This window comes from Chenopodium album, chromosome 7 (assembly GCF_948465745.1).
Source record: "Chenopodium album chromosome 7, dcCheAlbu1.1, whole genome shotgun sequence".
Lineage (NCBI taxonomy): Eukaryota > Viridiplantae > Streptophyta > Magnoliopsida > Caryophyllales > Amaranthaceae > Chenopodium > Chenopodium album.
This window is the reverse complement of record NC_137840.1, coordinates 72,812,738-72,948,822: the sequence shown is the minus strand read 5'-3', so window position 1 is coordinate 72,948,822 and position 136,085 is coordinate 72,812,738. Positions and strand designations below refer to the sequence as shown.

Sequence of the window (136,085 nt, the reverse complement as noted above, 5' to 3'; positions counted from 1 at the left end):
TCTATAGAAAGAAGCTAAACCGTGAAAAGAACGTACCTCTGAAGCATTCTTAGGAACCGACCATAATTTAATTGCTTCTACCTTAGATGGATCAACATAAACACCATCTTTTGATACTATGTGCCCTAGAACTAATTGCCTGAACACGTTCACATAAATGACAATCTTTATTGAACTTTTGCAATAGGAGTAAGAATTTTTTGGTCTCTACTATGGGCTAGACCCCTAATAGCCCCCATAGATGGTCCGCAATTGCTTTTACAAATATTTTCCAACAATGATGCAAATAAGGATGATTAATTAACTATTTGAACTAATTATCAATTATGTAATAAACATAAATATAAATGTATATAATTGCAAATCACAAGGTCTAATTACAAAAGAATAGAGAGATTAGAGGTTAGAATAGTTGGCTAATTCTTTGACTTCCAAACCTGAAACTAAGGGTCAAATCTTGGCAAACACATTTCAAATGAGGTTTGTACTACCTCCGTTTCATATTATTTGTAACGATTAGACATTTTTCCACTCCACTTTATATCAAATCGTTGCAATTAAATGAAACGGAAGTAGTATATAAAATCACAAAATTTACTCCCTCCGTTTTTAAATACTTGCTCCACTTTCCATTTGCGGCTGTTTTTAAATACTTGCTCCATTTCCTTATTGGGAAAGCTTTTACAATATTTAATTAATTTTTCTCACCTAGTGGACCCAATATATATTCTCTCCCCTACTTTTTTTTTTATTTTTTATTCTTTCACCAATCCCACTACATCCATATTTTATTACTTTTTCTAATTTCTTCTAAAACTCTGCACATGAAGAAATGGAGCAAGTATTTAAAAACAGAGGGAGTAATTGACGCCATAGATATTAATGAGATGTTTGGAAACCATCTTTTTAGCTGGCTTTTGGCTTCTTCAAGTTGATCAAACAACCAACAAACATGTTTGGTTATTGGCTTTTTTAACTAGCTGAAAAGCTGGTTTTAAGCCAAAAGCAAAAAGCTAGTTGGAGCAGCTTTTGGCTTGTTGACATAATTAACTTTTGATTAATAATAATCAGTCCCAATAAAAGATAATTAGTAATTAAATTTTAATAATTAATTATTAATAATTAATTAATTAATTAATAATTGATAACTAATAATTAATAATTAGTAATTAATAATTAATAATTAATAACTAATAATCAATAATCAATAATTAATAATTAAATATTTGATAATTAAATATTTGATAATTAATAATTTCTTTGAAACATAAATTATTAGTGTTTAATAATTAGTATTTAAAGTATTAGTAATTTATACTCCGTAGTACATTATTATTGATAATTATAAATTTATAACTAATACAATTATTATTAATTAATAACCAATAATTAATTAATTTAAATTATAATTAGTTATAAAAAATTATTATCTATAATCAATAATTTAGTTAGTGTAGTTTAACAACAGCTAGCACCCAATAAGCCAATTTACCAAACCCTACAACTTTAGTCAAACAGTCAATTCAAAGCCAATCTAAACAGCCAGTTAAATTAGCCAACTAAAACAGCCGACAATCAACAACCAATGACCAACAGTCAATTGCCAAACAACGCCTAAATACATGAACAAGTTTAAAAAGTTAGACATGCCAAAATAAGTACTTGTAGTTGTAAAACTTGTAATCCGTGCCATAAACCAAAGAAATGAATGAATTACGAGTAGTTAAATAAATTAATTAAATAAACAAAATAAAACAACGCTCCATACATTTCGGCGATCAAAAACAACAGTCTTCTCCTTTCTCTCTCCTCCTACCTGTGTTAGCTGGTGTTACAGTTCAATGGAGATATCACACAATCAACGCTCATCTCCGCCGTCTAAACCACCCGCATCAATGGATTCCAAGCAAATCATCGACATCTTACCTTCTTACATCTCTCTCTACAAAAACCCGACCCTAAACCCAAACCCGAACCCAGATAAATCCGCCATTTTGAAATGGTTTTCTTCTCTCTCTCCTCCCCAAAGACTGGCCCACCTCACCATTGTCGACCCCACTTTCACTCAGCTTCTCCTTCGCATGCGTTCCCACCTCTTTCTCTCTTCTCACGTCACCTTCTTCCTCCTCCCTGACCTTCCTTCAGAGGATTCTCTACCCACCATTTGTACTCGCCGATCTCGTGGGTTACTCGCTCGAGTTGCTGATTCCAATGAGTCGAGTCGTTTGCTTCGATCGTCGATTCTTCTCTTTTCCTCTTCTGAGTGTTCTGGGGTTTCTTCGGGTGCTCAAACCCTTGATACGGTGACGTTTCGTGAGGGGTTTCTTGAGGATTTTGATCAGTTTGTTCGGGTTATGGACCGGGTTTCGGACTCGGGTTTTTTAAATGGGTCGAATTCGGACTGGGTTGAGTTGGGGAATGAGTGGCCTGAGTTGGGGTGGTTGAAGGGTAAAGGCTATTATAGTCTGGAGGCGTTTGTGGCGAATCGGGTTGAGGTGGCGTTGAGGTTGGCGTGGGTGAATGGTAATGGTGGGAAGAAGAGAGGGGTGAAGTTGAAAGAGAAGGCTAACAGTGCTGTTGGATTGGGGGTAAATGCGTATTGGAGGAAGAAAGGGTGTATTGATTGGTGGGAGAAGTTGGATGATGGGATGAAAAGGAAGGTGTTTCGGATGGTTTTGGGGAAGACCGCGAAATCTATGGTATGTCCTCCAATTTATAAGTTTTTTGATACAGTCATTTAACTTAATTTACTCCCTTTGATTCAAATTATAAGAATTGGTTTGAATATGTTTGAATTGCATTGGTTTGTGGAGTGGCATTCTATGTTAGTATTTGAATTGTGGAATGACCTATATTGTTATTTCAATTTGTTACTGTATTATAAGAAAAACAATAATGTTGCATTGATATGGTTGAATGACTTGTATGAAGGGATCTAAATCAATTGGCTAAAAACACTTGCATTTTGGATTTGAGGAAGCAAGGTTAATATTCATGGTATTTGTTGGAAAGAGTCGAGTGCATTGTAGTGTTAAACGAAGTACTAGATGGAAATGATTTGAAACTATGTTGGAATCAAGTAGCTTTAGGTTGTATGACTGTAGATGTTTGGAGAGTCAAGAAACCCAAATGCTGAATGCTGGGGAACTCTTCTTTTCTTGCATAGCTCAAAAAAGAGTATGTTTGCCCTTCTTTTACAAGCGTATGAAAATATGAAATAGGTCAACCATTGTCCATTCCTTCATTCTAAAGTATTCAACATATTCAGCCAAATTAAATATTAGGGTCCAAAACCCCAATGTTAACCTACATGTTTTGTGTTTTGGTAATGTATTTGTGACTCTCTTTGTCACTCAGAGAAGATTTTTGTTAGGATAAGTGAGAACTGAGAAGTATGCCCCCTTTTTTTATTTTTTTATATTTATTTATTAACTTTGACTTGCTTTATAGACATTTCACGATTAATTTTTCTAAAGGATTTGAAAGATGCTGTTGTTAGAAGGATATAGTGCTCTCTTGAAGAAACAATCTAATTTTTCTCAGAAGAGTTAGTTTATCTTCTTTTTCATTCTCCCGGTCCTAGTTTTTTTTCTCCTTTTTAGACGCAGATGACGCAGCTGATGCAATGTTACAAATCTATATGTGGGTTGCAAGGTATGACTGACTAATTGAGGCTATCTGGAGAATGCTTACCTCCTGGAGCATGGAGGTGGTTTTTAGAACATAGGCATTGACAATGGAAGTCTATGCAAACTCACTTATTTGTAAAACTACTTGCCTGGTTCTCTAATTTTTATGTTACAAATACCTTGATGGTCCAATATTAAAGAAAGAAGCTTCTATCCCAATTTCCAAGATACCATAGCCATGCTTTACTAAAAAAAGCTTGGCAAGTCTGGAGGTTAAGTGACGATGACTTTTTCTGCTATACGGCTTTCTTTTGAGCTTATGGTTGGGAAGGACTCAAGCTTTTCTTGTAAAGTATATAGGTACTTGGTATAGGGGATTTTTTGTATGAAAAATATGAAGTTGCTGCCTTGGACTTTGGCCATTGCTGAACTATAGTCTGACTTCTGACTACTCTAAGTTTTCAGACGGGTGAAATCTTAAAAGGCGCTGATGGGAGCATGGAGGACGAATTGTGGAATTTCGGTTTAGCGGAGGAGCAATCTGTGAGATACAGAGATCAGAATGCACCCACTACAGAGCATTTACAAAGACGAGCAGAATTAGGCTTGACATCTGATCTAGTTTCACCTTCTTCCAGGCCACCTACCACATTAAGGCATGTCGTGAATCGGTTGTTTGTGCTTCAGGTTATAATTGAAATGGCACTAACTTGCCCTCATGATAACTTTAATAAGGAGAAGATCTTTTTCAGCTCTTTGGATTCTGTAAATATGATTGCAGATGGTATATTGAGGAAATTGAGAGGATTACTTATGGCTGTTTCACTTGATTACATTAAATTTGAACTAATGGATGAGGAGAACCATAATATAGTGGCAAATAAATCAAAGGAGAAGCAGGGTGGAACTCAACGTAAGAAGAAGGGAAAGAATCGTAATTCCAAAAAGATAAATCCAGCTATAAGGAATTGCAATAATGACTTTGTACTTGACAAGACTCTTGAGGTATTTCTCTCTCCTTCTTTTGCTTTTGTTGCGGATCAGTTTTATAATAGAGAAAAAATGATTTTGTTACTTATGAATTCAGATATTTCTAGGCAATGAATCTAGTTTTGGGCATGCTTGCATCAACCTGTTGAGCAACGTGGGGGGTGGGGAATCTTAAGGGAGTTAGTGGATGTATAATGCCCTCTCTTTGGGGAAAAAAATAATGTTAGGTTGCACAGTGTAGTATTTGTTTTGGTCGACTGCCTTCTTGAAAATTGAATTCTTTTTTTTTTTAATTAATCTTTTTAGACTACTGAAACACTGACATAAACAGGTAAAGGACCAGACGTCGGCTCCTGAGAGGTCACAAACTTCTTCTGCAAAGAAGGGAAAACAAAATAAAAAGAAGTTGCGTGGGAAGCCGGATTCTGCAAGTAAAGTCCACAACACTTCAGCTGAAACACAGACTGCTTTCTCTTCCTGTACCACCACACAATGTGAGAAAGAACATATCTCTATGGATCACGCTGCTGGTGTGAAAAAGTTGTCAAATGAAGCTTCTATTAGTTGTCTGAATGGTCAGCAGAATTTAGCTCCTTGCTACGGTAAGGCTGGATGTACTGAGGTCAATCTGTGTAGCTCTGAACGAGGTGATATAACATCTTCTGTGGAAGACCAACATCGTCCCAGGATTAACTGTCATTTGCTTTCGAATAAGCTGAAGAATGCTGTAGTTCCCAACATGGAAACTGATAATCATTTAGCGGAATCTGATGTGAGTCCTGTTGAACTGACGACAGAATTTAAAAGTGTTTATGAAGCTAATTCTGACGGAGACCCTGTTATAGTGGCTGCAACAGTGTATGAGAATAGTCAAATTGCTCAAAAAGATGACGATGGTCATGAGGATCATGCTTTCTGCCGCACAAATGCCACGTCATCGTGTGGAAAAATCGTAGATGATAAAAGTAAAACAAACCTGATCTGTGAACAAGATAACCAGAGTTGGTATAATGGTGAAGCTGTAATTCCTGCATATTATCCCTCATATGAATGGCCTACTGTGGCCCCTAATCGTTTGGCTGGCTTCAATTCACAGCATCTTCCACCTGCTACAGACCGATTGCATTTGGAAGTTGGTCACAACTGGCAAAATCATTTTCAACATTCTTTCATACAACAGATGCATCAAACAAGTTCTAATATTGGAGGACAGATGGGTAGGATTATGCCACAACCATTACCAGCTAGTTTGGATTGGTCCCCTGTTGTACAGACTTGTAATTATGATTCTCCATTTATTTCAAGGCGCCAAGCTGGAAAACAACAAAGCTTTGCTGCCCAAAGTCCTTATAAAGGCGCTTTAAGTAGTGAAGAAGAAAGAAAATACTTTGCAGACTACTTTGACTTCTCTGAACCACCAAGCGCACAAGAGTTAGCTGATGAATATGATAGCCATTGGGTATCAGAAGAAGAATATGAAGTCCATGCTGTCTCTGGCAAGGACTACAATCAATTCTTTGGTGGCGGCGTCATGTATTGGAATCCTTCTGATTATCGGGGAGCTAGTTTCTCTCGCCCTCCTTCTCTTAGTTCTGATGACAGTTCATGGGCTTGGCGCGAAGCTGACATGAATAGGACTGTTGATGACATGGTTGCATTTTCATCATCTTATAGTACAAATGGACTAAATTCCCCATCTGCTGCTCCTTTTTGTTCTCCTTTCGAGTCTTTGCCTCCAGGGCATCAACCAATTGGTTATGTTAGGTCCGGGAATGAAGGAAAAATGGTTCATAGCTCCTCAACAATGACAGACTTGGAGTTGGAAGATAAACTTCCAGGATCTTTGGCCAGTATATCCGGTGATTGTGATGCCAAATCTGGAGATTCGCTTCCTTACCCAATACTCCGGCCTATTATAATTCCAAGTATATCAAGGGAAAGATCAAGATCCGAGTTCAAGTGTAATCGTGAATTAAGAAGTCCTCGCGTTCCTCCAAACAGGTGTGAACATCCTAGAATTAAACGCCCACCTTCACCTGTAGTGCTTTGTGTTCCACGTGCTCCCCGTCCTCCTCCACCTTCTCCTGTAGGAGACTCCAGAAAACATAGAGGCTTTCCAATTGTTAGGTCTGGTAGCTCCAGCCCAAGACACCTGGGTGTAAGAGGATGGTTTCATGATGGGACTAATGTTGAAGAAGCTTGTTTACGTGTTGATGGTGCGGAAGTAATGTGGCCATCTTGGAAAAATAAGAACTTTGCTGCTCGGAAAATGGTTCAGCCTTTGCCTGGAGCAATACTGCAAGATCGCTTAATTGCAATCTCCCAGTTAACTCATGATCAGGAACATGTATGTGAGTCCTCTTTGTTGTTTCTTTTACTTTATTGCTCACAATAAATCTGAGCTTGTCACCTTACTTAACTGCAGCCAGATGTTGCTCTTCCTCTGCAACCACCTGAGTTGGTAAATTGCTCAAAACGGAAGGCATCTCTCCCGTTAATGCACAATCTTCTTCATGAAGAAATTGACTACTTTTGTAAGCAGGTAGTTGCTTGAAATCTTGTTATTTTTTTTAGTTTGGATGCAGCTTGTGTGCGTTTCTTTGAACATTGTAGTGCTTCCCAAGTCTACATTCTCTTCCCTACAGCAATGCTGCATATAAATGTTTTCCCCCCCTATTGTAATGATCAAGGTTGCTGCCGGGAATTTAATTAGGAGACCTTATGTTAATTGGGCGGTGAAGCGGGTGACACGTTCGCTCCAAGTTCTCTGGCCTCGTTCCAGGACCAATATATTTGGTTCCAATGCCACCGGCTTGTCCCTTCCGACAAGTGATGTGGATCTTGTGGTTTGTCTTCCTCCAGTGAGAAACTTGGTGAGTATTCTTTGTTCTTTTTTAATTTGTACTTTCTTGTTTGAAGTTTGTGCTCTTTTCTGTGTTTTGGCATAACATGTACATTGATGCATTTCCAGGAGCCTATTAAGGAAGCTGGAATCTTAGAAGGTCGTAATAGCATAAAGGAAACATGTCTACAAGTAAGTTTAAGATAGAGTTGTTAATTAGGTGTTACTGCCATTGATGTTATGACTCTGTTCTTCTTTTGCTACACTGGTCATTGCTCAAAGTTTTGGTGTACTTGGGTTCGTGGTAGAGATGTAATGAGCAAGCAGCACTAAGTCCTTGATTGATTATTTTTCTAAACCATATGTCTGTCCACTGCAGTGTCTGATCTTCTTGCTTTTTCCAAGTGTTTTGTTATATCTTGCTCCATATTGCTTGCAGATGAAAAAAATTGAGAATAATTGCTTCACCAAATTTATTTAATTTTAAACTACTCATTTAGCTTACTTCACCAAAAGATTTCCCTATTACAATCGGATTGCATCAAGGGTCTGCATTAAGCCCTTTTCTTTTTGCAACGGTTCTAGACGAATTAACTAGACCAATTCAAGATGAGGTTCCATGGTGTATGCTGTTCGCAGATGATATCGTTTTGGTGGATGAGACTAAGGATGGGGTTAATGTCAAGTTGGAGCAATGGAGGCAAAGGTTGGAATCTAGAGGGTTTAAGCTAAGTCGGAGTAAGACTGAATATTTGGTATGTCGTTTTGGCACTCAGAGGGGGACAAGCAATGAAGTGGTGAGTTTGGATGGAAAGGATTTGACCATGAGTGAATGTTTTAAGTACCTAGGGTCGATCATCCAGAAGAATGGTGACATTGATCAAGACGTGACCCACAGGATTAAGTCAGGGTGGCTTAAATGGAGAGCGGCCACGGGAGTGCTATGCGACCGCAGCATTCCCTTAAAGTTGAAGGGAAAATTCTACAGGACTGCCATAAGACCAGTGTTGCTCTATGGTACAGAATGTTGGGCTTCTAAGAAAGAGCATATTAAAAAGATGGAGGTTACGGAAATGCGCATGTTAAGGTGGATGTGTGGAAACACTTTAAGAGATAGAATCAGAAATGAGGTTATTCGCAAGAAAGTAGGTGTGGCGGGCATTGTAGATAAATTAAGGGAAAATCGTCTGCGTTGGTTTGGACATGTAAGACGGAGACCCGAGGGTGCACCGGTGCGAAGAGTGGAAGAGTGGGACCATGGAGGGATTAAACGAGGAAGAGGGAGACCAAAGATGACTTGGTTGGAAGGAGTGAGGAAGGATATGAAGTGCATGGATTTACGTGAGGATGAAGTTTTGGATCGTAAGGGATGGAGGAGAAAGATATATGTTGATGACTACACGGAATAATCAAATTTGGTTCATGTTAGCCGACCCCACTTTTGGGATTAAGGCTTTGATTGATTGATTGATTGATTTAGCTTACTTCTGTAAGTTGGTACCTCCTTTCATTACTCTATGCTGCTTGTTGCTCCAGTATTGTAGTTAAATAGTTGATTCTTACTTCCTGGACATCATTTATTGGATGCGTATGCCAAAATTTATGTTTATGTTAAGTTTAATGTAGTGGGCATTGAGTTAATTGATAGATGAAATACTTTGCTGCTGCTGTTGGCTTCCATAGAGTATTTTTCACTTTTTAGATAAGTGGCATTTTACCTTCAAATGAGATTCATCTATGAGTTAAGCTGCTCTCAAAGTCTAGTTATGCTCATTGATTTTCATCTGCCTGATTTTCTTCTTGATTCTTGACTTTTGTCTACCTATCATTACTCTTTTGTCTGCTTAATTTTCAAGTGGTTGATTAATTGTGGACCTTTTAGAAAGCTATTTTTAATTTGACATGATGAATCTTCCAGCATGCTGCTCGATACCTGGGAAATCAGGAATGGGTAAAAGCTGATTCTTTGAAGACTGTGGAGAATACAGCGGTAACAACTCTTTTTTTTATTATATCTCTACCAAATGAGGTTGCTCTTTCGGATTTTGATGATCAATCTTTTCCCTTTGTTGTAGATCCCCATTATCATGCTAGTAGTGGATGTTCCACATGATTTTGTGACTACAACTGCTGCGCCTACTGTGCACATTTCTTTAAGGGGACAAAATAAGCTGAATGATGGACGATCTGTTGGTAAAATTGATACTATTGGTTCAGACAGTGCTCTTCAATCGACTCACTCAAAAGTTATCAACTGTGACAAAGATTGTATATCAGTTCGTCTAGACATTAGTTTTAAGTCACCCTCACATACAGGACTGCAAACAACTGAATTGGTATGCATTCTACTTCGGTTTTCAGTTGTTTCTTATTATATCATCATTTTAAACCTATTGGTTCCCAGTTAAAATCTTGCAAACTGTAAGTGTATTGTTAAAATAGTTAGGTTGTGTTTGTAGTCATTTATTTGGCCATAATGATGCTAAATTCAGGACAATAATTGCTAATTCTCTGCTGGACATATATAATGGTTAATCTGGTGCTGAAAGTAATTGCTTCAACTATTTACTTATTTGTTACTGCTAATTTCTTATAATCTTATGTTGGAAAACTAATGAAAATCCTGATAAAATATAAACCAATCTTGGGACATCAGTTTAAGCTTTTGGTTAGTTGGTCCCTTGACAAATCCCTTTTGTTTAGTTTGTGATGAAGCTATTAATGGGTTCCTGTATGAGTATTGTTTTCATTCCAAGATGTGCTATGCAGGTTAAACAGCTTACCGACCAGTTTCCTGCTGCCATTCCCCTAGCTTTGGTACTGAAGCAATTTTTAGCAGACCGTAGCCTTGATCAATCGTACTCGGGAGGCTTGAGTTCATACTGTTTGGTAAATATTTTACCTGATTTTCTATTATGCTACATTGTTACTTGTACATAATTGCTTGCCAAGTTTTGTTGTTCTTAGTTTTGTTACCCTCTTCCTTGTGCGTTTCCTGATTTCAATCATAATTGAAATATGGTGATTTGTTTTGGTTTATTTTTCTACCAAATTCCTGTAGCACTTACATTTGTTGGTAAGTGTTTTGTAATTATGTGCAGTGCTTAGCTTAGCTATTTTGCAATCTTTTGCAGGTTTTGCTGATAACACGTTTTCTTCAGCATGAGCATCATCATGGGCGGCCTATTAACCAAGTATGAATCTTAGTGAAATTACTGGTTGTCGATAAAGTTTGGAGACTTTATTTTTCCCTGATTAGATTTGCTTTACGATTTATAATATATTTAATTAAAATGATAGACTTTGAGGGAGATTTTTTCTATTTGATAATAAAAGCAGGCAGGTGCTGCATTTTGTGTTAAAGGAGCATCTGTTAGATATGCATAGCCATCTATCACTTGCCTGGCATGTTAGATCTTTCATGCTATCTGTGTGAATGGGCCATATTGATATTATAATTGTTGGAATCAATTAATATATCCTCAATTGTCTGCAAAATTTTTGCTCACAAGTATAAAAAAATCTCCTAAAATAAACTTTGCTTACGAAGCATGACAATAAATGATTTATGTTGGTCAATGTTAGAGGGCTTGGTTGTCCAGGTTAAATATCTAAGCTTAAATTGGTTGCTGTAGTAAGATATTACTTTGGTAGAAGGAAAAAAAATAAAGTTATCATGTATATTTACACTCTTTAATTCCATGTTTGTTGAAATAGTCAAGGGAAATTAGTATCTTTGACTAGTTGACTGAGATCAGTTCTAGCGGTAGGGATGGCTATAACCAAGTTATATTCCTCAGTGCTAAACTGAAGTATAATTTGGTAAAATCATCCTAAAAAAAAGGGCTAACAGGGAGAAAAAAGAGAGGGTAATTTTAGATGGGTTTTTGGATTTATGACATTTGCATGTGACCGAATAACTTATTCAGTTTTCTTTGGGTGCATCTTTTGTGAGTAATATAGGCTGTCAAATAATTATCACAAAACCTGGTATTTGGAATATGTTGTGTTCCCAAATATTTGTTGAACTTGGGTTATATCTTTGATTTATTAACAATAGAGTAAAATATTTTGCAGAACCTTGGGAGTCTTTTCATGGATTTTCTTTACTTCTTTGGGTGAGTTGAAGGATGATTAGTCATATTATGTGTAAATCTTTGTTTCTGCTGAATTCAATGACTAAACATTAAATCTTGATGGTATCTAGGATTGTTCATTCTAACTCCTTGACTGGATGCAGGAATGTGTTTGATCCTCGACAAATGCGTGTCTCAATACAAGGGAGTGGGTTATATATAAACAGAGAAAGAGGATGCAGGTAACTGAGTGACTATTGTGGCATCAGCATACATTCTTGTTTGATTTGCTATCTTGATTTTATGATTGCATGATTGCTGTCTAATCTTGATATATATTGCCTGCATGCTACCGTAGCATTGATCCAATCTACATCGATGATCCTTTGTTTCCAACAAATAATGTGGGGAAAAATTGCTTCCGGATTCATCAGTGTATCAAGGTTTGTTTGACATAGATTTATTTATACATACTTGCATCTATTTGTTGGTCCATTTATATATTTTTAAATTATTTTTTTCCTTTCTGAAATGTGACTTGCTGAGCTGCATACCGTAACTTTGTGGCTGGCTTTATTTTGAATATATTGATCTGACCAAATCTTCAATTTAATATATACAATTATCATGATCAAGCTTCAATTTATATAAGGGCTGAAGCCAGGTGATTAATAAAAGGTTAAAACTATCATCAAGCTCTATAATGCGACGTTCTAAATGATGATGACATTTAGAATTTGTGTTTCAGCAGAGAACTATTAGTATCTTTTTTACAATAAGTAGTTTTTTAACATTAACTATTGCCATTTTGGTTTCAGACAAAATGTTTGCTTTTTTTTTTTGTTAACCTGGACTTTTGTCAACTGGATTTAGTGGCACATATCTCTGAATAGAAATCTATATGCAATCTGTCTTGACAATTTTGGTATTGCTCAGGCATTTGCAGATGCTTACGCTACTTTGGAAAATGAGCTAACCTGCCGTTTAGCTGAGGGTGATGCAAACACAACACAGCAGTACCGATTGCTTCCAAAGGTCATCCCAAGTATAGGTCTTCCATAAGGGTCCATCTCATGAGTTGTGATGGGCTGATGACTCTGGTAAGTTCTTTTTAGAATTATTCTTATTTCATGATATTTTTTTCCTTAATTTTTTTTCATGAATAAAAGAGTGACAAACTGACAATCCCTACTTCTCCACCAGGCACACACTTCTACTTCAATTCTTGTTTTCCTCCAGTGCCTGGTTGAGGTGTTTTGCTTTGATAACTGGAAAGACTGATTATTGGAGTTGGCTGAACCAGTGACCCAAGATGTCTCATGGCAAGGTAAGCTCACTCTCAACCAAATCAATATTGACCAAAACAAACAAGAGTAGCAAAACTAATTAGACTATATTGGCAGCTCGTTGACGCTGAAGCCAATATGACCTGAACTGGTTAATTAAATTGCCCGAACCAAACTAGAACATGCTAATCCAAATGCCTGTGGGTTTATTCTATGCTTTTAGTCTCAAATATGGTTTTATACTTGATGGACACATTTAAGTGCTTGTAGATGCTTGGTCATTCATTACACTTGAATGGTACTGCAAAACATGGACACATCGTCTTTTATATCTGCCTCTGGTATGGGCCCAAATAACTCGCTTGTAAAAGTTGAATGGTTGTTGATGACTATTTTTTTACGTATTTGGTAGATTTCAATGGTTTGAGGCATGTTCCTTATTAAAGTTGGAGCTTGTCAAGTATCTGCGATGTTGAAGGTGAAGATGCTTGTAGAGTTATATGGGTATGAGTAAAACATCAAAAACTATCTATAAGTTCTGGTGACTGCTTCGGATAATTTGTGTCATTCTTCTGGATATATATAGAATGTATGCTTGTTGAGTGGCTCTTGATTCGAGCCTTGGCAATCTGCATATTCAACCCTAATTATCGTTTATCTTTTGCCAGCAAGTCATCTGTTTTTTTTTTTTTTTTATAATAATTTTTTTATAATTTTTTTTTTCCAGTCGGATTCTTTGTAAAACTTGACAATTTCTGTTCTAGGATTACTGACTGGTGTTTCATTGTGCGAAATTACAGGTGAATATGCTGTAAGCTGATGGATGCTTCACCTGCTTGGATACATCCTTTGACCTTGTATTGTGCATGCTCCTCCTTTTGTCGTCGAGCTTGCAGAGCTCACCTCTGAATACAGAAAACTTAAGTTGACGAAAAGAGGTAAATCCTTTAGAAATAAGAATATATTTTTTCTTGCTGGGAACTTTTTATTAATTGCATTGATGGCTTTTAATTATTTTACTGGTGCACATATTTCAGACTGCTTTACTGTAACCGCTTCGATCTGGTCGAAGTTAACTTGAGATAGATATCTGATGACTTTATCTGAGAGGCGGGATACTTTCTTGGCTATTTAAAAATAGATTTGGGTAAGTGATCAAGATCTATTGATCAAATTTCCGAACTACCTGGCTTCATTCTTCACCAAATATTGTCATTTCCATAAAAAAAAGAGGCCATTGAGCCTGTCAAACTGATTTTTTAACCTAGAGGTGGCAATATGTTTGGGAGACCCCTCATTATAGATTGCAATGAGTGGTTTTTGGAAGAGAATTGGATATACTTAAACCAATCAGAGAGTGAAGTCATGAGTTATGCTGATGAGAAACTACATCGATTTCATGGTGGGCATCCATGTGAAAAAGTTTGGTACTTATGTAACCCTTGCGGATAATGATTCGGCCCCTCGGTTAGGCGCTGGTCATCAAGTGTTTGGTATGTTTTGGATCAGCCTATGTAACCCTTGTTTGTAATGATTCGGCCCTTCGATTTATGTAACCCTTGTGGGTAATGATCTACCGATGAAGCTACTTCCAATGTCATCTTTTCACTAGTGGCTATCTTGACAGGAATGCTGCTAAGTTCTGCTTTCTTATCAAAGGATACAATTTCAAGTTCTGATCTCTTCTTTCATTTGATAAAAGTTCTCTTTGAGAACTGTTCTGTTCTTGAAATATGTGGTCATATTAAGTGAAGAAGACAGTGCAGTGTCCTCATAAAGGCGTCTAAGTCATAATTTTTTTAGTCATATTGATTAATTAATGAAGCCATTATTGTAAACCTTATTACTGCTCTTTTGTGTATTTTTACAGTTTTCGTACTGAAACTCAATAACATATATTATCAACAAGAGGCAGGTAATATAAAATATAAAAGTGACAGAAAAATATTTGGTGAAGAATGAAGCCAGGTAGTTCATGGCTATAAAATATAAAAGTGACAGAAAAATAACAAATTCAGCATGAACTCTATTTTGAATAATTCACATGTATAATTCTAAAAACATATATTAAATTAAAGGGACAGAAAAATAACAACAAAACCCTTGTTTAAAATCTCAACTAAAATTATGAAAAATACATGATTAAAGAAAATTAATATTGTGTAATCGTTTCATTGACACAAGAAAACCCTTGTTCATTGACTGTATTCTATTATTGTTGCAATTCCAATTGGTTTGCCCATACCGCTAGATTATTATCTCCTTGACAATACTTAGCTAATTCCGCTTCAATATCAAAATCTGAACCAAGCAAGTCTTGCATTGATATCATGTCATCACCAGAACCTGATTCGTCGTCTACGTGACCTTGAAGCATTTGATCACCCACGCATACAACTTCATTATCATCTTCTTCAACAAACTTAGCCAACTCCGCATCAAGATCAAAATCTGAACCAACCAACTCTTGTAATTCTTGATTTACGACGTGACCTTGTAGCATATGATCACCCACGCATACAACTTCATTATCATATTCTTCAGCAAACTTAGCCAACTCCGCTTCAAGATCAAAATCTGAACCAACCAACTCTTGCAATTCTTGATTATTATGTCCCTCACTGGACCACTCCGGTGCAAGATCAAAGTCTGAACCACCCGAATAATCTTGTATTGATGACATGTCATCACCACAACCTAATTGCTCATGATTTTCTTGTACATGATTTTGTTGTTGATGATGTTGTCCTAACACCACATTATTATTATCAACGGGAACCCCGACTTGTTGGTTAAAGATTCCGTCATAAGAAACTCCTTGTTCTTTCATCACAGCCGGTACCAAGCTTATGTGTTGCCTTTTGTTTTCTTGAACATCAACATTATTATCATTGTTAGTAGTAGTATTAGCAACACTAACACTATGTAGTCTTTTTTGTCTAATTGTGGAGGGTTTCTTGGTGATCCTACAAAGAACAAAGTTGTTGACATTATTAATCTTCTCCTCCAACAATTTACTGGTAAACTCATGCATACTCCATTCAACTCCGTTGCTCGTCGACTCCATGAACTTCAACAGCTTTCGAAACCCAATGACTTCCTCTTGGCCAGTACTAGTATTCTTGACAACAACAGGATCACTTCTTTGGAGTTTCCAAGTACCATGTTTACCAGCTGTTCGAATTCTATTCTTGACACAACTGTAATCTTTGTCACTAGACACGTTCTTGGGAATTGTAAACAAGTACCGAACTGTATCCTCTTCTTCACGGTCAGATTGTCCGAAAGAGTCGAAGACAGTAGACGGATGATCAGCATTTTCGCCGAAGATATTATCAACAAGAGGCATCCTCGGACAAGATGAAGAAACACCATATAATGCTCTTCTCCAAATATAATGGTTAATCAGCTCATCGTCCTTAGGGTTGAAACGATAACCGGGTGGTAGTTTAGACATGATTCACTAATCAATTTGAGAAGATGTAAAACAAACAGAAACAATAGGGATTGTAATAATTGCTATTATGAGTTTATGATGAGTTTATATAAATAGAGAGAGGAGGAGGTTATCTACGTGATCACTTGATCAATATTTGTAAGAAAAATTTCTAACAAAAAAATAAAAAATACCCAGTATGAGTTTAACTTATTTTTTTTTTTAATATGAGAAAATTGAATTATAATTTTATAATCATAAAACTTATCACTGTAATTCATATATATATATATATATATATATATATATATATATATATATATATATATATATATAAAAGTATTTGATATTTTTATATATATAAATTTATAATATTGTTGGGGTTTTGGGCATACTTTTGGGATATGATATTATATTTCATATATTTTATTACATACTGTACTGTGTAGATATATTTTAAGATAAACTTATTTTACTACTTCATATTTTATTTTAGGAAGTTAGTTAATATTTTGTTATTGCATTGTTATTGTTATTGCAACATTATCTAACACATATATAATTTTTCTATTCTAACAAAATAAAAAAATAAAAAAAAAATATCGAGTATGAGTTTAACTGTTGTTATCCCTAAAAAAAAAAAAAAAAAAAAATAAAAAAATAAAAAATAAAAAAAAAAAGTTTAACTGTTGTTTGCCAAAAACGTCCGAAGTATGATAATTTTTAAATTTTTATATATAAATTTGTTATATTATTGGAATTTTGGCATATTATATTATTTTCCATATATTTTATTACATATTGTGTGGATATAGTTTCGGGGAATTGGATATATTTAGCTTTGCTTGCACAATATAAGTTCCATTGTACCCTCATTTGATTAACCTAGCTATAATGTAAGTACCCCTTTAGTCTATGCAACTTTTTTTTTTTTTGTTTTTTTCCGAGTATCCTGGAAGAACTGCCACAAGCTATTTTAGATTGCAACTTTTATTTCTTAAGAGGTCCGAATAAAAGTTGACAATCATGCTATAGTTGACAATTATGGTAATTTATAGCTATAACTTAGTGTATATTGTGGCCGAAACCTCCAAAATTTCTAAAAAAACGTGGATATTAGCCTTTAATTTTGGATTTTTCTGACTTTTTTCCACCCGAAAATAAAAATTGCCGAAATGTTTACCATGGTCCTTAATATCCTTCGGGAGTCCAATCGGCTGAGAGGAACCATCAAATTTGCCTTTAAACGACCAATTTACCAGTTTACAACTTGCACCGATTTCATGAACTCAAGCCAACCACGAACATTTATGACCACATATAATGATCATATATGGTTCCAAACGGCATTATATGACCCCAAGATGTATCCCCGAAAAACTCAATCCTTTTCGACACCGTGCCCTGAAACCTCCAAAATTTCTCAAAAAGCGTGGATATAAGCCTTCAATTTTGGAATTTTTTTACTTTTTTTCGTCCGGAAAAAAAAATTGTCGAAATGTTTATCATGGTCCCTTGATAGGCGTGTCGCGTACCTAACAAAAATAAACCTAACTAGACCACTACTATGTAGACGGGCAAGCAAGGGTCGGATCCCAAGAGACTATGGTTCAACTAATTAAATAGACTCAAGTAAATACTAAGCAAGTAACCAAATCAAATAGTTGAGAATTAATAACTAAATATCAAGAGCGACGATTAAACTAAAGAAAATGATAATCAAATACTAAAAACATCCAAGATCAAGCATTACCACGAATACAATTAATGCAATAATATCGAGTATGAGTTTAACTGTTGTTTTCCCTAAAAAAAAAAAAGTTTAAATGTTGTTTGCCAAAAACGTTTGAAGTGTTATGAAATATTTGTGGATATCCATTATCCTCCTTTATATCATTCCGAAACAACCTAGATCTAGGGTTTATATTCTTATCCATTCAAACCCTAATATATTGTATTTATATATACCCCATTATATGGAATAGAAATACACTGATATATTCTCTATCAATCTCTCTTATATTTCTCTCTATTTTATAACACGTTATCAGCACCATACCTCTGATTTAAGCGAGTTTGAATAAACCTAGCCACAAAGGTACGCATATACTATTTTGAATCAATAATGTATAAACCTGTTTTATCAATTTGATTTAATATCATATTCATAGGGCAATAGATTTAACCATTCTTTATTTTAAGATTAATTTGATATCGGTTTCATTAATATGATGGTTTTATTACTCTCTTATTTTGATACTGTAATTCATCATTTAAATTTTTACATCATATAATTAAGTTGTAAGGGTGCCGGAATATGCAAACCTTTTGTTTGTTCTATTTAGTTCTATTACTTTGAGTTGTTTTACGTAAAATTAATCTTTGGTTTGTTTGAATTCACATTTATCTTAGAATTACAGGATACTTTAATTTAATATAATGGGTTTTATGGTAAATTATTATTGTGTTGCTTAAATTGTATTATTTGGTATGCATTTGCTTCTCGACGTCAATTCACATATATATGAAGTTTGTATTTGATTAACATGTTTAATTATTTAATCAACTCTAAAGATACGAAAAGATAGGCAGTAGAAGTTTTTTTTTTTTATTTTTTTATTATTATTTAATGTGCATAGCAATATTTATACAAGCTAACAGCAAAACAAGATCCCTAACCCTACGGCAAGTAGGATAGGAAATATGCCTATCTTAATATAGATATCATATATATCATAAAATCAAATATATACTCCCATAATTTATCCTAATATCAACTGTTTATTAGATATGAGGATGAGCATATACAAGGATTCTAGTAGGCGTAGCCGCGTAGCTATTGTGTTGTGTGACTTGTAGATTGTTGTAATTATCAATTGGTAATGAGTAGCTTGGAATTTTATAATAAAATAATATTGTCATTAGACATATGAATAATAATCCATGATTGGTTGTTTCAACAATTTATCTCTACTGTACTCTTAATAGCAATTACTTTATAATTGCATTACTCTTTGTGAACAAGGAATTGAGGTAATATATATTCGGTTACCTTATTATTGATTTTTTTTTTTTTATCACCGTTAGGCTTATACTTCGTATATATTAGATTATAAGCTATCAAGCCCCTTGATCTATTTTAGTGTTGAACATACATTAGTAGTACGTGACCTATGTGTTTAGCTTCTATATTATTTGGTTGATCGGAAAATTGATTCTGGCTATATTGGTTATTATTTTTCCTAATGTTTTGTGGCTGATTAAATGTAATTCGAGTGCAATGTTACATATTAAAGTTTATATCTGTATGATTGTTTTATAATATATAAATATATGGGGAAGTCGGATATTTATTGATGATTTCTATGGTATGTTTTACTGATTTAAATTTATAATATCACACATATTTTAGCTACATTATTTTGAGGAGTGTAGACATTAATTAATTATATCAAGTTATTATATCATATTAATCTTTTTGGTAGTATATACTAAAGAAATAAAAGGTATTATCAAATTATATCTTTATAAGAGTCATAATTACATATGACTTACACATATGGAGCTGTTTTTGAAGTGATCAATTTGCAAATTATATCTTCTGCACTAGTAAAGGTATGTCCAATATAATTACGGATTCAATAGTAATGCCAAATAATTATTTCCTATAATTTATAATAAATTTGAGTTTGATAAATGATAACATATATTGCTTTAAAGTGCTAAATGGTACGACTCTCAATTTATTGTACCTTATTGTATTAATGCATTATTTGTATTGTGTATGGTATGCATACATACATTTTTTTTTATTGTGTCAAATCTCGATTAACTTGACATTGAAAGCGAATTTAGAATTATGAATCAATGTTAATTTTGTTTACTTATGTTTCCAAAGATTAGTGTTAATTTGGCTAGTATAGTTGAGCTCGAACTGATTATATCATGTCTTATTTTTACCTTCTCTTTCTGAAAAATGTAGATGGGTTGGTATATATTCTCGTACATATGGACTTGAAGTTCCTTAATTAATTAAATATATAGCAAAAAGTGTATTATGAGTTCAAGTAATTAAACATGACATTGTGATTATGCCCATAAATATAAGAGGTTTTGTTTTTTTTTTAAGATGAATGTAATTGGGCATGAGGAACATGATAAGTGTTCTATAAGTATAATTTTATATAAGCATGTTTTTGCTAAAAGGAACATGTTACTTGATACATGACATTGCCAAAAGAATTTATGGCTTAAAAGTTGCAAGGATTTTAAAGGTTGTTGGATTGATTCATTCCATACCCCCCATATGCAAGGATTAGGGGGAGATTGTATGTAACCCTTGCATATAAATAATAAAATATATTGATGGTCAGTTTGATACATACAATAACTTAAATATCAATGATTTATTTAATAAAAGTGACCACATGTTCATTAAATATTTTGAAATGATACTATCCTGAAGATGGATATAAACAAATGACATTTATAATATACTAGTTGTAAATGCTCTAATTTAAAATTGATGTCCTAAGAGTACAACATCAACGTGATAAATCAATAGGTTCTAAAGATAATTAAGTATCTTTGAAAAGGAAAGGAGTCACTATTGATAATGGCAAATTTGAGGAAGTGGTAAATATCATTACATTTCTAGAAGAAATCACTTTTAGTAAAGTTCATATGTTTCTTTCTAGAAGAAATCACTTTTAGTAAAGTTCATATGTTTCATGATTATATAAAAGACTCCACAAGAGTATGAAATATCTAACAAGATTAACATGTATCAAGTTTATAGTTTAAACTCCAGTAGAGTATGAGTAATTATTGGATAAAATATTAATTGATTGTCTTGCCAATTGTATAAAGAAACACATGTTTGTGTTCTAAAATCACATCACATTCATGACCATGCATATAGTAAGTTTAATAAAGTGATCACTAGTGTTGAAAACTGACTAGAGTTCAAATTTAGAGAAGTGATTGGATGTGATAATTAAATTAGGCCATCCGAGTTTAATAATAATTACCCGTAATGGAAACCTGAAGTTTCATTTGATAATGTGCTGACGCTTTCTCAATGTTAAATATATAAAATGAATTGAATGGCAAGACGTAATATTTAGATTGAGTTATATTTGGATTGTAAGTTATAATAATTTGTATTGATGAAAATTTCAAGATTTAATATGTTTTGACTTTTTTTTATATATAAAGGAGTAATGGCTGATAAAGGAGTAATGGCTGACCAGAAGTTCACCAAAATAACTTATATATTATTGTCAACTATCAAGTGATCAGAAGCTCACCAAATACACTATTTAAGTCTTTAACGATCCAGAAGATCATCACCTACTAGAATTACGAGCAAGTGATTTATGCTTGTATAACAATTCTTTTGATAGGGGCTATTATATGTCAGCACATATTAAATTGGAGAAGAAAGAAAAACGTACAACTGCACAACATATGTCTCCCCATTAACATTGATCTCCAGAAGAGAAAATATTATTGAAAATTTAATAATAAATACACATGAAATATAAAGTTAATGAATAAATGATTCTTCATCGAAATTATTCTCCAGAAGAGATAAATTTTGATTGTGATCCTCCCAATGAAATGAATTTTAATGCAAATTTATATACTAAGTTGGTATAAAATTAGACGCCCCTATAAAAGAGATATATTATCAACTTAGGGGGAGAAGAAATAGCAAACGTTGGGAAAATCAAAATAAAATAAAATAAATAAATAAATAAATAAATAAAGAATATATATGATCCCTATAATGGTAGTTTGAAAAGTTATATATATGCCAACTTTTGTATATATATTATCAAGATATGTTGCACATTTATGATTTGATTTGTACTCAGTTATGACTCATGTTGCATAGCGTTGAAGATACATTTTTGTCATATTAATTATGTGTATACATTGAGATAAAATCTTGCCAATTGTACTTGAATCACTACACCTGAAGTGTATGTTGTATATGATCGGTTCCAAAATAAAGATATGTTTAATAGATATGATATTTGGCAAGATAGTGAAGTTGACACTAATAGTGTAATAGTATATAAATACCATAGTGTATGAAATACCCTAAAAGTGGTATAGATATCTGAATTATTATAATAGATGGCCTATGATGTAAGAAAAATTATGATGGTACCAATGAGAAATGTATTCAGATATCATAGTAAAATAGCATGCGGAATGTAAGTTAAAGGAATTTTATGATACCGGTACATAATGGAACCGATGAATAATATGCATATGCATAATGGAATGGACTAATAAGTAAGGGATCTGAAATATATGTACATTTTGATGTCGACATAATGATAATGATCATAAGTTTATCATGGACCCAATGTCCAATGAAATATGGATTTTTAAATCCACACTGTACAGTGTCTTGCATCATTTTGAGTCTTATATTCATGTGCATGTGAGTCATAGGTTAATTGTTTATTGCATATGTAGGAAGTTAGATGCATTACTCATTGTATAATTTGTTTAATATGTTATCATGTTTTATATATCTCATATTGCATGGATTAATTTCTTACAATGGTTGTGGTGTATGTGAATGTTCATTCAAAGTATAGTAAGACATATTTACAAATTTGATGAAAAATTAGAAAGAGATATTTATATTCCAATGAGCTTATAATGGTAATGAAATTATTGATGACACTTATTTAATAACATGTTATGAATCATGTAAAAGGAGTTCCTGAAGAACTTATATACGACGTATTAAATGCCCAACCTTACAATTTTTATGTCTTGAATATTGCAATTGTTATTAAACTCTTGAAAAGTCTATGTGATTACATTATTGACATCTCAACCTGAAGTTTGAGCATATAAGAGTTAGTAAGATTTACTATTTGTATTTACAAGAGAGCTATCATGTCAATCATGAAACATCTAAATAATATCAATGGAATACTTATGCGCCAGAATATTTCTCATGGTCCAGAAGAATCATGATTAGCGTACATAATTACATATGTTATATTATAATTCATATGAGATTGAAGAATGACATTTATAATATCAAGTTTTGTCATCAAATTATTATTAATGAATGTTAAATCAAATAATGATCACCAATATTTATTATTAACGACTTCCAGAAGAAGTCATAACCGCATGAGTTTAATCTTTTTAATCAACTATTAAATAGAGATTTGGAATGGTGATATTAGAGATAAACACATATATGGTGAAATGAAGACACTTCACATGTTCACGTGAAGACTTGAAGAATTGAAGATGCAACTTCAGCTTAGGAGAGTCGAAGATCAACAAGTGATATTTTACCAACTTATTAGAAGATATCCAACATATTGGATTCATTGTTGCGACACTAGAAGATCTCAAGTTATGTATTCATCAGGGGGAGAAAATACGCGCTGCACTCTTTTTCCCTTGACCATGGTTTTGTCCCAAATTGGGTTTTCCTGGTAAGGTTTTTAATGAGGCAGCATCTCGAGCGTATTACGAAGAATGATGTACTCTTTTTCCTTCACTATGTTTTTATCCCACAGGGTTTTTCGTAGTAAGGTTTTAATGAGGCACAATCTTCGATAATGGACATCCAAGGGGGAGTGTTATGAAATATTTGTGGATATCCATTATCCTCCTTTATATCATTCCGAAACAACCTAGATCTAGGGTTTATATTCTTATCCATTCAAACCCTAATATATTGTATTTATATATACCCCATTATATGGAATAGAAATACACTGATATATTCTCTATCAATCTCTCTTATATTTCTCTCTATTTTATAACATGAAGTATGATATTTTAAATTTGGGAAATTCTACATGGTGGCCTCAAGGATTTAGTTTTTCTACGTGGAAGACGAAGTTTTTTCCAATTCTCTTAAGTGGCCCCAAGGTTTTGAAGAATTATGAATAGTGTCCAATTTTTAATATTTTGGCTAACTTTTTAAATTTTTGGTTAACCATACTAATTAAAAAAAAAATTTAAAAATTATTTAAAAAAAAAAAAAGAAACACCAGCCAGCAGCCACCCACGGCAGTAGGCACCTGCCGAACCCACCACCCCGTCTGTCACGGGAAAATTTGGAGACTAGTTTTTTTTTCTAAGTTAGGGACCGAGGAGGTTCCCGTGATGGCGTCTAGACCGAATCTAGACTAGCCTACAACACTTAAGCACTTTAAAATAAGAACACACAAGACAAGAACGACTTAACACTTTATCGATTTTCGTGGCTTACAAACTATAGGAGTTTCTCTCTCTAGAATCTCTCTCTAGAACTCCAAAATCTGATGCCCAGCAAATGAATGCCTTGGCCTATTTATAGGCACTGACTACAGCCCAGTCAGATAGGATAACTGCCCACTATGCCCACTACACCCATGATTTTTTAACTACCCACTACTTGGATGCACACTTGGATGAATCTGGACCTGTCCACGTAGTCAGGGAAGTTATCCACGTTCTGCATGCCCTTGTAACCGTCTGGTAACCGTCACCTGCCACTATGCCATGCTCCTATATTTTAGGAGGCATGCATCAGTGTGCCTACGTGGCACTTCAACCGCCTGGCCATTGTAACTGCATGCTCAGCATAACCGCCCACTCCCTTAGTGCTCCTATTTTCTAGGGCCACTAAGTGAGTGGGGGTAACTTCCACATGACGTGGCATTATCCCTTTGGAATAACTACCCACGTCCAAATGGTTACCACCCACCACCCTTGGATGCTCCTATTTTATAGGAACCGTCCTCTGGTGTGGCTTAACCGCGTTCCCGATTGACCACGTCAAGGATCATGGTCAAGATAACCGTTAGCCAACCCACTAACGATATGGTCCTATATTTTAGGAACCATCTTTAGCCCTTCTTGCCACCTCAGCATAACCGTCCCTATAATTTAGGGAGAGTGGTGCAATGTGGGTGGTTACCTTGCATAACCGTCCACCATCCACCACTACTTAGCCAGTCCCTATATTTAAGGCAACCGCATACCATAATGGTGACTAGGCATAACCGTCAAGGAGTCCCTACAAAGTAATCCACTAAGGAGAGTTTTGGTTAGACCATCTACAAGCCAAGGTCATTCCTTAGCATCGAGCATGTGGCCACGTAAGTCCATGGTTTGGTCGAAGGCACCAAAGACATCGTTGACCCGGGCCGCACTCGTTCCTCCATGCCGGGGTCCCTATGGTTACCACCATAAAGACACCCTAACATGATCCCAAGAGCATCCCCTAGTCAAACCACGCACCACTAGCAAGCATGTAACACCCCAATAATTCTCCCTTTTAAAACCACTTACTTTAAATAAAAATAGAGGAGAACCATTGGCATGTTACCGCCACGTGTTAAAACGTTAAGGCTTTATCAAAGTATTGCAGCGGAAATCCAACTTAAATCTTAAAATAATATAATTTAGAAAACCAATAAGTCAAAGCTTACAAATTGGAACCATAAAGACCCTTATTTAAAAACCAATAATCAAAATCCCAAAACATAATTAGAATAGTAAAACATAAATAAGTTTAACACAAAGAACGAATACTCTCAATCACACCAATCCCTTGACAATGCGTATGTCAAATCCCCGAACTTCACATCATCAAGCTAACCTGTGCAATAATGCTCCCCAATAATACAAGTGTAATAATTGGATCATCACAGGGTCATTGAAAGGCGAAGGCCATGACTAAAAGAAACACACAAAAGCACGCAATCAGCAAAGCTGAGTACATACAAGCTACAACGTACCAAACCTAGCATGCTCAACTTATTAAAGTAAATAAACATACAACACGAATTCATTAATCAAGACTCCACACTTAAATAATTCAATCGACTCAACATACTTGCTAATCAATTCCAAACACTTGACTCTTTATATTGAATTTAATTAATTTAATTTGGAGTAAGCAATAGACGAGATTGTCCAATCCACCAAATCATTTTGGTCCCAAATGACCATTTAAAATAAAAGTTTAGCGCGATGCAAGAATGGGCGCGACTCCATTCTCACAAAGTTAGTCTAGGATCCCATCTAACTTTCATTATAAAATAAAAATGTAAATACCAAAAGAGAAGAGGACATGTTGATCAAACAAGCCTCGGAAAGCCACGGGCTACCACCGTGTACCCCAACCCATAATTGTCAATACTCTAGAAGTGCACGCTTTCCAGAGTTTTATTGCTCATCCATGTTTCACTTTACGTGATTACAATTTTAATTAATAGCCGACTCAATCAAGAAGACCATACATAACAATCATACATCAATTCACTTTTAATCTTATTTAGGACAATGGTGATCACATCACAAGTTGACCTTTAATTCCATTAAACTTCCAAATTATTCAAAATTGTTGAACATAGTCAACCCACCTAGCCATTTCGGCTTAATCCACCTTTACTCAACATACTAACAAGTCATGATTGAGTAATAAATAAATAAATAATAACCTTGTGGAATAATTAATAAATTCATTCCACTTAAACCATTCAATTCCAATCCTTTAATAATCCAAATGTGGTTAACAAACCAATCCAATAAAATATGTTTGTATCAACATTCCATACAAACAATTAATCCAATATAACTCAACATGTTTGCATCCATAATTCCATACAAACATAATCAATTCACCAAAACATATCTCATAAACATAAGCACATGAATTAAATTAATGTGTAACCAAACAATTTCCATCAAAGTGTTCCCTAATCATGAAACTAAGTTCTTTCCTTTTGGTACCTAAACATGATACTACTTATAACGAAGTAGACATGTACGTACCTCGTGTAAACAATTCGGTTGGCCACTTAAAAACTAGAAATCACCTTCAATAAACTCCTCTCCTAAACCAAACAATAACATCTCAATCAATACCCAATCAATCAAATTTACAACAACACTAACTTACTTTAAAACCTTCAAAATCCAAATCAAACAACACTTTAAAACCCTCCCTTTAGTTAAAATTAAAGGCTTATATATAGTTCTTTAAATTTTCTTCATAAAAACCTTAAAATACACTCTTATAAATGAAATTACAACAAGTTTAAAGTTTAATAAAAATCTTAAAATTATTTAAAACCTCTAATAATCTCCCTATTTAATGGGTGATTAAACCCTCTTTATAAAACATCAAAAGTAGTACTTAGGAACTATTTCCAGCACTTAAAACTTCAATAAAAAAATATATATTTATGCTTAATTAAATTTAAACATAATTAATTTTATTAATCAAAATCAAGGATAATATTTTAAGTATAAAAAAACTTCGTCAAAATAAAAAACTGCCCGAAAATCATATTTAGAGGCTGAATTTGGCCACGAGAGGGTGGTGCTTTCCACCAAAGGTGATGAGTCTTTCTTAAAGGATTGTTTACACATGGAAAACACTACTTTTTTTGTCAAAATCGGATGAGTTCAGAACCTGATCAGGATTAAAACGGGATTAATATTAATGAACGGAAATCTTAAAATAAAAACACGAATTTAAGTGTTCAAAACAATCTGGAATTAAGTTAAACTAATTATTATTTATAATCACCAAAATTTCAAAACATCATTACTATAAAAGCCCTAAATCAATTGTTCATAAAAACCCTAAAATCATGATTTTCAATAATTAAAAACCCTAGGTTATAAAATTTACAAAATCTGAAAATTATGACACTTATAAAATCTGAAATTATAAAGTTTAATCATCAAAATACAATTTGATACTAATTAAATTAATTTCAAACAATAAAATCAAAACCCATAAATCAATAATTATAATTACACAAATTAATAAAACTAAGGAGAAAGAAAATAAGACTAACCTTTTTTGTGTGGGAAATTTTTTGGGGATTCATGGGGTATTTATAGGAGAGAATTGTAGGGTAAATAAGAAGATTGGGCCTCATAAACATAATGGGTCGATTACAAATGTGTTAGGCTTGTGTGATTGGACATAAATTGTAGAATAAAGGTGCATAAAATAATTTGTTCAAATAAATTTCGACCTAGATTAATAATTTGAAACTTTTGAAATTAAATTATGAAAAATAACAAATAAATATTATAAATAAAATAAATTTTCATTTATAAAATATTTAAAAAATTATGGGGGATTACAAAGCATGCACCGTACTAAGCCCTCAGCCCTCGTTAGTCAGCCCGCAATTCTCCTAGCCGGGACCACCGAGTCGGTTTGTCCTATTGGGTGTCCACCCTAGCCATCTAAGTGTGCTATGGTCTCCATAGGCCATCCTATGTCCAAGACCATGCCTAAGGTCCATAGCCTTAAGGCCACCCTTGAGTCAGCCCCTGACCCTTGAGTGAGCACTCGCCCCCTAAAGAGCTTTATTTAGCACCAGCCTTAGAATACTAGTGAACACCCAACTGACAATAACACAATAATGGACTCTCAAGTCCGATCCTTGAACCCAACCTTGGCCCTTAGGCCATGTATGATCTATTAGGGTCCTAATAAGTCCCCTCAATAAGTATCAAAGGTTGTTATGGAGTTTTGCCCGACCAAACACTCCGAGGATCTTTTAGCGCGCTCGCGCGCACACTGGCCATAGGCCCAAGGCCTAGCTGACCCGTGCTTCTCTAGCACCACGGTCTAAGCACCCGGAGGTCATCCCTGATAACCTCACATGCCTTAGACATGGTAGTGAGCTACTCTAGCCTCACTTGGCTCGTTCTTCCCGAACCGAGCGTATACTTGCTCGTATAGGCAAGTGGGATTTCGAAGGCCTTGCGCGCCTTTGCGGGGTGGTCGACGGCCTTGCCTAGGTCGACCCGTAAGTGACTGTGACACCGTCCATAACCCCTCCCCCAGTGTCGGCAACCCTTGCCGATGACCTTACCCCCTCATTTCCCTAGCAGCCCGACACCCCCACACTCATTTTTCCCCCACCACCACCACGACCCTATCTCCTTTCCTTCACTTTCTTCTTCTCTCTCCTTCGCCCTACGCCTCCCTCGTTCTACCCCTTCATCGTCGTCGGCTATCAATTTGGGCTAGGGTTAGGGTTTCAAGGGTGGTGGTTGGGTTTCAAAAGGTTAATCTGGGTTTTCGAGTGGTTGGGTTTCAGAAGGTGGCTAAGTTTTGGGTGGTGGGTATTTTACAGGTGGCTAGGGTGTCGGTGTTGGCTGGCAGGGAGGAGGGGGTACTGGTTGGCGTTAGGGTTTCGAGTGTTTGGGGAGGGGCTGAACGCTACGGTGGTTTGAGAAGGGGAAGTGCGGGAGTTCGGGGTGGCGTCGACACTTAGGAGGGGTTTTGGCCGCGCCGACACCGGGGGAGGGAGTCTGGGCGCGCCGGCGACAGGGGAAGCGGGTCCGGCAAGTGTTGGCTAGTGGCTACCATGGTGAGCGGTGGCTGCTGGCTGGTAGTTATTTATTTATTATTTTTTTTAATTACATGTGGTTAACCAAAAATTAAAAAAGTTAGCCAAAAAATAAAAAATTGGGCACTATGCATAATTCTTCAAAACCTTGGGGCCACTTAAGAGAGTTGGAAAAAACTTCGTCTCCCACGTAGAAAAACTGAATCCTTGAGGCCACCATGTAGAATTTCCCTTTAAATTTTTATATATAAATTTGTAATATTATTGGGATTTTGGGATATTATATTATTTTCCATATATTTTATTACATATTGTGTGGATATAGTTTCGGGAAATTGGATATATTTAGCTTTGCTTTCACAATAAGTTCCATTGTATCCTCATTTCATTAACCTAGCTATAATGTAAGTACCCTTTAGGCCCTGTTTGATTCACCTTAATTTTGCTGAACTGAAATTATTTTTACTGAACTGAACTTATTTTTACTGAACTGAACTTAATTTTACTGAACTGAAATTATTTTTACTGAACTTAAATTATTTTTACTGATTTTCTATTATAATTCTTCTTTAAGAAAACTGAATTTTACTGAACTGAACTTATTTTTACTGAACTGAAATTATTTTTACTGAACTGAAATTAATTTTACTGAACTGAAATTATTTTTACTTAATATTATTTTTTTTAAGGTGAAGAGAACAGGGGCTTAGTCTATGCAACTTTTTTTTTTTTTGTTTTTTTTTTCGAGTATCCTGGAAGAACTGCCACAAGCTATTTTAGATTGCGACTTTTATTTCTTAAGAGGTCCGAAACTCCGAATAAAAGTTGACAATTATGGTATTTTGTAGCATTAACTTAGTGTATGTTGTCTAGAGCTGTCAAAAGTTGACCCGACCCGATCCGAAATACTGACTCTAATCCGATTATTAACCGAACAATCTGAACCCAAAAAAATGGTGACCCAAACCCGACCTGAAACCAACCCTAGACGACCCGAGTTGACCCGAGTATGTGAGACCTAAACCCGAACATCAACTGACTTGGAGATGACCCGACCCGAATGTAACCCGTAAATTATTGACTTGAACCCAACCCGACTTGAACCGAGATTGACCCAAACCCGTTTTAACCCGTCAAAACCCGAATTTAAACCGACTTGAATTGTTACTAACCTGACAAAAATTCAACCCAACCCGTTCCAAACCCGACCCGAATTAAACCCAACCTGTTACGTACAAACCCGACCTGATATCAACCCGACTTGTTATTAACCTGACCCAAATTCAACCCGACTTGTTATTGACCCGACCCAAATTTTACCAGAACTATTACTAAATCGACCAAAAAATTCGACCCGATCCGTTACTAACCCGACTTGAAATCAACACGACTTGTTATTGACCCGACCTAAATTCAACCAAAATTGTTCCTCACCTGATTTCAAATCACCTAAAACGCAATTTAGACCACCTTATTATTGTTAATCAAAGCATTTTGTCTAGGGAAACCAAGTCGGTCTAGGTCAGCAAAAGAAAGGAGCATCATCATCAAATTTAAGAGTTAAATATAGTATATATTTGTTGTATGGTCAAAGGAGATAATTTTCTTCCTAAATTATAGACTATAGTTCCCTAGTATATTGCCATATATATTATATCCAAAGGAAATAATTATCTTGATAAAAATGATAATTATCTATTTATAGTTAGTTGAACCCGAAAATGACCTGACTTGGAAATGACCCGATCTGATTGTAACCTGCAAATTATTGACTTGAACTTAACCCGACTTGAATCCGAGAATGACCCGACTTGGAAATGACCCAACCTGATTATAACCCACAAATTATTAACTAGAACTGAACCCGACTTGAACCGGAGAATAACCCGACTTAAAAATGACCCGAACTGATTATAATCCGCAAATTATTAACTTGAACCGAACCCGACTCAAACCCGAGAATGACCCGACCTGATTCTAACCGCAAAATATTGACTTGGTTCCTAATAAAAATTGCCGAAATATTTACCATGGTCCCTAATACCCTCCGGGAGTCCAATTGGGTAAGTGGAACCATCCAATTTGCCTTTAAACGACCAATTTACCGATTTACAACTCTCACTGATTTCATTAACTCAAGCCTACCACAAACATTTATGACAACATATAATGATCGTATATGGTTTCAAACGGAATTATATGACCTCGAGATGTATTCCCTAAAATCTGAAAGCTTTTCGACACCATGCCCCGAAACCTCCAAAATTTCTCAAAAAGCGTGGATATAAGCCTTTAATTTTGGAATTTTTTCAATTTTTTTCGCCTGGAAATAAAAATTGCCGAAATGTTTACCATGGACCCTAATACCCTCCGGGAGTCCATTTGGGTTGGTTGAACCATCCAATTCGTCTATAAAAGACAATTTACAGGTTTACAACTTGCACCAATTTCATTAAATCAAGCCTACCACGAACATTTATGACAACATATAATGATCATATATGGTTCCAAACGGCATTATATGACCCCAAGATGTATCCCCTAAAATTTCAAGACTTTTCGACACATACAGGGCCTTGAAACGTCCAAATTTTCTCAAAAAGCGAAGATCTTAGCCTTTAATTTTGGATTTTTTTTGACTTTTTATCACCCGAAAATAAAAAATAACCGAAATTTTTACTATGGTCCCTAATACCCTATGGGAGACCAATTGGGTAGGTCGAGCCATCCAATTTTCCTTTAAACGGCCAATTTACCGATTTACAACTCTCACCAATTTCATTAATTCAAGCCTACCACGAACATTTATGACAACATATATTGGTCATATATGGTTTCAAACGAATTTATATGACCCCGAGATGTATTCCCTAAAATCTAAAGGCTTTTCGACACTGTGTCCCGAAACCTCCAAAATTTCTCAAAAAAGCATGGATATAAGCCTTTAATTTTGAATTTTTTTACCTTTTTTCGCCCGGAAATAAAAATTACCAAAATTTTTACCATGGTCCCTAATACCCTCCGGGAATCCAATTGGTTTGGTGGAACCATCCAATTAGTCTTTAAACAGCCAATTTACCGGTTTACAACTTGCATCGATTTTATTAAATCAAGCCTACCACGAAAATTTATGACAGTACATAATGATCATAAATGATTCCAAACGGCATTATATGACCCCGAGATGTATCCCCTAAAATTTCAAGCCTTTTCGACACCGGGCCCCGAAACCTCAAAAATTTCTCAAAAAACGTGGATATAAGCCTTCAATTTTGGATTTTTTTTTACTTTTTATCGCCCGAAAATAACAATTACGAAATGTTTACCATGGTCCCTAATACCCTCTGGGAGTCCAATTTGGTAGGTGGAACCATCTAATTTGCCTTTAAACGGCCAATTTACCGATTTGTAACTTTCACCGATTTCATTAACTCAAGCCTACCACGAAAATTTATGACAACATATATTGATCATATATGGTTTCAAACGGCATTATATCACCTCGAGATATATTCCCTAAAATCTAAAGGCTTTTCGACACCGTGTCCCGAAACCTCCAAAATTTCTCAAAAAAGCGTGGATATAAGCCTTTAATTTTGGAATTTTTTGACCTTGTTTCGCCCGAAAATAAAAATTGTCGAAATTTTTACCATGTTCCCTAATACCCTCCGGGAGTCCAATAGGGTTGGTGGAACCATCCAATTCGTCTTTAAACAGCCATTTACCGGTTTACAACTTGCACTGATTTCATTAAATCAAGCCTACCACGAACATTTATGACAATATATAATGATCATAAATGGTTCCAAACGGCATTATATGACCCTGAAATGTATCTCCTAAAATTTAAAGGCTTTTCGACACTGGGCCCTGAAACCTCTATAATTTCTCAAAAAGTGTGGATTTCTCAAAAAATGTATCTCCGAAATGTTTACCATGGTCCCAAATACCATCCGGGAGTCCAATTGGGAAGGTGTAACCATCCAATTTGCCTTTAAACGACCAATTTACCGACTTACAACTCCCACCGATTTCATTAACTCTAGCCTACCACGAACATTTATGACAACATATAATGATCACTTATGATTTCAAACGGTATTATATGACCCCGAGATGTATTCCCTAAAATCGGAAGGCTTTTTAATACCGTGCCTCGAAACTCCAAAATTTCTTAAAAAGTGTGCATATAAGCCTTCAATTTTGGGATTTTTGACTTTTTTTCGCCCGAAAATAAAAATTGCTGAAATGTTTACCATGGTCCCTAATATCCTCCGGAAGTCCATTTGGGTAAGTGGAACCATCCAATTTTCCTTTAAACGGCCAATTTACTCATTTACAACTTTCACCGATTTCATTAACTCAAGTCTACCACGAACATTTAAGACAACATATAATGTTCATATATGGTTTCAAATGTCATTATATGACCCGAGATGTATTCTCTAAAATCTGAGGGCTTTTCGACATTGGGTCCTGAAACGTCCAAAATTTCTCAAAAAACGTGAATATAAACTTTAAATTTTGGGATTTTTAGATTTTTTTTTTTTTTGCCCGGAAATAAAAATTGCCGAAATGTTTACCATGGTCCCTAATATCCTCCGGGAGTCCAATTGGGTAGGTAAACCATCCAATTTGCCTTTAACCGGCCAAATTACCGATTTACAACTCTCACCGATTTCATTAATTCAAGCCTACCACGAACATTTATGACAACATATAATGATCATATATGGTTTCAAACGGTATAATATGACCCCGAGATGTATTACCTAAAATTTGAAGGCTTTTCGACACCGGGCCTTGAAACCTCCAAAATTTCTCTAAAAGCGTGGATATAAGCCTTCAATATTGGGATTTTTTGACTTTTTTTCGTCCTGAAATAAAAATTGCCGAAATGTTTAGCATGGTCCCTAATACCCTCCGAGAGTCCAATTAGGTAGGTGGAACCATCCAATTTGCCTTTAAACGACCAATTTACAAATTTACAACTCTAACCGATTTCATTAACTCAAGTCTACCACGAACATTTATAACAAAATATAATGATCATATATTGTTTCAAACGGTTTTATATGACCCCGAGATGTATTCCCTAAAATCTAAGGGCTTTTCGACACCATGTCCCGAAACCTCCAAAATTTCTCAAAAGAGCGTGGATATAAGCCTTTAATTTTGGGATTTTTTGACTTTTTTTGCCCGTAAATAAATATTGCCGAAATGTTTACCATGATCCCTAATACCCTCCCAGAGTCCAATTGGGTAGGTAGAACCATTAAATATTCCTTTAAACGACCAATTTACCGATTTACAACTCTCACCGATTTCATTAACTCAAGCCTACCACTAACATTTGTGACAACATAGAATGATCATATATGGTTTCAAACAGCATTGTATGACCCCGAGATGTATTCCCTAAAATAAGAGCCCCGAAACGTCCAAATTTTCTCAAAAGCGAGGATCTTAGCCTTTATATTTGATTTTTTTTTGACTTTTTGTCGCCTCAAAAAAAAAAAAAAATTACCGAAATGTTTACCATGGTCCCTAATACCCTCTGGGTGTCCAATTGGGTAGATGCAACCTTCCAATTTGCCTTTAAACGGCTAATTTACCGATTTACAACTCTCACCAATTTCATTAACTCTAACCACAAACATTTATGACAACATATATTGATCATATATGGTTTCAAACGGCTTTATATGACCCCGAGATGTATTTCCTAAAATCTAAAGGCTTTTCGACACTGTGTCCCGAAACCTCCAAAATTTCTCAAAAAAGCGTGGAGATAAGCCTCTAATTTTGAATTTTTTGACCTTTTTACGTCCAAAAATAAAATTACTGAAATTTTTACCATGGTCCCTAATACCCTCCGGGAGTCGAATTGGGTTGGTGGAACCATCCAATTCGTCTTTAAACAGCCAATTTACCGGTTTACAACGTGCACCGATTTCATTAAATCAAGATATAACATTTGACAATACAGTCAATATTAGCGCCCCCTCTCTCTCTCTCCCAAACCCAATCGCCTTCCCATAACTGCTCCGGCCATGAGGCTCGCCGGCCGGCGTGCGGCTCACCGCCCATGGCTAAGCGTCGGCGAGCCTCCGATCTACTCCTTTAGGTTGTTTTTTTCCTTTCTCGTTTGCGTTTTCGTTTTCGTTTTAGTTTTTTGTATTTCCGGCCTTGCATCGTGCACCGCTTCCCCTTTTCGGCCGCTTCAGTTTCTCACCGGCCTTGCTGCCGGCTTGCCGCCGGTTTTCGTTTCCGCTTCCCCGCCGTGTATATGCCCCTCCGTTTTGTCCGTCGGTGCGTCGTTGTTTTCGAGAACGGGGAGGGAGATCCCTCTGAGTCCCTCGCGTAGGGCCGTTCTTAGTCCCTCGCGTAGGGCCGTCGCTGCCGCGGTTCAGGGGTGTGGGGGGTTTGGGCTTCTCGGGCGGGCCCTGGCGGCTCGGGTTTTATTGTCAGGCGGTTTGTGGGTTGGGTTGTTGAACCTCGGAGCTTTGGTGGTTGTGCTCGGAGTGGCGGCAGGGTGGGTTGTTAGGGTTCCGTTCGTAGTTCTTGTTTTTAAGTTTTTTCCTGTTTTTTCTATTAGTGGTGTGTGTAGTGTTTGGGTTTCCTGTTTCCGTCTTTGTGTTTTATTTGGGTTTGTTATTTTTTCCTTTTGTGTGGTGTGTTGGTGTACTATGGGGTGTGCAGATCGGTGTACCGATCTTCTGGTGCAGGATTTGAGCCGGGTTTTTTGGCTATGGGGCTTTGGTTTGATCTTCTGTTGGTTTGGGCTAAAGGGTTATGCTTCCATGTCGATATCCGTGTTTAAATCGGAGATTGTCTTATCAATGGTGAAGTGTACGACACCAATTTTGATTTCAGGTCGAGGAGTACAGGATTCTGAGCCAATGATGGTTCACGTCAGAAACCACAACATATTGCCAGACCCCCTTGCAAGAGGCTGCATAGGACAGCGTTATATGAGCCAAGAGTATTTTAGAATGTCTTTTTGCGCTTGCAATTGTAGTTTCCTTTATTTCAAACTTGTAATTGGTTCTTTTGTCTTTGTATTGTTCGATTACGATTTCTTATGTAAGTGTCGTATGGCTTATTATTAATGTCCTTCAAAAAAAAAAAAGACTACCAAGAACATTTATGACAATATATAATGATTATAAATGGTTCCAAATGGCATTATATGACCCGAGATGTATCCCCTAAAATTTCAAGCCTTTTCGACACCGGGCCCCGAAACCTCTAAAATTTCTCAAAGAGCGTGGATATAAGCCTTCAATTTTGGATTTTTTTTTTGACATTTTATCGCCCGAAAATAAAAATTGCCGAAGTGTTTACCATGGTCCCTAATACCCTCTGAGAGTCCAATTGGGTAGGTGGAACCATCCAATTTGCCTTTGAACGGCCAATTTACTGATTTTCAACTCTCACCGATTTCATTAACTCAAGCCTACCACGAAGATTTATGACAACATATATGGTTTCAAACGGTATTATATGACCCCGAGATGTATTCCCTAAAATTCAAAGACTTTTCGACACCGTGCCCCGAAACTTCCAAAATTTCTCAAAAAAGCGTGGACATAAGCCTTTAATTTCGGAATTTTTTGACCTTGTTTCGCCCGGAAATAAAAATTGCCGAAATTTTTACCATGTTTCCTAATACCCTCCAGGAGTCCAATAGGGTTGGTGGAACCATCCAATTCGTGTTTAAACAGCCATTTACCGGTTTACAACTTGCACCGATTTTATTAAATCAAGCTTACCACGAACATTTATGACAACAAATAATGATCATAAGTGGTTCCAAACGGCATTATATGGACCCGAGATGTATCCCCTAAAATTTCAAGGCTTTTTGACACCGGATCCCGAAAAGTCTAAAATTTCTCTAAAAGCTTGGATATAAGACTTCAATTTTGGGATTTTTTGACTTTTTTCGCCTGATAATAAAATTGCCGAAATTTTTACCGTGGTCCCTAATACTCTCCGGGAGTCCAATTGGGTAGGTGGAACCATCTAATTTGCCTTTAAACGGCCAATTTACCGATTTACAACTCTCATCGATTTCATTAACTCAATCCTACCACAAACATTTATGATAACATATAATGATCATATATGGTTTCAAACGGCATAATATGTCTTCGAGATGTATTCCCTAAAATTTGAAGGCTTTTCGTCACTGGGACCGGAACCTCAAAAAACGTAGATATAAGCCTTCAATATTGGGATTTTTTTACTTTTTTTCGCCCAGAAATAAAAATTGCCGAAATATTTAGCATGGTCCCTAATACCCTCTGGGATTCCAATTGGGTAGGTGGAACCATCCAATTTTCCTTTAAACGACCAATTTACCGATTTACAACTCTCACCGATTTCATTTACTCAAGCCTAACACGAACATTTAAGACAACATATATTGATCATATATGGTTCAAACGGCATTATATGACCCCGAGATGTATTCCGTAAAATCTAAAGGCTTTTCGACACCGTGTCCCGAAACCTCCAAAATTTCTCAAAAAAACGTGGATATAAGCCTTTAATTTTGGGATTTTTTTTACTTTTTTTTCGTCCGAAAATAAAAATTGCTAAAATGTTTACCATGATCCTTAATACCCTCCTAGAGTCCAATTGGGTAGGTAGAACCATCCATTATTCCTTTAAACAACAAATTTACCGATTTACAACTCTCAACGATTTCATTAACTCAAGCCTACCACTAACATTTATGACAACATAGAATGATCATATATGGTTTCAAATGGCATTATATGACCCCGAGATGTATTCCCTAAATCTGAAGTCTTTTTGACACCGTGCCCCGAAACCTCCAAAATTTCTCAGAAAGCGTGGATATATGTCTTCAATTTTGAAATTTTTTAACTTTTATTCGCCCGGAAATAAAAATTTCCGAATTGTTTACCATGGTCCCTAATAACCTCCGGAAGTCCAATTGGGTTGGTGGAACCATTTAATTCGTCTTTAAACGGACAATTTACCTGTTTACAACTTGCACCAATTTCATTAAATCAAGCCTACCACGAACATTTATGACAACATATATTAATCATATATGGTTTCAAACGACATTATTTGACCCCGAAATGTATTCCCTAAAATCTGAAGGCTTTTAAACACCGTGCCCCGAAACTCCAAAATTTTTTAAAAAGTGTGCATATAAGCCTTCAATTTTGGAATTTTTTGACTTTTTTTTTGCCCGGAGATAACAATTTTCGAAATGTTTACCATGGTTCCTAATACCCTCTATGAGTCGAATTGGGTAGGTGGAATAGACCAATTTGCCTTTGAACGACCAATTTACCGGTTTACAACTTCTACCGATTTCATTAATTGAAGCCTACCGCGAACATCTATGACAACATATAATGATCATATATGGTTTCAAAAGGCATTATATGACCTCGAGATGTATTCCTTAAAACCTGAAGGCTTTTCGACACCGTGTCTCGAAACCCCCAAAATTTCTCAAAAAGCGTGGATATAAGCCTTTAATTTTGGAATTTTTTGACCTTTTTTCGCCCAAAAATAAAAATTGCCGAAATTTTTACCGTGATCCCTAATACCCTCCGGGAGTCTAATTGGGTTGGTGGAACCATCCAATTCGTCTTTAAACAGCTAATTTACCAGTTTACAACTTGCACCGATTTCATTAAATCAAGCCTACCACGAACATTTTTGACAATATATAATGATCATAAATGGTTCCAAACGGCATTATATGACCCCGAGATGTATCCCCTAAAATTTCAAGGCTTTTCGACACCGGGCCCGAAACCTTTAAAATTTCTCAAAATGCGTGGATATAAGCCTTTAATTTTGGAATTTTTTCACTTTTTTCGTCCGGAAATAAAAATTGCCAAAATGCTTACCATGGACCCCAATACCCTCCGGGAGTCCATTTGGGTTGGTGGAATAATCCAATTCGTCTTTAAAAGACAATTTACCGGTTTACAACTTGCACCAATTTCATTAAATCAAGCCTACAACTAACATTTATGAAAACATATAATGATCATATATGCTTCCAAATGGAATTATATGGCCCCGAGATGTATCCCCTAAAATTTCAATGTTTTTCGACACAGGGCCTCGAAACGTCCAAATTTTCTCAAAAAGCGAGGATCTTAGCCTTTATATTTGATTTTTTTTTACTTTTTGTCGCCCCAAAATAAAAAAATTACCGAAATGTTTACCATGGTCCCTAATACCCTTTGGGAGTCCAATTGGGTAGGTGGAACCATCAAATTTGTCTTTAAACGACCAATTTACCGATTTACAACTCTCACCAATTTCATTAACTCAAGCCTACCACGAACATTTATGACAACATATATTGATCATATATTGTTTCAAACGGCTTTATATGACCCCGAGATTTATTCTCAAAATCTAAAGGCTTTTGGACACTGTGTCCCCAAACCACCAAAATTTCTCAAAAAAGAGTGTGTATAAGCCTTTAATTTTGAATTTTTTGACCTTTTTTCGCCTTGAAATAAAAATTACCGAAATTTTTACCATGGTTTCTAATACCTTCCAGGAGTCCAATTGGGTTGGTGGAACCATCCAATTCGTCTTTCACTACGTGAAAAAAGGAATTTGGCACCGGTTCAAACCCGGCCTAAGGCACCGGTTTGAACCGGTGCCTATGTGGGGGGTGCCAAAAAGGGTTATTAAAAAGCACCGGTTCGAACCGGTGCCAAAACTCGTAATTGGCACCGGTTAACCGGTGCCAAAACTCGTAATTGGCACCGGTTAACCGGTGCCAAAAATGGCCAAAAAAAATAATTTTGTTGTTTTTTAACCGGTGCCAAAAGTGCCAAAATATATATATATATATATATATATATATATATATATATATATATATATATATATATTTTTTTTTTTTGTTTTTTCCACTTAAAAATTAATTAGTCTAAAATACATAACAACATCAAAACGTAATATAAATCGATTAAAACATCATCAATATCTTCGAAAATTGCAACATCAATATCATCGAAAATTTGCAAATTTGCAATACATAATAAAAAAAAAATTACAACATATAAATACAAAAAAAAATTACAACATATAAATACAAAAAAAAAATTACGATATAAATTTTAAAAAAAAATTACAATATTGTTAATCAAAAAAAAAAAAAAAAAACAAAAACACCAATATATTGCTTCTTCGATTTCATATATGAATCTGCACCAATTATTAAAAAAAAAAAAAAAAACATTAATACAATTAAGCTTCGAAAAAAAACCCAGAATTTAATCCCAAAAATTGAAAAAAAAATTCAAATCCAATCTGAAAAACCAAAACCCAGAAACCCAATTTGAAAAACCAAAACGCAAAAACAAAAACCCAGAAACGCGAAAACCCAGAAACGCAAAAACAAAAACCCAGAAACCCAATCTGATTTTAATCGAACAAAACCCAGAAAACAAAAAAAATTGAAAGAGAAGTGAAACAAAAACCCAGAAACGCAAAAAAATTGAAACAAAAAACCCGTTGAAACCCAGAAACGCAAAAAAATTGATACAAAAAACCCTTAATGTTGTTGTTGTTACGGTGGTGAAACCCTTGTTGTTGCGGTGTTGTTGTTGTTGTTGTTGCGGTGGTGGTGTTGTTCTTGTTGCGGTGGTGTTGTTGCGGTGGTGGTGTTGTTCTTGTTGCAGTGGTGGTGTTGTTCTTGTTGCAGTGGTGTTGTTGCGGTGGTGGTGTTGTTCTTGTTGCAGTGGTGTTGTTGTTGTAGAGAAAGAGAAGTGAATGGGATGGAGAGATCGAGGAGAGAGAAGGGAGAGGAGAGGAGAGGAGAGAGAATGGAGAGGAGAGAGTGAAAGAATCGGATTGAGAGGAGAGAGAGGAGCAAGGTGCGCTTTAGGATTTTAAGGAGAGATAAGGCCGGTTTTTTTTTTTTAAATAATTAAAAGGTTCGGTTCACAAAGGCACCGATTCAAACCGGTGGCCTTTATGTTTTAGGCACCGGTTTGAAGTGAACCGGTGCCTTTTACCTTCCCACCAATTTTGTAGCCTATTTTTGGCACCGGTTTGGACTGAACCGGTGCCAATTAGGGGGTGCCTTTTTGATATTTTCTACTAGTGTTTAAACAGCCATTTACCGATTTACAACTTGCACCGATTTCATTAAATCAAGACTACCACGAACATTCATGACAATATATAATGATCATAAATGGTTCCAAACGGCATTATATGACCACGAGATATATACCGTAAAATTTTAAGGCTTTTTGACACCGGGTCCTGAAACCTCTAAAATTTCTCAAAAAGCATGGATATAAGTGAAATTTGCATTATACACCCGGGTGTACCATGCTCATGGTACACCCACTTAGAATACAAGAGTTATACAAACACCAAAAGAACAGCGTGTGTAAATACAAAGCACACGAGTGAAAAAAAAACCTCTCCTTAATATATTTGATTTGTTATTTATATTCCTTGATTTATAAAATTGATTTATTATTTACATTTTATATTACTTTTGGTATATAGAATTTCATTTTTTTGTTAAGAGGGAGAAATGAAGTTTTTATAGAGAGAGAAGCCACGATAAATTTTGGATTTCGAAGTGATTTAATGTTATTACGGAGTTGATTTTATTATGCCCATGAATCTTTTAATTGAAAGGTGTAATTGACAAATTCGTTGTTGAATAGAAGTATTTTTCTTTTCATCCATTTTTCAGTTTTGGTAATATTTTCAAAGGTTGAAGATGATGATCTTCATATTCTGATCAATGATCATATTTTAAAATGAAATCAAATATGTTTTGGAGTCTAATGAATATGTTTTTTGAGTCCTAACTATACGTTCTTTATATTACAAACAATGTTCTTCAAGGTATATAAATTATGTTCTTTATACTTGAATAATAAGTACTTAAATTTTGAATTTTTGAAATTTAAAAATGAAATTTTGAATTATATTTGGGTGAATATAATTTTGGATAGAGAAATTCTTAATTTCTAAATATTTTGAAATGATTTGACGTTAAATTTTTGGTAAAACTCAATTAGCTTAGTCATTACTCTATCTTTTACCACGAACATTTATGACAATGTATAATGATCATAAATGGTTCCAAATAGCATTATATGACCCCGAGATGTATACTCTAAAATTTCAAGCCTTTTCGACACCGGGCCCCAAAACCTCTAAAATTTCTCAAAAAGCGTGGAACCCATCCAATTTTCTTTTAAACGACCAATTTACCGATTTAAACTCTCACCAATTTCATTAACTCAAGCCTACCACGAACATTTACGACAACATATATTGATCATATATGGTTTCAAACGACATTATTTGATCCCGAAATGTATTCCCTAAAATCGGAAAGCTTTTCGACACAGTGCCCCAAAACTTTAAAAAATTTCTTAAAAAGTGTGTATATATAAGCCTTCAATTTTGGAATTTTTTGACTTTTTCGCCCGGAAATAAAAATTTTCGAAATGTTTACCATGGTCCCTAATACCCTCTGTGAGTCAAATTGGGTAGGTGGAACAGATCAATTTGCCTTTAAACGACCAATCTACCGTTTTACAACTTCCACCGATTTCATTAATTGAAGCCTACCACGAAAATCTTCGACAACATATAATGATTATATATGGTTTCAAACAGAATTATATGACCCCGGGATGTATTCCTTAAAACCTGAAGGCTTTTCGACACCGTGTCTCGAATTCTCCAAAATTTCTCAAAAAAGCGTGGATATAAGCCTTTAATTTTGGAATTTTTTAACCTTTTTTCGCCCGAAAATAAAAATTGTCGAAATTTTAACCATGGTCCCTAATACTCTCCGAGAGTCCAATTGAGTTGGTGGAACCATCCAATTCGTCTTTGAACATCCAATTTACCAATTTACAACTTGCACCGATTTTATTAAATCAAGCCTACCACGAACATTTTTGACAATATATAATGATCATAAATGGTCGAAACGATATTATATGACCCCGAGATGTATCCCCTAAAATTTCAAGGCTTTTCGACACCGGGCCCCTGACCTCTAAATTTTTTCAAAAAGCGTGGATATAAACCTTTAATTTTGGAATTTTTTCACTTTTTTTCGCCTGGAAATAAAAATTGCCGAAATTTTTATCATGGACCCTAATATCCTCCGGGAGTCCATTTGGGTTGGTGGAACCATCCAATTCGTTTTTAAAAGACAATTTACTGGTTTAAAACTTCACCGATTTCATTAAATCAAGCCTACCACGAACATTTATGACAACATATAATGATCATATATGGTTCCAAACGGCATTATATGACCCCGAGATGTATCCCCTAAAATTTCAATGTTTTTAGACACAGGGCCTCGAAACGTCCAAATTTTTTCAAAAAGCGAGGATCTTAGCCATTATATTTGAATTTTTTTTGACTTTTTGTCGCCCTAAAATAAAAAATTACCGAAATGTTTACCATGGTCCCTAATACCCTCTTGGAGTCCAATTGGGTAGGTGGAACCATCCAATTTGTCTTTAAACGACCAATTTACCGATTTACAACTCTTACCAATTTCATTAACTCAAGCCTACCACGAACATTTATGACAACATATATTGATCATATATGGTTTCAAATGGCTTTATATGACCGCGATATTTATTCCCTAAAATCTAATGGCTTTTCGACACTGTGTCCCGAAACCTCCAAAATTACTAAAAAAAGCGTGGATATAAGCCATTAATTTTGAATATTTTGACCTTTTTCGCCTTGGAATAAAAATTACAGAAATTTTTACCATGGTCCCTAATATCCTCTGGGAGTCCAATTGGGTTGGTGGAACCATCCAATTCGTCTTTAATTAGCCAATTACCGATTTACAACTTGCACCGATTTCATTAAATCAAGCCTATCACGAACATTTATGACAACATATAATGATCATAAATGGTTCCAAACGGCATTATATGACCACGAGATATATACCGTAAAATTTTAAGGCTTTTTGACAGGGCCCTGAAACCTCTAAAATTTCTCAAAAAGCGTGGATATAAGTGAAATTTTCATCATACACCCGGGTGTACCATGCTCATGGTACACCCACTTAGAATACAAAGAGTTATATAAACACCAAAAGAACATCGTGTGCAAAGACAAAGCACATGAGTGAAAAAAAAATTCTCTCCTTAGTTTACATTTTATATTACTTTTGGTATATAGAATTTCATTTTTTTGTTAAGAGGGAGAAATGAAGTTTTTATAGAGAGAGAAGCCACGGTAAATTTTGGATTTCGAAGTGATTTAATGTTATTACGGAGTTGATTTTACATGCCCATGAATCTTTTGATTGAAAGGTGTAATTGACAAATTCATTGTTGAAAAGAAGTATTTTTCAATTTTTTTAATATTTTTTTTATCCATTTTTCTGTTTTGGTAATATTTTCAAAAGTTGAAGATGATGATCTTCATATTCAGATGAATGATCATATTTTAAAATGAAATCAAATATGTTTTGGAGTCTAATCAATATGCTTTTTGAGTCCTAACTATATGTTCTTTATATTACAAATAATGTTCTTCAAAATATATAAATTATGTTCTTTATACTTGAATAATAAGTTCTTAAATTTTGAATTTTGAATTTTTGAAATTTAAAAATGAAATTTTGAATTATATTTGGGTTAAAATAATTTTGGATAGAGAAATTCTTGATATCTAAATATTTTAAAATGATTTGACATTAAATTTTTGGTAAAACTCAATTACTAATTACGCTATCTTTTACCACGAACATTTATGACAATATATAATGATCATAAATGGTTCCAAACGGTATTATATGACCGTGAGATGTATCCCCTAAAATTTCAAGGCTTTTCGACACCGGGCCCCGAAACCTCTAAAATTTCTCAAAATGCGTGGATATAAGCCTTTTATTTTGAATTTTTTTTTTAACTTTTCATCGCCGGAAAATAAAAATTGCCGAAGTGTTTACCATGGTCCCTAATGCCCTCTAGGGGTCCAATTGGGTAGGTGGAACCATCCAATTTGCATTTAAACGGCCAATTTACGGATTTACAACGCTCACCGTTTCATTAACTCAAGCCTACCATGAACATTTATGACAACATATATTGATCATATATGGTTTCAAACGGCATTATAAGACCCCGAGATGTATTTCCTAAAATTTAAAGGCTTTTCGACACCGTGTCCCAAAACCTCCAAAATTTCTCAAAAAAACGTGGATATAAGTCTTTAATTTCGGAATTTTTTTACCTTGTTACGCCCGGAAATAAAAATTTCAAAATTTTTTAACCATGTTCCCTAATACCCTCCAGGAGTCCAATAGGGTTGGTGGAACCATCCAATTCGTCTTTAAAAAGCCATTTACCGGATTACAACTTGCACCGATTTCATTAAATCAAGCCTACCACGAACTTTTATGACAACAAATAATGATCATAAATGGTTCCAAACAACATTATATGACCCCGAGATGTATCCCCTAAAATTTCAAGGCTTTTCGACACCGGGCTCCGAAACCTCTAAAATTTCTCAAAAAGCGTGGATATAAGACTTCAATTTTGGGATTTTTTGACTTTTTTTCGCCTGGAAATAAAATTGCCAAAATGTTTACCGTGGTCCCTAATACTCTCTGGGAGTCCAAATGGGTAGGTGGAACCATCCAATTTGCCTTTAAACGGCCAATTTACCGATTTACAACTCCCACCGATTTCATTAACTCTAGCCTACCACGAACATTTATGACAACATATAATGATCATATATGGTTTCAAACGGTATTATATGACCTCGATATGTATTTCCTAAAATCTGAAGGCTTTTCGACAACGTGCTCCGAAACTCCAAAATTTCTTAAAAAGTGTGCATAAACCATGAATTTTTGATTTTTTTTTTTTTTTACTTTTTTCGCCCGAAAATAAAAATTTCCAAAATAGTTACCATGGTCCCTAATACTCTTCGTGAGTCAAATTGGGTTGGTGGAACCGTCCAATTTGCCTTTACACGACCAATTTACCAGTTTACAACTCTCACCGATTTTATTAACTGAACCCTACCACGAACATCTATGACAACTTATAATGATCATATATGATTTCAAACGGCTATATTTGACACCGGGCTCCGAAACCTCCAAAATTTCTCAAAAAGCGTAGATATATAAGCCTTCAATTTTGGAATATTTTGACTTTTTTTCTCCCGAAAATAAAAATTGCTGAAATGTTTACCATGGTCCCTAATACCCTCTGCGAGATCAATTGGGTTGGTGTAACCATCCAATTTGCCTTTAAACGGCCAATTTACCGATTTACAACTCTCACCGATTTCATTAACTCATGTTTACAATGAACATTTTTAACAACATATGTTGATCATATATATGGTTTCAAACGGAATTATATGACCCCGAAATGTATTCCCAAAAATCTTAATGCTTTTCGACACTGTACCGCGAAACCTCCAAAATTTCTTTAAAAAGCGTGGATATAAGCCTTCAATTTTGGAATATTTTGACCTTTTTTCGCCCGGAAATAAAAATTGACGAAATTTTTACCATAATCTCTAATATCCTCCGGGAGTCCATTTGGGTTGGTGAAACCATCCAATTCGTCTTTAAACAGCCAATATACCGATTTACAACTTGCGTCAATTTCATTAAATCAAGCCTACCATGAACATTTATGACAACAAATAAAAATCATAAGTGGTTCCAGACGGCATTATATGACCCCGAGATGTATCCCCTAAAATTTCAAGGCTTTTCGACACCGGGCCCTGAAACCTCCAAAATTTCTCAAAAAGCGTGGACATAAGCCTTCAAGTTTGGAATTTTTAACTTTGTTTCACTCGGAAATAAAAATTGCCGAAATGTTTACCATGGTCCCTAATACCCTCTGGTAGTCCAATTGGGTAGGTGGAATCATCTAATTTGCCTTTAAACGACCAATTTTCCGGTTCACTCTCACCGATTTCATTAGCTCTAGCCTATCACGAACATTTATGACAACATATTGACGTAGAGAGGTTAGCTTCTCGGTTCGACGAAGAAGTGCAACGTCATAAAGCTTGATTTTCAATTTTTAAGGGTAATGATTTCTACTAGTCGGGCTCCCGGAGTCAGATTGCTTAATAAAATATGTTTTCGGAAATGGAAACGGGCCAATGAGTCCAACACATGGCTTCGCCGTGATTGACAGGCTTTTTAAGCCATCCGAGTTCGTTTAAGGCCGAAAATAGCGTTTAAACATTTTTCGGATTTTATTTTTATTTTATTTTCGCATTAGGGTTTTGTTTAGACTACTTAAACGTTTTAGCCGTCTTTAATATTCAGTTTTTGACATTTTTAATATTCTCAAGAGTAATACTCTTTTCTGGTGGATTCCGGAGTATTTTAACATATTTATTGCTTGTAAATCTGTCTATTCGCGAAGGATTAGCGCTTGCTTTTCTTTCTACCGTTCCGACTGCGTCACATATAATTATCATATATGGTTTCATACAACATTATATGACCTCGAGATGTATTACTTAAAATCAGAAGGCTTTTTGACACCGTGCCCCGAAACTCCAAAATATCTCAAAAAAACGTGGATACAAGCCTTCAATTTTGGAATTTGTTGACTTTTTTTCGCCTGGAAATAAAAATTTCCGAAATGTTTAACCTGTGGTCCCTAATACCCTCTGGGAGTCCAATTGGGTAGGTGGAATTATCCAAAATTGCCTTTAAACGACCAATTTATCGATTTACAACTCTCACCGATTTCATTAACTCAAGTCTACCACGAACATTTATGACAACTTATATTGATCATATATGGTTTCAAACGGCATTATATGACCCCGAAATGTATTACCTAAAATCTAAAAGCTTTTCGACAACTTGTCCCGAAACCTCCAAAATTTCTCAAAAAGCATGGATATAAGCCTTCAATTTTGGAAATTTTTGAACTTTTTCCGCCCGAAAAATAAAAATTGGCGAAATTTTTACCATGGTCCCTAATACCCTCTGCAAGTCCAATTGGGTTGGTGAAACCATCCAATTCGTCTTTTAACGGCCAATTTACCTGTTTACAATCTTGCACTGATTTCATTAAATCAAGTCTACCACGAACATTTATGACAAAATATAATTATCATAAATAATTTCAAATGGCATTATATGACCCCGAGATGTATCCCCTAAAATTTCAAGGCTTTTCGACACCGGATCTGGAAACCTCCAAAATTTCTCAAAAAAGCCTTTAATTTTGGATTTTTTTGACTTTTTATCGCCAGAAAGTAAAAAATAACCAAATGTATTCCCTTGGCTCAAAGCTTGAAACTAATCAAGAGCATCAATGATTTTCCATGTCTTGTTTTTTTTAACAGATTTCAAATAAAATTTATTCTCGTTCGAATTTTTTATACATTTATTTTTAGTTATATTGGCAAGATCTCATATTTATAAGATCGTTTGATATTTATATCAATCTTTTCCTATTTTATTTATGAAAATGATGAAAAAAAGGTTTGATTTATAAGAGTTTTTTGACAAAGAACGAGTAGTATATTAAGCATTATTTGATGATCAAGGTTATAAAAACTATTAAATTAAAGGGACAGAAAAATAACAAATCACAAACCCTATTTTGTACAAATTCTTCTATGGACCCTAGTCCATCTAAAATAGCTAGACCCCTAATATAACACAAGATTATATAAATGAAACAAAACTTCATTCTCTTCTTTTTCTTCCCACCATCTTTACAATTATTTATTTATTTATTTTTATTTTTATTTTTTTTTTACAGAAACTCTCTCGCTCTCTCTCTCTCTCTCTTTTTTTTTTAATCTAATCACTTTTTATTTCTTTATTGAATTTACTTCATTCTTTTTTTTTTTCAAATTCTTATTTTCTCTCTCCTCTGTTCTTTGATTTTTCTCCATTAAATTTCTGCATTTAACGTGATGGAACAATTTTAAATTCCCAAAGATATCAATCCAGGTTTGTTATTATGAACTCATTGTGACCAATATTAATTTATTTTTTGATTTTGAGATGAATTTGTGGATGAAATAATTGTTTTAATATTAATTGAATTTTGAAAGCTAATTTGATTGATTTCAATTCGTAATCGATTATCTGATTGTTTTTACAGTTCTCATTAATTTGTATGTATTTTTTTGATTTAAGATGAATTTGTAGATGAAATCATTGTTCTAATATCAATTGAATTTGTTGAAGTTAATTCGATCAATCAATTCGTATATATTATGATCGGTTATCTGATACTTTTGAACATTTAGTAAGCAAAATCTGAACAATTGCAAATTTTGAACATTAAAAAAAAAAAAAAATCTGAACATCAAAATTTTTGAACATTTAGTGAAAATATCTGAACAATCGCAATGTACCACGCCTATACTTTTGAACATTCAGTAAAAAGATCTGAATAATTGCAAATTTTGAGCGTTTAGTAAAAAAATCTGAACATCGCAAATTTTGAATATTTAGTAAAAATATCTGAACAATCGCAATGACCACGCCTATACTTTTGAACATTTAGTAAAAAAAATCTGGACAACTGCAAATTTTGAACATTAAGTAAAAAAAACTGAAACTCGCAAATTTTGAACATTTTGTAAAAATATTTGAATAATCTCAATGTATGCCTATACTATTAAACATTTTGTAAAAAAATCTGATTAATTGTAAATTTTGAACATTTTGTACAAAAATCCGAACACTGCACCACGTCCATACTTTTGAACATTTGGTAATAAAATCTGAACAATCGTCTGTGGTCCAGCTATCCTAGATGCACCAGGGTTCACAATAGACTTATTGCCCTATTTTGAATGATTCATATATTATCACGGATTAATATTAAATTCACATGTGTAATTCTAAGAACATGTAAAATCTCAACTAAAATTATGGAAAATACATGATTAAAGAAAATTAACATTGTGTAATCGTTTCATTGACACAACAAAACCCTTGTTCATTGACTGTATTCTATTGTTGCAATTCCAATTGGTTTGCCCATACCGCTTGAGTATCATCTCCTTGACAATACTTGGCTAATTCCGCTTCAATATCAAAATCTGAACCAAGCAAGTCTTGCATTGATATCATGTCATCACCAGAACCTGATTCGTCGTCTACGTGACCTTGAAGCATTTGATCACCCACGCATACAACTTCATTATCATCTTCTTCAACAAACTTAGCCAACTCCGCATCAAGATCAAAATCTGAACCAACCAACTCTTGTAATTCTTGATTTACGACGTGACCTTGTAGCATATGATCACCCACGCATACAACTTCATTATCATATTCTTCAGCAAACTTAGCCAACTCCGCTTCAAGATCAAAATCTGAACCAACCAACTCTTGCAATTCTTGATTATTATGTCCCTCACTGGACCACTCCGGTGCAAGATCAAAGTCTGAACCACCCGAATAATCTTGTATTGATGACATGTCATCACCACAACCTAATTGCTCATGATTTTCTTGTACATGATTTTGTTGTTGATGATGTTGTCCTAACACCACATTATTATTATCAACGGGAACCCCGACTTGTTGGTTAAAGATTCCGTCATAAGAAACTCCTTGTTCTTTCATCACAGCCGGTACCAAGCTTATGTGTTGCCTTTTGTTTTCTTGAACATCAACATTATTATCATTGTTAGTAGTAGTATTAGCAACACTAACACTATGTAGTCTTTTTTGTCTAATTGTGGAGGGTTTCTTGGTGATCCTACAAAGAACAAAGTTGTTGACATTATTAATCTTCTCCTCCAACAATTTACTGGTAAACTCATGCATACTCCATTCAACTCCGTTGCTCGTCGACTCCATGAACTTCAACAGCTTTCGAAACCCAATGACTTCCTCTTGGCCAGTACTAGTATTCTTGACAACAACAGGATCACTTCTTTGGAGTTTCCAAGTACCATGTTTACCAGCTGTTCGAATTCTATTCTTGACACAACTGTAATCTTTGTCACTAGACACGTTCTTGGGAATTGTAAACAAGTACCGAACTGTATCCTCTTCTTCACGGTCAGATTGTCCGAAAGAGTCGAAGACAGTAGACGGATGATCAGCATTTTCGCCGAAGATATTATCAACAAGAGGCATCCTCGGACAAGATGAAGAAACACCATATAATGCTCTTCTCCAAATATAATGGTTAATCAGCTCATCGTCCTTAGGGTTGAAACGATAACCGGGTGGTAGTTTAGACATGATTCACTAATCAATTTGAGAAGATGTAAAACAAACAGAAACAATAGGGATTGTAATAATTGCTATTATGAGTTTATGATGAGTTTATATAATAAGAGGGAGGAGGTTATCTATCTTTTTTATTTAAGGAAATAAAAAACCTATCTCGATAATATTTAAGATAAACTTTATTCCAGGGAATATTTTAGATAAACTTCTATGCAAATTTATTTTTTTTTAAATGTCAGTTAAATACGTAGCTATTGTAATTAGTTTTAATCTTGACCCTCTATTTTTTTTACCAATGTTAGTCCATCCATCCACTTGACTTAAATATTTAATAATAATTAAAAAAAATAATAAAATAAAATAAAATAAAATAAAATAAAAAAAAACAGTTTTCTGACCGGTTTCTAAAACTGAACTTTGCCATTAACGTCTATACCATCAATTTCTAAGTTCAAAGGATTCTCAAATTAACCTAGCTATAATGTACACATGTAAGTACCCAGTATCCTGTAAGAACTGCCACAAGCTATAGGTTGCGACTTTCACAATGAATTTTATGTATTACTCGATATTTTGTAAAAACATTATTAATGGGCTCATAGAAAAGGATTAGCAAAATTTTGTAACAAGTAATACGTCACATGTTTCGTTAATATAGTTACATGGATCAATTTATGCGAATATTAGTAGGCATAAATTTACAAGCATTAGTCCATAGAAGTATAGAAATGAATCAATTGTATACTAAAATCACATACAAAAGCAGTTGACAACGCTCAAATGAAAAAATGCACAAGATTATACAGAAAACTCGTTTATGCAGGATATCAATCTTTCTAGTCTAAAATATATACAAAACAAATGAATCTGAATTTGTAGATATACCTCTATTCTGCTCTCCACCTTCAAGGCAGTATGAGTCTGTTCACAGAAACTGGCCGGTGTGGTATTTAAGTTGTGGGAGTGCTTCACGATATGCTACGATTCAAAAGAAAAAACCATCATCATCTTCTGGCGGACCCTTCCGAATCTTTTCTTGTAATTCCAATTGCTTTGGCCATACAAGTTCAGTTCCTTCACCAGACTTGGCGAAATATCTCTCCAACACCATCTATTTGAAGTAAAACAATGGAGTAAGATATGCGATAAATTAATTATACAAACAGCAACAACACCAAAACCTTATTCCTAAAAGGGCTTGTATGCGATCAATCAAATATAAAGAGGTGATTTTTGCATAGAAAAATACGTAGTAGTTATATAGTCTCTAATTAGCAACAAAACATTGATCTGGTCACTGAAGATCAAAGTGAAGGATGGAAAAAGATTAAAAGAATATAGGAAGGCAATAAAAAGTTGTTAACTGTACCATTGCAGCATAAGCATCGATTTTTCCATGACGTGCAGACTTGTTGACACCCCTGAAGGAGTCGATGAGTACCAGTTAATACATAGGAATTACTAATTTATGTGGAAAGAAAATAGTGCCCTGTATCTCACACATAAGGCATAGTAGCAAAAAACTCACAGGTTGATCATTCGATCCATTGCTTCGACTGATGTGCCATATTCATCCTGCAGATAAACCCTCCAGCCCCTTCATATCACAGAAAGAGTGTCAATAAGTCATCAACTTCTCAGCCACAAAGAATCAGTACAAGTACACCATCCCGATATGTCAGCTGTAAGTTTTGAGCTAACAGAATAAAAGATTATCAACAGCTAAGCACAGCTCCTAACTCGAGTCAGAATGTTGTTCAAAGCCAAAATCAATGAATCTCAGACAAGTTTAAGCAACATAAGACCTCTGCAAAGACTGCAACAACATATACATCATCAAAATGAATGTAAAATACTGTATTCCGTAATATTTATAGCATATTACTGATTTCCAGTCCTTAATTGATATATACTCGATTTATTATAAGCTGAATAGGATATAACACACCCCTTCACCAAAGACTACTAGTGCAACCCAGTTCAATACGGACTAGAAAAATTAAGGTCACCATTTGGCTCCCCTTGATCTCTCAGGTAACACTAACACTAAGACTAACACAATTACACAAAAGAAAAGTGTAATAGAATGAATATAACTCATCAACAAAATAATCTATCTACAAATAACATTACAATACGACTAGAGCTGTCAAAAGTTGACCCGACCCGAAATACCGACACAAACCCGATTATTATCAGACCCATCTGAACCCGAAAAAATGGTAAACCAAACCTGACCTGACTCGACCTGAAATCAACCCTAGACCCGAGTTGACCCGAGTAGGTGAGACCCGAACCCGAACATGAACTGACCTGGGGATGACCCGACCCGAATGTAACCCGTAATTTATTGACCTGAACCGAACCCGACTTGAACCGAAATTGACCCAAACCCGTTTTAACCCGTCAAAACCCGAATTTAACCCGACTTTTTACTAACCTGACCGGAATTCAACCTGACTTGTTCCTAACCTGACCCGAATTTAACCCAACCTGTTACAAACTCGACCCCAAATCAACCCGACTTGTTATTAACGCGACCCGAATTCAACCCGACTTGTTATTGAACCAACCCGAATTTTACCAGACCTATTACTAACCCGACCCAAAAATTCAACCCGATATGTTACTAACTTAACTCAAAATCAACACGACTTGTTATTGACCCAACCTAAATTCAACCCACATAGTTCCTAATCCGATTTCAAATCACCTTAAATGCAATTTAGACCACCTTATTATTGTTGATCAAAGCATTTTGTCTAGGGTGAAAGGAACATCATCCTCAAATTTAAGAGTTAAATACAGTATATATTTGTTGTATGGTCAAAGGAGATAATTATCTTCCTAATTTATAGACTATAGTTTCCTAGTATATTGTCATATATATTATAGTCAAAGAAACTAATTAGCTTGATAGAATTGATAATTATCTATTTATAGTTGACCTCACTTGGAAATGACCCGACTTGAATGTAACCTGCAAATTATAGACTTGAACATAACCCGACTTGAATCCGAGAATGACCCGACTTGAAAAAGACCCAACCGGATTATAACCCGCAAATTATTGACTTAAACCGAACCCGACTTAAACCCGAGAATGATCCGACTTGAAAATGACCCGACCTGATTATAACCCGCAAATTATTGACTTGAACTGAATCTGACTCAAACCCGAGAATTACCCGACCTGATTATAACCAGCAAATTATTGACTTGAACCGAGAATAAAAATTGCCGAAATGTTTACCATGGACCCTAATACCCCCAGGAGTTCAATAGGCTGGGTAGAACCATCCAATTTGCCTTTAATTGACCAATTTACCGGTTTACAACTTGCACCAATTTCATTAACTCAATCCTACCACGAACATTTTTGACAGCATATAATGATCACATATGGTTCCAAACGACATTATATGACCCAGAGATGTATCCCCTAAAATCTCAATGGTTTTCGACTCAGGTTCCCAAAACATTCGAAATTTCTCAAAAAGCGTGGATATTAGCCTTCAATTTTTGAATTTTTTGACTTTTTTTCACCTGTATATAAAAAAAACTGAAATGTTTACTATGATCCCTAATACCCTTCGAGAGTCCAATTGGGTGGGTTGAACTATCCAATTTTCCTTTCAACGTTCAATTTACCGTTTTACAACTTGTACTGATTTCTTAAATCAGGCCTACCACGAACATTTATGACAACATATAATGATCATATATGGTTCCAAACAGCATTATATGACCCCGAAATGTATCTCCTAAAATCTCAATGCTTTTTGACACCGGGCCCCGAAACATTCGTAATTTCTCAAAAAACGTGGATATTAAGCCTTCAATTTTGAAATTTTTTGACTTTTTTCACCCTGATAAAAAAATTGCCGAAATGTTTACCATGATCCCCAATACCCTCCGAGAGTCCAATTGGGTGGGTGGAATAATCCAATTAGCCTTTAAACTCTTTATTTACCGGTTTACAACTTGCACCGATTTCATTCACTCAAGCCTACCACAAACATTTATGACTACATATAATGACCATTTATGGTTTCAGACGACATTATAAGACACCTATATGTATCTCTAAAATCTTATTTCTTTTCAACACTAGGACCCGAAACCTCTGAAATTTCTAAAAAAGCATGGATATTAGCTTATAATTTTGGAATTTTTGGACTTTTTATCGCACGAAAATAAAAATTGCCGAAATTTTTACCATGATCCTTAATACCCCCTGGGAGTCGAATTGGGTGGATGGAACCATCCAATTTTCCTTTAAACGACCAATTTACCGGTTTACAACTTGCACCGATTTCATTAACTCAAGTCTACCACGAACATTTATGACAACAAATAATGATCATATATGGGTCCAAATGACATTATATGACCACGAGAGGTATTCCCTAGAATTTCAAGAATTTTGAACACCAGGCCCCGAAAACTCCAAAATTTCTCAAAAATCGTGGATATTAGCTGTAATCCCCCGTATTTTTTAAATATATTAGTAATGAAATTATATTTTATTCATAATATTTATTTGTATTTTTTTTCGGATTTAATTTCAAAAGTTTCAAATTATTTTTGGGTTTGATGAACGATTTTATTACAAAGAACTTTTTATGAACCTTTCTTCACTAATTTATATCCAGCAAACAAACCAAACCCACTTTCTTTTCTTAATTGGCCCATTAATTTTATGAGGCCCAATCTTAAAACTAACCCTACACCACTCTCTCTCCTATAAATACCCCATACATCCCCAAAATTTCCCACACAAAAAGGTTAGTCTTATTTTCATCCTCCTTTGTTTCATTATTTTGCTTAATGTTATTTTAATTGTTTTGGGTTTTGATTTTAGTATAAAGATTATATTTTTAGTATTAAATTATATTTTAATGGTATAAAGATTATAAATTTCAGATTATATTTATGTTATAAATTTCATATTTTATGAATTATAAACCTAGGGTTTCAATTTATTGAAAATCATGATTTTAGGGTTTTTATGAACAATTGATTTAGGGCTTTTATAGTAATGATGTTTTGAAATTTTGGTGATTATATTACTAATTAGTTTCCAGATTATTTTGAACACGTAAATTCGTATTTTAATGTTTAGATTTCGGTTCGTTAATATTAATCCCGTTTTAATCCCGATCAGGTTCTGAACTCATCCGATTTTGACAAAAAAGTAGTGTTTTCCATGTGGAAACGATGTTTTAAGAAAGACTCACTACCTTTGGTAATGAGCACCACCCTCTCGTGGCCAAATTCTGCCTCTAAATATGATTTTCGGGCAGTTTTTCATTTTTAACGAAGTTTTTTATTTTTAAAATTTTATCCTTGAGTTTGATTAATAAAATTAATTATTTTTAAAGTTAATTAAGCATATAAATATATGTTTTATTTATTTTAATAAGTTTTTCATCATATTATATTGTTGGAAATTACTTGGGATAGTAATATTAATTGTTGGTTGTTTTCTAGGAAGTGATTATTCCCTAGGAGAATTTTAAGTGATTAAAAGTGGCTCAAAAGGATTGTTTGTATGAGGTACGTACATGTCTACTTCGTTATAAGTAGTATCATGTTTAGGTACCAAAAGGAAAGAACTTAGTTTCATGATTAGGGAACACTTGGATGGAAATTGTTTGGTTACACATTGATTTAATTCATGTGCTTATGTTTATGAAACATGTTTTGGTGAATTGATTATGTTTGTATGGAATTATGGATGCAAACATGTTGAATTATATTGGATAAAATGTTTGTATGGAATGTTGATACAAGCATAATTTTATTGGATTGGTTTGTTAACCACATTTGGTTTATTAAAGGATTGGAATTGAATGGTTTAAGTGGAATGAATTTATTAATTATTACCTTATATTATTATTGTATAATTGGATATTCATATGCTTGAGTGTATGTATATATGATTGACGTATATAATTTTATGATATGATCTGATTTAATTGTCTTGCTACTATTGTTATATTGAATGATTGTGTTATATTTCTGGGTTTTTTTTAATGTTATTGCTATAGGGAGTATTGTTCTTGAGGTTTTAGGATTATTAATGCAGAGTATTATTTTTGGGTTGAGATATGATTATATTTGGGTTATTAGTATGTGTTTTAAGAGTTGAGACATTATGAATCGAATTGTTATGTTATTTGGGAATTTGTGCCATTATTGAGAAATTATCAATTAATTTGTGAATGGTTATTTGATCAATGTGTGAGATCAAAAGGTTGAGAATTATTTATTTTGTTATGGGTTTGAGGCTCGGCGTTATAGACCTTAGTCCTTGGCATGTTGGTAATGAGACAATGATCATGAGTTAAGAATGAGGTACAATCTTTATTATTTATTTTTCTATGGTCCCCTACAGTGGGAATTGACCCGTATGTGGTCTGGTTCAAGGTGTTTTCTAGTTATTGGGAGTATTCAAGTTTTTATACTTGTTGGTTTTATTCGAATTACCCATGTCCAAGGCTAGGTATAGAACAATGAGCATGGCACACTTACGGGATAGAGAGTTGAGTAAAGGTTTGTATTATTATTCGAGGTTGAGTTGATAAAGGTTATTTTCAGAGTACAATGTGTTATGTAGTTTTGAACTACATTATTTAATTGAGCTAGTAATGTTGATTATCCTAGACTAACTTTGTGAGAATGGAGTCGCGCCCATTCTTGCATCGCGCTAAACTTTTATTTCAAATGGTCATTTGGGACCTGGATTGGACAACCTGGTGTATTGCTTACTCCAAACTAAATTAAATTTATTAAATTGAATATGATGAGTCAAGTGTTTGGAATTGGTTAGTAAGTATGTTGAGTCAATTGAATTGTTTAAGTGTGGAGTCTTGATTATTGAATTCACATTGTATGTTTATTTACTTTAATTAATTGAGCATGCTAGGTTTGGTACGTTGTAGCTTGTATGTACTCAGCTTTGCTGATTGCGTGCTTTTGTGTGTGTTTTCTTTTGGTCATGGCCTTCGCCTTTCAATGACCCTGTGATGATCCAATTATTACACTTGTATTATTGGGGAGCAGTATGCACAGGTTAGCTTGATGATGTGAAGTTAAGGGATTTGACAAACGCATTGTCAAGGGATTGGTGTGATTGAGAGTATTCGATTCTTGTGTTGAACTTATTTATGCTTTGCTATTTCGTTTATGTTTTGGATTTTTAATATTGGTTTGGTTTTAAATAAGGGCCTTATATGGTTCCAATTTGTAAGCTTTGACTTATTCGTTTTCTAAATTGTGTTATTTTAAATACTTAAGTTTGATTTTTCCGCTGCGATACTTTGATAAAGCCTTAACGTTTTAACACGTGGCGGTAACATGTCAATGGTTCTCCACTATTTTATTTAAAGTAAGTGGTTTGAAAAAGGGAGAATTATTGGGGTGTTACATTAGCCTTCTATTTTTGAATTTTTTGACCTTTTTTTCGCCCGAAAATAAAAATTGCCGAAACGTTTCCCATGGTCCCTAATACCCTCCGGGGGTCCAATTGAGTAGGTGGAACCAACCAATTTGCTTTTAAACGGCTAATTTACGGATTTACAACTTGCACTGATTTCATAAATTCAAGTCTACCACAAACATTTATGACAACATATAATGGTTACATATGGTTCCAAACGGCATTATATGACCTCGAGATGTATCCCCTAAAATCTCGAGTCTTTTCGTCAACGGGCCCTGAAATCTCCAAAATTTCTCAAAAAGCGTGACTATGACTTCAATTTTGGAATATTTTGATTTTTTTAACCCGGAAATAAAAATTGACCAAATGTTTACCATTGTCCCTAATACCCTCCAAGATTCCAATTAGATGGGTGAAACCATCTAATTTGCCTTTGAGCGACCAATTTACCGATTTACAACTTGCACCGATTTCATTAACTCAAGTTTACCACGAACATTTATTACAACAAATAATGATCATATATGGTTCCAAACGGCATTACATGACTCCGTGATATATCACCTAGAATTTCAAGACTTTTCAAAATCGGGCCTCGAAACCTCAAAAATTTCTCAAAAAGTGTGGATATTAGCCTTCAATTTTGGAGTTTTTTTACTTTTAATTTGCCCGGATATAAAAATTGCCGAAGTGTTTACCATAATATCTAATACCCTCTGAGACTCCAATTGGGGAGGGTGGAATCATCCAATTAGCCTTTAAACGCTTAATTTACCGGTATGCAACTTGCACAAATTTCATTTAATCAAGCCTACCACGAACATTTATGACAACATATAATGATTGTATATGATTTCAAACGGCATTAAAAGACCCTGAAATGTATCCCTTAACTTTTCGAGGCTTTTCGACACCGGGTTTCAAAATCTCCAAATTTTCTCAAAAAGCGTGGATATTAGGTTTCAATTTTAGAATTTTAAGACTTTTTTTCACCCGGAAATAAAAATTGCCGAAATGTTTATCATGGTCAATAATATCCTCCGGCAGTCCAATTCGGTGGGTGAAACCATCCAATTTGACTTTAATCGACCAATTAACAGATTTACAACTTGCACCGATTTCATCAACTCAAGCCTACCACGAACATTTATGACAATGTATAATGATCATCTATGGTTCCAAACGTCATTATACGACACCCGAGATGTATTTCCTAAAATGTCAAGGCTTTTCGACACCGTCATCCGAAACTCAAAAATTTCTCAAAAAGCGTGGATATAAGCCTTCAATTTTTGAATTTTTTGACTTATTTTTGCGCGAAAATAAAAATTGCCGAAATTTTTACCATGGTTCCTAATATCCTCCGGGAGTCCAATTGAGTGGGTTGACCTATCCAAATTTCTTTTAAACAGCCAATTAGCGGTTTACAACTTGCATCGATTACATTAACTCAAGCCCACCACGAACATTTATGACAACATATAATGATCATAAATGGTTCCAAACGACATTATATGACCCTGAGATGTATCCCCTAAAATATCAATGTTTTTCGACACAGGGCTCCGAACTATTCGAAATTTCTCAAAAAGTGTGGATATTAGTCTTCAATTTTGGAATTTTTTGACTTTTATTTTGCCCGGAAATAAAAATTGCTAATTGTTTACCATGGTCCCTAATACACTCTGGGAGTCCAATTGGGTGGGTTGAACTATCCAATTTTCCTTTCAACGTTCAATTTACCAGTTTACAACTTGCACCGATTTCATTAAATCAAGCTTACAACGAACGTTTATGACAACATATAATGATCGTAAATGGTTTCAAACAACATTATATGACCCCGAGATGTATCCCCTAAAATCTCAATACTTTTCGACACCGGGCCTAAAACATTCGAAATTTCTCAAAAAGCGTGGATATTAGCCTTTAATTTTGGAATTTTTGACTTTTTTTGCCCGGATATAAAAATTGCCGAAATGTTTACAATGATCCCTAATACCCTCCGAGAGTCCAATTGGGTGGGTGGAATCATCCAATTAGCCTTTAAACGTTTAATTTACCGGTATACAACTTGCACCGATTTCATTCACTCAAACCTACCACGAACATTTATGACTGCATATAATGATCATTTATGGTTTCAAACGACATTATATGACACCTATATGTATCTCTAAAATATTATTTCTTTTCGACACTAGAACCCGAAACCATCGAAATTTCTAAAAAAGCATGGATATTAGCTTTCAATTTTGGAATTTTTTGACTTTTTTTTTTGTACGAAAATAAAAATTGCCGAAATTCTTACCACGGTCCCTAATATCAACGAGGAGTCCAATTGGGTGGGTGGAACCATCTAATTTTCCTTTAAACGATCAATTTACAAGTTTAAAATCTGCACCGATTTGATTAATTCAAGCCTACCACGAACATTTATGACAACAAATAATGATCATATATGGGTCCAAACGACATTATATGACCACGAGATGTATTCCATATAATTTCAAGACTTTTAAACACCGGGCCCTAAAGACTCCAAAATTTCTCAAAAATCGTGGATATTAGCCTTCTATTTTTGAATTTTTTTCGTCCGGAAATAAAAAATTGCCGAAACGTTTAACATGGTCCCTAATACCCTCCGGGAGTCCAATTCGGTGGATGGAACCAACCAATTTGCCTTTAAACGGCTAATATAATGATTTACAACTTGCACCGATTTCATTAATTCAAGCCTACCACGAACATTTATGACAACATATAATGGTTACATATGGTTCCAAACGGCATTATATGACCTCGAGATGTATCCCCTAAAATCTCGAGTCTTTTCGTCAACAGGCCCGGAACCTCTAAAATTTCTCAAAAAGCGTGAATATGACTTTAATTTTGGAATATTTTGATTTTTTTTAATCCAGAAATAAAAATTGACAAAATGTTTACCATTTTCCCTAATACCCACCAAGATTCCAATTAGATGGGTGGAACCATCCAATTTGCCTTTGAAACCATCCAATTTGTCTTTGAGCGACCAATTTACCGATTTACAACTTGCACCGATTTCAATAACTCAATGCCACCACGAACATTTATTACAAAAAATAATGATCATATATGGTTCCAAACGGCATTATATGACTCTGTGATATATCACCTAGAATTTCAAGACTTTACGATACCGGGCCCCTGAATCCTCCAAAATTTCTCAAAAAGTGTGGATATTAGCCTTCAATTTTGGAGTTTTTTTACTTTTATTTTGACCGTAAATTAAATTTGCCGAATTGTTTATCATGGTCCATAATACACTCCGGGAGTCCAATTGGGTGGATGGAACCATCCAATTTGCTTTTAAACGACCAACTTACCGATATACAACTTGCACCGATTTCATTTAATCAAGCCTACCACGAAAATTTATGACAACATATAATGATTATAAATTATTCCAAACGGCATTATATGACCTCGAGATGTATCCCCGAACTTTTCAAGGCTTTTCGACACCGGGTTTCAAAATCTCCAAATTTTCTCAAAAAGCGTGGATATAAAAATTTTAGAATTTTTAGACTTTTTTTCACCCGGAAATAAAAATTGCCGAAATGTTTACCATGGTCACTAATACCCTTCGAGAGTCCAATTCGGTGGGTGGAACCATCCAGTTTGCCTTTAAACGGCCAATTTACCGATTTACAACTTGCACCATTTTCATTATCTCAAGCCTACCAGGAACATCTATGACAACATACAATGATCATATATGGTTCCAAACGACATTATATGACCCCCATATGTACTCCCCAAAATCTCAAGACTTTTCGACACTGGGCCCCGAAACCTCAAAAATTTCTTAAAAGGTGGGACATTAGCCTTCAATTTATGAATTTTTTGACTTTTTTTCGCCCAAAAATAAAAATTGCCGAAATGTTTACCATGGTCTTTAAATCGTAAGGCTTTTCAATACCGGCCCCTGAAACCTCCAAATTTTCTCAAAAAACGTAGATATTAGCTTTTATTTTTGGAATTTTTAGACTTTTTTCGCCCGGAAATAATAATTGCCGAAATGTTTAACATGGTCCCTAATACCTTTCGGGAGTCCAATTGGATTGGTGGAACCATCCAATTTGCATTTAAACGACCTATTTACCGGTTTATAACTTGCACCGATTTCATTAAACCAAGCTTACCACGAACATTTATGACAATATATAATGATCATATATTGTTCCAAACGTCATTATATGACCCAAAGATGTATTCCCTAAAATCTCAAGGTTTTTCAACACCGTGTCCCAAAACCTCCAAAATTTCTCAAAAAGCGGGGAAATGAGCCTTCAATTTTGAAATTTTTTTTTCATTAAATCAAGCTTACCACGAACATTTATGACAATATATAATGATCATATATTGTTCCAAATGTCATTATATGACCCAAAGATGTATTCCCTAAAATCTCAAGGTTTTTCAACACCGTGTCCCAAAACCTCCAAAATTTCTCAAAAAGCGGGGAAATGAGCCTTCAATTTTGAAATTTTTTTACTGTTTTTTGCCCGAAAATAAAAATTGCCGAAATTTTAACTATGGTCCCTTATACCCTGCGGAAGTCCAATTGGGATGGTTGAACCATCCAATTTGCCTTTAAACGGGCAATTTACCGTTTTACACCTTGCACCAATTTTATTAAATTAAAACTACCATAAACATTTATGACAACATATAATGATCATAAATGGCTCCAAACAGCATTATATGACCCCGAGATTTATCCCCAAGAATTTCAAAACTTTTCGACACCGGCTCCGAATCCTCCAAAATTTCTCAAAAAGCGTGGATATTAGTCTTCTATGTTTTAATTATTGACTTTTTTTCTCTAGAAAATAAAAATTGCCGAAATGTTTACCATGATCCCAAATACCGTGTGAGAGTCCTATTGGGTGGTGGAACCATCCAATTTGCCTTTAAACGACCAATTTACCGGTTTACTATTTGCACCAATTTAATTAATTCAAGCGTACTACGAACATTTATGACAACAAATAATGATCATATATGGTTCCAAACGGCATTATATGACACCGAGATGTATCACCTAGAATTTCAAGACTTTTCGACACCGGGCTCCGAAACCTCCAAAATTTCTTAAAAAGCGTGTATATGTGTCTATAATTTTGGAAAATTTTGACTTTTTTTCGTCCGGAAATAAAAATTGCCGAAATGTTTACCATGATCCCTAATACCATCTGAGAGTCCAATTAGTTGGGTGGAACAATCCAATTTGCCTTTAATTGACCAATTTACCGGTTTATAACTTGCACCGATTTCATTAACTCAAACCTACCACGAACATTTATGACAACATATAATAATTACATATGTTTCCAAACTGCATTAAATGACCCCGAGATGAATTCCTAAAATTTCAATGCCTTTCGACACCTTCAATTTTGGACTTTTTATACTTTCTTTCGCCCGGATATAAAAATTGCCGAAATGTTTGACATGGTCCCTAATACCCTACGGGAGTCCAATTGGGTGGGTGGAACCATCTAATTTGCCTTTAAACGACTAATTTACCGGTTTACAATGCAACTTGCACCGATTTCATTATTTCAAGCCTAGCACGAACATTTATGACAACAAATAATGATCATATATGGTTCGAAACGACATTATATGACCCCGAGATGTATTACAAAGAATTTCAAGGCTTTTCGACATCGGGCCCGAACCCTCCAAAATTTCTTAAAAAGCGTGGATATTAGCCTTCAATTTTGGAAATATTTTTACTTTTTTTTGCCCGGAAATAAAAATTGCCGAAATAACAGGTTGGGTGTGTGGATTCTGTGGAACCATCCAATTTGCTGTTAAACGACCAATTCATCAGTTTACAACGGCCAATTTAATTAACTTGCACCGAACCCGACTTGAACTGAAATTGACCCTAACCTGTTTTAACCCGTCAAAACCCGAATTTAACTCGACTTGTTACTAACCTAACTGAATTCAACCCGACCCAAATTTAACCCAACCTGTTACAAACCCGACCCGAAAACAACCCGACTTGTTATTGATTTGACCCAAATTCAACCCGATTGTTATTGACCCGACCCGAATTTTACTAGACCTATTACTTACCAGACCAAAAAATTCAACCCGATCTGTCAATAACCCGACTCGAAATTAACACGATTTGTTATTGACCCGACCTAAATTCAACCAAAATTGTTCCTGACCCGATTTCAAATCACCTTAAATGCAATTTAGATCACCTTATTATTGTTGATCAAAGCATTTTGTCTAGGGAGACCAAGTCGGTTCAGGCTAGCAAAAGAAAGGAGCATCATCCTCAAATTTAAGAGTTAAATATAATATATATTTGTTGTATAGTCAAAGAAGATAATTATCTTTCTAAATTATAGACTATAGTTCCCTAGTATATTGTCATATATATTATACTCAAAGAAAATAATTAGCTTGATAAAAATGATAATTATTTATTTATAGTTAGTTGAACCTGAATATGATCTGACTTGGAAATAACCCGACTCAACCTGATTGTAACCTGCAAATTATTGACTTGAACATAACCTGACTTGAATCCGAGAATGACCCGACTTGGAAATGACCTAACCCGCAAATTATTGACTTGAACCGAACCCGACTTACCTGAGAATGACCCTACTTGAAAAAGATCCGACATGATTATAACCCGCAAATTATTAACTTGAACCGAATCTGACTCAAACCCAAGAATGACCCGACCTGATTCTAACCCGCAAATTATTGACTTGAACCAAACCCGACTCGAACCCGAGAACTACCCTAACCCGTGAAAACCCGAATTAAACCCGACCTATAGTTCACCCGACCCGAATGTAACTCGACCTGTTATTAACCCAACCCAAACCCGATAAGAAGTATGACCCAATGTGACCCAACTCAAACATTACCCAACTCAAATCCGACCCGCATAGGTTATGGAATTAATCCGAATTGACCCGACCCGAATTGACCCGACCCACTCTTACCCGACCCGTTTACCCGAATTGACAGCTCTAAATACGACCACACTATACTTGAATTGTAACAAAACCTATTTCAACATAATAGCAAATGTGACATCCAAAGATATTTTCAACAAATTGGTGTCAAAAACCATCATTAAATAAGCTGGTTTAAAATATGATACATTGTGGATGTCAATTATCTTAGTTGATTAACGTCTTAAGACGGCAAGAACTTATCGAATCTTGTTCACGTCATTTTCCTTTGTGGCTCCTTAATACACTAAAATAAGAATATGAATAAATGAAAATAATACCTCTCAGCAGCCCTGACAGCTAACCTTCCAGCAACACTACGAACTTTGTTGGATTGAGGGGTCTCATTTCCATCACTTGACTTTGGCAATCCAATTATAAATTCATCTACTTCCTACAATTTTATATAATCAAACTTAAACAATAACTGAAAAATTATGAAGTTAATAACAAAACCCTTTAAAACCCCACAAAAATCACCTCTTTTTCTGCAATTTCAATAAGTTGAAGCTCAAGCTTCTGCCCTCTTAAATTCAACACCTGAAAAAATAAAAAGGTAATTAAAAATAAAAAAAATAAAAAAAAACCCAAATAAATACAAAATTTAAATAAAACCCAGAAATTAAAAACAGAAATTCGCAGGAAAAAGCTGGGGATTTACAGATAAAGGTCGAAAGGAGAAGCCTTTGCTAATGGCAAGGCCAGTATTAGACAATCCCAAATCTACCCCTAAGCTGAAACCTCCTCTCCAAAGTGGGTCTTGTTTTCTACGAAGGGCATTTGGGGGAATTTCGCAGCTCAAGGGCACTGACCCTCTTATTGTAGCACCATTAAAATTAAGGGATTTACATGATATTTGCAGAGAAGAAGTTGAGAAATTGGTGATTTTATTTTGAAGATTAAACAAGGTTGAGGAATTAGGTACTTGGAATTGGAGGGAAGGTTGGAATTTGTAGGGTATTAACGGTTGGAGATGTATTATTTGAATTGCCATTGAAAATGAAAATTAGGGAACGAGAACATGAAATGAAATAAAGGGGACAATAAGGGGTATGGACCTCAAAGAAATCAAGCATTGATTGTGCAAATTTTAGGGTAATATAGTAATTTTATGTTGTTTAATTTTGGTGAAAATGATACTCCCTCCGTGTTTTTTAAGTGTTACACTTACCAAATTCGGTCGTGTTTTAATAAGTGTTACACTTCTTCTTTTTTTTTTTGGCAAAAAGCTACATTAAAATATTATATCTCTTTACTCTCATGGTCCCCATTAGGGATGGCAACGGGTCGGATCTGGACCGGGTCCGGATGGACCCGGATCCAGATCCGTTTTTGTATGTAAGATCCAGATCCGACCTGGATCCGTCGGGTCTAGAAAATGAAGACCCGGATCCGTCGGGTTCAACGGATCCGGGTCCAAAACGGGTCCAATATATTTTGCCTAATTTTTTGCAAAAAATGTAATTTTCGGGTCAAAAAATTTATTTCAAACTTACGTTGTTGGTTATTAAGTTCAACCCCAAATTAACCAATTTATACACTCATATTTTGAATTAAAATTAAAAACAACAAAAAAAAAATACGATGTTAAATATGAGCTAGTGAAAAAACAACAAAATATGAGCATCCAAAATTCATCTATCATTACTAACATTATCAACATTTTTAATAAAGAAACAAACAATTTTAGTTTTTTTAATAGGAAAAATAAAAAAATGGGTCCACGGATCTGGATCCGGGTCTAGGGCCCAGACCCAGATCCAGATCCGTTTTTGTCAGCAGGACCCAAATCCGACCCGAATCCGTCGGGTCCAAAATTTAAAGACCCAGATCCGTGAAAAACGGATCTGGATCCACGGATCCGGGTCGGGTCCAGATGCATTGTCATCCCTAGTCCCCATCTAAACCCGTGTCAGTCAAACTGTAACACTTAAAAAAACACATAGGGAGTAGTAATGTTAATAGCTCTAATTTCTATTTTTTTGTCATGTTCGTGGAGTGGGAAATGTCGTTGCTCATTTAACCAGAATATTACTTTCTTCTAATAGGGTTTAAACATATATTTGTGAAACACTTTCCCGATATATCATAGCCTTGACAGAATTTGATTTAGTTGATTATTGACAGCTACTCTCTCGCGATATCTTTCTACTTAGATTATTTTAGTCGATTCTACATAAACCTAATTACTCATCTTTAAGGTGGTAACTAAGATATTACATTCAAGTGTTTAAAATCATCTCACATACATTATACGTAACAATAAGATTTAGAAGGTGTAAAGTGATTGTACGTAACAATAACATAAATTATGATGTTAAATGCAAGACGTAGTTCAAGTTCAAGTTTCATCGCGTGCAGCTGGTCACAACCTCCCTCAATTAGATAGGGAATTATTCTATTTTTGGCTACTTGACGACCATTATTACATAAACCAAGCAAAGCATCAGACTTGCAAAAGAAAAGCTAGCATAAATAAGCTGGAAGCACCTGATCTTAATTTCTTTATTGTAGAAAAAAACTATCGAACATAATTTTTTGCAAAGGAATTTCACAATGGGAAAACATCCAGCCCCTATTAGATTCAACAGTTGAAACTTAAAAGTGCATCCACCTATTATTTGGTGCACCCAAAAACATGAACTCTTGGGTAATGCAGCAAGCTGGCAACGACAACAGCCTAAGGGTGTACATTATCAGGCTATCCCCAGATATTTCCCACATCACCAAGAAGCACACACTCTTAGATGGAGCAACATACAAAAGGCCAAAATGTACAACATCAACTGTGTGAAAATCGACTTCCATCTGAACTGGACAGTTTATGATGTCATGAAACAAAAGCTTCCTTTTTAGCCCAGAGAGAACGTTCTCAGCTCTGACCTTCATTTTCAGGTGGGGCATCAGCAGGTTTGACGGCTTGGGATTCGACATTACTAGACACATTTTGCTGCTCAGCTAAATTTCCTACAGCAACATTATGGCTCTCAGCTCCAGCAGAAACATGTGCTCCTTGACTCAAAAAATCCTGCTGGGTATCTATCCCAAATCCAGCTGCTGGGACAGGTAATACCCCAGGTACTTGTGGGGATTGAGCAAGCAAATGTGGAACCAACTGAGTGATAAGAGTCTGAGCATCGTGAATACCATGTTGATGGAGAAGCTGTGTCAAAGCTGCATGAGCAGCTTGAGGATCTGTCAAATTTTGTTGGCTCAGCATCATCGTTGCAAGGGCTTGAGCGTTGTCAGGACCCTGTTGATTGGCTTGGGGAATGATCACAGTCGATGGAAGATTAGCAATAGTAGGGTATAACGCCTCAATACCATCTCCAAGTGCCTCTTTATGACCCTGGAAACGCTTCACATTTGCAAGGTGTTTTTTACCTGCTACATGGCTTTCAAAAACAACCTGAGACTCACATTTCACATTGCACAAGTTGCATATTAAAGGAACCGCCTGTTTAGGCTTTGGAGGCTCAACTACCCTTCTTGACCCATCAAAGGCTCTCATCCACTTACCACCGCGGCCCCCTCTCACCCTTCTCTTTAAACCACCCCGACCGCCAAATTGACCATGCCTGACTGACTCCTGTGATGGTAGTGCCCCTGAACTTTCAGGTTTCTCAGTTGTATCCTTTTCTGCAGTAGCTTCAACTTTACTATCTGGAACTGCAGGAATAATAGCTACATTCACATTTAAGGGAGGAATGCAGTTGGATCCTACATCTTTTTGTGGCGGAATAATTTCAGGTGTAGGCTGAGAGACAGGTAATTTAGGATCCTGCATTGTTATATGTCTGCTTAGATTCTGCAACTCCTCATGCACCTTTAAATTTCGCTTATGTCGCTTTCCATTCTTATGCTGCTCAAGCACTTCAAGGGTAGTACAATCAGTTCTGCAAATTTCACACCATGCCATACGAAGAGGTGGCTTGGTTGGACCAGCTTGTCCCTCTGTCACTGATTGAGCACCACTAGAGGCTGCTATTGCAGATGACCTTGAAATCTGACCATGCTTGCCACGACCACCACCTCTCCCTCTACCATGACGACCAAAAGTGCCACGCCCTCTCAAAGACCGAACAGCTTGACTGCCTCCAGCCTAATATACAAAATTATGAGGTTGCACAATAGTATTTAAATGGCGGTAACATCACTAAGCAAAATGAGATGTGGAAAGATAATCTATAAACCAATTAACCATCATTATGTAAAAACTGAAGTGAAATATCTTGCGTTAGAAACTTTCATGTTAATCATCCATTCTAGAATATAATTATGGTATTACAATAATAAATTAAGTACATTTTCCACGCTTTCAAGCAGCAACAGAGTCTGCATGTAAAATGTGTGATTAAAATATATCTACATGCAACAGCAAATATCAAGTGTATGGCAGTTTCATTGTTATAACGGCCTAACGGGAGGCAGAACAGTAACAAAAATCAAATATGTAGAACCAAGAAGCTATATCTAAGTACGACATTGACATACCTATAAAACTAATAACTTGAAGTAATCATCTATTATGACACACCATCAAAAGGGATGGTCAATTTGTTTCATAGTAGTATTGCCTATTTGCCTCTACATTTCAAGTTCAACAGAATCAATACAATGGAGGCTTATGAACTATCCTGAAAAGTAAGTTATATCAACAATTACTGAAAGCAGAAAACAGCTACGGTTCGAAAATTCCACAAACTTGAACTCATACAAGAAGAATTTCATTACCTCAAAATCATCAACAATTTCTTGAGAACTAATTTCAGTTTTCAACTTAATGTACGAGAGAGAAAGATTATACAACCGGCACCAGGGACAAATCTACTTCAGGTTTGAGCAACCAATCAATCTTCCATTGACTCCCAGCAAGGCCTATCGACTGATGGCCATCTGTAATCTGGATTCTGGACTTGGACTGTTTAAGCCAGTTGGGGTCAGCTCCAGGTCAAACAAAAGAAGAAAATTCAATAGAAATTTGTTTAGCTTCAGGCCAGGTTCCAGCTGCAAATTAACTGCAAAGTCAAGAATTTGCAACTAGAGCCTAACCCTGTATGGAAGGATGTTTTGAGACCTGTCTGGACAAAAGGCAGACCTAAAACCAGGACTCTGCCGTTGAACAACGCCTATCATCCAGGTTGGCCATCAAATTTGAATACTCCTACACTAACCAGGGATGGTTAGATGTAGAGGCACTCATGTGAAGTATACATTAAGCATAAATGCCCAGCCTTTGGGAGTTAACCAACTGGAGTTGCTTTCTCAAGGAAACGTTCAGAAACAAACTAAACTCCAGATAGTTATACTCCCAAACGACAAATCAAGCACTTTGCTCAGTCTATAGCCACATATATATTAATGTAAACATAGCATAATCCTCCTCTATACACAAAATAGAGTACATCCTTAACTTCAAAATTGCTTAATACCTTTAAAAGTGTATGACTTAATACTGAAGCAGGTATCAACAGTATGGTATCCAGAACTGGCCAAACCTTCATAATCTATACAACTAAACCTTCAAAGACGGCAACTGCATCGAGAATAGAAAGACCAAGTCTTTGACCTCAAATCTTTCCACAACTGTCAACTAAAATCAAACAGCTTCAGTAATCCACTTCACTAGTAATTCCTTGAAGACTCAACTTAATAGTCCCAGCATCCCTCACGCTCACCTATGATGAAATGCAAAGAGCAAAGCAAAAAAAAAATTCCTCCGCATAAACCTATTCTTATAATATTAACTTTGTTTTTTCTAGAAAATAGAGGAGAGTTGCTACGAAAGAGAATCTATTCTGCCCTTTTGCTATACAAAAAAACTTAAACCTGTATCTTTGGGTCCATACAGAGAAGTAGTAGACAAGTAGAAGATGAGTCTTGAATTTTGATGATGATTGCTACAAACGAAGAGGAGATACACATAACTTTCAGAAGACTGAAACAAGAAGGAAAAAAAAAAAAAAAAAAAACTATGAACCCACAATAAACCTATAGTGACCATTCTGACCAAGGAATATCTAGTCCAGGTATTCATGTCGTGTTATCGTTATCAAATGTCATATAGACACCTAAATCAAGTGATCCTTAAGAATTTGGTGAGCCCAGCGATATTGAAAGAAACTTTTCAGTCCAGTGATCCACTTGAAAGTAATTGAAAAAAAAAAAAAAATTGAAAAATAATAGAATGGTAAGATAAAAATTGTTGTCAGTGAGCCCTACTTCACTAATTTATCAATGTCAAAACATCTCCAATCCTGCATCAGCCTGTGACAAAGAGTTCTGCAAGGAAAGAGTCGTCACACAAGTAAAAACTGGAAGGAAAATCTGGATAACTCCATCCCTTGTTTATCATGCTTGCTCCTTCAAATTATTCTGCTAGCATGTTCTAGTAATTTTGAAATGATCCAGAATTGCAATGGCCACCAAAAGAGAATATAGACCCTTTTTAGTAGAGGGGAATTAAGTAGAAAAGAACAGAAAGGAAATGGCTCATATCATGTTCTCATGTGTGGTTTGAAAAACGATATGCAAATTGATAGGAAAGGAGGGAAGTTTTAGTAAAGCCCCTTTATAAAATTTTCACTTTCCTTTCCTCCCAAAATTGAAGAAATTTGAGAGGAAAGAGAATTAAAAACTGTTAATCAAAATCCTTTCTTCCCTTCACTTTTTTCATTAAACCAAACGTTAGAAACTTAAATCTCTATCCTCTCCTTTCCCTTCCATTCTTTTTCCTTTCCTTCCTTTCTCTTCTTCTTCCTCACTAATACTATACCAAACAAAGTGATAAGGAACAAGTTCTTGGAGAACGAAATCATGCAAAGTAGGTTCCTAACATTAGCTTAATAAGGCGAAAAACTTGTAGCGATATGTACAAACCGAATCCAAGCAATGAAATGCTGCTAGAACGAACTGTTCATATAGCACTGGCAAACTTGTAGAACTCCCACGAAAGACAAACAGTGAAATGGTGTCGGAATTGTTCACTATAGCACCCGCAAGTCATGAGAAACTTCCCCCACCCCCTCCCAAAATGTAATGGAAAAAAAAGATAAGAAATGGATGAACATAGATCAGAAATACCCATGATTATAGCCCTTAAATATAACTTTCAATTAGAATGAGATAAACGTCCGATTATATGGCCAACTGCCCAAAATGTGCACTGCACAGCTATCACTGGCATATAATAAACCGAATCCACTTTGTAGAGGTATAACAGGTACTATTATCTGACTCACATATCAGATTTAAAAACATAACCTTGATGTGCACAAATTTATCCACCAAAGGGAGCACCAGAATCTACAAAATAAAATGCAATATTCCTAAACTATCAATAGTCATATACTGATATAAGGTAAAAAAAAATCCAAAGAAATACATAATTCTGGCGAGGGTGGGAGGTGCTGAAAAGACACGCAGATCACAGATGGGGGAATCCCTGGTTTTATTTTTTCCCTTCCGGATTTTTCTTTCAATCTTCGATACATTAAAGTTAAAAGTTTCAACCATATGCATTCCACTTTATGCCAAATAATTTTATACTGCTTCCAAGTATTTTGTCTCTTGAAAACAAGCAATCCTCACTTCTACCGTCGTTTAAGTTATTACAGTCTGGCTTGATCAGAACTAACAGCAAATGTATCAGAAAGATCAAAAGGAACTTTTTCTAAGTTATCTGTTGATCATCAGTAGCACTTTACTGACTCGTTGTCATGTAGACAATTGATTGTAATATTGTATGTAGGCTTTAAATATAACATGGTGTACGAAGAATTGGAAAATTGATGGAATAATTTACCAAAATAATTCGTCTATTTACGCCATAGCTTGTAATGGTTAAAAGAGAAAGAAATTGATAATTCATCTTAACAACTTATAATATCAAAGTCAAGACTCTCAAGAAACAAGGCACAAAATATCGAGGTACTCAACAATTTAGGATGTTGTCAAAAAATAGACACATTTCCTAACTTTACCATTAATAAAGACCATAGTTCTAATATTGTCCCCAACTGTCAATCTGACACCCCCTTATGCCCCAGAACAAGCACCCTAGCAAACAACTTCCTATCTCCAGCTTAATGACTTTGCATATTTCTGGGCTCCAATGCTGTACTAGACAATATCGAACCCATTACGATTACAAATAACTTCAATATAACATATATAAAAGAAAAGCTTCCGAGTTCTAATTTTTCATTACTGCGTATGAGATTAACAAGCTCAGCCCTTACAGAAGACATTGTTTCAAGTTTCGACTACTGGCTAGACATTACAATTCCACCTAAACCACATTAAACTCATAACCATACTATATTTAACATTAATTTCATGGCATTGTCCTAATACAAGTATCATTTACCCAGTCTTTAAATTCTAAGAGATTAATTCTATATATATATAAACAACATCACAATAATTAAATTTAAGCCAAGAAATCCCAGCAAAAAAGAAATGAAACACCATGAAAACACAAAATTCAAAACCAAAATTTCAACAATATCATGAAAATAAATCATACCATCAAATACCCTTGAGAAGGAGGATGATGAGAGGCAACAACCCCGTGTGGGTAATACAAATTCTGGGGATTTTGAACATGGGTTTGTTGAGAATCAACAGAAACTGGAACCCCAGGTGGGTGAATTAAATTGGGATCAGTTTGATAAGAAGCTGAATAATCTGGGTAATAATAAGATGAATAATCTTGTTGTTGTTGGGGTTGATTGTAAGGGTTAGTTGGATATTGTTGTTGATAAGCAGCATAGTAAGATTGAGTAGAGTGATCATATGATTGAATCTGGGAAGAAGGATCATAGGATTGAGTTGTTAAAGTTTCAGTCGTCTGAGGTTGATATTGATAATGATATTGCTGTTGTTGTTGCTGGGCTTCCATTGTAATCAGTGAATGACTTTGCGAATTTACGATTCTTCAAATGTTTATAAATTTTAGGGTTTGTAATTGGTGGAAAATATTTCCCCAATTTGTGTTGCGCAGAAGAGGACCGAAGAGAATGAGGAAGAAGTGAAGAACAAATACACTACTCCGTATAAATTAGTACTCCGTTATTGGCTGCAAATTACTTCCTCTGATAATTGGCCATTATTTTTGTGGATCTCTAAACACCGCCATTTAAATTTATCATCACCGTCAATATTTAGTGTAAATGTACAATTTTGCCCTTATTACTTCACCACCCCTTGCCACCACCTATTACTTTTTTTTTAAGCAAGTATTACATTATTAGATTATGTTGGGTGATTGCCGAAAAAAAAAAAAAAAAAAAAAAAAAACCACTGTCCCAGACAGCGAGAGAATATGGTGGGTCGTCATTGAGAGGGATGTGATGCGCCGTCGGTCGAGGTGGTGGTGGTCATTACAGGTCAGGGTGGTGGTGTCCAGGCATTAGTGATTGGTGGCAAGAGAGAAAATAATGATGAAGTACTAAGGGCATGTTGGTCTATTCATTGAAATGTTGACGATTTTAATCATTTTCTTATGACGGTGTTTAACACCCCCTTTTGTGGCAACTTACCAAAACCAAATTTTTTCATAAAATATGTTAATAAACAAGGTTTTTTTTATTTTTATTTTTACGAGTGTCAATTTTGTATTTTATTTGGTCAAACTACTTTCAAACGAAGGGAGCATTTATTGTCTCTTACGCATTGTCCCATTTATAAAAAATAAAAAATATAGGCACAATACCATAATTGTACAGGGGGGATTATTATTGCATCACTTTTCTATTCATTAAGTTCACTTAGTCAAAACTTAAAGTAAAACATGATTATGGAAAACAATTGAAGACATAAATGTGTAAAAGGTAACACTTGTCTAATTATACAATAGATGTTAATTTGGGCAATTTGATCAGGTCAAAATGAACTGAAAGGGGTTAATTATAAACATGTAAAATTGGCTTGTAGATTAAGTTGGGTTAGTTATGACTTATAAGAAATAGGCAAATTGGTCAAGTTGGTCATATTTTTCTCTAGGTTGTAAAGAAATCAAGTTTTATTCGAGTAGAGTCTTATTCAATTCGGGTTGAAATCAATCATGTTCTAAAGAGTTTAGTTAGGCTATATTGGATTAAAATAGAGTTTAGTCTTTTGGGTTTCCATTACATATCGCATCAAATCAATCAGGTACTATATACATATATTGGGGCAAGTCAATTGGACATTGGGTGCATATTGAGTCAAAATCTGCCGGATTTTGGATCCATATTAAGTCGGACCAATTACACATCAAGTATCTTAGGTGAGGTCATTTTGGGCACGGAATACATATCAGATTGAACCAATTAAGTATCAAATTAACTTAGGCAAGACCATTTAGGTATTGGATTAACTTGGGTTCGACCATTTTGCATATTGAGCTAAAAAATATGTCATGAGTTCAATTTCGTGTTCATTTTGTGTTACACTTATTCATAAAATGCACAAGAAACTATGTAGAACATGAGTTCGATCTCGTGTTCATTTTGTGTTACACTTATTCATAAAATGCATAAGAAACTATGTAGAATATAAGACAATCGCATAACATGATATATTGATCAAAACCGACCATATTCGAATCGATTTTGTTTTGTGTCAACTTCATGTTTTCTCTCAATAAGTCTGTGTTTGTGTCAACATATTACAATGTCAATTCTGAGACTATCAAGCCTATGTACTACCTTCGATTTTTATTATTTACAACTTTGAAATATTTTATATCTCACAAATAATACCTCAAATTTGCAAATAATAAAAATCCGAGGTAGTACTAGTCTTTTTAATCAAGTGGGAGTGAGAAAAAGACAAACAAATGTACTCCTCATTTATCAAGGAGACGTCATTTACTCATTCAGAACATGTATAATGTATTCATGTACCCGTGTGATGTAACAAAATGGGGGAATATACAACAAAATAACAAAGATATCTTTATGCAGTATGTAGTTTCTCGAGTGAAATTTCCCCTATGAATGCATCGGGAGGAGCTTTACTTTGACACCTCACCACTCTTTCTTGCAGCGATCTTTTCCCAGTAAATCAACAAATTCATCTGTACAACATTGTCAAAATCCTCACCTCCTTTCCCCCGAACTCAAAAGATCTCGGGGATTGTATACCACAAATGACAGAGGCAGCTACTACATGATCTGCATAATCTGTTTATGAAACCCACAAACTTGTCTGAAGTTAGCCTTATCATCACCCCTCCGACCTGTATATAGTTCATACTATAATGCTCGCCACTTTCACCAAGGTCAAAAAGGGGACGAACTGCCATACTATACTGAAATATACAAATTTGGCCACATCATTTTGAAGCTAGACTTTGTGAAGCTCTTCTGTCTCACCGGTATTATCTGAAGTAAATGGTTTCATAGAGCATACTAGGTAGATTGTGGAAAACCAGATGACCCTGGAGATCTTGATTCATTCATTCCAGTATGATTTGACAGATCAAGGCCTTCGCCCCATGATAATGTTCGCCTTGTATTTGAAGGTAAAGAACCATTGCTATTTATCATGCTTCCCGCTCCCTTGTCCATGCTTGAATTCCGGTGGATTGTTGACTGTGGTGAAAACATTTGAGGTGATGAAAATGAATCGTGACTTTTAGATGTGGTAGCATTGTCATCCGTAACAAAAGTTTGTTGTGTACTTTGGGTACTGTCAGTTTCTTGTACTCCAGGAACTGGAGTAGGGATAAAAAAGTTGGGATTACCAATAGCAGGTTTTATAGCTGGAACAAGAGGTGACGGTGCTTGGAATGAGTTTGCTGGAGTTCCTCCACCTTTGTTGAACGTATCCACATACCTAAAACAATCATAACATATAATCAGCTTCCAAACCGCCATAAGAAATCATTAAGCTTGTCCAATAGCTCAAATAAACCATTGGAGAAGAAATAATCAAGTCCTAAAAATAGAGCGGGAGGCGGGAAAATCTACAGCAGCAAAAAGTGAGAAAGAAATCTGATGCACAAGAAAAATAGAAATCTAGACAAGATGCAAGGGAATAAAAAATAAAGGAAGTTACAAGTGTCTCGGTATACTATTTGTACTTTCAACTTTCAAGTCATGAAAAAAACACCTCTAGGCCCGATGTATACAGTGCTTTTGGCAAAAGATTAAAAATATGTGATTGGAATTTAAGTAGGATTACGCATGATGTATCTCACAAGGATAACCTGAGTAATGCCTTTTTAATACTGTTATCATGCCCAAGTAAACAACACACTTTTGCCAGGCATGGAGCTATACAAAAAAGGTCAAATATAATAGAAAAATTCTGGAAGTCGCTATAGAGAGGGATACAGGAGGAAATGCTGGAGAAAGACAAAATAAGGAACAACGGGCTTGAGATAGAAGAAACAGAAGTTTGAAATTAGTTTTGATAATCTCAATGAAGAAACTTAAGTTTTACAGGGGCAGAGATAGTTGAGAGCCATAAATTTTCCTAATCAATTTTTAAAATCACTCAAGTCCCCATTCTAAGGTGGTAAGAGAATGGAAATAAATGTTAAAAGAAAAACGCATTTTATCGTGGAGATGCCCTATGAGATTCATATCAGACATTCTAGGTCAGATTATGAAAAAACTTCATAACATATTCCCTTGAATTTTTGCCCCATGCCAAACGAGATGTTAGAAGGGATATAACATGTGAATGTTTTAAGTCCAAAACCTTAAAAGCATTCCAGCCTTCCCATGTCCCTGCCACCCAACCTACTTGTGGTCTCTTCACAGAAAGATAGAAAATATACCTTGATCGAACACTCATTCTCCCACGAGCTGAAAAATGATTCGAACCAGACGGAATGGGTGGTAACTCAGCACCCTTTCCATTGAAATTTGAGTATTTATATTCAGGTTCCCCATTTGCATGAACTGTCGCACTAACGGATTCATCTTTTTTGCTGTGATCTAGCATTCCATTCATGTACGCAGTAGTTGTTGGAGGTGGAGCCAAGGTCATTTCCTCAGCTTGAGGTTCAGCACCTTCTTCAACCCAGCGCTTAAGTTTTTCATCATAATAGAACTTATTCGACTCCCCCAGCTTGGCCTGCAGAAAGAACAGGAGTAAAGACAAATCAGTATGTATTTAAATACACACAAACACAAAATAAAAAATAAAAAAAGAGGACCACAAAACTGTAAGCATCTCATAAATTAAAACTATATCAATCTACATAAAAGGTGGAAACCAAAAGGTCCATTCTGACTTGCCTGACGATCAGAACGAGATTTTAGCACCAAGCCAACGGTCTTCTGGAATATCTGTGAACCAAAACGACCAAAGCGAGAGGAACTGCCTGACACTGATGTATGATCACGTGGACTAGATGAGCTTGATTTTGGTGATTCATCCTGACAAAAGAGACAGAATTTAAACTTTGAGCAGATCATGATATCAATTTAAAAATTGGCACAGCAGTATATTTGTTGTGCTCTTATCTAAATCATGAGTATTGTAAATGGAACGAACATAAAAGGATCATAATTTCTTCCTTTTGGGTCTAGTGCAGACGTGCACCAAAATTTATAACAATACTATTAATGTCATGGAATATCATCCATATGTCACCAAATGTGATCTTTGACTCTAACAAAAGGAAATAGCAGACCGGTCGTCCCCATGACCCATCCCCAACAACATCATTGTTCTCAAAGTTCCACCATTGACTCAGAAATATTTTGACCCAAAATCCTAATTTCAAACATCACACTATCATATTATTCTACACTAACAAAACAACAAATTTGATTTTGACCTAGCAGTGAAAAACTTGAAGAGAAAAACTCAACTTAGTACAGTGATACTAAAAATCTACCTTTCCTGGTGCTCTACCAAAGTTAGGCTCTGACATGCTTCTATTATGCATTGACATTCGATTGCTGCCATCAGCTGATGTAGATGTCATTAATGAAGACATAGCCATTGTGGACTGACTACTAGAGACCCGTGGCCCCCTTGACTGATTATCATTCTCACTGTGTTGGCTATTATTTTGTGATGTTAAAGGTGTAGGTGGTGGTAAGCCTCCAACAACCCGATGAGCAGTATTATCAAAGAAGTTCAGCAATTTACCCACCAGTTTTGCTCGACCAAAATTGGTTGCATAACCACCCTGCAAATGGTGTAATTATTATATCAAAATATTGAGAGTGACAACTACTACATGTAGTAGTATACTAGGAAAGCATACCTGCTGATGGATTTTTATCCGCTCTTCAAGAGAAGATACCATATGTCGCCACGCATCAACCTCTGGTGATCTACCAGTTTTCACAGACTTCAAAACTGCTTGACAGTATCTAAATAAATGCAATAATGTTACAAACTTAAAATAGGGTTTCTGACATGTGTAATCATACATTCATAAGAGTAATGTTGTTCTGGAACTTTGTACTAGTATTAATTATTAAGTAACCAGCTTCAGTGAAGTCTAAACCAGACACAAAGATACTATATCATTTTTTGTATTTTAGTAAATTACAAATCCAAATTGACAAGTTTCAGTCATTTAAGTATTTCAGGAGCACTTTCAAACATCATATGGTATTGCAAATGACAAATTACTCAGGCTAGCAGCATTGAAATACCCTGGGCACCTGAAGGGAAAAAAAAAAAGAAGGAAGAAATTTAAACAGTACTTACTTCAAAGAATCTGACATTTTTCCAACTTCTGCCAACATACAAGCATATAAAAGCTTATATGGCTGAAATGGAAGCAGTACACATTGAGAGTTTCCAAGCACCTTAGCATATTCATATAACTCTGTTCTCTGTGATTTTGACAAGATAAAAGCCATTTTAGTTAACTTCTCAAAGAAGAAAACCCCAGAGGGGGGAAAAAAAAAAAAAGAAACACCAGATGTAAAAACTCTTCCATCCGAAAACTGCCATGATAATATGATTTTCCTTAAGATTCTTCATGAAAGTTGCTTCATTCTTACAATCTTTCCATACTCATTTAGGGCAGTGTCATCTTGATATATCCAATCATCAGCCATTAAAATTGCAAGTGGATACCTTTTATCCAAATAACCCAAAGTATACATGACAGTATATTTTGGACTGGGAGAGTTGAAAACCATAAGATCATGTAGCTATTTGTTCTACATGTATTAATAAGCCACAAGTCCCCAGTCAATCTTCCCATACAAAGAAAACAGTAAAGGAGAAGGATTTACTGAGACAGTATGATGAAAATTTGAAATTAATTGAGGCTAATATAGTTGATAGAAGATAAGTAAATAGCCAAAAAAAGAAGAGAAACATAAGATGATTGGTGAATAAGCCAACAACTAAATCCAATCAAACAAAATGCTTTGTATAACAAACAGAATATCTGAGTAAGAAACTACACTTATCAGGTTATAGAGCAAGCATGTGCATTTCACTTTCCAATGCAGACCTTTAAATCTTGAAATCATCTAAGATGTCTTTCACTTCACGTTAAGTTTGTTTCATGTTTTTTCAAATTATTCTACTCGAAACATCTTGCCACCATCGTCTAATTTGCTATATCCAATCAAATTTCTATCCTTTTCTCAAATACATCCATTTGCATAAGCCAAGCATAAGGAGAGGAAATACAGAGCACAAGAAAGGGATCCAAAGGACATGACATTAAACAGAATTTGACTACCAAAGAATTACAGATACCTGAATCGCCTGAGGACTGGCATAAGTTCTTGGATATTTCAAATGATTTGCACCAACAAGGCAAAGTCTAGCACTCTCTGAATACGACTCAATGTTAGATTCAGCAACCAAGTAACAGATATGAGCTGCTGTCACCTACATGGCAAGAAATTGTTGCAGGAATGTCAAAGGCATACTCTATTAAATGGAGGATACCTATCAATTTGATTCAAAACTTTTCAATTAACAAGATCCCACTTTAAGAAGAAAGGATCTTTCATATGCAATTTGTCATCCCATGGCCCATAGAGTTCACAAAGCAGAATCTAGTTCAACTATTCACCCATTGCAGATCATACAAGCATTAATATAGGGGTCTACAAAATGAAAAGGAAATATGTGTTTTGCACCATACCTCATCCTTCTCTCTCCAGAGGCAATCCCCAAGGTGAGTGATTACAAGCTCATCACCTTTTGTCCTGTTAGCACTTATCATGGCCAGATTCTCTTTCCAATCATCTAGCATACCACCAGGCCCAACCTGTAGTAGCAAAAAAGATTAGGGGGCAGATAAAAATAGTAAGACCAGGTACACAAAATTCTAATTTCAAACAAAGGAAACAATCTGCATGATTCCTCAACAAGGTTCTAAAGCACAAACTTGAAAGCAAAAGCCAACCAATACCAGTAGCTACTGTCTTTAAATTTAAAATAGGCATATTACCCCTGATAAGTTAGCATTAACTCCATTTTGTGCGCTGCTTGGAATGGAAGTGGAAAATACTTCAGCAGGCTGTCCAGCAATTAAGAGACACAAAGTCCTCAGAGGAGATCCAGCTACCAACTGGTGAAGAGCCATTTGCTTCACGGTTTCACCATAAAACTGCAATTGTTCGATTAATACAAAAGTCAGGTGTAATAATCATTCATCTGAAATGTGAACAAATTTAATCCATTCATTCACAGAATGTGATGGAAGCAAGAAGTTGCATCATTAAAAACCTGTTCACCAAGCAAAGTGGCAATAACAATAGCTGGTCCCCACAAATGACCATTCTGTGCACATTGAAGAGCCTCCATCTTTCTACCAGATACAAGAAGCATTTGCACTTCTTCAGCCGTTGCCTGAAGCAAAGCAAATTAGCTAAAAACCACATTGACAATCACAACACAAGAACGCATGACCAAAAAATAAGATGATATACCTTCATCTGTCCCTCGGAAGGCATGTTCTGCAAGCACTGGGAGATGGCAGGGAACTGTGCACTATTTCTCTTTGCAGATGAAAAAAGCTTTGCCAATTCTGACTCTGGGGAATCATTTTCCTAGTCAAAGAAAACTTATAACTCAGCACTAATATAAACTCAAACTTGGATACCTCAATAAATGAAACTCCAATGACTTGAACTGCCAATTAACACCTGACATGAATTTAGACACTAATATTCACGTACTAACAGCAACAAAGTTTGTGTTATGCCAAAAGTTCATGAGTGATTATCTAAATAGAAGCTGCAAACAAGAGCTCATAAGCACAGGCTTACACTAAAACTTATTCCACACAAGAATGAAATAAATCCACACTAACTAATTCCCAAATCAATAAGTGATAATTTCAGGGTTAGGTGTTTTTTATAACACCGCATCCAAACTAATAAATTCTCATTCCAAAAAAGGGAAAGTCCAAAAAAATATGTGGAGTCTGGAGACTTTCTTGTAATATGAATCCTGCTTTACCGCCAAATCTAGACCATCCACACCAAAGACTTCAAAATACATAATTTTCTTGCTAGGTACAGAGGAAAGCAGACCACCAAATACAAAGATCCTTGTTCACACATGCTGGAAATTTAATTTTCAAGAACAGAATAAAGTTACTGATTAACATATAAGAACTAAACAATGCTACCTTCACATTATGGTCAGTCCCAAAAGCTGACCGTAGCCTCCCATAATATTGACACGCTATTTTCAACAAAGAGAGAAGCATTTTTATAGCTTCACCATCCCTGTAGTCTGCATCTGGGGTGTTACCACTTGCAATTCTGTCATCAATCCATTTATTCAGCTCTTTGCTTCCAACATTGCCTGAAACCAGTGGGCCTGAAAACGATTGCTGGCATAGAGTATGAATATATTCACAACCAATTCCAGCATCTGAACCATCATTCTTCGGCATGGCTACTTCCATCACATTCAGAACACTGATGACACCTCCTGCTGAGTCCTTCACATCAAATAGAAAAAACCTTGAGAGAATTATCATTTCCTTTATAACCTAGTGACGCGGTAAAACCGTAAAATCAATAACTGATTTGAGGTATCCATATAAAAAAAACCTTACCTGACTTGCATATGCTGGTTGTGTAAATAAACTACTCTGATCCTTCATGACTATAAGTTTTCCGCCAAATCCAAAAGAGACCAGGGCATGTGGAGGTCGTCCATCTGGTGACCTCCCCTCACTGGAAGGATAGGATAATTTGCCATTTTGAAGTGGCTGCTGAGTAAAATTGAGGATATTTGGACCATTAAAGCCAGTAGCAGAGAACTGTTGATCAGATGCATTAAAATGATTATTGTATGGCTGAGAGTTTCCAGCAGAAACAAAGTTTGGGAAACCAGTTTCACCAATTCCAACATCTTGAGATCTGTTAACCTCATTACTGTTATCAAAAAACTGTCTTGATTGTTCATTTAGTAAGGATTTTTCATACAGAGCAGCACCTACTCTATGGTCTTTTGGGTAATTAGCAACACCATTCGATATAAATCCATTTCCATATTGTGTGTTTCCAGTAGAACTGAAGGCCTCGCTATTAACAGGTTGCATCATATTCAAAGTGTCCTTCCCAGAATCACTCCAATGCACTGGCTGCTTTAATTGGTAAGAATTGTTATGGACTTGTTCACCCTGACTATAGGTTATATTTTGTTCAGGGTAGTAATTAACTGTACTAGCACTCCCATAAGACATTTGTCGGTTTTGATCCAATATATTTGACTGGTTGATCGATGAAATATAAGACTCTAGTGATCTCCATTCTAGTGCAATTGTATCATAATACCAACCAGGATATTGTGGATCAAAAACCATGTGTGCAGGATACTCAATGTTTCCAAAAGCAGCCGGATCCCAACAAGCAGAGGTGCCTGCTGTACTTTCCTCGGGCATACTCCCAGATACAACATGAGCTGTCTGCTGAGGAGAATAAACATCAGATATCGGATTGGCAGCAGCCCCCTCATATGTAGACAGACCATTGGCACCAGAAGCATCAACCTGGAACCACTGTCCAGAATTCAGGTCATATTTCCAACCTGGATATAGGCTCTCCCAATATTGAACACTATATTGGTATGGCATCCCTTGTTCACTTTCTGCATACAAAGCATGCGACGTAGCTTCTCCATTTTGCACAAGACTATATGAATCTGAAGAAGTAGCTTGATTAGATGACACACCATCCAAAGTGCCTGGTGAAATCATAGACGGAGCAAGTTGCATATCAACTCCATTATGCCCAAAACTATGTGAACTAGGACTGGTAGCTTGAATAGACGAAACACTGTCCAAAGAACCTGATGTAACCATAGACGAAGCATGCTGTGTATCTTCTCCATTATGCACAAGACTATATGAAGTTGAACAGGTAGCTTGATTAGATGAAACACTGTCCAAACTCCCTGATGCAACCATTAAACCATCGGTCACTTCACTAAAAGGATCCTCTGAACCATCTCCTATTTGATCAAAGAAATCCGCATATGAAACCTGTTGTGTAACATCACTAAGTGCACTCCATTGCACTTCTTTAACCCCCACACCGGCATTTGCACCCTTCCCACAAACCCTCGAATCAGATTCACTATCTCCCCCGACAACAAGGTCACTAGACTCTCGATCCACTGCTTCAAAAACTCCAGTGACACCACCATCACCACCCTCGACACAAAACTCTTCCACCTTTCCATCACCATCCCCACCCTTTTCACTACAATCTCCTTCAACACTAACTACATTATCTAAGCTATCTACGGCGGTGCCAGTGGCAGGGGCAGCACTGACTTCATCAATACTCAATTTCGCAAACGCTTGCTCATCATTACTCCCTACATTATTCAAAGACCTAGGTTCAAATCCACCGCCATCAACCTCATCATCCACCAACTTATCAAAAAAATCCTCATCCGTCTGATCCTCCATTGTAAATGGAGGTGACGCCATCAATCAAATCCTTATTAAAACAAAAACAAACCCTAAAATCAATCCCAAATCACTTAATTTACGCTCAATTTCTATCACAAACTCCTCAAATAAATTATCCCCAATTACACCACGAAATCAATCCACATTGATCAAACTCTTCAAACAAATCATCTGAAACACATAACAGTCACAAAATCAACCCAAAAATCCAACAATTAAACATAAAACAAGATCTAAAAAATCCAAAAAAAATTAAATCCGAATTCCGCAATCAATCAAACCGTAATTCGAAAAATTAAAACAATAACAATCAAAAAAATAAGATTCACATTATACAGAATAACAAAATAAGTAAGCATACCCGATTAAATTCGAAGATCTGGAGATCGATCGAAGAAGAGAGAGAGAGAAAGAGGGTAGAGAGAGAAAGACGAAGAAGAGACAAAGAATAGATGAATTAGGCAACAGCCGACAGATCACCGCAACCCATCAACCCAGTAGGCCACCACGTAGGAGGTCATTTAATTATTTCATTTTTTTGGTGGCAAATTTTGTGATTAACGATAATACTTTCCTTTTTTCATAGTAATAATTTTTTTTTGGTTTATAATTGGATTATTGCTCTTTATGGAATTTATTATCGACGTCATCCGTCCAATGATATGCTTTTGTTTCTGGATAAAAAGAACAATTTTACGTTAGCTAAGAAAAAAATTCCAAAAAATGTGAATAAAAAGAATTTGGTATTAGATATAGATAAACGTTAATCAAATCTAATACGAGTACTCCTTTTTTAACTTATCTAAACTTATTTGGTATCTGAAATTATCTTATCTTGCCGTCTTCATATCTAAACAGGTAAAATATTTTAACTTTTTGCATTGTTCATCTAATTCATTCAAATAATGTTTGTGATTTATACAAATGAACAAATTTGACTTTTTGAACTATTCATTTAATTTACTTTGACTAATATTTATGATTTTTACGTAATAATATATATAGTTAAGAAATCATCAAAATATAAACACTAATAACACTTATTTACGCGTGTTTTTTGTCATGAATTCCTAATTCTATACAATTTCCAAGAGTATATTTAATGCTTATATATAGCCCTTAAAATAAATAGTTCATTATTAGTAAATTGTTACGGGTAATAGTTTTATTTATTGATCAATTAAAAATAACGTTTCATACATATAGAGGGAGTATCTTAAAGTAAATTAGGAATCCCTTATTAATCTCTTGTTTTGTTTTTTTTTTTTCTCTGAGGAAAACAACCGAGATAATATTAAACCTTATAATATATTTGTGCTAATGTATTGGATATGTTTTTTTTTTTTTTTTTTTTTGACATAAAAGGTGTATGATGAGAATTAATCTCAGGATCCTTTTGGGAGTGAAGCTCTAACTACCTTAGCTATCACTCACTCTCAATATATTCAAACAAAAGCAATGTTGGAAATTATATATATCATGGAAAGTTTTCTTTTCTAAAAATGCAAATATACAAAGATTGAGGATCATATAGGAGGATTGTGGACTTAGGGGTTAAAAGTTGGCAAAACAACATTCGTATTTACATATATATTTGGAAATTTTGATTTTAACCACCTCACAGAAACACGAAAATTGCTTTTACCACCTCCAAAAAAAAAGTTTTACTTTACCACCACATAAATTTCCAAATATTTGGTATTACCACCACTTAACTGATTTCGTTTAGGAATCCGTTAAATGGGTCCATAAAGCCACGTGTCGTGTTATTATTGGCCAAAAAATGAAAAAAAAAATAGAAAAAAATTAAAAAAAAAAAAAGAAAAACCTAAAACTACTCCGCCACCACCACAGCGCCACCACCGCCCTCTCCCCAACCCAACACTTCCCTCCCCAAACCCACCACCGGCGTCGCACCACCAACTTTAAGCCACCTGAACCCTCCCCCTCCCTTTCGCGCAACCCTGACGTCCCTGAAAACAACAAAACCCAAAACCCTCAAAACGGCCACGAATCTGGCCACAATGGCCAAAATCGACTGGTTTTGGGGCTTAGTGGCCTTAATCGGCCGATTTCGACCTTTTAAGGCCGGATTCGTGGTCGTTTAGGTGGGACGAGGGTTTTGTGTGTTGGTGGTTTTTGGGGGCGATATGGTTGCGGGAAAGGGAGGGGGAGGGTTCAGGTGGGTTGGGGCTGGTAGTGCGACGCGGGTGGTGGTTTCGGGGAGGGCTGTGGTGAGTTTGGGGGAAGGCGGCGGTGGCGCGGGGGTGGTGGCTGGGGTAGTTTTAGGTTTTTTTTTTTTTTTTTTAATTTCTCTTTTTTTTAACAAATAAAATGCTGACACGTGTTACTGTTGGCTACACTTAATGGAATTTTTGGATGGAAACCATTAAGTGATGGTAAAACCTATCTTCGTGTTTTTTATGAGGTGGTAAAGTAAAACTTTTTTTTTGGGAGGTGGTAAAAGCCATTTTTGTGTTTTTGTGAGGTGGTATAAAACAAAATTTCCTATATATTTTATCTATTTATTATCCAAAAGTAATTACAATACAAGTATTCATTTACATTATTTTATGCATTTCGTTATTCATTAACAGCCTAACGAGGCAGGGGTGATTTAATGAAAATATAGGGATAAATGTTACTCCGTAATATTTTTCTAAATGTAGGTGTTGCTTGGGTTTTTCAAATGTCTCTTCGTGCATATCACTCCTCTTATGATAGCATGAGAATTTTATGATGATCGAAAATATCGTTTGGCATCAATGTGGTTTTCTGTTTTTTGATTTTTTTTTTTTTTTGTTTTTCAAAATCCTATAATATATGTCATATAATGAATTATAAATTAGTCAAACCTGTTAAAATCATGATAAATTTAAAAACTGACAACTAAAAAGTGAAAACATCTTTTTCTTTTTTCATGTTTTTGATTTTTTTTTTGAAAAATCTGAAAACAAAAAACGACGTCATACAACTGAAAGTTGCTCATTTTTTTTTCTTTGATTTATCTACTATATCAAAATACTTCATGGTAAGAGTATAATGTTGAAAATAATTGGAGAAAATTGTATCGGGTAAATAGAAAAACAAAGAAGCGCTGAATTTGGGCCTAATATGGGAAACTAATCTCCAGCGGTTGGAAGTTGGGTAGTATATATATGGATAAGTAGATTGTCAGGATAACAAGACCGTTATGTCCAAAGCCCATCGAATATAATTCTCCTTACATACTCATATAGAGAGATTAAGGCTAGTAAAAACATAAGTAATGAGATTAGAGTAGACCCACCTAACCAACTAACTATAATCAAAAGGCAAAAAACAACTACGTAGTAATATAAATTGATAAATTGAAGGCTTGACTAAACTTTTCATTGTACTAAAGAATATAATTTCATTAAATTTAAAGTATATGGTTTCCAACATGATAATTTCCAAGTTTTTACCTATTAAACATATGAAGAAAAGAGAAAAGATACAGCCTAGAGGGCTAAAAAGTTTATGTACAAAGAGGTAAAAAAAAACAAGGTATTCTTAATAGTTAAGTTAAAAGTTCACTAATTACCCTTAGATGGCCTTTTTTTCGACTTACAATATTAGTGTTTTACTTTGTCAACAAAAAAAATAGGGGTGTATGGAGTGTTACTTTATCAACACCAAATAGACCACTTGTACTAGGTAATTGTCTTACATTTTTTTTTTCTTTCTAAAAGTTGTCTTTGAAGAAATTAAATTGAATTTCATGGATAAACATTTTTTTTTGGTGTTTTTTTGGTAATAATCTAAATAATTATACGGATAACAATCAAATTCAACGCATCTATTTCAAAATTAATCTAACTCAGCCTCCTCCTCCGCTAGCCTAGCCGACCCGGCCCAAAATTGAGCAGATTTTATCGAGCTTTTACAGCAATTTTCAATCCGAACTTGGGCCGCCCTGAGCAATCGGACTTTAATTTCCTTGACCTAGCCCGAACACGGCTCGGCCTGCCATCCCTAAATTGATCACCTCTAATTGTTCATAATGCAAGATCTAAACTAGATAGTGTAAAACGAAGAATGTCAAAAGAACATTAAATCAGCCCAAAAGATGGAGTAGAACATTCATGCTTGGCCATTTAAATCAATCAATAAAGTGGGAATTAAAAAGGAAGATCGATCATAGACATTTGACTCATTCCCCATTTATTGACTAATATTTCAGTGCCATGTCTTGCCAAAGTCAACAACCCGGCAAAAACTTTTTAAAAGAGTTGTCACATTTTGTTGGTTGATTTAAATCTCCTTTTTTATAAATAGGGTCCACAAAATTTATTTAAAATTTTAAGCTCGACCAACTTAGTAATACTATAGATCTACGGTATAAAATTTTGGCGAAAGCGAAGACGTTAAATAAAATAATTAAAAGTAGAAATATATTACTGTAACTTGAAATAAATATTAATTACATTAATTGATGCGTGATTTTGATATATAATTTCAAATTAATACCATTTTAGAATATATTTTAAAGGGTTATCCAACACCTCAAAGACATTCATTAGCAAAATCCTAATAATTGTATGTATATGAGCTTGTAAAAGACGCACTTATTGGAGTTATTTTCCATGACGACTTTACATGAAGAATATCATCTACTCTATTATTCCTTTCTTCAATATAAATATAACCCTTATTATTTACTTTTTGCATTGAGTTTGTAATATTGCTTAATGTACGATGAGATAAAGACCAACCCACCGACTAGTTTGAGACACCAATCAATTAAGCTAACAACTACTAGTAAGTAGCTAGTAAAGCAATTATGCTAAGCCTTCATATTTGGCTTCCCTTTCTAAATGGGTTAGCAAGTCATTAGTGTTTGGACCAAACTTATTTATGTTCTATCCCATGCCGACTTGTATTGTTATTAAAGATTTGACTATTGGTTATTGCAATATTGCGTAAGTGGTACAAAGTATAACCTAGTTATATATATAACAATATATATATATATATTTTACTTATTAAGTTATTATAGATATGTATGTGTAAAGGTTTTGAGTAGCGTAATGTAAGTTAATAACTAGTGAGTATATATTATTGTGAAATTTAAAATGATAAGCAATAACGCAAAATTAGAACTTTAGATTATTGTGAATCTGCGATCAATTATCAGTATATATTGACAATATTAGGACTACGTACTGTTTTTTGACAAATGAGGCAAAAAGACATTACAATTTATAAATAGAGGAAGAGGATTCAAACTATCAACTTATGTTGTAATTAGAAGGGAATTTTTTCAATAAGTATTTTTCATCCAAAACTTAATCTTCAAATCTCCTTTAATTCAGTGATTTTTTTTTGTAATTAAAGGATTAACCGATTAATCAATTATATCACTCTTACTAATAAGCTAGTAAATTAAATCTGGCCTCCATAGTCCATTCTACTCAAAATTTACGTTGCCCTAATTGCGGTATTGGTCAACTCAAAGGAATGGACCATGGATTGACTAACAAGTAGCTTTATTAGGTTGAATTTATTCTTGTTCGTCCGTATATTTCCGTGAACTTTCTTTATAATTGATGATCATGGTTCAAGCATATTAATACCGTAGTTAATAATGAAAGTTATGTTTTTCGTAAAAAAAAAAAAAATGAAAGTTATGTTTTACTTTGTTTTTATTTTATTTTATTGTAATTGTATTTTTTTTTTTGGTGAAAATTTTATTGTAATTGTATTAAAACATGAATTACTAACAAACCCTTGTATTCCGTACTCCCTTCTCCACGAAAAACCCTCATTGCTGAGAAATGAGAATGATTAAATGAAAAAGTGTGTTTTATACTCCAAACTTATTCAGAAATGTACAAGAAGTCAAGAATAGATGCATACAAAAGAAAGTACTGGTACTAAACTGTTGGAAGTTCTTGATATAATGCTAGAGTGTTAGGAAAAAATAAGAGAGAGAGAGAGAAAAACAATGGAAGGGGAAAAGTCCCACATTGATTGGGGAGGAAGGTTTTTCCTTGTTTTTATAATGTAGTGCTTTAGCACTACTTAGTTGAGTAAGTTGGAGGTGTGTGTTACTCCACACACACACACGCGCGCGCGCCGAGCCGGGTCGGCTCGGGCCTCGGGACTTGGGGTCTTGGGGAATGCGATGCGCGGGCGTGGGTCCTTGTTATCTTTTTGGAGAAATTTTATTTCCTTTTTCTTGTTAACAGAATATTCCAAGTATCCGTTTTTGACTGTTGGGATTTTCTGATTAATCAGCCATTAATCCCTTGATTTTAGCTGATTAATTCACTCCCTTGTTTCTTGCCTCGTTTGTTGACTGACTAGATTAATCTGGTCATCTTCTTGGCCAGGTTCTTCCCACCTTTTATGCTTCCCGTTTTTCCTCTTCACCCTATAAATATTCGGTGGTTTTCTCAGCCAAAATATAACACACAATCAGTCTTCTCTCTTCTCTAAAATTATTTAAACACATGTTCTTCCTGTTCTGTTTTCTGGGCAAGTATTCTGAGTTCCAGTCGGGTTTGTGAGTGCACATAAACTCCGGCGCCGTGCTTATCCTGGAGGGCGACCGCAATTGTCTACTGCACCGGGAGGTAGCGCGGAATCGTCTTTTAGGTCAGTGGTTCTCCACGACGCGGCTATTGTCAGTTTGGTTCACGCATCAAGAGATAAGTTATTTCTGTTTATTGCTTATTAGTATAACATAAACTACTTATTATGCAAGAAAATTTTATAAATTCTGCAACGATCGATTTAAATGTGAGATTGCGGCCATTATTAGTGCGATCATTTTAATTGGTCTATGTTGAACTTATCTATAGTATACGGAAATCATTGTATATATATTTTTTTGGTAGGTAAGATGAAGAGCCCTTTCGGGCCAAAACCCCTCATACCTCTTATGGGTCAACCCGACCTAGATTATCGTGCTAGACCATTTGGGAAAGTGGGGGAAGGTACGGGAATCCTATCCCCTAAATTGTCACTAGTGAGGATTAAACCTCCAACCTCATGGTTGAAATGTATTCTCCTTTTCACTAGACCAAACTTAGTTCGATACACGGACACTATTGTTATGTATTGAATACGCACATAGTACTTATCCCGTATCCTTTTATAAGGCATGTTAACTACTCTTATTATTTAGTAAGTTTTAGTTAAAAACGCATTTACGTGGAGTTAGTTTTAATAGAATAATGGATTAACGGTTAGTTTAAATATAAACTTCTATATTAAAACAAAATTTTAGATATACTCGCTTGAAAAAAAAGAGTAATTAAATCAGATAACAATCCTAAGACACGAATTGAATAGTTAATTCGTTTGGCATCGTTGTGGTTTTCTGTTTTTTGGTTTTTGGTTTTTTAAAAGTATACAATATATGTCACATAATGAATCAAAAATTATTTAGAATTATTAAAATCGTGATAATTTTGAAAACTGACAACAGAAAAGTGGAAACACCTTTTCTTATTTCCTGTTTTTGGTTTTTAGTCTTCAAAAAAACAGAAAACTGAAAACAAAAAATGATGCCAAACAAGCCCTAAACAATCCATAACTTAAATGTCGTTTTTATATAGAAGGGGACTACGAGACCGATGATATAGCATATATGTAAACAAGTGGGTATAATTCATGAATAATTATTATTCTTCTGATCCCCTAAAGATATAAAGCTTATTGAAGAAAAAAGGATACCCATTGGCCATTTCCATATATTGATCCTTAAAAAAAAATGAGGCAAGCATCCATTATTCAATTTAAAGCCACTAAAGTTCTTACTTCTTACAAACTTATTAAGGGAAAGCAAAAGATTTATCAACATGTCACTCTCGATTGGGTTTCTATTCTCTAGCTAGCTCTAACTTATTTACTTAAAAAAAAGTCCTTAAAAATAAACGGCTATTTCACCAAATGCCACTGAGTACTTTAAAAATTCACCAAATGCCATCGGACTTTTCAGAATTCACCAAATGCCACTGAGTTTTTAAAAAATTCACCGAGTGCCATTAATGACTAACGGCAGTTAACTCCGTTAGTCATTAAGGCTAATTATGCCACGTGGTGTATTCTAATTGGTTCACTTTATTATTATTATTTTATTTATAAAAAAAAATTAAAATCAGAAGTTTTCAAAAAAAAAAAAAATCAAAAAAAAAAAACCCCAGCCACTCTTCCCACCGCACCACGGCACCACCGCCCCTACGCCAGCCCAACCCCTTGCCCCCACCCCCACCGACGACCAACATCCTCTTTGGTGTCGGCGGCCACCCTTCCCCCTACCCCTACCATCTCCATCCACCTCCCCCCCTTAAACCACCATCCTCGACACCCTAAAACCCCAAAATTGAAATCTCCAAAATCGAAACCCTAAATTTCGATTTTAAGGTTTTCGATTTTGGGGTTTAAGCGAGGTGGTTCAGGGGTTGGAGATGGGAGGGGGAGGGGCGGATTTGGTTTGCCGGAGCGGGAAGGGATCATTGGACGCCAACAGTGGTGAGTGGAGGGGGCTTCGAATTTGGGATTTAAGGTGTCGAAACCCTAGATTTTGATTTTTGGGGATTTTAATTTAGGGTTCCGGCGTGGTGGTTGAAAGGGTGGAGCTTGGAGGGGATGAACTTATTTGAGTTCTCCGACGTGGGGAAGGGGGGTTTGGTTGTCGGCGGTGGGGAGGGGAGGGATTTTCGAGAGAGAAATAGAGTTTGTGAATCGCGGGAATGGTGGCTGGGTTGCGTCGTCGGTGCGGGCTGGCTAGCCTGGGTCGTCGGCGCGATTCTTCAAGGATGGTCGCCGCCACGGTGGGGACTGGCTGGAGGCGGGGATATGGTGGTGGCAGTGACAGACGGTGGTTGGGGCTGGGTCATGGTGGGTGGTTTTTTTTTTTTTTTTTTTTTTTTTTTAAGTAATTAATTTACTAATTTAATAAGCAACCAATCATAAGCCACCACGTGGCATAATTAGCCTTAATGACTAACGACCGTTAGTCATTAATGGCACTCGGTGAATTTTTTAAAAACTCAGTGGCATTTGGTGAATTCTGAAAAGTCCGATAGCATTTGGTGAATTTTTAAAGTGCTCAGTGGCATTTGGTGAAATAGCCGAAAAATAAAACTACATACTAATTGGCGCACTAGTGCTCCATTTTAATTATCTTTTTACCTTATAGTGTTTAAGGTTGAGCTCAAAAAAATGACGTGGAGGTGTGGAGCAGCTGAGTAAGGGAGGACATTAACTATTCAAGGCTAAAATGTTTTCTCTACGCCACTAACAATGCGTGTTTGATGGCCAATATAGTTACTTCGTGTACATATATAGCACCCCTTTAACAATAGTGCAATAATACCGATTTTTGATTGTATAGAGAGTCACAAAGAGTTTAATATGTACTAATGTACTCGTATGATCTTATAAGTTGAGGCTTGACAGTTGACACCTATCAGCATAAATTTACAATACACAGTGTAATTTTAATATAAAAAAATGAGAAAAGATATTTGAAGATATTAACAGAATCCAAGCAATAGATGGGTAACTTTAGGCATGCACCAAATCAAAGGGGCTGAAAAAGCAACATAAACAGGGGTATAGGCAAAGCTTTTGGGTGCATCATGCAATATGCATGGCCCCAAAGGATAGACAACAGAACAATTTAATCAATGGAATAATACCTTTACTTATAAGGGGTGGTGGAATCCCCACCCTATTTATAATTTTATTTTATTAATATTATTCATAAATTTATATGTTTTTTTTTTTATTTTTTTCAAAAAAAGTGCTACTAATATATATAATGGCCTGCATTACAGAAAAAATGTGCTGAAAAATGGGGACAAATGAAAGCAGTAAACTGGTTGCAAGCATTGATTATAAATGAGTGAGTGTGAACCTGGGTTTCTCCATGCTTTTCTACAGTTCTATTGTTGGACTCATTACCAAACAAACCTCATACCTACCAAATTTAGTAGTCCTACTTCAACTCCAACCCCCCTTTTTTTTAAAAAAAAACTTATCATAAAACATATTCCAAGGAAATTTAGGTTTGAACTTAAAAATCGACAAAATTTATTTTTAACGAGTATTGAAAACATTAGTAAATTAATAATTATGGATCAGTGATTATTAACTTTTTACTCTGAATCACGCACAAATCATCAGTTTCCACTAGACTAGTAAATCAAAAATCATTTTTTTAAAAACTAATTAATAGAAACGAGTTGAAGAGAGTACGTATGATCAACCTAAACGCGGACCAATAATTGATAACCTAGGTCATTTTGGTGAAGTACTAGGTAAGCTAAGACATCTACACATGTTTTATGTTATAATGCGTGTGAGGTTATACCATACGGAGTAGTACAAATTAAGCAAATCAAAAACTTAAAAATGAGTACATTATTATTAGTACATATACTGCATTATCTTAAATGACTTTTTGTTACACTATGATGAGTAGTAGTAGTAGTAGTACAAAACTACAAATACTGAATAAATAATTTGTGGAAAAGTTGTATTATTAAATATAAGGTAACAGTAATTAGAAAAAAAAGAAACAGAAACTATGGTATATGTACATGTCAATATGTCATTAAACAACCAAGAAAATAACACATTGCTGATCTTCCTACTGCTTGACCCAACTGTATGATACAAATTTGACAGGTGGAACTTACTATTTTTATTCCCCTAAAAATACAAGGTTCTTATTTATTCAACTTTTTTCGGACTGACCTTTTCCTTCCCTTTTTTTTTTTTATTTTTTTATTTTTTTTTTTACCTTTAAAAAAAATATTTAGAGTATAATCTCAACTTCCCAAAAAAAAAAAGTAGTTGGAATAAACTAATTGGAGAGGCAGTTAGCTAAAACAGCTGGAAACTAGGAACAGTCCTTCTTCAACTTCATTAAGCTTAAACAAATCTCAACTATACTAATAAAATTACTTAAAGCCAAACTTAATTAGCAAATGAAACTGAACTACATACCACTACTAATGTAGTAACTTAACTAATTAATATAATTCGATTTTCGAAAATTTAACCCTACCTGGCTAGATAAATATGTTTTTCACGATTACATTAATAGTAATGAGACAGTCGTATCAATAACATCAATAGTACTCATAATAGTAGTAATTGATAATTACAGACAAAAGATCAAACAAATTTGTTCCAACCCTTCAAAAAAAAAAAAAAAAAAATGACTAAGTCATATGATAAACTCAACTACTAGCAAAACAATGCTAATTAAAGTTGATCAATACTAATCTTTTTGTTTAAAAATAAAAATAAAAATTACCTTTTGACTTTTAAAAATTTTGTTGATCAGAAATGAACATCAGAAACAGCTGAATCATCTTCATCTTCAACAGATGCAGGAAGATTAAGATCAATCAAACTATCACGAGTAATAATCTTGGTTATCTTACTATTATCAAGTAAGTTGTTGTTATGATCAACCCCATTATTCGAAACTATAACATGAGATCTTTTGTGACCACCAAGAGCTTGTCCAGAAGCAAAAACTCTTAGACAAATTGGACATTCATGAACCTTCTTTATCATCGAATCTGATCCATCATCCACTCGATTTTCGTCTTCGTTAGTGTAATCATCAGCTCTTTGCTCAGATTCATTAACTCGAAGTTTCTTATGACTCGCTCTGTGACCCCCTAATGCTTGGTACGATCTAAAACCTTTGTTACATGTATCACACTTGTATTTCATCTTCTTGTTATTATTGCTGTTCTTCATCGTTGTTGTTGTTGTTGTTGCAGTAGTACGCTTACCAACTGAGCTATTCCACTTGTCACGAGACATCATCATGAGACAGAAGGCTAAGTCTTCATCGGAAGTTACTTCCGTGATCGAGCTACCTGGTGGGTCCGCCTCAACATCAACCGCACTCGAACCACTCGATTTATTCCTACCATCCTGAACATAATGTTGTTGTTGATGATGATGAAAGTAGTGATAATCAAACGAAGTTGAAGAAGCCGGTTTCTGAAGAATCCGCTTTGATCTTCGCTTTCGAGTAGGATGATTCTTCTTCATAAACGACTCCGTCTCACTTTCTCTATCTTGTAAAGTAACAAGTGAAGATGATCCAGTTGGCTCAACGACAATAAATTCATCATCACCACGAGTTGCAAACTCAACCTCGTCTTCGTGTTCTGAATCACTCGATGATAGAAAGTGTGACACAGACGATGGTGGTGGAGATTCAGTCTCCGACACCGTTTCGCAGCTAGGTGGTGGTGGTGGTGGTGAGTCGGGTTTCGAAGCGATACCATGATTAAGCATGTGAAACCTCATGTGCCCTCCTAAAGCTCTCCCATTTGCAAACTTCTTTAAACAAAGTTTACATCTATGTCTCTCCATTTTTTTTTGTTCCTCTTGTTTAGAAACAGAGTAATCAAGGTAAAAACAGAGTAAAGAAGAAAAAGAAAAAAAAAAACAGGGGAAATTGAATTTGAAATAGTATATAAATTAAGCTTAAAGCTTATAAATTTGAGTACTTTTTTATTTTTTGAGAATTTTGTAAGAGTGAGGGGTGAACTTTGCGTGAGGTGTGTTTTTTTTGCACAAAAGTTAATGTGAGAGAGAAGAAGGTGGAGATTGGAAGCTTATATGAGTAGGTGACAAGCATTCCTCCACCAAGCTCATTTATACCTTTTTTTTTTCTTTTTCTTTTTTAGTTTTTTTTTTTTTTTTTTTTTTTTTTTTTGGGATCTTCTTTTAAGTGAGGAGAAACGGCAAACGTAATTTATGAGGACTTAATTACGCGTTTATGTGCATGAAATCATAAAAGAACAAACATATAACATGTTTATTTTCAAAGCATTTTTATTTTTATGCAATTATGCCCGTTTCTCTACTTATGTGTTCTTGATTGATATGTTTGATTGTTTTTAATTATTTCCATTCCTTGTATTTCTTCTAATTTAAGTATCAATATTATCTTGTATTTAAGAAAATAAGCACGATGTGATATGGAATTACCATGATATTTGAGATTACGATTAATGATATTTGATTTGGAGCTAATTACATTATCATAGAAGTATCGTAAAGGATTAATATCTGGTGTTTTACAATCAGCTAGAATCATATGTATCTTGAATGATTTTTTTTATTTTATTTTTTTCTAGAAAGGAGATAGAGTATCCCTATGATTTTATGATCAATAGTGCTTCACAAAGAATATTTCATTTTGCTTTGTACTTGATGTTTTTATTATGTATCCGTGGGCGTATAACAATAATGCCCAGATTTACATTAATACGATTATTCTAGCAATAAATAAGTTTTTTTTTATACAATAAATATTTACTCTTATTTGAACTTTTAAAAGTTCATTTTATAGTTATTTTGAAGGATTTTTTTTTTATTTTTTAAATTCATAAAACTTACATGTGCCCTTTAGCTCATTATAGACAAGCTAAATATTGGTGGTATTCTTATTGTCCCATTATAATTATTATTGTAACTTACATGTGATACAATATCCTAATTTATAATCATGATTTGTTACTTTTAATAGATTCATCTTCAACTGATGTTTGACTAGCCACCCACAGTCCCACACTCAGTGCAAATGTTCATTAATTTGTGTTATATAGTATGCTTGTTTTGCATCCCTTAATATGTATAATTGTATATTAAGTTAGAAACTACTACATGGAATAGTTACTTTGTGTTAAAGAGACTATTCAAAGCTTTATTAGGTTGTGAAGTTTCAATTTGACTAAGAATAATTAACGTTAATTAATGTATTTAATTGTATTCACCAAAGAGTTACTAGAAGTTAATATATACTTAATTATATACAAGTATTAAACTATTTTGGCCTTACTTTATTTTGTCAAAAGATGTAATCAGCTTCATGTAACCTTGTAGCAATGCTCCACAACAAGACGAAAAGAAGAAATGGGTGTACCTTAACATACACTAAAGTTCACGGGGCTATGACCTAATAATAGTTGCAACAACTCAAATATATATCCACATGTCAAAGCCCACTTTGTTGGTTTTTAATCAATTCATGATGTAATTCATGATCAACTCAACACTAGATAAAATTAAGTTCGATTCCTAAGTTCACACTTGATGATCCTAAAAATAACACTAAACACGGTTTTATTACTTTGTCACGATAACACTATATGTCTATCGCAAACTGTAGGATGCTTATAGTCATAATAATTCTGTATTTACTACCTTTGCCTGTTTAAAATTAGCGAACAGTACTAAATACTAAGTAGATAAAGATGGGTTGAAGATTTGTACACTCTCAAGAAGGAAAGTTTAAGATGTAGTTCCTTGTAAGTGGTTTTGTTCCTCTAAAATTGGATCTTTTAGCTAAGCATAATGGAAAATGAAGGGTAGGAAATAAGTGGGAAAGTAACCACTTAATCCCCAATATTAGTGGAGCATTCTTTGGGGCGAGAGTAACTTCCTTTTTATATTAAGGGGAAATAATAATAGACTAAGTCTTAAAAGTCTACTTGTGATTGTCCTTAAATTCTAACATGGAGAGCAGCTTATTTGTTGTGCAAGTGGTACCAAACTTATTTTAATTTTGTTGCAAATTTAAGATAATTACTTACTAAATGACCAAATCACACTTTATTTTATATAGATTAGTAGATAATTAAGGAGATTAGACCAACTGAACGTGATGAAATGTCTAAGATTAAGTTGGAAGTCGTAGTCTAATAATGAAAAATATGGAATATGTAAGAAATGTTTATATGATATACTTGTAGTTGTTTGGAGTTTTAAGAGCACTATATAGTATTGTGTTTACAAATTACAACTTGGCATGAAGTACATATTGTGTATTTGATTTTAATACTTCTTTTGGTTAAAAGTAATGGTCCAATTCAAATTTAATTCGCATGCTTTAAATCACATGCTTTATTGATTAAACTTTATTACGGTATTTTTTCCATTTGGTTAAAACACTTAAAAATGGTCCAAATACTCAAGTGGTGAGATATTAATTGGAAAATTCATATTGTGACTTTGAAGTTACAGATTTAAAGTTTAAACCCTACCATTTACTTCTACTTAGAAGTAATTTTCTACTTTAAAATTTACTTTGTATTACGGAGTATAAGATTTTCTTCAAAATGAGATAGCATATACGGAGTACAAGTAGAGCTTTGCCTATGATTGTCTACAAATAGAAGAAGCATTAATTTGAACTTCTTTGCATGAGTTGGAAGGAAACAACTCTACTATAATAAACAGTGGGCTGCACAAATCAGCACAGCCCATTCCAACATGATGCTTCATAGGTCTGCTCTTTTGCTGTACCAAATTTAGTAATTTAGCTATTCTTAACGTCATCACTGTGTTTTCATATCACAAAATTATGAGTCGAGTCGAATCAGGTCGGATTAGAACATACAATAATAACATGAATTCTTAAAGTATGTTATGGTTAGTCATGTGGAAGCATGGAGCACAAAATAACATGTTTTTATAGGGTTGAACATATATAGTAACTAAATTAGACACTTTAGTATTTTATTTAGCAAGTTGTCTGCTAATTAAACAACCTCAAATATCAATGAAAAGTATCCACACGTACAATTGACTAGAGCTTTATGAAATTTACAAAGTTGTTGCGCGTGAGATACCGACTCTTGTAAATTAGATTTTTGACTAATGACTATTATCCGAAGGGTGGGCTTAATTAGGAGCAATTAGTAATTAATTTAATGGCCAACTGTTGTTCATAATGGTCATAGTTTGGACACTTTCAACTTTCTTTGGATGGTTGCTAAACTAACATCAAATAGGTAAAATGTAAAGCGATTGCGACTACTGACTAATAATAACTTGTCAAGCCATGACTTATAGGATTGGGTTGTCAAGCTAGCCTAGTCCATTGGTTACTTAACGTGACACCATCATTGTACACTTGTATATACTTATCTAGTTATCTTCACTTTGATCTTTTATCTTGCCTTAGCATAGCTAAAATCGTTTAAAATGATGGGGTAAATTTAATATTTATGCATAATGTCAAATACCAAATTTCTTAATCTCTAAGCTCAATTAGTTTTTATTTGGCAACGAGGAATAATATACAAAACTACTACTCGTAACTACTGAATTTAAATAATATTATATGCTCATGTTATACATATCAATCAGATAATTTAATTTAGTCTAGGGAAGATAACTTGTCACAAAGAGTTGGCTATTTTATTTGAATAATGTTGCATATTATTGTCAAATTAAACCAGCTAATCTAGTATAATACGTTCACTACTATGTTTTTTAAAATAAAAGGCAAACAAATCATAAAATGTCTGATAAAAATACACTTTGATACATTAAAAAAAACTGTTCTTGACTTATTTTTCATTGTTCACAAGAATTTTATAATCAAATATTTGGTGGATGGTAAGTCCATACTTCATACAAACTCCCATCAAAAAATATATAGTGTATACTATATACTAAAATTGCTATATGATGTTGATGAGTATATATAAATTAATTACAGTGTATCAATTTCATAATAATATACCTAAACATATTTTCTCTCTTTTTTTTCCCTTCTTTTTCTATGAATTTTATGGTGTTTTTGATTGAAACTTAAATATATATAGTATATAGTTTATGGGCTGGCTTTAACTGCATTACTTGGACCAATCCCTACTTGTAACCAAGGAGATGTGCTACCATTAGTGCTCATATTATCTTGTTCACATAATTTTGCTAACTTCACCTTACTATCTGCCTCATCATCTGCATTATTAGGCATATTAGACTCAATAACACTAATATTGTTAGTGATCTTCTTGTGATCACTTTCATTTTCGACCTCGTTTTCATAATTAAGCCCCTTATCTTGGTGATGAACGTGACTCTCTTGCTTAATTTCTACATTAACACTTCCCCAAGATTGTAAGAGTACATCGGTTGGAACTCGAAAGCTCAAGGAGTTCCTAGGGTCTCTTTGGATCTTAAGGATGTCTTGGTCATTTGTGGCGGGGAGGTTGAGGTCCAATGCTTTTTGCTCGGAGATTGAGAGATGAGGAGTGAAGATGGGAGGCGGTGGCCTTTCGTGAACTTGCTCGATTTGATCATGAAGTTCTTGAAATCTTGTTAGAGTTGAAGTGTCCGGAGCATTAGAGGTAATCCAATGACATCTTTTGTGACCTCCTAGTGCTTGTCCTGAAGTAAATACTCTATGACAAATTGAACATTCATGTGATTTAGTTTTAGGCCTCTTGGACATATTTGTTAAGGATGAACTTGATCCACCACGTTCGAATTGGTACGTGGTACATGACTTAGCCGGTCTCATGAACTCGTGATCACTACCGCCTCCTAAAGTGTCTTCCTCCCCATTATAGCTATAATCTTGATCAACTTGATCCATTTTCGCGGCGAAACACCCTTTGACTTTTTTATGACTAGCCCTATGACCACCTAATGCTTGATGAGAAGTAAACGTTCTACCACATGCCTTACACTCAAACAAGCCTTTAGGGTTAGTATTATTACTAGCCACACCTTTGGCCTTAACATCAAAAGGCGGTGGTCCTCTTGATGTCATGTATGGAGCTATGAAGCTCATTGAATGTCTCCTCTCTTCTTCCTTACTCGCGGAAGCACTAGACTCATCTGGATGCTCCACCATCACAGGGTCTACCGCGGCATTAGACAACATCATAAGACAGTTTGCAAGGTCTTCCTCCTCGCTAGAAGGGCAATTAGGTGTATAATTTTCAACTTTTGTCCTAAATGATCTTTTCCTCTTAGACCATCCGGAGGCCTTGCTCCCACCAACGTCGTCTCCATCGGATTCAGGCGAAGACAAAGGAGATTCAACATCATTAGGGTTACATTTACCATGATGTTCTATGAAAGTATTCCATGACAAAAATTCTTTCCCACAATTTTCACAAACTCTAGCACTTCTTAGCCTATTAGGGTTTGTCCTTAATGCATACATACGCTTATTACTTGGCGGTGTGTTACCTCCACCACTACCGCCTTTGTCCTCCCAATCGCTAGCCGGATCATCATCATCAAAGACACCACTCTCGTCACCAATTCCATGAGCCCTCATATGACCTCCCAATGCCCTTCCACACATGAATCCTTTCTTGCAAATTCTACAAAAATGTTTGAAATTTGATTGTTGTTCTACAACCAAAGACATTACCTTGAGTTTCTTTTATGAACAAATTACAAACAAATCAATAAACAAACTTAACAAATTAAAACTCAAAAAAAAAAATAATCAATCATAAGAGAAGATTAGTAACAATATGATGAATGAATGGTTAAATAAAAAAATTTATGTACATGAAATATAATATAAGATGTGAAATGATATTATAATGTAGTAGAAGTTGTATGTTTGTATGGTGAGAAGAGAGGTAAGAGTCCTAGTTTTTAGTTCAAGTGTTGGTTGGTTAATTGTGGATGAGAAAGAAAAGGGAAAAGAGTGAAGTTGAGAGTATGTGACACGTGTAAGGAGGATGTGTGAGTTCTTAGCTTAGGAGAAAGACTTGTTCTTTAAATCAAGCTTATTCTTATAATTAATTTAATTAATTAAGTAGTGCTAATTTTTGCATGCTTTACTAATACTAGCTAGCTCCTTTTATTTATGGGGTGGAAATTCTAGCTATTTTGACTGTTTTGAGAGAAATTTTCGTTTGTCCATCCATTAAAATGCAAGTCTGTTTTAAGTAAGAAAAAGAAAAGGGAAATTAAAGTAGTTCAAACTTTTAACTGATTAAAGTCTATTCATATCCCTTAAAGTCCAAGTCAAGAAAAACAACCATTAAATCTAATGCTTCTCCATGTATATCGCTTGTTTTATTTGGCTAATTTCACTTGTCGATCATATCAAGTTCGTTTTTAGGGTGTATTATCTTCGGTTTATTTTAAGTTATCAAAACATATTATTTTGTTCATATTTGTTAGAGTATTGGGTTTATTGAAACTTATTTTATTTGGACTTAAAATCAAGACAATCTATTACATAATGCAGATTGACAGATTGTACATTATCCTTAATCTAACATGGTCCTATACATAATACATAAGAGTATAAGACGTATGGAAATCGTGATATATTTATAAATCATAATTACATGTCGTTATATTTGCATTCATTTTATTGGAATATAATACGGGGTACAAAGGATAAATGATGTACAAGTACAATAGAATTAGATCGTAGATCATGAATAGTTTCCGTATCACCCTAAACACTTCAACTAAGACTGAAACTTTAAGTTGTTAAAAGACAAGTCTATTAGCTGAAAACTTTAACTGAACTCTTAGGATCAAGAATTCAAGATTGAGAGTAAAAGACTACAAATTTGTAGTTTGCGAGAAAGTGTACTAAGCCCATTGGGCTTATTTCATTCAATGGGCCCAAAAATGCCTACTAGGCCTTGTTCAGCATAGTTCAGTTGTAAATGCAAAATTTTGAACACCGTCTTGAAAGAAGATGTGTCAAATTCACATTACATTTTACCTTTCACGAAAATGCGAAGTTTTCAATAAATTTTAAACATGGTCTTGCAAGAAGATGCATCTTATTTCACATCGTATTTTATCTTTTTACAAAAATGTTTAAATTATTTATTTATTTACTTTTTTTATTTATGATGTATAATTAACTCCATAAGAAAAGATGGTAAAAAAAAAAAAAAAAACCCTATTAATATAACCTTTTTGAGTTTTACTACATGGTACTTACAAGTTACAACTAGCTCCATATAAATTGTTGCTAATAAGATTATAAAATTATTGCAAGTACATAAAAGATTACAAGAACTATATTTGTCTTTTTATAACCCTTTCAAATGACACACATTCTCTTAAAGATAAATGATATTCAAAGTAAAGTAGTGTGACTAGTGACCACACTTTCAAAATATAAATGTGTACACAAAAGTAAAAGTTTACATTATATTTAGATAGATTCAACATTATAGGGGATGGTGGGAACAATTTCCATTCCACAACCTACATCCAACCAACATACAATACACACACCACTATATAAGCCACCTCTTATATATATCGGGGCTACATCATAAATCACTAGTCTCGTCATATATAGACATGTTAAATGCAACCTTGATGCGAATAGTCTCCTAATTTGTAATTTTCGGAAAATCATAAACACACGTATGATTATACGGAGTATTAAATTAGTTATTGAAATTAACATGAGAGCGATAGGTTTGGCCCGGGTTCCAGCCCCTAGGGATGACATTATTTAAGGTAAGAGTGTCTCCAGACTGAGCTTCAATTAATTCCAAAGACAAAGGAGGATGAAGACCATTATCTGCATTGACCTCCCAAACTGCACCCCATGATTGTTTTAAGGGGATCCATTCACCAGATTGTTGCTTTAATTTCACACTTTCAATTCCTAAACCATCGGTATACTCGATTGTTGATGCAAAGTAGTACGGGTTCGAACCCGGATCCACTCTTACTTCCACGGTTACTCCCGGATAGTTGCATTTAACCCTGCACCAATTATATTTTCATCAGAACTAAATTAATCATTTAATTCTATATAATTATATACCATATCTATCTTTTTATAATTACGTAACTACGTACAAAAAATTATTATTCTGTTAAATTGGTTCCCCCAACCCTTCAAAGAGTCAAAGTCTTAGGGGTTGTGAAATGGTTGTACATCTTATGTGGTACAGTATGCAATTGTTGTATGGAAAATCTTTCGAAAAGTGACATGAGTGAATTAATTACTCGTAGTTTCTTACTTTTGGTATTGGATGTGAAGAACACCAGCATCACGTAGTTTTTCAGCTTGGCCAGGCTTAGCCATGGCTCCAAAAGCTGTTCCACTTAAATCGAAATGAGGTTCGTCCGAAGGGCAACCTGGACATTCATCTGTTATCGTCACTGTCACTGGTTTTCCCGAACATGCTTCATTTTCCGTACATTTTACCTAGTTCGACCCAAAAAAAAAAAAATATACAATTTGTATACCATCAATTTTCATATATACAAACACATATAGTCAACATTGGTGGTACATTTAATTTATTTATCGACTGGTTTTTTTAAGGGGTCAATAAAAACACGGATTCTTAACTTGTAGTAAAAATTTACAATCAAATAACTAAACTCGACATGTTTGTATAAATAAAATCATCAATAAGTTACGTTTAAACAATGTTATACTAACCTCGTAGCAAACTCCACATCCGTCACCAAAATTATATAATGAGGATCCAGCTGCCGTAACCATACCAGAATACGGAGGTTTATCCACCGTATTCGTATACCCACATGCTCCACCTACGTATAGTATAGTTATTAATACAACAATAATCAATCTGTTTTATTTTAGTCTAAGATTAATTTAATTTGATGAATTAGGCATTTTCCTCTAAACAAGTTTGTAACTAAAATATAAATCATACGTCTTATTATTTATCTCATAAAGGTCGGTTACATGTTAGACAACCTGTATTAAATAAAAGAATATGGTGAACCATAAAAGGAGTAAAAAAAAATGTACCATCGCTTCCGGCGCCATCAGGACTTCCATACCAAGTAGCACCAGCAGGGGACCAATTGGAATAAGAGTCATGGTAATATTTGGACACATTCAAAAGTTTAGGGTTGAAACAAAGACAACTATTAAAAAGAAGAGCAAAATTCAAAACAAACACTAAAGAAAAGAGGTAATGAGAAGGAAGAGCCATTATTATGATGAGTTTAATTAATTACTTAGCTATTTAATAAGTATAAGATGAACAATTTAGTACTTAACTTTGTGATATAAAACTGCTAAAAACTCACTCTTATTTATAGTGAAGTGAGGAAGAATTGTGATCTTCGTCATCATCTTAATTTAGCCATTAATTGTGGAAAATCAGTATAAGTCACCATCAAAACATTAATTAAAAATAATGCATGATAATTTTTTTTTAATTATTTAATTTTTGTACTATCTAAAGGCTTCATTTTCTAGCATGTGCACATAAAATATAATGTTAGAAAGTAAACCCTAAACATGCATAACATGACATATATAATAAGATAAAATTATAGTTGTAGCAGCAAAGATGGAAAGTAAATCTTAATGACTTGACTTTAGTGCACCATATTCTTAAATTAATTTACATTTCCATGAAATTTGCATAATTTTCGCAATCTTTTGATTTCACTCAAATTGATTTTGTATCCTTAGAAATTAAATGTGTGACATGATGTGATTTAGAAATGAACCTTTCACACCTCTAATAATTTACGTTTACCTATCAAATTGTGCATTTGAACCAAACAACTAATAGTTAAATTGACGCAAGATTTGAAGGTTATTAGGGCAATTCCAACGATAGGGATATGGTTCATGTACGTAGCTGAATTGCCAAAATTTGAGGGATGTTGTCTCTTGTTTCAACCAATTAATTTGATTGTGAAGTTGAGTCTACGTAACCAAATAATGATGCAATACTATTTCGCTTGACACTTATCGAAATAGGTTATAGGGGATGGGATTGAAAAAAAATTATAAAGTCATCGTAGAATGATTGACAAGCGAAACCTATTGAAATATCGCAATCTAAAATTTAATTCTCCGTAGTCTTAAAAGTTATGATAGCCTAGACATATAAGTATAGTAACACTGACTAATAAAAAAGCTACGAGTACGTAGCTTAGTATCTTCTATATCTTACCAGTCGTCTAAATCTATGTACTTAATTTTCGCTTATATATTCCTCTCTACTATTTTACCTCAAATTTTATATAAATAAAAGAATTAGAGCGAGTAATACAAAGATACTCCACATGTTGCAAATTATAGATATAACCTACTAAACCTAACGTGAAATGTGCACAACTTAGTGAGTACATAGCACATAAAAGAATAAACAACTACTACGAGTATTAGAGACCCTTGTACCAACAACCAAAGTCATTAAAAGTCGATCTTTGTAATTAATTTATAAAGAGTACAATAACACCGGTAAATAAAACAATGAACCCGATTTCTTGACAACATATCCAATCATCTTTTGTATCTTTAATAAACGCAATAAAACACATTTTGAACGGTTGAAACAGTGATTAGTGAAACATTTACTGTAACATCATATGATTTACTGTGTTAACAAAAAGTTTAAGCAACAAAATAACTTCTTAATGCAAAATTTTCTTACTTAAATTACGAAATAATGTTTGTGGGCCTTTTGTCCATTTAAAATAATTGATCCCTTTAATAGGGTGACTTGAGCCAAGTACGAGCGTACGTACTTTTTAAAAAAAATAATCTCCGGTGAAATTGCCGTTAATGGTGGTTATTGACGGTTGATAAAAGTGACATTTATTTAATTTTTTTTCCAACTTGATCTTTTCATATATTGTGGTAGTTGGTCTACTGAATAATGTGACTCATTTCAACACTAGATACAAATAGTCATAGTCTTCCATATTCATTGATAAATATTAATGACTTAATTAACCATGACTTCTAGTAGGACCAAGATTGTTTTATGCCTAAATTACAAATTAGCAGGTTTTCATACATAATTGAGAATTGTATTCGGATTTATATTGTTAGTCAATCCAAATATTTGTGATGTTGATTTTAGTGATATAAGAGGCATAAATCTATTGTGTATAGCATACTTGATAAGTTGGTGTGTGCATTTCTAATAAATTTTGCCGCCTATTAAGAGTTTACATTAATTATATTTCAATTTGCAAATATGTTGTATATAAACTAAGGCTTCTATTGACCTAAATTATTTATAACAAAGATTTTTATTGGTATAATTATCCATGTGTAAAATTTTCAAAATTTTGAAATTTTATTGGCAATACAATGGCTTCAATTATGTGAATGAAGTAAAAAATGGAGTAATTTGATTTAGATACTTGTAGATAATAACAAACAAATAAGTCTTTTTGTTTGTCCAAATTTTATTGTTACTAGGGTGGCCAACGCGAACATAATAGATATTCTGAGGTAGATAATTGTAGAGAGGTATGTAGATATGAAACATGTGATTTGCAAGCATAATTCAAAATGTCACAATTGTGCCACAAAGTTTCATTAATAATCTTTGTTGATTTTCATACTTGTCAATGCACAACTTTAATTATTTAATATTGTGAAAATTCTAATAAGGCACATCTAACATAATCTCACTTGACTATATTTTACTAAACATATAAATCAACAAAAATCATCAAATTAACGAGTGTAAATAAAGAATTTATAAATATTGCAACGAAATTTAAACAGAGGAAGTTAGTATAGAGAAACTCAGAAACTTTGCCATGTGCCTACGAATACTTTATAGTATGGACTATGGTAAGCTTAACAAGAATGTCAACAAGCAATAATAAATTGGATCTTTATTATGGGCTTTATAGGTCACTATGATGTGGTATGACTTGATCCTAAATCAGCCCATGTTCTGCATGGGCTCGTGGCGGCTTAGTTTGTGGGCTTGCTATGCGTTGTTGGACTTTAAACATGGGCTTTGTTTTCTAATATCATGGGTGCAGTTGCCAAATCGTGTTCCCGATTGTGTGTGTATTTTTTTTATTTTATTTTTTTAAAGACAATGATATTTACGAGTTTCGATTTCAGATTTTAGACATCAGTCTATGAAATTTTAACCAACTTAACTATTTACTCGGTGACATTTATAGTAGTTTCAAGTATATAATTGTATTTAATCAAGGAATCATTTGGTTAAGTATATTGGACGACTTAAGGGCCCGTTTGGTTTAATGTAAAACATTTTCAATGGAAAATTAGTTTTTATGGAAAACATATTTTCAAGGAAAAACACAATTGCAAATTAGTTTTCCTTTGTTTGGTTGCATACAAGAAAAGTCCAAGAAAAAAAAAAAATAAGAGTGGAAATGTAAGGATGAATGAGAGGGAAGTAAAAAAAGAGGTAAGGAGGAGAGAGGAAAATGTGGCTTCCCTTGTTTTTGGAAGGAAAATGTTTTCCATCATTAAGGCTGGAATTTTCCACCCTTGAAAAATTGTTTTCCACTCCTTAACAAACCAAACAAAGGAAAATGAAAAATTCATTTTCCATGAAAACCTTTTACATCAAACCAAACAGGGCGTAAATGAAGGATGACATGGATTGAACCAAACACCTTGTTAATAAAATGTCCAACCAAACATTAGAATGTATTTTACTCTACATGTTAGAGGACCATCTTAACCTAAAGCTTAAGCTAAGACCCTTTGGGCTTGAAATGTGGATGCAACACATACCCACCCATACCTGGTGTGAATTAATTCAACTTTGAAGGAGGGGCGGAGGAGATTCAACCCCGTGACCTTTAGTGTCACGTTGGCTCTGATATTATGTTAGTGGACCAACTCAACCAAAAGCTTAAGTTAATGGTTGAGGCCCAGGAATATGTATTATACACTATCACTACATTCATAAAACTCGTAGTTACATAATATGTGTGTTTGGAATAAAGAGTACTAGGGGAATTATTGTCAAATATTCTTGGTACTTTGAACAAAAAAAAAAAAAAACCTTTGCTAATTATAGAAACATACTTAAAGTCGTTAAAGATTATTGCTTGATACGATTACAATAATTTTAAGGTATAAATATAGAAACAAAGTACATAAGAAGCTGTTTGGGAAGTACGAGCTAGTGAGCTACCTTCTTAGTTCCTACAATCTGCTAGATTCATTCTCTTTGCCTTCAAATTAACGTATATATTGAAGAATATACACTTTTGTTTTTTGGATATCAACCAACTTTTGATCATTACTATTCAATGTATATTACTACATTTTAGACCGTCTTAATTAGTCAATATAATAATGTCTTATGGTCTCCTAATCATGTTATCTTTAACCATATTAGTTCTAATTACTTAAAAATGCGCTTAGGGGTTCATAAAACTAATTATTTATGGCCATATATTGCCTAATCAATTAAATAATTACACAATAATATCTATGTTAGGTGAATGTCAGAGAAATGTGTATAAACTAGTTTTGTTTGATCAAAAGCATGGTAGACATAATGTTGTGGCAACAATCATTTTGGAGATACTTGTATATACTAATACGATTCATATGAATCTGATTTTTAATTTAATCATTGTTTAACATAAGACTAATCATGTTATGACTACTTTTGTCTTTTTTTGGGGTTATGTTTTTTTTTTTTTTTTTGGCTAATCCATTTCTGTTATATATACAATTCCAAAGAAATGATTTCATAAAATTATAATGTTGAGTCCATAATAATCTAGAGATATAAACAATGTAATATAATTCTAACTGGTGGCTGTTGGCTTCTTATTGCATGGTCTAGTGTTAAACCCATAATAGATTGAATAACAAAACTCAAAGAACTTTGTAGTTGATAGCTCAACGTCCTTACCCGATCATTTTATTCAACGCAAGTTAGCTTAATTAGTAGGTTAAAATCTTTAAAGTCTTACTTTAAACGTTAAATTAAATTCTGCCTATATCAATTATCCTTTTACGACTTTTTACACTAAATTTTTTAAGTCAAATCTTTATGTTATTATATTTATTTACTCGTGGGATAATTAATAAAGGTAGGGTCATATAATTAGAAACAATAGTTAACTTATGGATTGCTGATTGAAATATGGGTTGTAAGGAAGCAGAGTGAGTTGTAATAGAAATAAAAAATTTAAGAGTTTGGGAAGTCCAATTATCTCCACGTAACTCAACAACATTGTCTGTAAGAAAGAAAGGATAAGAGTCAATTTTTTAGCACACGCACTACAAGACAAATAACTATGAATTTTGTCATTATTATTGTGTTAATTCAGATAATTAACATTAATTAGGATTTGGAAGTAGCCGTGCAACATCGTTTTCCATTCCATATATCCTTATAAAAATATATTGCTCCCCGATTTCTTTTATGTTCTACTCACTGTTATGAGATGCTTATTTAGATTTTTCTAGTTTTATTTTATTGAATAATGACAATTTTTTTTTTTCTTGGACTTTTTATTTCTCTATACTATGAAAGATACTCTCAATCTATACATATAGCCTTTGTAAATGGAATAGAGATGCACCCTTTAAGAATGAGGAGAGTTGTTCACTTTGAGAACATGACAACATTCCATTCCAAACCTAATTGATGGTAATAGTTAGATTCTTAAGCTTATAAGTTATTTCACTCGCCTTCTCCAAAGTTAGACAACTTAGAGTTTTTCCGCATAGGGTCTAAACGCTTCTACTTTTGGTGTATCTATCAATAATACTACCCTAAAATTTTCTTACCCCATGATTTTTTTTCAATCCCATTAAAATTTCAAACTTATAAGTGCACCTATATATTTACTTGCAATTACAGACATTCGAAATTGTAATGACCCAACCTCAACTCTGATACCATATTAATCGATTCTCAATCTCTCATCGCTCTAATCCACATACATGTTTTTGGAGCGGAACCGAGACAAGAATTTCTTATATCAATGACCTATCTATCTCATTTCATAATTGAAAGGAAAAGTGTTAGAGACCATACTCCCAACCCTCAAACAAATGGCTTGAAGATATCACAACTCACGAGATTCTTTACATCTATGTATAGTAGCATCTAGCTTATCTAGCATAACACTTGGTTGACTATTTTAGAGAGTTGTAAGTTGTTACATAGCTTAGCTAGCTATGAGTACGTCGTTCCAAAAACACGAGTGGCTTTAGCATAGGTTATTTATGGTAGGTACATAATCTTATATTATGGTCCCATTTTAGCAAGTGGCATCAACGCCGTACTTTGCTCTTTTTCCTCCCACCATCTTTTGCATTTTTTTTCATTATCTTTTTTAGTGTTTACATGTCATTATTGATATGTTAGGTGCATTTAATTAGTGTTAATACCATCAAAAATATGTATGTACAATTTCATTTTATAATGTTTATTCTTAAGAATATAAAAGAAGGTACCACAAGATTGTATTATTAAAATAGATGTTCTACAATAATTAATTTAGCCACAACCACAATAGTGAGTGATTGAACTTTTCCATTAAAAGGAGGAAAAGTATGTAATATGAACTACATCATCGGTGGGAATGATTTGATTAGTAACAGTGGTATGAAATAAATTATCTTTACTGATTTTAATTTGAATATGCGGAATTAATTTTATATGTTTTTTTGTTTTTTTTTTTTTGAACCAATGTTATATGTTTTATTCATCTTATTTGTACTTGTATTTTAGAAAAAATAAATATAGATAAATTCAGTAATAAAGAACACAACATATATATATAGAGTATACAAAGTTGCTAGCTAAACATTACGGAGTATGTTTTAGTGTCCAACATACAACCATAATGATATTTGTTTGCCTTATATTGCCTATAACCTAGGATGAATTAAATTACACTACGAGAAAGTTGATTAACCTAACTTGGCCCGTAAATTTTTGTTGTTTACTCATTTATAATACTCCGTAATATCTTCTAGATACTTGACTTCACATACAACAATCTAAATTAGATTGAACCATATATAACCACACTTTGATTTCTAGTACAAAAGTAGAGTTAATACGAAGTAGCTCATTGATTTGAGCGGTCCATACCATTTGCAAAGGCCATCAATAATTCAAGGCATCAACTTCCTAGTGTGTATACTTGTATATGAGTAGAAGACTACAAGTCCCCAAATAAGGCGATTTTTAACTTGGGGATGTTTCCAAAAACACTCAATCAACATTATTGCTATAAATAAACTTGATGATGTACTAGGTCCATAGTTAATTGTCCTTATTGATGTTGCACGTTTCATGACATTTGAGACTAAATACTACAGAGTACAAATACACGCACCCAAATATGCTTATATACCCAAAGATATTTTGAAGATAGTAGCGATTGCAATCAAAGAACTAAAAAAACGATAAGTCAGATTTTATATTGCGCCAATAAATAAGCTAAGTGACAATTTATACATAGATGAAATTTTGTTGTACACATGTGCAACTTTATCATAAACCAATTTATTTATTTTTGTTTTTCTCTTTTAATATTTTTCATTTTTAGGGTTCGTTTGGCATTACTGTGGTTTTCTGTTTTTTGGTTTTTTTGTATTTTATAATATATGATATATGCCCTATAATGAATCAAAAATTATTTAAACTTATTAAAATCATGATAAATTTGAAAACTGACAACAGAAAAATGAAAACACCTTTTTCTTGTTTCTTGTTTTTGGTTTTTGATTTTCAAAAAAACAGGAAACTGAAAACCAAAATTGATGCCAAACAAGCACTTAATTTTTTGTTTTGTTTTGTAAAATTTGTATGCATTTTTTTAATAATATATCATTGGATGAGCAAAAAAAAAAATTACTTTTGATTTTTTAGGTGCATCTACCTCTACATACTATCAAGTACATAAAAAAGGTAATTGATTAATTTACTTTTCTAAAATTTTCTCATAATCTTTTCCTATCAAGTACTTGTAAACTCACTATTTTTACGAGAATTCATCACATCATATGCTACTTGTAACTAATTTGTAATAAATGTTATGACCTACAAATGTGCCCACACGCCAAAAACTGAATGACATGATATAATTGTTTGTTATACAATTACAATTGACTCATAAATTGTCCTATCCTACCACGCCACCTCCATCTATTATTCTTAATTTCTTATATAACAATCACTTTCACTTTATATTATCACAAACTTTAGCCACTAATTTTCTTTACATAAAGTGACATGATGTATTGGCTTGCTAGTTTAATTTGCATTCAAATGTAGTTGTTCATGATATTTTTATATAAATATATTATGATTTATGCGCGAAAATTTAACCAATAATAAAAATTTTAACATATAAATTGACAAAAGTTAACAAATTTGAGAGTATCATAATATCAAACTCACTAATTAATAATTTATGTCTTATAAAAAAATGTTTACAAGACATTCAGTACAATCATTGTATGAAAAGGTTAATAAAAGGGTGAAGTTTTCCTTAACCTACCCCATTTCTCAAAGGTCTAACACACAAGTAAAAGTTGAGTTGAATTGACTCGTGACTTTCAAACCTTACTACTTTATGCCTCGTAAAAAAGTACAAATTATCCAATCAATACAACCCTTGTATATATGTATAGAAAAGTTCTCCAGGGTGTGAAATTTCTTTATTCCCCCCTCCTTCAAAGCTTTCACCACTAAATTCGGATTGAGTTGACCCGTGAAGAATCCAATCACGTCTTACCATCAATTAAAAAAGGGTAAATCGATCGCGTAACATCATTGAGCCTTGTTCCATTGTACTTGTACTCCATATGTTTTACTAGGAGTGATCTTAGCATCCAATTCTTCAATCAAATGTAGAAAATAATACACTACTATATTCAGACAACTTACAAAGAATATACAAAAACTATACATTTCATAACATTATTTATGATCTTGGGTTATAAAGTTATACGAGCAATATGACCAAATCTTTTATCAACACATTGGTTCAACTTGATTTCTTCAGCACATCTTAATGCTCTTTCAATGTGATATCCTCCTCCAATGCTAACTTCTCTTTCCAAATGACAGCAATAACTCTCAAAAACACTCACATTTACATGTAATTTAAACCCCATTAAAAATAGAAAGTCAACCTCTAATTTGTTCATTTCTTTGGTTGTCAATCCTCCTACTCTTGCAAAATATGAATTTCTGTAATTCCTGTAACAAAATTAACAATAACCCATGTCAAAATTTTGAATTTTATTCCAACCCATTAAAAAAATTTTGATTGGGGAAGAAAAAAAAATAAACAGAGGAATTTGATTTGGTGAAATTACTTACATGTCCTCGACGTATTTGGATGATACCATGATGGTTGTAATGAGAAGTCTATGTACATTGCTAGGACTAATTTTGAAACCGGGATAATTTTGACATAATCTATCAATGTACACGTAGGCGACCACGTAAACGGAGGGTCCGGCCTTGGTGTAACGGAATATTCGTTCCAAGAATGATTGAATTGTCATATCCGGTGCTTCAAGGGCATCAAACACACGGGTTCTAGCGTCTTTTGACACTAGTACCCGTCTAGAATTACGGGATACCCTCTCGTTCCTTGCCATGTGTCGCTCTATCAAGGCTGCTAAGACCGATACCACTAAGGGCATATCGGGTTCATCGTGGTGTGAATAAAGATCCGACCTTAATTTCCTTGGAGATATGTTCAACATTGTAGTGTTATTGGGACGACTTTTTTTTTGTTACAAAAATTGGACCGACGGCGAAAAAATAAAATAATTTAAAATATTTTTAGAGAGGTTTGTTATGCTTGGAATGAAATTGAAAGGGAGAGGTGAAGGTATATATAGTGGGAAAGGACCATTATTTGGTAATGTACGAATTAATTATTTTAATTCTATATTTTATACAATAAGGTCCAAATGATATGAGAAGGTGGGTAGAAACTAGAAAAAATAGGTAAGTTTTTGTTAAAAAAATGATAAAATGCCACCCTATACAAAAGGCATAGTACAGACAAGAGTATTGTTTTTTAATGAAAAATACAAGTCCTAAGCATGAAAATCCATATAAAATCTTAAGGAGGGTCCAATAAAATCGTATAATATAAAGTTTTAATGAGGGGTGAAAATGGACTCGCCGACAGTGTGCTTAAGGCCGTATATGTGTTAGGCCTATACTTCTGAAGGTGAATGGGTCCAAAACTTGTTGACTGCATTTAAAGAAGGATTCTGCCTAGAGATTTCTGTCTCACATTTTTTTATTCTTTACTAACAATAATTTATGCCCTAATTTTTACTAGAACATCTAGAATTCATCACTAACAAAATTAGCTTTTACGTTAATGAGGTTTTGGTCTATTGATCAAGATTAAGAAACGACTTCAAATCTCTCATCTTCACTCTGACAAAAAAAAAAAAAAAAGTTTAACTTTCTTTTGTTTTTACCCTAAATCAGACAAAGTAAAAAGAGAAATCTTTGTCTGACCTATCCAAATTTTATACAGTAGTATAAAGAACGATTTCTACTTGATCTAAGGAGATTGAACAAGGTATATCATCATCGTTATTTGTTTATACGAGTAGTAATTTTTCTTTGTCAACATTGTATAATTTTGTTAAATTTTTGAGACAATAATTAAATAAAATGAAGTGCACGTAATTTAAGCTAGTGTTATGGGTAAAAATATGCAAAACCGAGTCAACGACAGTCAACAAAGGTCAACGACGAAGATGTCCCTCGACGAAACCATAAGAACGACGAAGCCTGTAACATCGGTAGAAGACCAAGTCAAGTAACAGCCTCCTATTTATTAGGGAAGAGATAAGCTCAGACTTAGTCCAACTTTAGCCACCCCAGTCCGTTAGAGTTCAAAACAGAAGAAAGGGAATCTCCGCAACTAACGTCCTAAAATCATGGACACGATCTTATCTCCTTGCAACGGCTAGGGTGTGACCTAGCAAATCATCTATATAAGGGTCGCAGTAGCAACGAGCATGGCATAAGTTCATAGCATTGATCATACACCAAAAACTTGTAAACCGATATTATTTTTTGCCATAGTGAAAGTTTGGTAGATCCTCATTCTACCCGCGATTTTTACCTTCTTTGGGTTTTCCGAGTCACCAATTCCTTGTGTCGTTTACTTGCTTTTTACTTTTCGCCTTACATTATATTTTGCTTAGTTGATCCGTAGCATAGATTTTGATATTCAATCCCACTTAGCAAAAATTAGCATAAACAATTTGGTGCCCACCGTGGGGCTACAACTAGGTAAAATCTAAAAATTTCTCACCAAGCCTTCAACATGTCAGCCGACGAAATGACCCCAGAACAGCTAAAAGCTGCCTATGAGAAAGTTCAAGCCGATCTCGAAGCAGCTAGGGAATCTAATGAGCGTCTCAGCAAGGAAAAAGAAGCGTCAGACTCCGATGCAGCCGCTCTCCGCCAGCAATTGGAATCCACCCAAAGAAATCGTCGTCGCCGGCCGAGGCAGCTAGACCTGATCCCCAGAATGCCGTCGCTCGATATCATTGAGTCCCCCCATGATACTGATACCGAATCTAGTGGCGAATAAATGGACGTGGACCTCCCTGTTAGGAATGCTGGGCAAGGAAACATTCGGACTCCAGGCGACGATCAAGGTAACCCGCAGCCCGATCGGACGGAAATCCTACTCCAAAGGTTGGTTGCCTTAGAGAAGCAGAACTCTAGGGTCTTGTCAATGATGAAAAAGATGCCCGGCGTGCCGATCCCCGTCCAGCGAGAAGCTCCAGATGGATTCGCAGCTACCCCTTTCTGCGACGAGTTGGCCCTGGCCCGGATTCCCAGAAGATTGTCGCTCCCGACGTTTACGTCGCTGTATGACGGAACGACCTATCCAGAGCAGCATGTCGAGTACTACAAGCAGCGAATGTGGCAAGCTTCGATCCCGTTCGAGTGCTGGGAGGCATGCATGTGCAAGTCATTTGGTGCGACGCTGACAGGCCCTGCCCTCAAGTGGCTCGGCAAGCTTGAACCAGGTAGTATAACTAGTTTTGCTATGTTAGTTAACAAATTCTATTCCCATTTTGAAAGTAGCAGGCAGTTCGACAAGCAGACAAGCGATCTGTATCGGATCGTCCAAGGTCCTAAGGAGACCATCAGAGCTTATTGGTCCCGGTTCAACAAAGAGAAAGTCTCGATCAAAAATGTCGACAACAGGACTGCCATTGAAGCCTTCCTCCGCGGACTGCATACAGACTCGGATCTGTATAAAGATATGGTCAAATATCCATGCTCAACGTTCGAAGAAGTCCGGACCAGAGCCGTAGCTCAAATGCGCTTCGACGAAGATATCGCCAATCGCAGTTCCTATCCAAGTTCCAGAAGTTCGTCCGATCGGAAGGCCGCTAGCAACCCAAAAGGATCGTGGCGGCATCAACCTTACGAGGCAACAGGTAGATCACGTTCTGTTAATGCTGTGCAGGTAGAAGATATCCTCGACGCCCCCCAATACCCCGAGATATCGGAGTATGGCTTCGACGTGAATATCGTGGCGGTAGTAAAAGAATTGGAGCCCTAAGGAAACAAAGTGCGTTGGCCGTCAAAGAGTAACAAGCCAGAATCAGAGAAAGATATGAGCAAATGGTGCGAGTTCCATAACGATCATGGCCATAAGACGGAAGACTGATATGCCCTGCGAAGAGAAGTCGCCTTCCAGCTGAAGAGAGGCAACCTCAAGCATCTACTAGGGAAAAAGAAAAGCAGTGACGCAGGTCGCCGTGAGCCAGAAAAGACGACGACGGCCGGACCTCCCAAGCCCCCTGTACCTAAGGTAATGGTTAATGTTATCACTGGTGGTTCCGATATTTGTGGACTAACCTACTCTGCAGCAAAAAGGATCGCAAAGTCGACAATAGAAAATGCAGATGTCCCGGACGAGATTAGAGACCCCCTGGAAAAGAAGCTAGAAGCGATGTCGATTACTTTCGATGATGACGACGTCAACAACATCAACAGAGAGCATGAGGATTCTTTGGTAATTTCTTTGGTCGTCGGGAATTGTCTGCTTCGAAGGGTGCTGGTCGACGGAGGAAGCTCCGCAAATGTCCTGTTCAGAAGGGCCATGGAAGATATGGGATTAAAGGATAGCGACATCACCAGAAGGTCGACAACTCTGGTTGGTTTCAGTGGAGAAAGCATGTAAACTCTCGGAGATATAACCCTTCCAACCTATGCAGGAGGCCTAAACCCTCAAACCAAATTCAACATCGTCGACTGCCCATCAGCCTATAACGTCATATTAGGACGACCCTGGATTCAACGATTGAAAGCCATTCCTTCCACCTACCACCAATCAATCAAATTTCCTACCCCATGGGGAGTCCAAGAAATTAAAGGGGAACCCCGCGAAGCCAAACACTGCTACAAAACAACCCTTAAACCAACCATGAGAACCGCATAGAAATTACAGCATGGCCCGACACCAGACAATCCCAACGACCTCGAAATCGACGAAATACCTTTAGACCCTGAAAAACCTGATCAAACCGTTCGTGTCGGAGCCAACCTAACACCTGAACTCAAAAACAGCATATTAGCCTTTCTCCGAGAGAATAAAGACTGTTTCGCTTGGTCGCATAAGGACATGACTGGTATAGATCCGAGCATCATCTCGCATAAGCTGAACGTCGACCCAAATCATAAGCCCGTCAAGCAGAAGCGTCGGAAGTTTGCTCCGGAAAGGAATAAAATCATCAACGACGAGGTGCAGCAGCTGATCGACGCAGGAAAAATAAGAGAATTCAAGTATCAAGATTGGCTCGCAAATGTTGTCGTCGTCAGTAAAAAGAATGGCAAGTGGAGAGTGTGCATCGATTTCACCGATCTCAATAAAGCATGCCCTAAAGATCCGTTCCCGCTCCCGCACATCGACGCCATGGTAGATGCAACGGCAGGTCACGAGCTCTTAACATTCATGGACGCCTACTCCGGATACAACCAGATCCTAATGCATCCCGGCGATTAGGAGAAGACGACATTCATGACCGACAAAGGTATATATTGTTATAAAGTTATGCCATTTGGACTAAAAAATGCAGGTTCGACGTACCAAAGACTCGTCAATAAGATGTTCAAGGACCAGCTAGGAGTGACGATGGAGGTATACATCGACGATATGCTGGTGAAATCTAAAAAGTCGAAGGATCGCGTCGATCACCTCAGGCAGACCTTTGAGGTATTGCGAAAGTATGGTATGAAACTTAACCCTACTAAATGTTCATTTGGGGTATCCGCTGGAAAATTTTTGGGCTATGTAGTAACACAAAGGGGAATTGAAGCCAGCCCTGACCAAGTCAGAGCCTTAATAAACATTCAATCCCCCCGAAATGTTAAAGAAACCCAGAAATTGACAGGACGAGTGGCAGCATTAAATCGCTTCATCTCCCGATCGTCAAATAAATGTCATTTATTTTACAAAGTTTTAAGAAAAAATAAAGGTTTTGAATGGACTGACGATCATGAGAAAGCTCTGCAAGATTTGAAAAAATACTTAATGACGCCACCCCTCCTGTCGAAACCCAAGACTAACGAGCCTTTGCAGCTCTATATTGCCGTCAGTGCTGTAGCCGTCAGCGCAGTCCTGACAAGAGAAGATGACGAAGCTGGGCAGCTTCCGGTTTATTATGTAAGTAAAACCTTGCTCCCAGCCGAGGTAAGATACACTTCCCTAGAAAAGTTAGCCCTCGCTTTAATTACTGCTGTTAAAAAGCTAAGGCATTATTTTGAAACCCACCACGTAGTGGTGATGACTAACTATCCGCTTAAGTCTGTCTTAAGAAAACCAGACCTGACAGGGCATTTGGGTAAGTGGAGCATCTCGTTGAGCACGATGGACATCAAATACCAACCCAGAAAAGCAATTAAGTCGCAAGCTCTTGCAGATTTTGTGGCTGACTTCAGCTCCGACTTACAGGTTATAGCCGACAAAGAGCTGGAAGAAATAAATAGCGTCCAGAGCAAAGGAAAATGGATCATGTTCGTCGACGGCTCATCCAACCAACGAGGAGCAGGCCTGGGAATGGTGCTAAAGTCGCCACAAGGGGACATGATAGTAAGGTCTGTATCTTGTGATTTTAAAGCAACTAACAATGAAGCAGAATATGAAGCTTTGATTGCAGGAATGACCGTTGCTAAAGACTTAGGCGCAACATCCTTGGATGTGTACAGCGACTCTCTCCTCGTCGTCAGCCAAATAACAGGCGACTTCGCAGCAAAAGACTCCAAAATGTCAGCATACCTCGACATAGCCAAAGAAAAATCCAAACACTTTGATCCTTTTACCATCTCTCAAATTCCAAGAGACCAAAACTCCCAAGTCGATGCATTAGCAAACCTAGCCTCCGCCCTCAAAAAGACCGCCTTCACAAATATCCCCTTAGTCCATTTACAAAAACCATCCGTATCCTTTAAAGAAATCCTACCATTCGACGACGTTAACAACGACAACGACTGGACCAAACCTATCACAGACTACTTGACCAAAGATATCCTACCCAGTGACAAAGCAGAATCACGAAAACTAAAATACAAAGCCTCCCGATACCACGTCATTGACGGAGTCCTATTCCACAAATCAGCGTCGGGGTTATCCCAAAGATGCATCCAAAAGAATGAGCAACAGTCCATTCTCAGCCATTTGCATGATGGAATATGGAGCAGTCATGTCGGAGGGAGAAGACTAGCCAAAATTGCAAAACGACAAGGATATTTTTGGCCAACGCTTCATGAAGACGCAATACAGTATGTGACCAAATGCGACAGCTGCCAGCGATTCGCCAACACCGTCCATAAGCCATCATAGCCTCTCCACCAGACATTGTCTCCATGGCCCTTTATGAGGTGGGGAATGGACATCGTCGGTAAGCTGCCCGCGGCGCCAGGTCAAAGAGTATATATGTTAGCACTAACCGACTATTTTTCTAAATGGATTGAAGCAATTGCTTTGAAACAGGTGACAGACAAAGAAGTTATTACATTCATATGGACTAACATTATATGCAAGTTTGGAATTCCATCGGTGATCGTCTGTGACAATGGGTCAGAGTTTATTAGCGACAAAACTCGTTCCTTTTTGCAGAAATTTCGCATAGAGTTGAGGACGTTGACGCCAAGATACCCACAAGCCAACGGACAAGCTGAGTCCAGCAACAAAGTCGTCATGGAAGCCATTAAGAAAAGGCTAAAGGCAGCAAAAGGCAAGTGGGCTGACGAACTCCCAGCAGTCCTATGGGCCAATCGGACGACGCCGAGACAAGTGACGGGGCAGATGCCCTTCTCCCTCGTCTATGGATGTGAAGCCGTTCTGCCAGTCGAGGCTGACTTCCCAACGTCAAGGTTCGGTCTCATAACAAAGGAGAGGAATCAAGAGGAAATGGAAGATAATCTAGACGCAATCGAAGAACTAAGAGAAACAGCGTTAATCAGAATGGCGGCACAGCAGCAAATCGTCGCTAGAAGCTTCAACAAAAACGTCAAGGCCGAAACATTTCAATTAGGAGACTGGGTACTAAGGAAAGCATTCCAGAATACAAAGAATCCGGCCGACGGAAAGCTTGCCCCCCCATGGGAAGGACCATATGAAATTACTCAAGTCATCGGCAACGGTGCATATCGATTAACTGACCAGCAAGGTAACCCCGTTCCACGAAGTTGGAACGCAACCCATCTCAGAAAATACTACTTTTAGACAGACAGTCGAAAGTGTTCGTCGACAAAACGGTAATGTTCAAATTAAAACACTCTGCTTACTCCATTCATTCAAAGTTTTTATTTATGACTAAGTGTACTGACTTAAGCATCGGAGGGCCGTTGGCACGCCAACGGTGCTTTAACCACGTTTGTTTTAAAGTACAAACAGCCGACGAGACGTTCTACTAAGGAAAAGAACGACGACGAACGACAGATACACTAGCATCCTTCACAAAGCGAGCAAAGCGTTTGTACAATCGACAATCGAAAGCACGACGAAGCCCAAGGAAACATTTGACCTTAGCGTCTGACGCCAAACACCCGATACCTGAGCCAAGAACTAGTCTTCAGGGTTCAGCGTCGACGCAAGGGGCATTGGCAAACAAAGCAACGATAGGCCTAAAATCACAAAGTCTTCAACGAGGCATATTGAGTAGCTACACATCTGTATTTAAGAACGTCAATTATTAGTTAGACATGTTGTCTTAAAAAGTTAATAAAAAAGTTTTGTTTTTCGAAGCCTTTTTTAGCTTACTTATTGATTTCTCATTTTTAGTAAACAAATTTTATTACTTACTGACTTATCATTTTTGGCGAACAAACTTTAATTACTTTCTACCTTACGTCCACAGATAACAACTTGAGCAAAAGCGAAGGAATACTTAGCATATAAAACGAAAGCAAATTGTCAAAGGAACCACTTGCCCCCAAGTGGAACAAAAGATACAAGTTACCAAATCAAAATACAAGTTCTTGAAGCAAAAGTAAAACACTGTCTAAAAACACACAAAGCAAAGTTCAAACCGTCACAAACGACGGCCTTCAAGCGTCGGCCTCATCAGCAGCGAGCCCGTCGACGACCTCCTTGACAACTTCATTAGCCTGGACATTGTCATCGACAACTTCAACCCGCGGCTCCTCAGCACCGTCGACGAGTCGGTCGACAATAGTAGCAGGCTGATCCTCGACAGACTGAACATCAACTGCAGCAACCGATGAAGCGATAGTGACGGAAGGACCAGGACCTGAATCCGCGGTCGACGCCACCGTAGCGTCCTCTTCCAGCTCGTCAAGCGTCCCGCCGTTTGCAAGGAAACGGTCGATCACCTCTTGAGGACGCCATTCTGAAGCCTTTCCATTCAAAAAATGCTTCATCAGCTTCGCCCTCACCTTGATATCCAATTCGGCATAGTCGTCTAGAGCGTCGTCCAACTCCTTCTGGGTTGATGCCAACTCGTCCTGGACCTTCGACAAAGCCTCGTCCTTGGCAGCAATAACCCCCACCTTATCCTCCAAATGCTTAGCTTGTTCCTTCAGCTGATCCTTGAGTTTCTGAGTTTCCTCCTCCATCGTCTTCGATTGGTCTTGTAGCTGCTTCTCCAGATCATCCACCTTCTTCTTTGTCTCGTCCATCTCCTTCTTGGTCATCTGAAACACATTGACTGCAGTTTTGCGTTGAGCCTCACTGTTCTTGGCAGCACCATCCAACCTTTGCATCTCCTTAGCCAGCCCGATCACCCTGTCCCTCAACACCAAAGAGTTTTGCAGACACTGGCCAAACACATCCCCGATTACAAGCCTTGAAGACAACAAATTGACAAGTAAAAACGAGACCAAAATAAAAACTTACGTATAAGTGAACCGAAGCCGCTTCAGATGCTATGTCCAGAACAGACGATCCGACTAACATCTCCCTAGACTTAGGAAACAGTAGTTGATTCAGGGCAGGAAACAAAGAATGTTGATCATCCTTGTGGCGATCCAGGAAGTTGGCTGGAAAGCGCATCAAGATATCAGGAGATGGGGGCTCGTCGTTAGTCTTCTGCTGCTCGCGTGGAGGGGTCGCCAACAGTGTAATAGTTCCCGACTCATCAACCGTCCTCTCAGGTGGCGGAGTCAGGACAGGCTCCACCTTCTCGGCCACAGGCACCGGCTGCTGTTCTCGAGACGCCAACCCTCGCTTCCTCCTCATACGCAAGTCAGCCTCTTGCTGAGTCAAACTTCGACCTCGACGAATGCCTTGAGCGGTCGATTCTGACAAAGCATTAGAAACTGTTAATTATAAAGCGATGACATAATGACGATGCAACGAAATCGAACAACTACTTACGAGTCGACATTGTTTCTTCGGAATCTTCTGCTTGGTTCGGTGTGCTCAATGGAGTACTCTATTCTTGCCCCGCTTGATCACCCGTCGCCTTCTTCTTTCGCACAAACGTCCTTGCCGAAGGATTGATGGCGAGGAACTCCTTTACCTTCGACGAAGAGGTCTCCGACGACTCAAGAAAGCCTAAGTCCAACTCTGCATTATGGGAAAAAAGAATCAAACCATTTTAGCTAAAGTCAAGCCATGAGAATACGAATACCATATAAATACTTACCCTTCGTCGGCCATCCTTCCGTCAACCACAAACCGTCGTTACCCAACGACACCCTTTTTACAAACAAGAACCACTTCTTCCAACCCCTGTCATTCACATCAGTATTCAAAACCAACCGATCTCCTTTTTTGCACAGACTGACGAAACCACTTTCCGCCATCTTTATCTCATACCCTGCCGCCAAATCTTCCAAAGTAAAGGGATCCTCCCAATCTTTGGTCAATTCCACTATCACTGACAAAATTCTCCAACCAGACGGCATTAACTGTCCAGGACTAATGCCTAGATACTCAAAGAAAGAACAAACCAGGGGCGGGAAAGTGAATTTAATCGTCGTTTCAGCAAAAGGATATCTAAAGAAAACAACGAAATCCTCAGGACAATCCGCCACCGTCTGGCCGGGCCCCGGAATATAAGCAAAGGTAGTGCCGGGAAAACCCGCCATCTTGACGAAATCACTCGTCATGTTTGGAGCCATCAACGACTTAGACTGAGACTTTGAATTCTGCTGTGAAACAATTGTTCCTCGTTTTTCAACAACGCGAAGAGAAAACCTAGTTCTAATTTTTGGAATTTTGTTCGACATTGCATCTAAAATTGATTAATGCAAAAGGAAATAGAGTAGATTACCTGGAAATTGAAGATGCCGAAAGTGTGAAAACGCCGCCGCACGCTGCCACCAAACCGCCAGAGAAACCTCGCAAGGAAGAGAGGAATTGGAGAGAAGAGAGTAGAAGAGGGTAGAAGTTTGGGGAAGCGCGAAGCGTGTTGCAGGTTAATAAAGAGTGAAATGACGGTTAGAGTAAGGAAGTGGGAGAAGTTGAGTAACTGCTCTGAAGAACGTGCGTGGTAAAGGACGAAAACGCCCTCTGGATAATTTGAAATTTTTTTATTATCTGATTTATGTATACTTTTTGTCATTTTTTATTTTTTATTTCTGTCTTGCATTTTTTGTATTTTTATTTTTAAGTAATTGCCAAAAGTGTGTAGTCGTCCACGTTTTAGCAATTAGGGGAAAATTGTTATGGGTAAAAATATGCAAAATCGAGTCAACGACAGTCAACAAAGGTCAACGACGAAGATGTCCCTCGACGAAACCATAAGAACGACGAAGCCTGTAACATCGGTAGAAGACCAAGTCAAGTAACAACCTCCTATTTCTTAGGGAAGAGATAAGCTCAGACTTAGTCCAACTTTAGCCACCCCAGTCCGTTAGAGTTCAAAACAAAAGAAAGGGAATTTCCGCAACTAACGTCCTAAAATCATGGACACGATCTTATCTCCTTGCAACGGCTAGGGTGTGACCTAGCAAATCATCTATATAAGGGTCGCAGTAGCAACGAGCATGGCATAAGTTCATAGCATTGATCATACACCAAAAACTTGTAAACCGATATTATTTTTTGCCATAGTGAAAGTTTGGTAGATCCTCATTCTACCCGCGATTTTTACCTTCTTTGGGTTTTCCGCGTCACCAATTCCTTGTGTCGTTTACTTGCTTTTTACTTTTCGCCTTACATTATATTTTGCTTAGTTGATCCGTAGCCTAGATTTTGATATTCAATCTCACTTAGCAAAACTTAGCATAAACAGCTAGTTGTATTAAATACTCCATAAGAGTTCACATAAATGGATACACACTTACTAAAAAAAAATTGATGGGTGAAGGAGTGAGTGAAGGTGACTAGTGAGTGAAGAGTTACACGTGCATCTTAGTGTACAACTCGCTACACGTGCAATTAGTATTGAAGGGGAGCAAAGATCTGAAAATTTTCAGTCAAGTTTTCATTAAAAAGTATTGAATTCATGACCTTCCTATGATGATTCCTTCATTTCATTAATTAACATGACAGTCACTCTTAATTACAATTACATAAGTTGTAATTGTGATGAGTTTCCTAGTATCATCTATTTCAAGTGTTTCAACAACTGTTTTGACCTATATGTGTGCCAATTGGGATTTTTTTATGCATAAATTGATGCTTAGCTATGTAGCTATATGAGATGTTTTTATGTATGTTTTAATTAAAATGAATTGAATGATACTCAGTCTCATGTGATGAGTGTGTACTGTGAATGTCAATCATCGTATCTTCATACAAACCCGTAAATACTAAATAAACTTGTTGACAACACAATTGCATATCATAATTTATGTATACAAATGCCTCATAACCAATTAATCTTTGATATATAATTAGGTGTAAATGGGCCGGGGCGTGGAGTTAATCTTTGATATATAGATCTATTCGTTCATTACATGCATTTTATGTGATAATTGTATATTTGTATTTATATTGCACAATAAAGATATGTTGTAATGTTTAAAATCACAAGAAAATCATGTTGTATCTTGTGACTTAATTTGACGATTTGCCTGATTTATGACATTATTACAATAATTCTCCAAAATCACAATGCCAAGATTCAAGCATATGATCACCCTGGCTAAAACAAATGCAAAATTTGCATAATTAGATTTTTCCTTACAAAAAAGCATGAACTAAGCACAAACTACAGAGTAATACAAATCGGATCAATTTGTGTTAAAATCTATAAATACTACTATATTATTCATCAATTATTATAAAACTCAATAATTAATGTGAAAAGTCGTCATATGAAAATCATGCCTAAATCAGATCAGTTTCATGTTGATTTGAGAAATAATATACATGTATTAATTAACATCAAAGTAATCCTTTCACCTGATAATAGATCTAATACCTAGTAACATTATATCTTTGATGATTAATCACATAAATCGAACCATATGCAAAAGATTTTATCTGATTTAATAACATCATAATTATTACTCCATAATAGTGTCACATATATAATTATATTAGTAGTATCTTCATTATAGTAGTATGTAATTATAAGAGAACATGCAAATATTGCAAAACCCAAAGCAAAAAACAACCAAGATTCTAACATACAAGTTGCAAAATTAAGAACAATTCAGCCAGCTGTGAAATAATAAGTATTATGAATTTATGATTTATGAAGATGAAGTATATAATGAACATACAATATACGTACAACGTATGAATTAATGATAAAAAAAAATGACATACTAGTAAATAAAAAAAAAAAATATTGAATAATTGTTATGAACCCAACAAATTAGTCAGAAATTCAGAAAAATGGAATGCAAAGAATATAAAGTTGCAAAACTTGGTTAGAATTCTCTGACTTCTTTGTATCAAGGGCGCATTTTTACCAGTAGCCCCATTATTAGCTGTTTCTTTTATTTCCTTTGCATGGGAACCCATATGTTCTATTTATGTACGGAAGAGGGAGGGGTGGCATGAGATTATGGTCATATTTTTATTCTCTTACGATGTACTCGGTATTGTAATACTCGTATATTATATGATTTTGATGATTCTTTATATTGTATGAGTAAACCCCATACAAGGACGAAGTGAGGTTGAGGTGATATAGTAGTGCCTGTAAAATGTACTTGACATTGTCGATCATTCACCTTGGTGCTGTAAGGTTCAAGTTTCTTTCATAGTAATACTCTCAAGCTTAAATGCATTTGACTCTAATTAAAAATAAAATATCGGTTTAAGGTGTTTTTGTTCTATTCACCTATTTTTAAGATCTAAATGCATGTATCTATCTAATCTTAACTACCCAAGCTTACCAAAACTTATTCTTTAACTAATTTGAACTTGGATAACTTTGGTTAATCCTTGCATTTATGTTTACTGTTGGTATTATATTATTGTTTGTAAATTGGTTTGTCCAATTCGACATAAGCCATAACATCACTACCTAATGACATGATCTTACTACAATACTACTACCTCCGTTACACATTATTTGCAACGATTGACATAAAGTAGAGAGGGAAAATGTCTAATCGTTGCAAATAATATGTAACGGAGGTAGTATATCATTTAATCATGATTAATCTAATCGAATTTAACTAAGGAATCGAATTACTACCTCCGTTACAGGCTATGTGCAACGATTTGACATAAAATAGAGAGGAAAAATGTCTAATCGTTGCACATAACCTGTAACGGAGATAGTACATTGCATGGTTATGTTAGCATGCATAACTCTTAATGCATGTGAAAGGTCAAAACCAAAGGTACAAATTACAACCATAAACAAATACTATTTGATCATATGACACACAACCCGATAATAATACAATAAAGGGCCATCAAATTAAATGAGAACATCATGCATAGCATAGGGAGTTACCAGAGTACATAACACAGGTACATATATATCATATCAGAACAGACTCACTTACATACTTTGTTCATCCGTACAGTAAGGCTTCAGTACAACTGTAAATTATGTTTGATCCATTTTGATTTATATCAATATCAACCCCACCATACTTATTACTCAACCAACAATTTGCAAGTGTACTTAAAATTATGTAATAATGTACGAATACAACTTAAAGTATAAGATCATCTTGAACTATAAACACTTCGTTTCTGAAAATTGGACTATATAATGAATTTTGATGCGCATCTTGAACTATAAACACGTTTAAGTACATTATTGAACAAATTTGTGAAAATTACAAAGTTAAAGCGTTAAATTAAACTTTACATTGAATCAAATCCGATAAGATTTCAAATGATATGATCAAATTATTTTATTTTTTACATAATGTAAGGGTCTGTTATTCAGTTCAGTTTAGTACGTACAGTTCAGCTCTAACAAGTTCAATTTAGTTTAGTTTAATATAGTTCAATTCTTATCTTAATTTCCTTCTCTCATAAAATATTCAGTTCAGCTTCAATAAGTTCAATTCAGTTTAGCTCAGTTTAGTCAATCGGAACAAGCCCTAAGTCGAACTTTTATAATCGGTGGTGGTTTATTGGTCTATTCTTTATTCGTGTTGATATATTTTTAGAAATTAAAACTTGGGAAATATAGATCTTATTACGGGAAAACAGATTTGTTGGTTGAGAAATACTGTCCCCAAGGACCTCCATGGCATTTATATTTTGATTTTGTTGCTTGAAAATATCTTCTAATTTTGCACATCCGAATGTTCTAAGTACGAGCTTCGTGTCGGTATCGGTATTAAATATCTCTAGCACCTTGGTAATTTTGTGTCTTGTACTCCGTACTATATAAGCGTGTGGTATATAATTTTATTTACTTATTTTTTTTATTTATTTATTTGGCGTAGAGAAGGTGGCCTTTATCGAATCGGAACGTTTCACTGGATTAGCAGGTTAGCAGTCTAGGTCTTTTGGAGAGGAAGAAATCGAAAAGGATAAGGATAACCCAAACCCAAAGAGCTCTAATTGGATTTGATCTCATAATTGTGAGATGATAAACTTTACCACTAGAATAAGTTTTGTTTGATGCATGTACAATATGATATACTTCCTCAGTTCCTCCAGTTTTTTTTTAAAAAAATAAATAAATAAATAAATACAAATCTTCTCTATTCTACCTAAAAAAAAACATTTGGTCTTGATTTATGATTTTAAAACATCAAAATTTTATAGTTTTTAATTGTTAATAATTTTTTTTTTTTTAATTAATTATAAAAATTATACATCGACGAACATAAAAATAAAAGTGTTTTACCTAAATATCATTATTTTTTAACTTGTGAATTTTCTTTACTAAGACTGGGTTCAAAGTATTGTATGGTATCTGTATGGTCCTTCTCTGAAAACTTGAAGTGGGCTTAGTTGTACATCCAGCCCATTTTTTTCTTAAAACCTGAGGCTTAACTTACATACTAGTGCTCCCTTAGTTTTCAGTTCACTAACTTGTTAGACATTAGAAACATTTGTATAATGCCGTCTTATATTTTGTAAGATCACTTTTGTAAGTTATTGCAAACATATAATCATATCCCAAATTCGATCCAACCCACCTACATGGTGAAACAGTCTTACTATTGTTGTTTGACTTGCTTTTCATCAAAATAATATAGTTAAAGCTATACAAGATTACAAGTACCTTTTTTCCTTTTCTTTTTTTCTTTTTTTTTAAAAAAAAAATTATATTTAAAAATTTTAAAAATTTAAACTAAGGGATACGCATACGCATATACGTTTATATCTATCGGCCCAATAAATCCTGAGTGTGAAAGACGGCTTCTGGATCAAATTCAAGGCCCATCCAAAATTGGCCGCAAAACTGACATTCGACAATAGAAGGTTTGGTTTAAGGACATCTAAATATCTGATTGTCTTAAAGACCAAAACTATTTTATTTTTGATACAATCCAAAATTATTTTGTTTGACTTGTGAAAAAGATATGAATATCAAAACGAAAATCTCGATATTAAAAAAATTAATAAAAAAATGAAAATCACTAATTAGCTAAGACAATAACAATTTATTTATTACTAATCAATTTTTTTAATTTTATTTGCAATATACAATATCAATTGACAATAATAAGACGAACTACGAGTATCATAAAGTATATACGAGTGTAAACTAGTACGGAGTATGAAAGAAGTACAAATTTTAACTTGTGTGTACTTCTCTCTCCATTTCGAATTAGTTGTAACACTTTTTATTTTCAGCCGTTTCATATTAGTTGGAACACTATTATATTTGAAAAGGATCCATCATTATTTTATAATTACTCTCTCCCATTAACCCCACTTTCACAAATGTATAGCTTAAATGTAATTTTTGAAAGAAAGAACTTCTTCATGAACTTATTCCCTAGACTTTATGTTGTATATCTTGCTTACTAGAACCTCAATCTGAAATATAATTACACGAAATTTGGTGGGAAACTCGCCTTAGCTTGTGACTTTGATATCACAAGTTCGAACCCACCAATTACATTTGTTTAGGATTAAGGGGGTTCCTTTACCTCCCTCGGCCCTCTATTCTCAAGCCTTGACCTAAAGACTTATTAATTACTGTGTCTGTAAGATTATTTCTTGTTTAAAATTATACTCCAGTTTTTTTCAATAATTTTCCAAATTTTTTTTGAGGAAAAAATTTACAGATTTAAAAAAATAATAATAATAAGATTTGGATTAACCATGAAGTTCTTGAATGGGGGCAGATATTTATTAAGAAATGGGCCATATAAATGAATGACATAACTGCCCTAATTCTGAATTAATTTCCTACTACAGTATATGACAAGTCAAAGCATTGCTATTATGATGCTTTAAAACCAAAATTTGAGGCAGACAATAACTATTAAACACTCAACACAATATCAAATAATGGAGCATCATATCAAGCCTTCACTTGATTAGAACAAACACTCGATCCATACACAAATCCATGTCGAACACTCTAATCGTGTAGCATCTTATTGTTGCATCGAAACATATAAATGTTGACGAATTTGGGTAGCTAATAGTTAAATTTCTGTTGTAGCATATAGATGTGTCCAAAATGTTGTTGCATTATTTTCAGTTGAACTTCCCCACAAATGTTGCTAGATGCTAGTTAAATAAAATAAAAGACGACAAAGGTACCTGAGATTCTAAGCAATAGATTGTGTGGCTGGTTAACTATCCAAGCGTTGCCTTAAATCTCCATTTCTTTTAACATATATAGTCGATCATGTCCTTTTTTTTTTTTTTTTTGTGACTTGAGCTGTATTCTACTAAACCCTTGAGATATATAGAGCTGCTGTGACCCCAGCGGCCCTAACTCTAGCCTTATTTGCAATCGCGTAGATAGTGGCCACTAGTCGTCTAGCTAAGCACTTCGATCACTAGAGAAGTAGAGAGTATCTAATATAAATATTTTCGGGCAAATACAAGTTTATCGATAAACGAACTTTTGTTAATTTGATGACATTTTTGTAAATATATTGAAAAAACAAGGTCATTTATTCAGTACTTTTGATGAGCTGTTTGGTGTAATTAATGTTTGTTTTGGTTTACGATCTGAATTTTCACTTTTAAATATACTTTATATGTAATACTCCGTATTTCTTAAGAGTAGTTGTATACAAATTATATTTCTTGATCATTTGATCTGTTCAATGTGAAATTGAAGGAGGTATATTGCTTTCATTGAAAGTTGCTCAACTTTGATATGAATTGAAGGCTTGCTAGGGGCAAATGTATTTTTTAAATTGGCGTTTAAACATAGTGAAAGAGTATAAAATTAAAAACCAATATCATGGCCTAGGTTGAGTTGGTCCTCCAATATCGATGTACCTTTACTTGCATGGTCTGGGTGTGCATTTACATGAAAGAAGTAACATATATAGGTTTTTAAACCAACCTTGTAGATTTTTTTTTGGTAATTTCATTAATTATTTACCTAGCACAAAATACATTCTAACTGATCTCCAACGTATACGAGTGTTTTACGCTAACTATGACGTGCTTTAATTAGGTCATGACTTGAAATAATTAAATAAAAAGTTATAATTTTGCCAATTAAATCGTTAATTTGATGTAGTACGTGGACAAACCTCATCATTTGTGTTAAGTATAAAAAAAAAATAACTAAAAAAAAGAAGTATATTTATTAACCAATTAGAGTAGCTTAATCAAATAGTAATTTCAACACCTCCACTTATTAGAACACAACGTTTTATGCCAATCAAATAAGTACAATTTCACAAATTTCTCCCAAAAAAAAAAAAAAAAAAAAAGTCTTAATCAGACCTAATTAATTTACTATACATAAAGATAATGTACTGTACATGTACATATATCATACGGAGCATATATGACCTAGCAATTTCAATAGCATTATTATGATAAGAGTAGAAAAGTAGTCTTTCTTCAAAATAAAAAAATAAAAAAGTATAAAAACATAAATGCATAAATAGAAAATGTGGGTACTTATTATATTGTGTCAAACAATATAGTTACACGAAATGACATTTGATAGACAAGCTAGGCTGCACTTGTAGAGTTGTATGTGCGATTACCAGAAATGTTGCTTTCTTCTAATCATTTCTATCTTCAACCTTTACCAACCATTACATGTTACTATGTTAGTGGGATTCTTCTCCATTTCTACTAGCTCTACCACTAATATACCTCTAATATCTAAATCATCTCTCTCATTATATAAATATAAAAGATCATTGCTAAAAATGGAATAAAGTAATTATAGAGTATAAAATAAATCGATCATGTAAATAAGTAATGGATTATGGAATTGTAGTTATTGAAATTTGAAAAGTAGGAACATACATATGAGTGTTAGACTTTCACATAGGGTGAGTTATTGTTACTATTCC

General features: G+C 35.0%; 8 protein-coding genes and 1 pseudogene across 10 annotated transcripts; 2 read left to right on the top strand and 7 right to left on the bottom strand.

Annotated features, from left to right (window-relative positions):
• Positions 1-1,771: 1,771 nt before the first annotated feature.
• On the top strand, positions 1,772-14,514 carry LOC145639482 (uncharacterized). Of its 3 annotated transcripts, none has more exons than XM_081690733.1 (18): positions 1,772-2,699; positions 4,095-4,634; positions 4,951-6,966; positions 7,045-7,161; positions 7,310-7,492; positions 7,591-7,653; positions 9,380-9,451; positions 9,537-9,797; positions 10,231-10,350; positions 10,596-10,655; positions 11,539-11,579; positions 11,702-11,779; positions 11,896-11,980; positions 12,474-12,637; positions 12,741-12,864; positions 13,236-13,327; positions 13,624-13,761; positions 13,861-14,514. In XM_081690733.1, exons 1-14 carry the CDS (start codon positions 1,842-1,844, stop codon positions 12,597-12,599), a joined length of 4,620 nt encoding a protein of 1,539 aa, XP_081546859.1. In that variant the 5' UTR covers positions 1,772-1,841; the 3' UTR covers positions 12,600-12,637; positions 12,741-12,864; positions 13,236-13,327; positions 13,624-13,761; positions 13,861-14,514. The 3 variants fall into 3 exon arrangements, with proteins under 3 accessions (XP_081546859.1, XP_081546860.1, XP_081546861.1); XM_081690735.1 differs by having other exon boundaries at positions 2,579-2,699; positions 4,088-4,634; XM_081690734.1 differs by lacking the exon at positions 13,236-13,327.
• A 37,991-nt stretch (positions 14,515-52,505) lies between these two features.
• Positions 52,506-67,473, bottom strand: LOC145638444 (uncharacterized). Its single transcript, XM_081689409.1, has 6 exons — positions 67,036-67,473; positions 66,855-66,914; positions 66,656-66,768; positions 53,416-53,484; positions 53,257-53,308; positions 52,506-52,998 (listed from the first exon to the last, which is right to left on the bottom strand). Exons 1-6 carry the CDS (start codon positions 67,366-67,368, stop codon positions 52,873-52,875), a joined length of 753 nt encoding a protein of 250 aa, XP_081545535.1. The 5' UTR covers positions 67,369-67,473; the 3' UTR covers positions 52,506-52,872.
• A 1,368-nt stretch (positions 67,474-68,841) lies between these two features.
• Positions 68,842-75,437, bottom strand: LOC145639481 (uncharacterized). The gene is made up of 2 exons (XM_081690732.1): positions 74,902-75,437; positions 68,842-70,476 (listed from the first exon to the last, which is right to left on the bottom strand). The coding sequence occupies exons 1-2, from the start codon at positions 75,274-75,276 to the stop codon at positions 69,247-69,249; spliced, it is 1,605 nt and encodes a 534-aa protein (XP_081546858.1). The 5' UTR covers positions 75,277-75,437; the 3' UTR covers positions 68,842-69,246.
• Positions 75,438-77,185: 1,748 nt separating this feature from the next.
• Positions 77,186-86,790, bottom strand: LOC145639480 (protein transport protein SEC16B homolog). The gene is made up of 14 exons (XM_081690731.1): positions 86,603-86,790; positions 84,376-86,412; positions 83,941-84,258; positions 83,237-83,356; positions 83,034-83,156; positions 82,756-82,914; positions 82,447-82,572; positions 82,053-82,187; positions 81,042-81,169; positions 80,590-80,698; positions 80,215-80,511; positions 79,610-79,750; positions 79,147-79,445; positions 77,186-78,197 (listed from the first exon to the last, which is right to left on the bottom strand). The coding sequence occupies exons 2-14, from the start codon at positions 86,257-86,259 to the stop codon at positions 77,771-77,773; spliced, it is 4,266 nt and encodes a 1,421-aa protein (XP_081546857.1). The 5' UTR covers positions 86,260-86,412; positions 86,603-86,790; the 3' UTR covers positions 77,186-77,770.
• Positions 86,791-97,146: 10,356 nt separating this feature from the next.
• On the bottom strand, positions 97,147-98,843 carry LOC145638443 (zinc finger protein ZAT9 pseudogene; annotated as a pseudogene).
• A 4,034-nt stretch (positions 98,844-102,877) lies between these two features.
• Positions 102,878-104,581, bottom strand: LOC145640648 (zinc finger protein ZAT9-like). Its single transcript, XM_081691890.1, has one exon. It carries the CDS (start codon positions 104,429-104,431, stop codon positions 102,878-102,880), a length of 1,554 nt encoding a protein of 517 aa, XP_081548016.1. The 5' UTR covers positions 104,432-104,581.
• A 1,808-nt stretch (positions 104,582-106,389) lies between these two features.
• On the bottom strand, positions 106,390-108,039 carry LOC145638442 (putative expansin-B2). Its single transcript, XM_081689408.1, has 4 exons — positions 107,792-108,039; positions 107,456-107,568; positions 107,028-107,215; positions 106,390-106,767 (listed from the first exon to the last, which is right to left on the bottom strand). Exons 1-4 carry the CDS (start codon positions 107,976-107,978, stop codon positions 106,443-106,445), a joined length of 813 nt encoding a protein of 270 aa, XP_081545534.1. The 5' UTR covers positions 107,979-108,039; the 3' UTR covers positions 106,390-106,442.
• Positions 108,040-116,164: 8,125 nt separating this feature from the next.
• LOC145638441 (cyclin-U2-1-like) lies at positions 116,165-117,587 on the bottom strand. Its single transcript, XM_081689407.1, has 2 exons — positions 117,102-117,587; positions 116,165-116,978 (listed from the first exon to the last, which is right to left on the bottom strand). Exons 1-2 carry the CDS (start codon positions 117,491-117,493, stop codon positions 116,714-116,716), a joined length of 657 nt encoding a protein of 218 aa, XP_081545533.1. The 5' UTR covers positions 117,494-117,587; the 3' UTR covers positions 116,165-116,713.
• Positions 117,588-123,720: 6,133 nt separating this feature from the next.
• Positions 123,721-124,512, top strand: LOC145640647 (uncharacterized). Its single transcript, XM_081691889.1, has one exon. It carries the CDS (start codon positions 123,721-123,723, stop codon positions 124,510-124,512), a length of 792 nt encoding a protein of 263 aa, XP_081548015.1.
• The last annotated feature ends 11,573 nt before the right edge of the window (positions 124,513-136,085 follow it).

What these genes read in the sequence shown, in the direction of transcription:
- LOC145639480 (XM_081690731.1), bottom strand. Translation starts at nt 86,259, where the DNA reads ATGGCGTCACCTCCATTTACAATGGAGGATCAGACGGATGAGGATTTT. An exon ending in TTAATGCTAACTTATCAGGG is followed by an intron (nt 82,573 to 82,755) that starts GTAATATGCCTA and finishes TTGCTACTACAG; the next exon opens with GTTGGGCCTGGTGGTATGCT. An exon ending in AGAATGAGTGTTCGATCAAG is followed by an intron (nt 78,198 to 79,146) that starts GTATATTTTCTA and finishes TGATTGTTTTAG; the next exon opens with GTATGTGGATACGTTCAACA.
- LOC145638442 (XM_081689408.1), bottom strand. Translation starts at nt 107,978, where the DNA reads ATGGCTCTTCCTTCTCATTACCTCTTTTCTTTAGTGTTTGTTTTGAAT. An exon ending in GATGTGGAGTTTGCTACGAG is followed by an intron (nt 107,216 to 107,455) that starts GTTAGTATAACA and finishes GGGTCGAACTAG; the next exon opens with GTAAAATGTACGGAAAATGA. An exon ending in CTTCACATCCAATACCAAAA is followed by an intron (nt 106,768 to 107,027) that starts GTAAGAAACTAC and finishes TAATTGGTGCAG; the next exon opens with GGTTAAATGCAACTATCCGG.
- LOC145638444 (XM_081689409.1), bottom strand. Translation starts at nt 67,368, where the DNA reads ATGGCAATTCAAATAATACATCTCCAACCGTTAATACCCTACAAATTC. An exon ending in GCTGTCAGGGCTGCTGAGAG is followed by an intron (nt 53,485 to 66,655) that starts GTATTATTTTCA and finishes TGTGATATGAAG; the next exon opens with GGGCTGGAGGGTTTATCTGC. An exon ending in TCGATGCTTATGCTGCAATG is followed by an intron (nt 52,999 to 53,256) that starts GTACAGTTAACA and finishes TACTTCAAATAG; the next exon opens with ATGGTGTTGGAGAGATATTT.
- LOC145640647 (XM_081691889.1), top strand. Translation starts at nt 123,721, where the DNA reads ATGTTAGCACTAACCGACTATTTTTCTAAATGGATTGAAGCAATTGCT.
- LOC145639481 (XM_081690732.1), bottom strand. Translation starts at nt 75,276, where the DNA reads ATGGAAGCCCAGCAACAACAACAGCAATATCATTATCAATATCAACCT. An exon ending in CTTCTCAAGGGTATTTGATG is followed by an intron (nt 70,477 to 74,901) that starts GTATGATTTATT and finishes TTTGTATATTAG; the next exon opens with GCTGGAGGCAGTCAAGCTGT.
- LOC145639482 (XM_081690734.1), top strand. Translation starts at nt 1,842, where the DNA reads ATGGAGATATCACACAATCAACGCTCATCTCCGCCGTCTAAACCACCC. An exon ending in TAACTCATGATCAGGAACAT is followed by an intron (nt 6,967 to 7,044) that starts GTATGTGAGTCC and finishes ACTTAACTGCAG; the next exon opens with CCAGATGTTGCTCTTCCTCT. An exon ending in TTGACTACTTTTGTAAGCAG is followed by an intron (nt 7,162 to 7,309) that starts GTAGTTGCTTGA and finishes GTAATGATCAAG; the next exon opens with GTTGCTGCCGGGAATTTAAT.
- LOC145638441 (XM_081689407.1), bottom strand. Translation starts at nt 117,493, where the DNA reads ATGTTGAACATATCTCCAAGGAAATTAAGGTCGGATCTTTATTCACAC. An exon ending in TCCAAATACGTCGAGGACAT is followed by an intron (nt 116,979 to 117,101) that starts GTAAGTAATTTC and finishes ATTTTGTTACAG; the next exon opens with GAATTACAGAAATTCATATT.
- LOC145640648 (XM_081691890.1), bottom strand. Translation starts at nt 104,431, where the DNA reads ATGTCTTTGGTTGTAGAACAACAATCAAATTTCAAACATTTTTGTAGA.